Source organism: Elaeis guineensis, chromosome 7 (genome assembly GCF_000442705.2).
Source record: "Elaeis guineensis isolate ETL-2024a chromosome 7, EG11, whole genome shotgun sequence".
In the NCBI taxonomy this organism is placed as follows: Eukaryota; Viridiplantae; Streptophyta; class Magnoliopsida; order Arecales; family Arecaceae; genus Elaeis; species Elaeis guineensis.
Genome location: NC_025999.2, coordinates 27,863,136 through 28,007,314, shown reverse-complemented (window position 1 = coordinate 28,007,314; position 144,179 = coordinate 27,863,136). Strand labels below are relative to the sequence as shown.

The following is a 144,179-nucleotide window of genomic DNA, read 5'->3' as shown; positions in this document are numbered from 1 at the left end:
AGCTGTGAAGAACATCCTTAAGTACTTGAAAAGAACTAAAGATTTGTTCTTAGTTTTTGGAGGAGCTTCTAAGTTGTGAATCGAGGGATATACTAATTCAAACTTCATATCTGATCCTGATATATGTTCGCATGCAATGGTAGCACAGTCAGCTGAAAGAGTTTCAAATAACCCATCATAGAGGATTTGACTATAGAAGCTGAATATGTCGTTACTTCAGATGCTGCAAAGGAAGGCTTCTAGTTCAAAAAGCTCATCGCAGAGCTTGGAGTAATGACATTGGATGCCATACCATTTTATTATGACAATAATGGAGCCATAGCACTTGCTAAGGAGATAAGGTCTCATCAAAAATCAAAGCACATCGAGCGATGGTCCCATATCATACACGACTATCTCAAAAAAAAATATCGAGATGTAAAGAGTAGACTCCACAGATAATGTGGCAGACTCACTAACAAAGTAATTGAGCCAGTCAAAGATGGAAGTCTACTTTGAGAGGATGAGACTTAGATTAGTGGCCAATTGACATTAATCCAAGTGGGAGATTGTTAGATGTATATCCTTGAATTATCCATGGAATTAATACTTTGATACATATTTTCAAAATGTTAAGAATTGGAGATGTAAAAAATTTTAAATACTCTCGATCATAATATTATCATGAGGATGGTGATCGATTCGGATAGATCGATGCACAGATCTCTTCTTTCGGAGTAGATGAGTCTCTGATCTACAGTGTAGAGATACTGAATGATGAGTGTGGATAATTGTTAAAGATCAATTAGTACTGAGTGTGACCATGTGAGAGATCACTTGAATTTTTAATCAATCGTCAGTGATTGTCTTGATGCTATAGTTATGTGAATGATCTTTTGATCTATGATAGTATGACTGCTCACAGTGAGGCTGCTGAAGTTTGACTGACACATAAACATGACCTCATTGAGATCTTGTAGTGGATGTTAGCGATAGTTGATTCACTATAGGAGTAGGGTGCACATTTAGATGGAATCTATCAATCTTGATAGAGAGGAGTAGTTCTATAAAATTTGAGAGACTAAGTCTAAGAGTTTGTGGCCACATTAGTGTGATTGATGAAAAAAAATTTTCATGAGGATCATAATTGGACTTGAGCTAATCAAATCTATCATATGACTGATGATGAGATTTGATGATTTATTCATGATCTGCCATCTAGTCGGGACTCATGATGGAGGTACTAAATCACATGTGAACTATACCTTGAGATTCTTTTTCGGTTCCACTGAGTTGCCACTACATACTACTAGGTGTTACTGATGGATTATGAGAGCTCACTAAAGTTGCTCAGGATCGATAATTCTTGATGAGTTAGTGTAAAATTATTTCGATCCATTGAAAAGAGTTTCAATGACACTATAATAGAAATCATAGTATATCTCACTACCAGATAAAATTGAACCTATGAGATCATACGACAAAGGGATTAGATCTGAAATAAGCAATTGGGCTTATGAAGTCTCAATTGGATTTAGAAAAATCTTATTGGGTTCAAGATAATCTTACTAGCACATGGTTGAATTCAATTTTTTTTATACTTGAATTATTTATTTGATAATATTAATTTGAGTTATGTTGGGTATAAAATATCCTCAGCCGAAGTTCTTAACAGGATTGACCCTTCCAAGACCCCTCCGGCTTTCGATCGCAGATGGTATCTCTCCGGACTTCTCCAACAGCCGGATTCCCACAGTGCTGACTGAATTCCCCCGACGGACGAACTCCCACTACACCACCCGAGCTCCTTCAACATGAGTTCTCCCAGTTATCTATTAAACCACCCTAAGCGCTTATTAGGCTCCGCCGCCAGCCGACTTTCTACGACTATCAGCTGCTCCCCGAGTCCCTTCCGGACTTCTTTCAGCCAGGTTCAACTCCAATCCGAACTACCCCGGACTTCGCCAACGGCTGAACTTCTCCAACGGTAGATTCCTACAACTACCAGATTTCAGCCTGGACTCCTACGGGAGCCAGATCTCGTCTCCAGCTCCAGCTGCGGGAAGACTCCGCCCGGGCTCCTACGGGAGCCGAGTCTCGTTCCCAATTCCGACTGCACAAGGACTTCGCCCAGACTCCTACGGGAGCCGGGCTCCACCCACGACTTTGCTTACAGGTAAACTTCGTCTGGACTCCTAAGGGAGCCGAACATCGTCCCTGACTCCAACTATAGGCAGACTTCGTCCGGACTCCTACGGGAGCCAGACTTTGTCCTCGACCTCGACTGCTGGTAAGCTTCGTCCGGACTCCTACGGGAGCCGGACCTCGCCCTCGACTTTGATCGAATGAAGACTCCATCCGGACTCCTACGGGAGCCGGACTTCATCCTCGACTTCGAACGATGGTAAGTTCCGACCGGAGTCCTACAAGAGTCGGACTCCGTCTCTGACCCCGGCTATGGACAAACTTCGTCCAGACTCCTACGGGAGCCAGACTTCGTCCCCAACTTCGACTGCAGGAAGACCTCATCTGAGCTCCTACAGGAGCCGAACTTCGTTTTCGACTCCAACTACAAACTCCAACCGAACTTCAGCTGACAAGTCTGGACTCCCTGGCAGGCCATAGTAACGGCCATGATTCTGCTCCACTCCTTGTGGTGGATCCTACGCGGCTCCATTACTCCCTGGCAGGCCGCAGTAACGGCCACAGCACTGCTCCACTTCCTGCGACGGATTCCACACAGCTCCATCACTCCCAGGCAGGCCATAATAACGGCCACGATCCTGCTCCACTTCCCGCGATGGATACCGCGTGATTCTTCCATCCTCTGGCAAGTCACGATAACGGACGCCGCTCCACTCCCCGCGACAGACTCCACGTGGCACGCCCCGGTGATAGCCACGGTCTACTCCACTACTCTTCACAACAAACTCTGCCTGACCCTGGGCAGCCCACTGCCAGACGGTTATAGATATCGCTATCAGTCTGCTGCCCCCTCTGCCTATAAAAGGGGGCCCCAGATACATTATTCTTTAAGCTCTCATTTTTACCTAGAAACTCTGCTAAAATTTTTATTCGAGCACTCCATTCTTGTTGAGGCAGAGAACTGACTTGAGCATCGGAGGGTCTTGCCAGAGCAACCCCACCTCCGATTTAGACTTCTTTTGCAGGTCCCGGTGGTGACCGCAACCCCCACAACTCCAGCTTCTCCGATGCAGGTGGATTTTTACACCAACAGGATTAGCGCTAGAGGAAGAACTGTGTCTTCGCAGTACCTTTGTTCTTAAAGAAGCGCTCAACAGGACCACCCCTGGTCATCTTCTCCGACATCCGCTCCTCCTTCCCCCATTGGATCCTCGTCCGATGCCTTCTCGCGAAGTATCCACACGGCGACCCATGGCCTCCGTGGCCAGATCTCAGGCTCCAGCCTCGCCTCTAGTTTCCCAGGCCCCACATCCTCTGACAATGGTCGCCGGCATGGAGCGGTCGGATAATCGGCCTCCGACGGATTTCGCCAACACCATCTCGGGAGGATCCCGACAGGAAGCAACCAACGTACTGACCGTACCCCCCAAGCGACAAAAGATTGAGGAGCCCATAACCTTTACTGAAGAAGATGCTCAGGGAGTTCAATTCCCTCGTAACGACGTGGTTGTAGTTTTCTTGAATATAGCAAATTACGACGTCCGTCGTATTCTCGTCGATAATGAAAGTTCGACCGACATTTTGTTCTACGATGCTTTTCAAGAATGTCCATCCTTGATGGCCATTTGAGGTCGATTAGCTCCCCTCTAGTAGGGTTTACCGACAATGCTGTTCCGGTGGAGGGAATGATAACTTTGACTGTGGCCGCAGGTCGATATCCAAGGCAATCTAGGGCTCTGGTGAATTTCCTGGTGGTGAAGGCACCGTCAGCCTACAATGCAATCCTCAGTCGACCTGGCCTCAATGCTCTCTGAGCCATCATGTCAACCTACCATTTGAAGTTGAAATTTCCCACCAACCAGGGGATCGGAGAGGTCTGAGGAGACCAAGCCCTGGCCAGACACTGCTACAACATAGCCTTGCAAAGAAGCGACCAACTCAACCCCTATCCAGTTGATGGGCTAGATGCTCGCGATGACCTCACTGAAGAGAGGGGTGGCCCAATCGAAGATCTGGTATCGATCCCTCTAAACGACGAGAATGCAGAGCATGTGGCGATGATCGGCTCCAATCTGGGGGAGGAGGTGCGGACGCATCTCACCGATTTTCTATGAAAGAATACGGACGTTTTTGCTTGGATTCTAGCAGACATGTCGGGGATTGACACGGAAGTCGTGGAGCACCGTCTGGCCGTCGATCCAAAGCATCGACCGACGAAAGAAAAAATCCGAGGTCATGCACCAGAGAGGTAGAAGGTGATAGCCGAGGAAGTGGACAAACTCCTTAAGGCCGGATTCATTAGGGAAGTCAATTATCCTGATTGGATTTCCAATGTTGTCCTAGTCAAAAAAGCAAACGGCAAGTGGAGGATGTGCATAGACTTCAAAAAGCTGAATAAGGCCTGCCCAAAGGACAACTACCCCCTTCCCAGAATTGATCAACTGGTGGACGCGACCTCGGGCCATGAGCTCCTCACCTTCATGGATGCATTCTCCGGCTATAATCAAATCAGGATGGCATCGGAAGATGAAGAAAAGACTGCTTTCATTACTAACCGTGGCCTTTACTATTACAGGGTCATGCCTTTCGGCCTCAAAAATGCAGGCGCAACCTACCAGCGATTGGTGAACAAAATCTTCAAGGAGCAGATCAGCCGCAACATGGAGGTCTACGTGGACGACATGCTCATAAAAAGCAAATCTTTCATGGACCACGTCGCCGACCTCGAGGAGACCTTCGACGTCCTTCGAAAATATAAAATGAAGCTGAACCCAACTAAATGCACTTTCGAAGTGACCTCAGGAAAGTTCTGGGCTTCATGGTGTTGGGGCACGGGATTGAGGCCAATCCAAAAAAAATTCACGCCATCCAAGAGATGACCGCCCCAAGGTCGATAAAAGAGGTTCAGCGCCTTACAGGGAGAGTAGCAGCCCTGAATTGCTTTGTCGCGAGGTCAGCCAAACGGTGCTTACCCTTTTTCCAAACTCTCAAGCAGTCGAAGAACTTCTGTTGGACCCCTGAGTGCCAACAGGCGTTCGAAGAACTAAGGAGCTACCTCGGCTCACCCCCGCTGTTGGCAAAGCCAGAGCCTGGAGAGGAACTATTTTTATACCTGACGGTCTCTCCCATGGCCCTTGTGGCAGTCCTTGTCAAAGAAGAAGCAAAAGTACAATGGCCGATCTACTACGTCAGTCGCGCATTGAGAGACATCGAGACCAGGTATACCAAATTAGAAAAACTGACTTACGCCTTGTTGATTGCAGCCTGGAGGCTCCGACCCTACTTTCAAGGGCACACCGTAACGCTGCTCACCGACCAACCGATCAAGGTGATTCTGCACCAGGCGGATGCCTCCGGGAGGATGGCAAAATGGATGATCGAGCTCACAGAATTTGACATCAACTACCGACCCAGGCCAGCAGTGAAGGCCCAGATATTGGCAGATTTCATAGTGGAGTGTACTATCCCAGAGGAGGCCGAACCTGAGCAAGGCAAAATTGACGGCCTGAAGCCCCGACCGAACTCCCCCAAAGAAGCAGATCCCTCTAATTGCTTTTGGGCCCTCTACATGGATGGGTCTTCCAACATGTCAGGCGCAGGTGCGGGCCTGATCTTGATCAGTCCAGAGGGAATCATCGTGGAATACACTCTGCGCTTCGAGTTCCCCACAACGAACAACGGAGCGGAATATGAAGCTCTGATCGCAGGACTGAGGATCGCCAAGGAGTTGGGAATAGATCAGCTCTGGGTCCACAGCGACTCTCAACTAGTAGTGGGACAAGTCAACGAAAACTATGAAGCGCGGGAGGATAGCATGGCTAAATATCTTGAAAAGGTAAAGGAGCTCGCCTCTGCCTTCAGCAGCTTTGACATCAGGTAGATTTCGAGGTTGGAAAATACCAGGGCCGACCTTCTCTCCAAGCTGGCAATGCTAGCTCCGATCGAATTATCCAAAGTGTTCTCTTTGAAGTGCTCAAGTGCCCGAGTACGGAAGAATCACGGCCCGTGATGAAAATTGACCACGAGCCTAGCTAGATCGACCCACTGATAACATATCTCAGAGACGGAGTTCTCCCTCAGGATGCAAAAGAAGCTCGAAAGCTTCGAAATCAAGCCTCCCGATACATCCTTTATAAGGGCAAGTTGTACAAGAGATCATACTCTTTGCCCCTTTTAAAATATCTCCGACCTTCAGAAGCTGACTACGCCTTGTGGGAAGTGCATGAAGGAATCTGCGGAAGCCATCTGGGGGCTAGATCTTTATCCCACAAGTTGCTCCGCCAAGGATATTACTGGCCGACGATGCACCATGACTCGATTGAATACGTCAGAAAATGTGACCGATGCCAGAGATATGCCAACATCCAGAGAAAGCCTGCCACCGAGCTTACACCCTTGAGTGCCCCATGGCCTTTTGCGCAATGGGGGATGGACATCCTTAGACCCTTTCTCGTGGCGTCGGGGCAGAAAAAGTTCCTCCTAGTAGCGATTGACTACTTCACCAAGTGGGTCGAAGCCGAACCACTGGCAAAAATCACAGAAGCTAAAGTGCAAGATTTCATCTAGAAGTCAATCGTTTGCAGGTTTGGTCTGTCGAGAATCCTAATCACTGATAACGGGCGGCAGTTCGCGAGAGCAAGATTCATCGAATTTTGTGAAGATCTAAATATCTCCCACAACTTCACATCAGTAGCCCATCCTCAAGCGAACGGCGAAGCTGAAGTGACTAACAGAACCCTGCTGCAAGGGATCAAGATGAGGCTTGAAAAGGCGAAGGAAACCTGGGCAGACGAACTTTATCATGTGCTATGGGCATATCGAACTACCCAAAGACTATCCACGGGAGAGACGCCCTTTGCTTTAGCCTTCGGAACGGAGGCCGTCATTCCAATTGAGCTTAAACTCCCGTCGGCACGAGTCGTGGCATTCAACGAACATCAAAATTCACAAGGTCTTAAAGTCAACCTTGACTTGCTGGAAGAAAAGCGGGAGGTAGCTCAAGAATAAAGTCTTTAGAGCAGGAGATCTAGTGCTTCGACTAGCCACTGTCTCGCAACCTCAAGATCGAGGGAAGCTCACCCCAAACTGGGAAGGCCCGTATGAGGTCAAAGAAGTAGTCCGGCCCAGAACTTATTACCTCAAGGAGCTCGGAGGAGCAGACCTCCCGCGACCACGGAGCTCGAAAAACCTACGAATGTATTACCGATAACTTTATCTTAAATAAAAGTTGCATATCTATATGTCTCCTCCCTTGCACAAGCTTATACCGACAGGGCAATCAAAGCAAACCATGTCGGAAGCAAGAGGAGGACTTTGTCTCGACAAAATTGAAGGCCCAGTTCTCTTTAGACCGGATGGGGGGAGAGGCCCTGCAGTGCCCATATGCGCCCCTACAGCCCTGTTAGGGACAGGAGAAGAACCTCGCCCTAACTTGAGCAAAGTCGAAGGCCCGGTTCTCTTTAGATCGGATGGGGGGAGAGGCCCTGCAGCGCCCATATGCGCCCCCACAGCCCTATTAGGGACAGGAGGAGAATCTCGCCCTAACTTGAGCAAAGTCGAAGGCCCGATTCTCTTTAGACCGGATGGGAAGAGAGGCCCTGCAATGCCCATATGCGCCCCCACAGCCCTGTTAGGGACAGGAGGAGAACCTCGTCCTAACTTGAGCAAAGTCGAAGGCCCGATTCTCTTTAGACCGGATGGGGGGAGAGGCCCTGCAATACCCATATACCCCCTACAGCCCCGTTAGGGACAGGAGGAAAATCTCACCCTAACTTGAGCTAAGTCAAAGGCCCGATTCTCTTTAAACCGGATGGGGGGAAGGGCCCAGCGATGCCCATATGTGCCCCTACAATGGTGTTAGAGACAAGAGGCAACCTCGCCCTAACCAGAGCTGAAACCTATTACGACAGAAATAGAAAAAGAACCTCGCCCCGACATCAATTAAGGTCCGATCATTCAAGACCAGATGAGAAAAGGGGGACCTTCCCGAGCGGCCCCTTCGCAGTAAAACTTCTTTCGGACTCCTACGGGAGTCGAACTCCGTCTCCAACTTCAACTACAGACAAGCTTCTTTCGGACTCCTATGGGAGCCGAACTCTGTCTCCAACTTCAACTGTAGACAAGCTTCTTCTGGATTCCTACGGGAGCCAGACTCCGTTTCCAACTTCAACTACAGGTAAACTTCGTCCGATCTCCTACGGGAGTCGAACTTTGTCCCCCACTTCGACTGCTGGTAAGCTCCGCCCGGACTCCTACGGGAGCCAAATTTTGCCTCTAACTTCAACTGCAGGTAGACTCCATTCGGATTCCCACGGGAGCCTGACCTCGCCCCGACTTCACCTACGGGAGCCAAACTCCCGCAGCCCCACCAAGAGCGGAGGAAAAAATCTCACTCGAAAAGGAAAAATGGGAGAGGAATTAAAAGGGAAAGTGATGGACTACGTCAACGACGAATGGAAAACAAACCACGTCAAAGATGCAGAGAACCCCGTCTTAGCAAGGGTTGGGGTTCTTATCAAGAACCCCAGCTTTCAAAGAAGCTTTCAATGCAAGCCCGAGATGAGATGACTTCCTCAGGATGACGGAAGCTCAGACCTTCGGGCTCGAGCCCTGATGGGGGGCGCCAAACCCGAGCGGCCCTAAACGAATCCACAGCCACGGATGAAAAAGATGAGTCGATACGATGGCAATCGGATACCTCCGAATGATGCAAAGACCGAAAAGAAGCTCGGCAAGCGATAATTCAACACACGAGTAAAAGAAGTAGCAGAAAATTCCTTTCTCATATTATTCATCAAATATACATCGTAGAGCCATTGAGGTTAAGGGAGAAGGATAACTGAAAGGCAAGCTGATGTGACAACTACCGGCGACCTACGGACGACGTCAAAAAAAAAAAAAGAGAAGAGAAAAAGAAGAAGAAAAGGAAGAAAAGAAGAAGAGAAGAGAAGTAGAGAGAAGGGAATACAACAATAACAATAGTAAAAGAAAGAAGTTCGGCAGACAACAATTCGACGCAAAGCACGAACGAAGTAACAAAATCTCCTTCTCATTTCTCGATTAACAAGATGTACGTTACAAGACCCGAAGGGCCAGAAAAAAAAAATATTATTACAAGACTCGAAAGAGATACACCGGAGGCCACTTCGAGCTGTAGACTTCTCTTTCTGGTTCTGTCCTTCTCAGCAGTATTTTTTGGTACATGTGACAAGCCTCTCGGCTCTCGCCCCCCACCTCATTTCGCTCTACCTCTGAGATCCCAACCCTATGGGGAAAAGGATGGGATAGATTCCAGGGGGCAGCAAGGGCAACGGCAGCGGCGACGATGACCTGTTTCAAGAAGAATCAGAGTTACCCCGGAGGCAGCGGTGGCACCGAAGACATGCGCCACCGCCATGTGCTCCATGACAACCACCATCCTGGGTGTTCCGGTAAGGTCGGCATGCGCTACTTCCACCGTCCCCACAACAAGTTCTGCTGCCCCACCATCGACGTCGACCGCTTCTGGTCCCTCGGCCCCGACGGCATCAAGGATCCCGCCACGGCTTGTGACGAAAGCTCTCAGGCGGAATGCCTTCATCGGTTGTCCCCGTTATTAAACCCCTGTTGTTGAAGGAATTCTCCCTTGAGCCCCATTTAAGGCGGCAGGAACCCTCAGCAGCAGTTTGACAACCGGAGAACTCGCAGACTGCTGTTCTCCTCCTTGCACTCTTCTTAGTCCATGGCATCATCTTGAGATTGGCCTCCGGGGCGGAAGCCCCGGTAGGGGAACCCCTTGGAGAGACTCGGGGACTGGAAACGGCGGAGAGCCGACGGAGATGGCAAAGACCGACGTGAAGGACGCTCGGAGTCGGAAGGGGCACCGATGGAGTGGCTGAGTGGCTAAGCTCTCAGGTGAAAGAAAGATGTCGTGAAGCCCCTGGAGGAAAGGTGGGGGCTTAAATAGGCAACGGAGCCTGACGCAGTTATGGTGGCAGGTGTCCCTAGGCCAACCAGTGCCCACCACGTGTCCCGCGTGTCCCACTCACCGCGACCTAGGGTTGACCGTTTGCAAACTTTCATGGCACGACGCTTGGGATCACGTCCCGATGGGAGTTCCAAAAAGACACTTCGGATCGCCCTAATTGGAAAAAGGCTCCAGCATGCGCGCATTAAATGCCAAAATATCTGAGGACGATCACACACGGACATCGAGGGAGGAACTTCGGCTGTGACAATCTTTCTGTACTTTCTTCATTCAAAATTCGAACTCGAAAATAGGGAGACTGGTGTTGGGTATAAAATATCCTCAACCGAAGTTCTTAACAGGATTGACCCTCCCAAGACCCCTCCGACTTTTGACCACAGACGGTATCTCTTCGGACTTCTCCAACAGCCGGATTCCCACAGTGCTGACTGAATTCTCCTGACGGACGAACTCCCACTACACCACCCGAGCTCCTTCAACATGAGTTTCCCCAGTTATCTATTAAACCACCCTAAGCGCTTATTAGGCTCTGCCACCAGCCGACTTTCTACGACTATCAGCTGCTCCCCGAATCCCTTCCGGACTTCTTTCAGCCAGGTTCAACTCCAATCCGAACTACCCCAGACTTCACCAACGGCTGAACTTCTCCAATGGTAGATTCCTACAACTACCAGATTTCAGCCCGGACTCCTACGGGAGCCAGATCTCGTCTCCAGCTCCAGCTGCGGGAAGACTCCGCCCGGGCTCCTACGGGAGCCGGGTCTCGTTCCCAATTCTGGCTGCACAAGGACTTCGCCCGGACTCCTACGGGAGCCGGGCTCCACCCATGACTTTGCTTACAGGTAAACTTCATCTGGACTCCTAAGGGAGCCAAACTTCATCCCTGACTCCAACTACAGGCAGACTTCATCTGGACTCCTACGGAAGTCGGACTTCATCCTCGACCTCGACTGCTAGTAAGCTTCGTCCGGACTCCTACGGGAGCCGGACCTCGTCCTCGACTTTGATCGAATGAAGACTCCGTCCGGACTCCTACGGGAGCCAGACTTCGTCCTCAACTTGAACGATGGTAAGTTCTGACCGGACTCCTACAAGAGCCGGACTCCATCTCTGACCCCGGCTATGGACAAACTTCGTCCGGACTCCTACAGGAGCCGGACTTCGTCCCCAACTTCGACTGCAGGAAGACCTCATCCGAGCTCCTACAGGAGCGGACTTCGTTTCTGACTCCAGCTACAGACTACAACCGAACTTCAGCCGACAAGTCTGGACTCCCTGGCAGGCCGTAGTAACGGCCACGATTCTGCTCCACTCCCTGCGGTGGATCCTACGCGGCTCCATTACTCTCTGGCAGGCCGCAGTAACGGCCACAGCACTGCTCCACTTCCTGCGATGGATTTCACGTGGCTCCATCACTCCCGGGCAGGCCATAATAACGGCCATGATCCTACTCCAATTCCCACGATGGATACCGCACGATTCTTCCATCCTCTGGCAAGTCGCGACAACGGATATCGCTCCACTCCCCGCGGCAGACTCCACGTGGCACGCCCCGGTGATAGCCACGGGTCTACTCTACTACTTTTCGCAACAAACTCCGTCTGACCCTGGGCAGCCCACTGCCAGATGGTTACAGATATCGCTATCAGTCTACTGCCCCCTCTGTGTATAAAAGGAGGCCCCAGATACGTTATTCTTTGAGCTCTCATTTTTACCTAGAAACGCTGCTAAAATTTTTGTTCGAGCACTCTATTCTTGTTGAGGTAGAGAACTAACTTGAGCATCGGAGGGTCTTGCCGGAGCAACCCCACCTCCGATTTAGACTTCTTTTGCAGGTCCCGACGGTGACCGCAACCCCCACAACTCCAGCTTCTCTGGCACAGGCAGATTTTTGCACCAACAAGTTAATTACCTACTAATAACCTTAATGAATTAGATTTATTAAGCTCTAATTATTGGGTACCTAAGGTTTTGGATTATATGAATTAAGAGTTCAAACTCTTAATCAATTTCTTTGATTGTTTGCATGGGGCGCCACTTGATTTGATCAAGTTGGGTGTGCCCACTTAAAAGAGGGTAGGTGGGATCAATATGGGGCATCCCCTAGGCCCCATGTGGCATGTGAAAAAGTGGGTGCAAAGGCTCCAATAGTTGGTGCCTATTCAATCTCCTAAAATGAGTCAAATATCTAAGGCTATAAGGATTCTTAATGCAAGTAGGACTTGTATCAAGAGATTATAGGATTCAAATCTTTTGCCTATTTAAAGTGGCCTTCTCTAAGACTCTTTAGATTAAAATTTTAGTAGCCTCCATGCCTCCTAAGAGTCCCCATGCCTCTCTCTATCTTCTCTCCGTTGGATCCAATGCCCAAAGGAGTTGTACGTCCTCCATCTCCCCAGGAGGAGCTTGGGCATCTCCTCTTCCTTACTGATTTTTAGACCTTGGTTACTTCATAATCAAGGAAAGAAGAGTAAGAGAAGAAGAGAAGAAAAAGATCAAGAAAAAGATCAAGTGTTGATCACGATCCAGACTTCATTCAGATTCGTAGGGTGATTGTTCTTAGAGAAGAAAGATCAACACCAAAGAGGGCTGTTCTAGATTGATCCTAAATGGATACCTGTAGAGATCGGGTACTTGCACAGTTTAGAAAGAACCTACTCTCTTTTAATCCAGATTTGAAGAAAAAAATTATGAAACAGATATGCGATTCGATCATATATTTAATTTCAGCATAAAATTCAGCGTATATTCAATTTCAGCATATGATATAGATCCATATGTTCTTTATTTTATATATGTATAATTTAGATTAAAAAATATTTTAATCTTCTATTCCACTATATTATTTAGAAAAAAAATTTTGAAACATACATGCATGCCCCAACACGAAACTCCAATAGGAAGATCAATAATCGAAGTAGAGTGAGCCTTAGATGATGAGGCTCTACCTCTTCTATTTTGGCTCCTATTGAGTGGCCCTAGTACTCAGATAGAAAAATATACATCAGACCTAGTGTACATCCTGAATGGTGGTCTAGGAGTGGGCTGGGGTGGCTGGGAAGTCTGGGAAGGCTAGAAGGGCTGAGCATGGTGGGTTGGCTAGCTCTACTGTGATGAATATCTAGCTAATGAGCTCTATTGACCACGTCCTTCAACAATAGCTATTGTGGTGGCTCCAAATGCAATACTCTCTAGCTGCACTATCAAATAGCCCATCGAGGTCAAAACAAAGAAGATCCTTGATCTCTATGAAGCTTCAACCTCTCTAACCTCAGATTGGATTTATGTAACTCCAGTCTCAACCCTCTTTTGAGATAAGCAACTTATTAAGCCATCACTAATATGTCACTGTGATCTTCTGGTTTGACTTGATACTCCAGAGCTCCAATCCTTTGAGATAAGCTAGCCATCTCGCTCCTCAATCCTCACAGCTCAGGCTGTATTAGGGAAGCGATCTGGGATAAATCTACCTAGGGTGCATAGGTGCTCTCTATCTGACCTCATACCATCCAAAATGAGTTCTACAATCCTCCTCATTTGATCATCATCAAGTCATACCATGGAGGGATGAGTCAGTTGAGGTGCTCTGATGGATGTCATCAGGGGTGCAGAAGCTAGAGATGTTGCTACTGAAGGTGTTTGCGGCTCCACTACTAGTGGTGGAGACTCAGGCTCAAAATCTTGCTATGCTCCACTAAGCCGAATCCCATATCTACCTCTAGGTATCTCCTACTCGAAGTTCCTCCAAACCCATCTATCATGCCACTTATAGTACCCCATATGATGAAGGGACCATTCATTGTAGGTGTTAGAGTGCATTAGAACTCTGTTGGTCTCCTCCTCAAGAGTCACACCATACTTCCTGAAGACTAAAGTAAGGGCCATACCATATGGAAGATATGCTTTCACCCTACATGCGGCCTCTTGCATCTGTTGGAACATGAGGGCTGAAAAATTTAGGGGGATGCCCTGAATCACATGGTATATCACAACCACAACTCCCTCTAAAATGAAATCGAATCTGACAGTCTTTAGAAAAAGTATCTACCCAATGATGTGCTGAAGGAGCCTCATCAACAAACAACTGGTTCATTGAGAGCTTCTACAAAACATAAACATGCTCCCTCTCAAGGATGACTCATAATGCCACTGCTCAATCTGAAGGTCGGCTCAGTGCTATACCCAGCCTTGACAACTGAAGGATCCACACAAGCCGTTGCTTGGTCGAGATAAAAGATAATGCATGTTCCCTTCACCAATGCTTCAATATAGTCGGATCCTCAATGTAGACTACCATTAAACTCATGAACCAAGCTAAGGTAGGTTGGAGCATCGACAAAACACAAAAACTCGCATCCTTACCTACTAATCCTTTGCTTAATCATGAAATTTTCCTTCTTAAAGAAACCAAAGTCGATCTTGCAGCCAATGGTCACCACACGTGAGGCAAGAGGTGTTAGAAAATGTGTCCTAAAGTTTATCATTTGGATGACTGTGCTCTTTATAGTTGTATATAAATTATGAATTAATAAAAATTATTTGATATTTTTCATCACAAGGTAAACATCTTCCTTATATGAACTCATGTGTTGTGATGAAGTCCTTATAACTATATGACAATTGATAGAGGAGGATTTATCGAATAGTTCTTAAACATATTCACGATCAAATAAAATATCATTTAGGGATGATGACGTTTATCGAGTGTAGGTCGTTGTATGCCATATAGATTGGTTGTCCCCATAACTAAGGAGTGTGAAGACACTGGCATGTCATACAGATGAGATGAGATGTAGGAGTACATCATCACTGAACAAGTGACTCACTTGTGAAGTGTTCTGCTATCAAGAGTAGCTCGTGAAGCGTATGGGTGTAAGTATCCTTTAGAATTAAGATCATCATAGTGACTTACAAGCAACTCATCATGCTTTGGTGTCAGACTATCTGTATTTTTAATACAGTGACGAAAAGCTACTGTGTACAGTCAAGTACTTGCAAAGTCTGTATATGAATCAAGATGGAATTGATTCCTCCATAATAATAAGAGATATTGCATCACTATATTTTAATTTAGTAAATCCTAAGCCCAAGTAATCTATGTGATGGATGTGAAAGGTTGAAATATAATATAGATGACTCTTTTCAAGATTGACAATTAAATCTTAGATTGTCCATGAGCATTCAGAGTCAAAGCGATGAATTATGCGGTAACCATATGCATTGGTTCATGAATATTATCTTGCATCTATTTGATCTATCCAGATGTCAGAAATTATTGCTAGATGGTAACTTTGATTAGTACAAAAAATAATTTCTGTGCTACTGGCTTAGTGTTCGAACCTATAGAGTCATGCACAAAGTCAGGCAACATAGGAAAGAATTGATCTAAATCTATGAGTTCAATTTGGAAGCACATGACTTGACTGAATGAATAGATTAGCTTAATTAAGAATTAAATTAGAGATTATGTGGGATTAAATAAGTTGACTATGTCTAGCTAGCACTAGATATAAGGTTCAGATTTAATTTCAATGATGATGTTAATTTGATCAATGATCTAAGAGATTTATAAGAGAGTCAATTTATATTCTAATTAATTTTAGATTAGATCTGATTTAATTAAAAATTAATTGAGTTAAAAAATTAAATTAGACTTGAACTAAAATCTTAATTAAATGATGACTAATAGGCTCTTCAAATCTGGTTCTAATTGGATTTGAATCGGATTCAAAACGAGTCAAATTTGAGCCCATTTGATTAAGAACCAAAGAGTCCCTAAAACTAGAGACTCTCTCACATATTGGCCGACCATAGAAAGGAGGAGGAGCTATTTTTTTGTCGCCCAATCTGGTGTGTGCATGTGAAGGTCATGGGCATGCACTAGTTAGTATCCTTTCTCTCTTAGGACTCCTAATTTGGTAAGAATAATTCAAATCTGATTTGAGTTATGTGTCCTAATAAAATTGGGTCTTTGATTAAGATGTGGATGGCTCATCTATTTAAGGAGGGACCCAACCAACCGGTGGTGAGTTGAAACCTTTTGTGTAACAAAAAGAAAAAAAAAACCACCATGAGAAATAAAAGAAAGAGAAGGGATGCTAGTCTTTTTTTTCTTAACGTGGAGTTTTTGGGCACCTTGTTTTCTAAGGTGAGGACTCCTTACTAGGTGCACAAAATCAGATCTCCTCCCTTCCCATGTTTCCTCCTGAAGATTGATGAAAAAAGATCATCCCTCTTTCCTACGGAGCTTGTCGTACGTGCGAAGTAGAGAGTCTATGATTTCAAGCCTCGTGAGGCATCGGATTCAAGCTACCTCTGGAGATTTGATTCCTATTTCACTATGATCAAGGTAATACATAATTGTTATGTATATTTTTGAATAAAAAAATTTTAAAACACACCCTAGCAATCCAATCAGATCAGATACTTTCCCTTCTAATCCTCCACCTAATCATAAAATTTTCCTTCCCAAAGAAACCAAAGTCGATCTTGCAGCCAATGATCACAACACATGTGGCAAGAGGTGTTAGAAAATGTATCCTAAAGTCAATCATTTGGATGATTGTGCTCTTTATAATTGTATATGAATTATAAATTAATAAAAATTATTTGATATTTTTTATCACAAAGTGAACATCTTCCTTATATAAACTCATATGTTGTGATGAAGTTCTTAGAACTATATGATAATCAATAAAAGAGGATTTATAGAAAAGTTTTTAAATATGTTTACAATCAAATAATACGTCATTTAGGGATGATGATGTTTATTGAGTGTAGGTCATTGTGCCATATAGGTTGGTTGTCCTCATAATCAAGAAATGTGGAGACACTGGTATGGCATACAGATGAGATGTAGGAGTACATCGTCACTGAACATGTGACTCAGCTGCTAAGCGCTCTGCTGTCAAGAGTAGCTCACCAAGTATATGAGCATAAGTATCCCTCAGAACTTGGATCACCATAGTGACTTGCAAGCAACTCATTATACTTTGATGCCGAACTATCAGCATTTCTCATGCAGTGATAGAAAACTACTGAGTACAGTCAAGTACTTACGAAGTCTGTATGTGGATCAAGATAGAATTAACCCCTCCATAATAATAGAAGATATTATATCACTGTATTTCAATTTAGTAAATCCTAGGCCCGGGTAATCCATGTGATGGATGTGAAAGTTTGAAATATAATATGGATGACTCTTTTCAAGGCTGGCAGTTAAACCCTAGATCATCTTTGAGCATTCAGGATCAAAGGGATGAATTATGCGATAACCATATGTATTAGTTCTTGAATATTACCTTGCATATTTTTGACCTATCCAAACATCAGGAACCATTGCTAGATGGTAACTTCGATTAATACAAGAAATAATTTCTGTGCTACCGGCTTAGTATTCAAACCTATGGAGTCATGCACAAAGTCAGGCAACGTAGGAAAGAATTGACCTAAGTCTATGAGTTCAATTTAGAAGCATGTGACCTAACTAAATGAATAGATTAGCTTAATTAAGAATTAAGTTAGAGATTATATGGGATTAAATTAGTTGACTATGTCTAGCTAGCACTAGATATGAGGTTCAGGTTTAATTTTAAGGATGAGGTTAATCTGATCAATGATCTAAGAGATTTATGAGAGAGTCAATTTATATCTTAATTAATTTTAAATTAGATCTGATTTAATTAAAGATTAATTGAGTTAAAAAATTAAGTTAGACTTAGATCAAAATCTTAATTAGATTAAGATTGGCAGGCTCTTCGAATCTTATTTGAATTGGATTTGAATTAGATTCAAAACGAGTTAAATTTGAGCCCATTTGGTTAAGAATCAAAGAGTCCCTAAAACTAGAGACTCTCTCACATATTGGCCAACCATAGAAAGGAGGAGGAGCTATTTTTTGTCACCCCAATCTGGTGTGTGCATGTGAAGGTCATGGGCGTGCGCTAGTTAGTATCATTTCTCCCTTAGGACTCCTAATTTGATAAGAACAATTCAAATCTGATTTGAGTTATGTGTCCTAATAAAATTGGATCTTTGATTAAGATGTGGATGCCTCATCTATTTAAGGAGGGACCCAACCAACCGGTGGTGAGTTGAAACCTTTTGTGTGATGAAAAGAAAAAAAAAACACCATGAGAAATAAAAGAAAGAGAAGGGATGCTGGTTTTTTTTCTTAACGTGGAGTTTTTGGGCACCTTATTTTTTGAGGTGAGGACTCCTTACCAGGCGCACAAAATCAGATCTCCTTCCTTCCTGTGTTCCCTCCTGAAGATTGATGAAAAGAAGATCATCCCTCTTTCCTGCAGAGCTTGGCGTGAGCACAAAGCAGAGTGCCAGTGATTTTAGGCCTCACAAGGCATCGGATTCAAGCCATCTCTGGAGATTTGATCTCTATTCCACTGTGATCAAGATAATCTATAATTCTTATGCATGCTTTTGAATACAAAAATTTTTAAATGCACCCTAGCAATCTGATTATATCGGATACTTTCCCTTACTAATTCTCCACCTAATCATAAAATTTTCCTTCTTAAAGAAACCAAAGTTGATCTTGCAGCCAATGGTCACCACACGTGTGGCAAAAGGGACTATGGATGGAGGGGATTGAGATGGAGGAGGTGGAAGCACGAGGACACTGGGGTGGGTATGTCATTTTGGACTTTTGTCCTTTGCTCAACTTGATCTTGAATTTGGTAGCACTTTAATCGGTATGCCAATTGCTTTCTTGGACCCATACATACTCAAAATTAAAGGAAATCCAAGGAAAATGACAAAAGGAGGTCTCAAGGAGGTCAGACAAAACTATTAGAAAGGATCTAGGATAAACAGTGAATGGATATGAGGGTTTTGGAAAGGGATGGCTCGACTTTAATATGAGTGGTCTTGATTAGGAGTCAACACATGAATTATGCTCGAGTCGACTCGAGCTGGAGTCGACTCGAATCCAAATGTAAGTCAACTCGAGCTTAGCCTTAGACTAAAATATTGACTTTTTCAAAATAAAACTCAACACTTAAAGTAAGAGATGACTCAAGAGAATACAAGTAAGGAAAATTCAATTTGGAATCAATCAAACAGAGTTCAAAGAATAATCAAATTTGAGAGTTTCAAACAGAGTTCAAAGAATGATCAAATTTGAGAGTTTCAAATAGAGAGAGGGTTAAAGTAAGGTTTAGTCAAAAGGGTCACATACTTCAATCTCTCTTTCAATCATACTAAATCTTTTCTCGCTTACGGGTTTGATAAAAATATCTACTAATTGTCTATATATGCTTATAAAATCAAATACTACATTACTATTTTGTACATGATCTATTATGAAGTGATGTCTTATCTCAATATGTTTAATTCTTAAGTGTCAATCTCTCTTTTAATCATACTAAATCTTTTCTCACTCAAGGGTTTGATAAAGATGTCTGCGAATTATATATAGATGCTTATAGAATCAAATATTACATAACTATGTGGAACATGATCTATTATGAAGTGATATCTTATCTCAATATGTTTAGTTTTAAGTGCTAAATTAAATTTTTACTTAAATTTATTGTACTTATATTACCATATCTTATAAAAATTTTATTTAATTTAATACTATAATCTTTCAGTTGTTGTTTAATTCATAAGATTTGAGTACAATAATTTTCGATAGTAATATACTTGACTTCTATCATTAATAATGCTATCTAATTTTATCTCTTGCTAAACCAAGAGATTAAATTATCTCCTAAAAATTGGCTAGTTTTACTTGTACTTTTTCTATCAAGTTTGCAACTAGCAACATTGACATCAAAAAATCAAATCAATTTAATAAAAAAATATCTAAAGTACCATAAACCAATGTTGAAAGTATCAATTAAGTATCTAAATTTTTTTTTAATAGTAAATAAATATGATTCTTTAAAATTAGATTGAAATCTAGTACACCTACAAATATTATATTAGGTATACTAGTAGTAAAATAGAATATCTTGATAAAGTTTAAAATCAATTCTCTTATCATTTTCATTCTTATCAAGCTTATTGAGGGACTCATAGGTGTGTCAATTGACGCATAATTCTCCATTCTAAATTTTTTAAGTATTTGCTTTATATACTTAGTTTGGTTGATGAAGATCCACTTTAGTTTTCTTGATTTAGAATCTTAAAAAAAAAATAATTCTCCCATCATCCTCATTTCAAACTCCCACTACATTAGCTTAGCAAATTCTTGATAAAGAGATTCATTAGTAGTGCCAAATATAATATCATCCATATAGATTTGCACTACCAACAAATCATCATTTTTTTCCTTCAAAAATAAAGTAGGATCTATATATTTTCTAATAAATTTATTGTCAAGTAGAAATTTATTTAATCTTTTATATCAAGCATGAGGTACTTGCATCAAGCCATACAATACCTTATTTAGTTTGAAAACATGATTTAGAAAAGTATGATTATTAAAATCAAGAGATTGTTCAATATATACCTCCTCAACAATATATCTATTTAAAAATATACTTTTAGCATCCATTTGATAATGTTTGAAATTTATGAAATATTCAAATGTAAGTAATAATCTAATAGCATCTAATCTAGCAATAAGAGCAAAGATTTCATCAAAATCAATTTTTTTTCTTGGATTATGATATTTAACAACTAATCTAGCTTTATTTCTTATAACTACATCATTCTCATCTAACATATGTTTGTATACCCATTTTGTTCTAATTATGGGGTGATCTACAAGTCTACTTACTAATATCCAAACTTTATTTTTTTCAAATTGATTATGTTCCTCTTTTATTGCATTAATCCAATTACGATCATTTTCAATTTCTTCAATTATTTTAGGTTCTATTTGAGATACAAAAGCTAAATGATTATTAATATTTTTAAAAAAAGATCAAATTTTTATCCCTCATGATGGATCACCAATAATAAGATCTTTTAGGTGTCCATAAGCATACCTCTATTATTTGGATAGACTTTCATTTTGTCCTTAAGTGATCTCATGGTTTTCTCCTTCTTCAGCATCCTTGTCAGCTTCATCATTTTGAGTCGAAGTTTCTTTTAGCCTAAGGTTTTTCATTCCCTTGTCTAAAGTTTTTGCATCATCATCAGTAATATCTTTCTTCCTCGAAGATGTGTCATTAGTTTCATCAAATACTATATGAATGAATTTTTTAACAATTAGCATTCTCTTGTTGAAGAATCTATATGCTTTGCTAGATGAAGAATATCCTGAAAAGATATCTTCATTTGACTTAGCATCAAATTTATCAATTTTATCATTTTCATTATTCAAAATGGTATAGACAGCCAAAAATATCAAACTTGCTGATATTAAATCTTCTTCCTTTCTAAAGTTCATAAGGGATATTCTTTAAAATTGATCAAATCAAAATATGATTTAAAATAGAACATGCTGTATTAATTATATTCATCCAAAAATATCTTAGAAGGTTGCTTTTACATAATATGGTATGGATTATTTCTTCTAAAGTCCTATATTTTCTTTCTACTATCCCAATTTATCGAGGTGTCCTATTTGTAAAGTAGTTACCTTCAATTCCTTATCCATTATAAAACTTCAAGTTATTGATTTTCAAATTTAATTCTATGATCACTTCTAATACAAATAATAGTTGAATTCTTTTTATTTGAGATTTTTTATAAGACTTTTGTTGGGGGGTGATTTCGTACTAGCCGAAGACATGAGGCAGATGAAGGCATGAAGGTACCTCAGGTTCGGCCACACTTTGATGCTAGCAAATCCAACAAGGCACTTGAGCTGATTTTATTCGACAAAGTGAGAAAGATTGACCTTCAGCCCCCATGCAAATCTTCAAATCTAAGGAATAAATAATGACAAACAGATAAGAAAGAAATAATAAAGTAATCTCTCCACATAAGAAAAGGATAATAGTCAAATCTTACCCGATAAATCAAGGCTAACCGCATGATTCTCCTTTCTTCTCATAGCTCTTCAGCCTCTGCTATAAATAGAAGACCATATGAGACCTTCGAGGGATGAAATCTCCTCTCTCCAATACACTCACTTCTTCTTTCTATTGTACAGAATTCTGACTTGAGTATCGGAGGGTCTCCATCGAAGCTAACTCCGATCGAGGATTTTTCTTGTAGATCCTACCATTGCCGACCTACCATTGCCATCCATCTCTAATCAATTTGACTTTGAGATAAAATTCTACCATAACAGAAAGGTGTTAAAGGAAGGGCTCGGGTCAGTTTATGGGAACGAGCAAGCATCTAGTTAAATGAATGTCGTTGCGTCGCTCCAACACCACCAAATTTCTGGCAATCAGATGGGTCAAACACTGATGAGATCTAACCCAACCACATTTAAAATCGATCAATACCAATTAGATCTAATCACTTTCAAATCAATCAATACCCTCCAAATTGTCCTAATCGGGCTCTAAGCTAGGGGGCTTGCAATCCAAATGAGGAAGAAGATACGGGAATCCCTCAATTTTTGAATTATTTTTATTTTTTTGTTTACACTTCAAAATTTGAATTCTTGAGCAGGCTCCAAATAAGGAGAAAAATCATAACATCAAGCTTCAAATGCAGAAGGAGATCATAATCCAAACAAGAAAGATCGTGATGGATTGGATCCAAACAAAATTTGTCCCTTGAGATTACAAAAATCTTTCAAATTCTGCTCCCTAAATCGTGAGAGATCCATGTTTTCTTATCTTCAAGGGGCATCCCAGAAGAATAGGCTCCAAGTGGGAGAAACTATGTTGATTCAAAACTCTCATGATAAGAGGCTTTCAAGTTCCCATTCATTATTTTATTTTCTTTCCTTGTCACAAGGCCATCAGACCTTGAACACCCGAGCCAAGATGAAGCTTGAGCCTGAACTAGAGGAAAAGATTACATTTGAGCCAAGGCAAAGAATGTTCAAATCAAAGTGAAGATCGTACAGAGCCAAGCTTGTGAAGGCCAACTTTTCGAAGTTAATATATTCATGCGGCTGGGAGCCAAGTCACGTCATGCAAGCCATGATGCTCTCTCCATAAGAGACCCTGAAGCCCCCTCACAAGCAAAAAAAAAATGGAGGGGCCCATCATGTTGATCATGGGTGCCAATGCTGGCTTCAGCTTGGGTACAGACCCAAGCGGTGCTCCCCAATCATCCATGATACTCCTAGAGTGTAGCCGGCCAAAGCAAGCCAAACTCTTCCATCATCATCCTCGATAGTGGAGGATCACCGGGCACCATTATTGCCAAGATGGGGGTAGCCCCAAGACCAGCTACGGAGGGGTCGAAGCCCTCCCTAGATCCGACTCCCCAATCATCCCTGATACTCCTAGAGTGTAGCTGGCCAAAGCAAGCCGAACTCTTCCATCATCGTCCTCGCTAGCAGTGGATCATCGGGTGCCATTGTTGTCGAGATGAGGGTAGCCCCAAGACCAGCCACGGAGGGGTCGAAGCCCTCCCCAGATCTGGCCTTGATCACTGTCACCATCATCCTCCATGGACCCGAAGCTTTTTGGTGCACCTACATCCACCTTCGATGTAGCCACCCTGGCCACCCCCAAGTGGCCCTGAGGCCTTCCCGTGTGCTCAATGTCTCCATCAGCACCATGGCTGCTGGTGAGCAGCTTGAAAGTCCCTATATGCTCACTACGACTGATCCTTCCTCTATGGGCTGTCGTGGTCGATCTCCATACCGTGTGACCTTCCCAGTATCGAAGCACCCCCTGTGCATCCTTATCCAAAGCAAGTCCGACCGAAATGGATCTCCATATCGTGCATCCTTCCCGACATTGAAGCCACCCGCAAGGAGCTTCGAAGCCCATGAGCACATCATGCCTTCAGCAACCTCGAAGTTCTCCCACACTGAAGTCACTTTTCATGAAGCCAAAGCCCCCCATGCATGCCTAGCTTCGATGGCTGCGTGCTTCACTAGGTTCGTAAATCTCAACTTCTCGAGCCAATCGAGTTTCTCAAGCTCCTAGATCCGAATCCCTCCCTCTCTGACAATGTCGAACCTTGCTTGTGGCACCAATTGACCATCGATCCAGCCAACCTGAAGTTCTCCCGCATCTCTGACCTCTGACAGTGCCGCAGTCGCTCAAGATGCTATGACTAAGATTGCAAGCCCTCCAGAAACCCCTGGGAACTTGTTAGCCAATGCTAGAGACCTTTGTTATGAAACATCTATTTCAGCATCACAACAGGAGGAGATGCATACGGAGGGTGCTTCAGTTGCACCAGAATTCATGGAAGATTTTCATATCGATGAGAAGGTCAAAGCTCTATTGGATGGTTGTACTATTTTAGATGGAATGGAACTTGAGATCCTTGGAGAAGCATTGAACACGACATTTGAGCATGTTGATTGGGACAAAGCAAGGCGAAGCCCAGAATCTAGCCAATCTGAAGCCATATCAAGACCAATTTGAAGCCAGATGAAGGTCAATCAGAAGCCTAGGTCCAGGCCAATCCGATGCCATCTCAAGGCCGATCCAAAGTCAAATGAAGGCCAATCAGAAGCCTAGATCTAGATCAATCTAAAGTTAGATGAAGGCCAATTCAAAGGTAGATCAAGGCCAATCTAAAGCCCAGATCTAGGCCAAATCTCAAGTCAAAATTAGGCAAATTTGAAGTTAAAAACAAGTCTGATCCAAAGTCAAAATCAAAGTGATCCAAAGCAAAAATCAAAGGCTAATCTGAAGATAGAATCAAAACCAAACTGAAACAAAACAAGTCCAAATTAAGGCAAAGCTCAAGTCCAAGCTAAGGCAAATAACAAAAAAAATCAAGCAGAATCCAAGGGCTCTCAAATAGAACTCTAACTCTTATAGTAGGAGGCTCTCAAGCCCCTTTCACTATTCTATTTCCTTTTTACAGAACAACAGGTCTTTGAGCCCCTAAGCTGAAGCAAGGCTACAGTGAAGATCAAGCCCAAAAATAAGGTGGGGAACAAGCTGAGGTAAAGACAGCTCAAGGTTTAGGTCATCAGACAGTCAGCCTTGAAAGATCATTATCATCAGAAGGTCAAGATCATCAAAGGACCAACCTAAGCAAATCAAGGTCAGACTATCAAGCAAAAGGCCAACAGCTATGATGAAGGACCAATATCGAACTAAAGCTGGATGCCAAGATAAAGCCCAAGGCCGATCTGAGAAGGCCAAGCTCTCGATACGGATCATCCAAAAATTGACCCCCAAAAAGTGAACTCCTGAAAGTCAAACTCCCAAAGGACAACCTCCCAAAGCCGAGCTCCTAGAAGCCAAAGTAAGGTGATTTAAGAATGTCAATCAATGAAAGCCGACAAGAGGCAAATTGAATAAAATAGGATAATACAAATCTAATCATTTGTCATTTTTACTTCAAAGCTTAACTTAACTTAAAAATCAGAAGGCCCAACTAGAGCTGGTCAGGGCAGTTCTCTCATCCTTTGTGTACAGATTCACAACTCAAAACCTCGATGGCTAAGAAGCAGGGGCTAACCTATAAGGACCCTTGTAAGCCACTCACTTTTCAACAAGCCAATGACATGTGAAGATCTTAGTTATGTGAAAAGTTGGGGTTAATCTATAAGGACCCCCAATTGTTCACCGATCCAAACTATACAGACAGAAGATCTTGATGACTAAGAAACGAGGGCTAATCTACAAGGACCTCCAAAGGTCACTCACTCTTCAGTGAGTCAAAACCATAAAGATCTTAGTCATGCCAGAAGCGAAGGCTAACCTAAAAAGACCTTCAGAAGGCTAACCTACAAGGACCCTCAGTCCGTCAACTTTAGCAATAAATGAGGGCTAATATACAAGACCCTTAAAGACCCCTCACTTTTCACTGAGTAGAGCCGATGAAGACTTCGATGACTAAGAAGTTGTAAACACTGGGATGATGAGACCCTTCACCTCACCAAAAGCTACAAACACATCACCTCGGCTAGAACGACGCTCTTGGCACATCTTCGGCAATTTTGAAGTACTCCCTTCATCCGATCCAATTCTAACTTGAACTCGAGAGCAGGAGAGCTTATGTTAGGGGGTGATTTCATACTGATCAAAAATGTGAGGCAGATGAAAGCATGAAGGTTCTTCAGATTTAGCCCCATCTTGATGCTAGCAAATCCAATAAGACATTGGAGCTAATTTTATTTGTCAAAGTGGAAAAGATTGACCTTCAGCCCCCACACTAATCTTCAAATCTAAAAATAAATAATGACAAATAGATAAGGAAGAAATAACAAACAAATCTCTCCACATAAGGAAAGGATAATGATTGAATCTCATCTGATAAGTTAAGGCTAACCATCTAATTCCTTTTTCTTCTCATGGCTCTTCAGCCTCTGTCTATAAATAAAGGCCCACAGGAGACCTCCAAGGGATAAAATCTTCTCTCTTTCAACATGCTCACTACTTCTCTCAATTATCTAAAATTTTGATTTGAGAATCGAAGGGTCCCCACCAAAGCCAACTCCGATCGAAGACTTTTTTTGCTGGCCCTACCATCGCCAACCTACCATCATCATCCAACTCCAGTCAATCCGATCTAGGGACGAAATTCTACCGCAACAACTTTAAAAATACAAAAAAGGCTTTATTATTTTAAGTCAAAAATAAAATATATATTAAATAAGTGAAATCATCAGCTATCACAAGTCCATATCTTTTTCTCCATGCTTATGTTTTTAGTAGGTCCAAATAAGTCTATGTGAAATAATTCTGAAGGTCTAAAAGCTGAAACAAGATATTTCGATTTGAGAGAACTTCTAATTTGTTTTCTAAGTTGATATGTATCATAAATTTTACTCTTTTTAAAATTTATCTTTGTTAAACCTTTTATAAGATCTTTTTTGATAAGTTTTGAAATCAAATTCATACTAACATATCTTAATCTATGATGTCATAACCAACTAGTCTCATTAATTTTGACATCTATTGTAATTAGATATTGACCATTCTTTATAGAGGGATCATCTAGATCAATCATATAGATATTGCTATATCTATATCCAATGAGTATAATGCTATCATCATTGAGATTAGAAATAATATATATCAAAGATTCAAAAATAACTTTAAAATCTTTGTTACAAAGTTGACTAATACTATGCAAGTGATATTTTAAATCTTTTACTAACAATACATTCTCCATATAGATAGGAGTGATAAAAATGTTATCAATTATAATGATGTCCCTTTGCTATCATCACCAAAGGTTACTATTCCTTCTTCTTAGTTTCAAAGGTGAAAATTGTGGCCTATCACCCATCATATGCCTTGAGCAACCACTATCAAGGTACTATCTTCTTTTTCTTTTTTTGATTGAAAAACACACCTACAAGAGAAGATTAAGTTATAATTTTAGATACCCAAACTTTCTTAGGTCCTTTAAAGTTAGTCATAATGGTTTTTTTTAGAATCTAAATCTTTTTAACTTTATTATTTTTAATTTTCTAAAATCATAAGTATATATTTTATGTCCAAGCTTGCCACAATAGAAATAAGAAACACTTTGGGATGCAATTGATGAAGATTTAGCAAAAAAAAATTAAAAAAAAAATTGTTTCTTACACTACAAGAAAAATAACTTTTAGCGATGACTATTAGCGACAGCTATAAGCGATGGCCATATTGCAATCGCTAATAACAATTTGTACCGACCATCAATGGTTACCAAAAGATAAACCGCTGTAAAAAAAAATTATTAAACTTATTAGTAATGAAAATATGGTATTAGAGATGGTAAAGGCTATTGCTAATACTCATTAGCGATGGCAGTATTAGCGATGGTTTTAGCCGTTGCTAATAGCTGCCATCGATTCCCCCCTTCCCCCCCCCCCCCGGGCCCTCAATTTTGGCTTCCCCATGCTAAAACCCTCATCCCCCCCCCTCCCATCCTCAATTTTCATCTCCCATCCCCCACCCTTCCTCTCCCAGTTCCCCAGCTCACACCACACCACTAGGGCCCTCGATCTCCTCCCCTAACCTCGCACTGCCTGGCCTCTTTTTTTTTTTCTGGAGCCTGCATCCTCAAGCTCCCCTTTCTATCTGGCTATCTCCCAGAGCCGGCGTCCTGCTGCTTGGTCTCCTTTTTCCTTCTCCGTCCCTCCCCTTGTCAGATCGGACCCCCCACCCCTTCCCCTTCTCCCCCCCAACATCCCCCTCTTTACCCTGCCTTCGATCCCCATTTTTCCTTGCCGTGCTGCTAGATCTGACTTCCCCGAACCCCTGGCCACCTCCCCCGGCTACCTCCCCAAGCCCCCGGCTGCCTCCCTGAGCCCCCGACCCGCCTCCCCTGGCTGACTCCCCGAGCCCCCGGCTAACCTGCCCTTGTTCTTCCTCCCCCCTTCTTCCCCCCGCCTCCCCCTGCCCCCTTCTTCTCCTACCATATAGCACCACCTCCATGCCGCAGCACTGCTTCCATGCCACAGCACCGCTTCCATTATCGGATCCATCGCCCCCCTTACCGAATCCACTCTCCCCACATCGGTGATACTGTTCCTTATTAGATCCATCGCCCCCCTTGTCGGATCTGCTCTTCCCTTGTCGGATCTGCTGTCCCTACATCAAATCACCATCCCCATCCCTGCACCACCATTCTTGCACCACCAGCATCCCTGCACCTGCGTACCCATTCTTTTGGTGAGTATCAACGACGGCATCGGTGGCAGCAATAGAGCCGTTGCTAATAGTCCTTTTATTTTAATATATTAATTAATTTTAATTAGATAATTAATTAATTAATTAATTATTAATTTAATTAATTAATTAATTAATTTAACTATGATTAGTGCTAGAATTGGGTCCGAGCTGGCCTGGTAGGCTTCGAGCTAGTCTGAATTTAGGTCGGTCTTTGGGCTAGGCTTGAAATAGTTTAGATCGGGCTTGGACCTAATTTCAGGATCTATTTGAATTTTAGAATGGGCTTGGGTATATCTTTAGCTGGACCCAGACTTGGTCTGAAAGTGAGCGATACTGTCGCTCACATCCAACTTAAAACCAATAGTACTCTATTCATAAAAAGGCTATGATGACTGCCTGTACGAGATGTGCCTAAAGAGTTTAGAGAGAGATGGAGATGATGCATTTCTGTTCTTGTTGTTGTAGTTGCAGAGCAAGCTTGGACATCTGTTACATTGTAGGCAACTGCTTGTAGCCACCTTATGGTTAAAGGTGTAGAGGAACTTGCAATACCTTATTTTCTAATGATAGATCTGAGCCTTCTTCTTTTCCTCTTTTCCTTGTTTGCTTTGTTGGTCTTTGATTTAAGTACTATTTTTAAATTTTTATTTTATTTTTTAAAAAACTTTTACTCCTAGTTTGCAGCCTTCTTACTTTACAGCTATCTCATGGTTCAAATCCACCCAAATGGGTTCTAGCCGAGCTCAGGCCTGGGCCTGGATCTGGTTTTTCCTAAAATCATCGGGCCTAATCTAGACCTGAAGCCTGAAAAGAATTTTTGAGCCAGGCTTAGGTGGAGGTAGGACTCAGCCCAATCCAGTTTCAGTACTAATGATGATGAAGATTTTGGATAGTTGATTTTCAATTAATGATCCTTATTAGAATAGATATTACATCTTTTGAGTCTCTTTTTGCTCTTACTTTGCTCTACCTTTCATTCTTTTTTTTCCTACTCAGTCACCTATTTTTAAAAATTTTACATTGCATAGAACCATATATCCATCTTTTGATTAATATACATATTTTACGATATCTGTATATTTATATATTTTTATATGGATAGAAGAATTATGTACATTGATCAATTGACTGTCCAATTTGGATAGTTTGAAAATTATAATTAATTCTACAGATAATTACGGTAATCAAACGATATGTTGATGATTTGAGAGAAATTTTGAATAGCATTTTTTTTAGTTCTTCTCATATATCTTCAACTATGTGAAGAGAACTAAAAAAAAATACTATCAAAATTTTTTTTCATCCTTATTGTGTATTATTTGATTACTGTAATTAACCTATAGAACTAATGCAATTCCTAAATGAGATAGGACCTTTTATACCTATTAGTTGATAATAGAATATATTTATTATGTAAGACACTTTAAATGATAAAATAATTGGTAAGTATTTTGACTTATATTTGTATATGCAGAATCTTTAGATTGTATGCCATGGACCATAGTTTGATAGACCGTCGAGTAGTTGACGGGATGATTTTTACTGAATATAAGGAGGGTGTCAAGTACTTCTGTGATTATACTTTTGAAAATATGGCACTTTTAGTTCAAAGATGGACTGATTGTCCTTGTAAGAGATGTGTCAATAGAGATATGCTTGATAAGGATACAATAATTATCCATTTATATAGGAGTAGATTTATATGAAACTACAAGCATTAATACCTATATAGGGAGACGTGGGAGATAAGTGCAAGGGTTAGAAGTCAGCAGAACAAGGACACAGATAGAATGGTAGATATGGTTATGGATACGGCTGGTCCTAAATTTGACTGGGATATGGAGGACGATCTAGAAGCTGGCAGCAGTAATTTTTATCGTATGCTGAAAGATGCTGATGAATCACTGTGGCCGAGATGTAAAACATACACTGTATTCAGAATTATTGAACTTGAAGGTCGAGTTTAATATGATAATCAATTGTTATGATAGAATGGTAGCAATAATAAAAAAAAATACTATCGAAGGATGAGAAGCTTGTTGGGAGCTTCTATACTTCAAAAAAAATGATGAAAGGATTAGGCATGGGATACGAGAAGATAGATACATGCTGTAATGATTGCATAATTTTCTACAAAGAGGACCAATTGAAGAGCTCATGTGATGTATGCAATGAAAGTTGATTTAAACCAAGGCAAGAGGGTAGAAATCAGAAGGACATATCATATAAGATTCTTCGATACCTTTTCCTCACTCCTAGGCTTCGGAGACTCTACTCATCTAAGAGTACTACTAGGTAGATGAGATGACATAAAGAAGGGATTCACAAGTACATCGACATGATGAGTCATCCATAAGACAGTGAGGTATGAAAAAAATTTGATACTTACCATCTTTTATTTGCTTAGGAATCATGCAATGTCTGACTAGATCTATCTATGGATAGGTTTACACTGTTCAATCATGCAGCAACCTCTTATTTATGTTGGCCAATTTTTATTATTCCATACAATCTGCTACCTGGGATGTGCATGAAAAAACATAATATTTTTCTTACATTAGTCATTCCTAGACCACGATACCTTGGTAGAAGATTGATGTATATCTAAGGCCTCTGATTGATGAGCTAAAATTCTTATGGTCCGATGGCACACATATATTTGATGTATCGAAGAAGTAAAATTTTATAATGAAGGCTACATTGATGTGGACCATTAGCGATTTTTCTGCTTATGCGATGCTATCGAGATAGAGCACACATGGGAAGGTAGCATATCCCTATTGCATGGAGAATACAGAATCATTTTAACTTGAGCATGGTCGTAAGCCTTGCTAGTTCAATTATCATCATCAATTTCTCTCTGAGCATCATCTTTTTCAAAAGCAGTAGGATAGTTTCAGGAGGAATAAGATAGAGAAGGATCGTGCACCCCCATGCCTCAATAGTATGAAAGTATTTGAGAGGGTATCCAAAATGGATGAAGTCCAGTTTGACATACTATTTGATAAGCAAAAATCTTGAGAGTTCGGTAGAACTCATAACTAGGTGAAATGTAATATCTTCTGAGAATTATCATACTGGTCTACCAATTTGATCCATCATAACCTTGATATCATACATATTGAAAAGAATATATTCAATAATATTTTTTTACACTATTATGGATGTCAAGGGCAAGATGAAGGACAACTCTAAGGCTCAAGCAAATATGAAGAACATATGCAAGTATCCTCTATTAGAGCTGATTGAGATGTCACTTGAAAAATTAAAGTCGAAAGCATCTTATACCTTAACAAGAGAGCAGTTGAAGGATGTATATGAATGGTATAAAAATCTTAAATTTTTAGATGGTTATGCAAGTAATCTAGCTCGGTGCGTCAATATTAAAGATTGTAGGTTCTATGGGCTAAAGAGCCATGACTGCCATGTCTTCATGCAATGATTACTCTTATTAGCTTGGTGTGATCTCCTTCCCAACTCTATATAGAGTTCATTGATTGAGCTTAATCTTTTTTTTAGATATATTTATACTACTGAACTATGTGCCGATCACATCTCCAGTCTTGAGGCTAGCAGTGTAGAGACTATATAAAGTTGAAAAAGATATTTTCTCCAAATTTTTTCAACTCCATGGAGCATCTTATGATTCATTTGGTGTATGAAACTAGAGTGGAGGGATTGATGCATGTCATAGCACATCGAAATTAGTCCTACTCACTTGCTATGTAGATAGGATGAGTTATGATCGTATCCATAGGGATCTTAGTTGATTGTTTTGAAAATACAAAAAAAAAATAATAGATTGTAAGAAATGCAAGAAAAAAATAAAAAAATTATAATAAAAATACTTTTTATTGATCAAATAAAGAAGCATACATAAATAAAAAAATAAAAGTGTGATACAAGATAATTTAACAAAATTGATCTTCTAGCTGCATCCGATGGTAGATGTACCTCCTTGAATCCTTCATCTTTCTTCATGTAGAAAGCCGAAGGATGGCTGGAAGGCTTAGTCTAAAAACTCCAAAGAAGAAAGATAGATAGAAATAGAAAAATAATGAAGAAAAAGTGTAACGACACTAGGATTAGGACCTCTTCTAGATTTGATAGAAGGCGTGCTATGGTTAGGACCTCTCCTAGACTTTTTGCGATGTGGAGAAGGGATCTATGAAGGAATATGATGGTGGCAAGGAAGAAGAAGAGGGGTTGCTAGGGTTAATACCTCTCCTAGACTTTTGGAGAAGAGAGAAAGAGGAAGAGAGAGGGGAGATGATCCCCATAAGGGGGCATTCCAAAAGATGGAGGCCTTAAGGCATTATTTATAGAGTGGGGAATAGGGCATTAGGGTTTGTGGCGACACCTAGAAGTCTTAGTGCATGAAGAGTAGAGGAGCAAGAGAGCACATGGAAGGGTGTAGGTGCATGAAAGAATAGGAAAGAATAAGAGAGGCTGATAGAGTAGTTAGAGGCATAGAGACTTGAGATGGGGCAGCACATCATGTTGGGGCGGCATGGAATATTGGGTGTAACATGGAAGGGAGATGATTAGCATGTAATAAAGAAAAGAGAGGGGGCGTGGGCTTTTGGAGATGCGTGGGATAAGAATGTGAATGGAATTGGCATGAAATAAAAGAAGGATGTGGGGAGAATTTGTAATGTGAAGAGAGGAAGTGAACAAGGATATGAGCCATTGGATCTTTAGAAGTTGGTTCTCATCTCTTAGATGAAGTGGTGCCCCATATGTCTTCTTAGGGTTTTGGAGTGGCACCTTGAATCTTTAAGCTTTCATCTGATCCTTCACAAGTAAGTCACGTTCACACTTGGATTCTGATGAATGGTTATCTTCTAATCTGAGCCCTTAATCTTTAAGTTGTGTTCACACTTGGATTTAATTAGCTCTTAAGCTAGTTGCCTAGTGCACTCAAATTTGAGCCAATTTGAATCCAATTTGAGTTGCATGAGCCCAATCTCTAAATTACCTACAAAATAGACTAAAGAGCATCAATTTTAAATAAAATAATATCAATTATTATAATATTTAGTACCTCTAGTAACTTATTTTAAGTGTCTATTATGGATTAATACAATATAGTTGGATGTATCCATTTGAAAGATACATGCACAATCTCAAGAAGAAAGTAAAAAATAATGTCAAAGTGAAGGTTCTATTATGAAGGCTTACATAATTGAAGAAATTTTTAATTTCAGCTAATATTACTTTAACCCCAGTGTGCAGACAAAGCTGATTTAAGTGGATCGAAATGATGATGGTGGTGAGGAATTAGAGGTAGAGATCTCAATATTTACCTATCTTGCTCATGAATTTAGGCATGAGGTTCGTCGGATATTAACTGATATTAAAATTCAATAGGTAGAGACATATGTTTTACTAAACTGCACGGAGATTGATCTATATGTTGAGTAAATATCCATCACAATCTCAACTCTTTAATCGCTTATCATCCTATACTTATCTTATGCATGTATAAGCAATATGATGAGATGTTGAGATGGGACAACCCGATAATAAGTGAAAAAAAATTTCACTTAATGCTCATAGAACTTTGCAAATTGATTCCATCAACTGGTAAGCGATCATTGCCATTTTATTTATTTTAATTTTTTTTAATTTATTCCTTTTATAATATGTAGATCATACAAGGGGGTGAATCCATACCTAAGAAGTTAAGACCATTAGGTTACAGGCCAACAAAATACGTGGCATATTATAATGGCTATAATGTAAATGATTTTAAATTTCATATGCAGTAATATGGATATCATAAAGTATAATAAACATCGGTATGTGTATAAAGGGTAGCTAGTGAGCAGAGACAGAGAGTGACTACTATAAAATCTTTGAAGAAATGATCAAGTTGACCTATCTTAAAGATAATAGTGTTATTCTATTTAAGTACCGATGATTTGATACCGATAATTCTATGAAGGTTGATCCATGTCACGGACTTATTAAAATCAAATATGGATCAAAAGCATATGCCAATAACCCCTTTGTGCTAGCTCAACAAGCTATTCAAGTATATTATGCTTTTTTTCCATCAAGAGAGAAAGGAAGGAAAGATTGGTGGGCTGTATATAAGGTTAAGTCTCAAGCCATTCATTACGAGCTCGAAGAAGAAAAAGAAGATCCCCATTTATCAGAATGCTTTCAAGAGGATGAAACATTAAGAGTTCATTAGCATTTAATAGATGCAAAGTTGGATGCTCTAAAAATTCTCCTACATGATGGCCAACATAAGGAGGTAGATCATACTAAGTTTATTTTTAAGGAGTATCCTATCCAAGAAGGTAAAGAAAAGGAAGAAGTGGAATAAGAAGAAGAAGAGGAATCAAAAGAAAAATCCGAAGGATACCAAAGATCTGAAAAGAAAGATGAGTAGTCAACCCTAGAAAGGAAAGAGTCGACCCCACTTCTCCTCGTGAAGCTTCTGCTTAGCTCAAAGACTCTTCTTTGAAGCCCCACTCCTCCTTTCTTGGACTTCTCTTCCAAGTCCAAGCACCTCTTAAATATGGCCTCCACCTAAGCATCCAAGCTTTTATATCTCATATCTAGAATGCCACCTCTAGCCGCTCTCATTCTCTCGATCTTTTGGTATCATTTTATTTCTTATATTATCTTGAATCATTTTAAATACTTATCTTATATCATTTTAAATCTTATATTATCATATTATATTTCATATAATTAATCTATAAATATATTTATTTTTATTTTTAAAAATTATAGATCATATCTTTAAGAGGCTGGAGCCATCACAATCGAGGAGATAGCTCTCAAGAAGAGAGCTCTCATGCAGCCAGCTCGCATGGTTCTATACCATACATACCATGCGGTAAACTCTAATACTTTAGATATTTTTTTTAAGGTTATTTTATCATTTATTATCTAATATAACATTCTTTATGATGTTTTGATACTCTCAAGTTCGAATGATGTGGGGTCACAGTGATCCTATAGTCACATGGAGTAGCACTTGACTCTCAAAGTCTGTAGTGTGGTAGAGGATCCGTTCGGCTCGCGGCACCTCTGATTCAGTCAGAGGATAGAGAGCTTATCCATATTCAGAGCCGCTTGTAAGTACTATATCTTCATTGAATATGTTTAAAATTTAACTATTTTAGAGTCTAACATTTATTATTCAAAATCAATTTTATAGTATATTTAGAGAGCTTGGGGTGCCTTGTGTGGTTACCGAGATCATCCGATAATTCATATTGAGGTCGATGAATGAGTTCTCCAATTGATCGTTGGGGACTCGTAATGAAGTCTAGAAGATGTTTTGGTAAGTCAAAGGTGTTTAATTTTTAAATTTATGGTAGATTTGTATTCTATTTATTAATACATATTTGCTTCTACTTGTAGGAGTACTACCAATATGAGACTCCTCAGGATGAGGAGGCTGACCGTTGGACCTTTGAGGAGGTGGCTACATGTAAACTCCAAGATGGGCTGTACAGCCTTAGGTAGTCCACCATAGAGCAATTTCAAATCCAAGTCACCATCGGATTAGAAGTCTTATATAGATCACTGAATGCGGACAGACATGTGAGAGGCCCTCTGTGACTGATGGAGCACTGAAGAGTACTCTGGTAGGTGGCAGAGGGCACAGCAAAATCGGTCATCCAGTAGGATCCAATCAAATACACCGGCGGCTCCATTGGTACACATATTGTGGTCAATAGATTGATAAAAATTTTATGCTTAAATTAATTTCATAATAAATTGATCATATGTATATTTTAATTAATTTAATTTTATTATTTATTTATTGTAGATACGGCAGTTGGATCATGCACAAGGGCAGCTGCAGATACGGGAGGCTACACATCAGTCTAGGAGGACTGGTGATTACATAGATCCTAAATCTCAACATATCATGATAATAACTTAAAATATTATTTATTAAATTTTTATATATACTGATATATATGGATTAATAAATTTTTAAACTGTATTGATGAATTATGTGGAGTATCTTGTATCACGGCATGATGAGGATCCATCCTCTCAGCCTCTCCTTGAACTTGAGGGATGGCTCAGGGCCACCGAAGGGTGAGTAGGAGTCAGGTCATAGGATTTAGCCATAGCTTTGACCCTCCAATAGTTTGATACTCTTCGATATTTTTTTCTCAGACCTCGACGATCTAGAAGTGGAGTGATATACATGTGGAGGAGGTCGTGCAGAGGCTTTGGAGCCAGCGATCTTAGAACTTTCGAGACACCATCCATGATATGATCCTTGAGATTCTTCAGGACCCACATCTGTGTGATTAGCTGGGTTTGTTGTCACAGCCATTACAGTAGATAAATCTATTAATAATTTTTTTATTTATTTTAAATTTTTATATTTAAAATCTTCATATATTTAAGCTTGAGTTTGAGAATAGGATCTAAGATAAAAAAATTTAATCTAACCATCCAATCGATGGGCCGTATGTCTATAGATCCATATCATCAAATGAAATGTGTAGGAACAATCTATTCAAGAATCGGAGTAGTATATTGAAATATACACCTTCATATCAACATACATGCTTTCATATTAAAATTTATTAATAATATTTTATTTTTCTTCATTACAGGATGCTGGGATATCTGGCTCTCATCTACTGGCGGTTGGAGAGGATGTACAGGAGTAGGAGAAGGATGAGGAGGACGATGAGGAGGATCTCATATGATTTTTTTTTTTGATATATATATACTTTTGATACTTGTAAAGCAATATAAATTTATAAAATTATATAATTTATATTTTTAATATAATATAATTAATTTTATATTTATAATTATAGTAAATAATTATTATTTTATTTATAATAGATTTTAAAAAATATAATTGATTATTACTATGATTAAAATAGATTTTAAAAAAATTAATTATAAATTTTTAAAAAAATAAAAAAATTATTAGTGACAGCATTAGTGACAGACAAAGCCATTGCCAATAGTTTTTAATAAAAAAATAAAATAAAAAAATATTAGCGATGGCTTCGTTGTCACTAATGCCATCGCTAATTATTCTTATTAGCGACGAGATTGTTGCCACTACTAATAATGATAATTAACAACGAGCTCATTTTTAATAAATTTTTAGGAACAGAATTCTGTCGCTAATAGTATTAGTGATGGGATTCGGATTATTAGCGATGGCAAATAGCTATCGCTAATAATCTATTTTCTTGTAATGTTATGGGATTGAAATGAAGTTCAACTTTATTGAAAATAACTCTTTGATTGCTTAAAATTATTTATAATTTTTCAGGCCTAAAAACTAAATTTTGTAATAATGGATTTAAATTTTTCAACTTCTTTCTTCAAATCTTGATTTTCTTAAAGTAAAAATTCTTTTTTCTTTCAAATATTCTTCCTTTTCTTTGATCATGATTAGTTCTTTTTAGTTCTTTATTTTCAAACCAAGCTTTTTGAACTCATCTAAGGGGTCATATAATACATCATGTAATTCATCAAATATAAAATTAAACTTAGTTTCAGATGTTACCTTTTCTTTTGTGTCATAAAATATAAATTTATCACTTCTTGAGTTTTCTCATCGGAGCTTGAGTCTTTGCTATTACTTCAAATGGCCATCATAGCCATTTTCTTGATTTTTTTTTGAAGATTTTTTGAGGAGAGGGCAGTCAATTTTGAAGTGTCTAGGCTTCTTGCACTTATAGCATATATGATACTTATTTTTTTTCTTTCTCTTTGCTTGATTCATCCTTTGAGAAAGGTTTTCTTCCAAACTTTTGTCTCTTTTCTCATGAACCTTCTGAATTTTCAGATGATGAGTGCCATATCCTCATCCTCATCTCCTTCTGACTCCCCACTATCTACCTCATCTTCTGCTGTGGATTTAAGGGCAATTATTTTCTCTTTCTTAACTTTCTCTTCACTTTTCTACTTCATGGTTAACTCATGAGTTATGAGAGAATTAAAAAGTTCTTTCAAGAATAGAATATTGAGGATTTTGGTCTCTACTTTGGCCTTCCAAGCTCTAGAAAGTGACCTAAGGATTTTTCGAACAAAGCTCATTGTTAGTGTCAGACTTTTATATATCGGCTTTTAAGACTATTAATAATATCTATAAATCTAATGAATACTTTAATAATTAAATTAATTTATTTTGTTCTATTTTATTTATAAATAAGTATATTTATCTTAAATTTTTTAACTTGATTGGCACCCTCATAGATAACCTCTAATCTATTCCATATTTTCTTGATAGAAATACAAGTAGAAATCCTATTTAATTTATTAGTATCAAGATAATAATAAAAATATTTATGACTTTTGCATTGAGCTAAGTCATTTTTTTATCTAAATCATCCCAATTATTTTTAGATTTTGGAGTGATAATGCCATCAACATGATTGTGGGTGTATGTTGGTCATTAATTATAATACTCCAAAGATCCTAATCAAGTGCTTGGATGAAGATGCATATGCATGATTTCCAATAAGCATAATTTGTGCCATTAAATAAAGATCTATTAGTCAATTGCCCTTTGATAAATGACACATCAATTTGGACTATCATCCGATCTTTTACTCTTGATCGTTAAATCAAAAGGAGCTAAATACCAAACTCTAATACTACTTATTGCCCATACAGACAACCTAAGAGGGGGAGGATAAATTGGATTTTTCAAAATTAAAACTTATTGTGCATAATAATTAAACTACATTAGGCAATGTGAGTTAGAGCTATGCTTTAAATAAAAGTATGATGAAGCAAATAATAAGCAATGAAAAAAAATAATAAGGTACAAGCAAACATAAGGTTTTAAAATTGTTGGGCATCAAACTCAATACTTATGACCATTTTCCAAGCCATCATTGAGAATTCTATTATAATCTATCCTAGATTGTAACTTGATTATTTTTTTGGGCTCACTCAATTGATTTTCTTAGTGAAAATCAACTAAAACTATATCCTTAAGCCAAGCCTAGGCTTACAAAATAAACACACTTCAATTCAAAACTGGGATGAGCCTATCCCCAAGTTTCAATCCTAATTAAAATTTATTTATAATAAAAAATTAGAATACAATAAATTATTGGAGATTGTGTTTCAAAGTCAATCATCAATCTGTTGACGGTTGAGCTAATTATTATAATTATATATAAATTATTAAAATAATAAATATTATTTGATTTTTTCATCATTCTGTATATATCTTATTTGAACTCTTATTTTGTAATGAAGTCTTTAGAACTGTTTGAATCGATATAGGAAAATATATCATCTAGTCATTAAACCTTATTCACGGATAAATGATATACTATTATTAGGACAATAGCTATATCGAGTATAGATCATTATTTACCATGTGCGTTGGTTGTCCTCTTAACCAAAGAGTGTGGAGACACTGGCATGGTATACAAGTGAGACGTAGGGGTACATCTCAGTGAATGTGATCAACTACTGAGCACTCTACTGTCAAAAGTAGCTCATGAAAGATATAGGTATAAGTGTCCCTCCGATCTGAGATCACTACGATGACTTACAAGTAACTCACTATGTTTTGGTATCGGACTATCTGAATTTTTAATTCAGTGATGAAAGATTTTTGGACATAGTCAAGTACTTGCGATGTCGATGTGTGAGTCAAGATGGAATTGATTCTTCTAAATAAGTAAAAATTAATGCATCAGTGTGTTTCAATTCAGTAAAACCTCGATCGAGGTAGTCCATATAATGAATTTGAAAAGTTGAAATACAATATGGATGATCTTTTTAGGGTTAATAGTTAAATTCTAGATTACTTTGAGTATTTGGATCAAAAGAATGAATTATATGGTAACCATATGCCAATAGATTCTTGAATGTTACTTTACAAACTTTCGACCTATCTAGACCTCGGGTATCATACTAGATGGTCACTTTGATTGGTATAGAAAGATTATTCCTATGCTATCGATTTAGGTTCGAACCTATAAGGTCACACTCAAAAGATATCTCTGATTGATCATGTGGCTGATCGATGATTGAGAGTCGTTCTACGGTATAATCGTCAATTTGATTAATAATTAATCTTATGCAAAAGTTGTAATAAATTAATTCATTAATTATTGATAAATTATAAAAAAATTGATTAATAATTAAATTATTAATTAACTTAATTTGATTAAGCATTGAAGTTTGGATCAAATCTAATTAAATTAGATTCAATTTGATTTGATCCGATTAGGTTATAAGATGACCTAATCGTTAAGAATATTTGATTCCTGATTTGATTGAGACTTGAGCTCAATTATATTCTAATTTGATTAGAATTTAATCAAGACTATCATTATTTAATTAAATTAGGTTTAATAATCTAATTAGATCTAATCTAATTTAGTTTGATTAAAAATCTAATTGGATAAAATTTAAATTCGAATTAGTTTGAACCAAGCCCATGCACCACCTCATCACTATGTCCTTTTCTCCATGCAAGAAATGTTCTTACGTGAATTTTTTTCTTACACCTAGAAGTAAATGTCACCCACTTTTTGATCCCCTTTGGATTAGGATTTGGTTGGTTTAAAATCTAAGTTCAAATGGTTTAATTTGGATTTGAACTTGGAGTCCGAATCAAGTTGGACTCTTTCCTAAATGTCGATCACTCTTCTCATGCACAAAATTGGTTCTTGCATGAATTTTTTCTATGCCATTTAGATGTTTGTTGCCACTTTTTGAGCTCCATGGATAAGGATAAAGTTTGCTTCAAGTTTGCTTCAAATTTGATTTGAATAGGTGATAAGGATAAACCATCGTTTAAACTTGAACCAAACCACCTCATCTTATCCTTATCTTTTATGGGATGCCACCTTAGAAAGAGATGAAATTTTGTGCGACAAAAAGGATTGGATTTTTTGTGAGAAACATCTAAGTTGGAGCATGAAAAATCAGAGAGGGGGTTGGGCTTCTATGCGTGAGAAACAGAGGAAGAGATCTTTCTCTTTGGGCGTGAGGTCTAGGATGGGTTCTTGGGTTTGACTCTCGATTTTTGTGTGAGAAGAAATATAAGAGGATCTTGTTCCAATCTCCCACACCACCATCTCCTCGTGTAGCTCCATCTTCTGATATGGAAGAGTCTGGGTGATCCAAACGAAGGAGCTTAAATCAGCCATCCAAAGCCTTTGGTATGAGCTAGCACTCTCGGGAAAGATAATATGATCAGGACTTCAAGTGGATGAGCTGTAGAGGTCGGATGAGCTGTACAGCTATTCAGCATCAGAAAAAACTTTATACCATGCCTATCAGTAGTGACGATCATCGATCCATGCAAAGATAATGAGTTCTAAACTCATCTGATTAGATCTAACGGTTAGATCTGATTTAGGGTATCAATGTGATTGATGCAGTTTTTTCTTTATATCAGATTTTTGTATGTAAATTTTATGTTATAGATTCTTAATAGATCATTTAAATCTAATCTAAAGCATGTGTAGGAGATTAAATATTTAATCTACTATCTTTTGCTGTGCAAAATTTTAAAAAGGTATGCTTTGAACTGCTGGTTTTTCTTCATGAATAGCACAATAAAAAGCTTCTAAAAGAGCAAAGAAAAGTCAATGAAGTTCTTAAAAATTATGTCAAGAAAGCTTGACAATCAATTCATTCTTCTTTCTCTGAAAATCACTTGAATGCTTCAACAATTTGGTGGTTAGAAGATTGTAACTCTTTCTTTGAGTGCTCACTTAATACTCTTGGTTTTTCTCTTTATTTTTTTTTTATTGGCTCTTCTATTTGTTTGGTAGCCTTTAAAATCTCTTAAAACATCCAAAAGCTATTGATAGCAATTGAAGACTAAAAATTAGCTATTAGATATTTTTTTGTATATTTCTAAAATTTTTACAGAATTAATCGTTGGAGCTGTCAGCCACAGTCAAGTCAACTTGACTCAAGTAGGGATCGACTCAAGGTGACTACGAGTCAGCTTGGTAGAAGTAGGGGTCCAATCGATATTTGATCTAAAAAATATGGCTCTGTCTTTCTTGAGAAAGTCGACTCATGATCAAGTAGGGGTGAACTCTAGGCTAAATTGAAAAATCCAACTCTCCATCTGTTTAAGAGAGTCGACTAGGTAAACATAGGGGTCGACTCACAGACTATACCACTTGATATTTGCATGTCAGAATTGACTCTTTAAAGCTTGAAATCAGTTATTGACCTCTTTTACTTGATTCTTTGTTGGTGTGGTTACTTCAATTTACTTTCTCTGGCTCCTTGATATGGCATTTATAAAATATTATGTGAAAGTTACTTTAACTTCCTGAAACATTCTTACATAAACTTCAATAATTTATTAGTACCAAAATAAATATTAAAATACTTTATATTCATCAAAATCAATCTTTGAATCAATAAAATGATCAATTTATACTGCCCATCAATGGCTCGAATCAAAGCACCACAGCACTGGGTCTCACCATGTCATGTGGCAAGCATCAATGATGCTAGATCGCATGACTCTTCATCGCACCAGCCCCTTGATCGTGCCACGTAAGTAGATCTGCGAAGGGTAGCTCTAAGTCTACTGATGGTCAACAAATGGCTAGTTATGACAGGTCCAAAAGCAATCATCATGGCATGAGTCGAGTTCGCTATTTCAAATCATCATGGCATGATGCTTTAGCCCCCCACGCCTTTTACTATTATGGTGAGATTTACGAAGTGGCATATTAGTGAAGCTCCGAAATTTTCTCTACTAAATAATGCGAATTAAATATCCCGACCTAGAGATCATACGAGAGCTGAGATCGTGTTGAACATATAAGCTAGCTACTTCCTTCACTTGAAGTGATAAGGTCATTTTAAGCTCAAAAGTGGGGGGTAAGTGTTATAAAAAAAAAATCAACCATCCAACCTCGACCTCCTCTACCTCATGTACAAGCTGAGCATTCACCTCAGACCTATCACTAATGACTTATACAAAAGCTACATCAACACCAAAGGACTTTCTCAGACATTGGGAATAAAAGACTGGATGACCAAATCATCCTGCCAAGATGATCTCCGATATCGACTGTAATCCAACCCTAAACTCGAATGCACACTAACCGTTGGGTTGGATTCATGCCGACGACATAAGATGAACTCTTAGGCCATTAAAAAGGAAAGACAGAATCTCAGACGGTTTCCTTCAATCTCGGGCATATGAGCTAAAGTCACGTATCTAACGCCCATAGATGACATCAATAGCCCGCAATCCCCTGATTAGTGGGCATGGATTCTCTACTTCCATCATCAAATTTGGAGATAATGCACGACTACTCCCCTCTATATAAAGAGGGGCTAAGGGATTCCTCAGGTAAATTATTCTTCAAAAAAATAAGAGTACTCTTTCTCTAATTCTCTTTCTTTACTGTACTCAAGCTTTGACTAACTTAAGTATCAGAAGTTTTTTCGTTGAAAAATTTTTGATAAATGTGAACTTTCTTTTTAGATTTTTCAAGAAGAGCCAATCTTCGGAACACTATCGAACTGCAGGTCGATAGAAGACTGACCCCATCTGTAGCAGTTCGAAGACTTACAACAATAGATTGAAAGAGCACAATATATCATTCATAAATTCTTTGTTTGATTCTTCTTCCATTTTTTTCCATTTAACTAATCATAATGAAGGGATAGGCAATCGGTCAAAGGTATCTATATTTTCATGTATCTTGCTTTGTAATTGGATGGTAAACCATCCAATTAAAACCTCATTTAATTTATAAAAAAAACTTTCCTCATCGATTTTTTTTTAAAGAAACTAATGCATGAAAAAATAATTTTTATATATTTAATTAATTATAAAAAATAATATATTGCAGAATGATTTTTATTTAATTGAACATCTTTCTTTGAAAAAATTATATTTGTTATATCTTTAATAAAGGGAAGGTCTTATCCGATTCTATCTAGAGTCTAAAAAAATATATTTAAAAAAGTCTCAATTTTTAATCAAAAAAATTAATATTTTTATACTTTATATAATCTTTTTATGAAATATAAAATTTTATTTTTATAAAAATATTATTTTTTCATCCTTGTCCCAGAAAATTTCAATCAACCACGAGACCTTCCTTCTTTTTTTCCGTTGACCATGCATTCTCTAGCTTCTCTTTCCACGAGCCAAACCGGTGCTAAAAATTGTGTACGGTCATCCCACTGCGGACAAACAGGTCCTCCAGCTGGCATTTAGATAAAAATGCCCCTCATGAATCTCCATCTCAGCAAACCAGCCCAAAGCCGTGCATGAATCCTTTAACTCGCCGGAGCATAGCATCCGGGCCGGGGGTCTTTCGGTCCACGCATATATATGGGTATATGTGGCGCTGAGGGAGCGCACGTGCGGAGTACGTTCACGAGCTCGGGTCCGTACCGCGGCGCGTGTCTCCCAATCTCCCACGTGTCGCTTAAGCGGCCGGCCGCGGATGCAACTCATTTCCCAGAACCGGTTTCGGCCCGGTGGGCCCGCTCCCAAGGACAACGATGGCGGTCGCGGGCTTGAGAGAGAGGGAGACTACTAAAGTCACGAGTGATATAGAGATGGACAGGAGAAGAGCGGTAAGAAGGGCGGGCATTCCTTTCAGACGGAGAGAACTCTGCCTGGAGATATATATACCAAGGTGAATTCCTCTCTCTCTTCTATTTTAGGATTGTTCTTTCGTTATTTTACTAATATTTTCTTTTCAGTGGATGGGACCGATGCATGTAATCTAGATCTACTGCTCTTCGGATCTCTTCTTTGTTGTAGAAATTTGGAGAATTTATCAAAGGAAGATTTCCTCTCAGGTACTAGATTTGATTTGCCTTCTAATATAATGAGTAGAACTCGTTTCTCCTTGTCCTTTTTTATGTATCTCCGCTTTATGCTTTAGAGTTCTCTGGAATTATATCGATTCCGATATTTCCTTTGCCTTTTTAGCTTATTTTCTAAGTTTTGTGCTGGTACTTTTAGAAATTTAATAAGATAGATTTGAAAAATATGATAAATTCTTTCCCATTTGGTTGAATCCCGTTTCCATGGAATTCTCTGGCGAATTTTGTTATAAGCTCAGCTGAGTTTGTTTGATTAGATTATGCATTTCTTTTGCGTGTCTTTGCGTCCAAATTGCAGAATTCATCAAAGTAATTGAAGGTAGAATTGGGAATAAAATTCTAAATAAATCCTCAAGGGCAGTGTTTTCTTGGGAACCAGGAGTGGTGGTGGCCCTCGAAGTGTTCCTAGCTGAAAGGGAAAGAATCTTTCGTTTTTTCCTGGTGACGCTTCTTTCCCTGATAGGAAACTCTGGGATGTGGGTCGTGTCTAATCAACCGTCCTCAAGCAGAAGAAAGGAAAATTAGTAAATAACATGGACCTGATGGAGCCTATCGTCGTATCCTCCGTCCTTCAAAGACGTGGCCACATTCTCCCTCCTAAGATATTTCTAATATCTTTATATATGGTCTGTAGCATTTCCCATCATAAACGGGTGTGGATCTTAAGATATTTGATAGGGAAACATAATGTGAAATAGGTGACAGTAACATATAGAAAAATTAGTAATTGTAAAGCAAAATATCTAAAATGATAGGATATCATTTCTGCAATGTTTATAAGACTTATGAATTATTAATTTTTTTTCTATATTTGAGTTATTAATTGATTTGTGAAAAATTTAAGTGTTTTGAGATCAGTCCAGAACATGACTGGCAGTCTGTTGGCACTCCATGGTGAAGTTATGTACTTTTGTCCATATGATTCTTGGTTTTTGTCTCATGCATTGTGTAGTCAAAAGGTGGATAGCGAAGGCCGGATATTTCGGTTTCTGGAAAGCGTAATACGCAGTCCTTTCCACAATAGTTTGATTATTAATAATTAATTTTCAGTTCTGCATGTATCACAGAAATTTCATATAATTATGTTGTCCATTGAATCATAGTACCATGAGGAATCAAAACAACAAAAAAAACAAAACCTTTGAGATTTGGAATGGAGGCTATTCATTTACAGTTCAATTGCGATAAGAGTGATGCTAAAAGTACATAAGAAGTTGGCAAATAATACTGAAAATGAGATCAGCCAGCCTAATTTTTCATCCTCCAAGTAATATTATGGTACTATTTTCAAGATCAAGAAAAGCAAAAAAAACAAAAAAAAAAAAAGGCCTTTGCGAATATTTTCGTGAATTGATAATCTTATTTCCAGCTACTTGTGCAAAATTTTTAGATCATGTTTGATTAGGATATATTATATTATGAGATAATATGATAATTTTTAAAAATTATTTATTTAAAAATAATTATGAGAAAAAAAAATTATTATATTTTATTGGTGGAAATATTAGTCCGAACAATGACATCAAAAAAAAAAAAAAAAATCTGTTAAAGATAATTTTGTATAAAAAATATTAGCTTGGAACAAAATTAAATGACGTGCGGTTGGGTGGGGGTTGAATCTGAGCTCTGTTCCCATTTCAGGAAAGTTTATCCTATGCTGTTCCGCACGAACATTTTGAACCAAACCGAGTCCTGCGTCCGGAGGGCCAGGTAACATTTAGCTCCACGGGTTGCACCCCACGGCGCATCAAGTGAAACCTCAGCACTATTCATATATTTCTTCAAGAAGCCCACCTCCTCCTCCATCAATGAGAACGTACCAAACTTTGTGTACTTGTTAATTACCGGGTTAGGCACCTATTTTTGGTAGCAATTTTCTAATCAGTACTCGTACGATTATCACCAATCGGTCAGTTTTGGTCCAACGAAGAATTGCGGCACCATCGCGCCGTACATTTATGCTACGATCTTCCCTGCGTTTTATTCTTGTTTTCTTGCGGGAATTGTAGAATCGCCACTCGTGACTCCTAATTCCAACGTTCTTTTCATTGGCAGTGTAGTACGAATAGGCTCTTGGGACAAGACCCGTAAATTTGTCCGAATATTGAGGCTGGAAAGCGTACAGAGCGGAAAAGAGAGGGAGAGAGAAGGTATCGACGCAGGTCATCCTCATCTCTTTCCTTGGAAATCGTCGCCGTCGCTTCTCGGTGCTTCTGCAACGACTCCGTCCGTTTCTTCCTTCTTTTCTTCACCTCTTTTTCTTTTCCAGTGTAATGAAACGAACTTTTCCTTTTTTGTCGTTTTGCACCCCCTCCTCTCGCTAGCTAGCTCTGTTTATTCTTCTCTAAAGTGGAAGCAGTTGTTGAGCAGAGGAGAGCAGAAGGGCAAGAGGATTAATTAATCGATGGCGTCGGCGTCGGAGAGCAGGAACGTGACGTCGGAGGAGACGGAGGTGACGTCGGAGCGGCGACCGGAAGAAGGGAAGGAGGAGAGGGAGCTGGGCCTGGAGTTTCCTCTTATGAGGCAGTCCTCCATATACTCCCTGACACTGGACGAGATCCAGAACACGGTGTGCGAGCCCGGCAAGTCCTTCGGCTCCATGAACATGGATGAGTTCCTCACCAACATCTGGAACGTAGAGGAGGGCCAGATCGCCAGCGCCAATGCGCAGAACCAACAGCACATCGGCGGAGGGGGGCCGCCGGCTGCGCCGCCGCTGCAGCGGCAGGGGTCGATCGCCGTCCCGGCGCCGCTGTGCAGGAAGACGGTGGACGAGGTGTGGTCCGACATCCACCGAGGGCAGAACGCCCGCCGCCAGAACGTCGACCGGCCACCGCCGCCATCGCAGCAGCAGGAGAGCAACTGCGCTGCCCCTCGCAAGCCGACCTTCGGGAGATAACGCTCGAGGACTTTCTCGTCAAGGCCGGGGTCGTGAGGGAGGGCTATCAGCCCGGCAGCGCCCCGTCGGCCCACGCGCCGGTTCCGCCGGCGACGCAGTACGGGATGCCGGCGGGGTACCAGATGGTGGGCACGGAGGGGGCGCCGGTGTTCGGGCACGTGGTGGGGGTGCAGGCGTACGGGGACCACCAGGTCACGGCCGCCAATGCGATGTACCCGGTCGTCGGCGATGGTGGTGGGCCAGGCTATGCAGTGGGGAATGGGTTCGGGGGGAGGGTTGGGAACGGGTACGGGGCTGTAGCGGCGGTTGGGGGATCGCCGGCGAGCCCGGGGTCGTCGGAGGGGGTGGGGGGAGGGCAGGTGGAGAACTCCGGTGCGGCGGAGGGAGGCGGAGGGGGGAAGGGGGGGAGGAAAAGGCCGCTGGACGGGACGGTGGAGAAGGTGGTGGAGCGGCGGCAGCGGAGGATGATCAAGAATCGGGAGTCCGCGGCCAGATCCCGCGCCCGAAAGCAGGTACGTGTACATACGACTATAATCGTCTCTTTGCTTCCCCTGGTACCATTCCAACATAGAAATTAGCATGCACGACCACTGAAGATAAAAAGTTTCAGAATTTTAGTGCACCAAATTAATCTGATCTTTATTCACGTTGGATGAGGATTGAGCAGTGCTTGTTTCCATCCAGCAAGAGTGTGGGTTGGGAACTTAGATGACAACGTAGGGGATGGGCATTAATTATAGGCTCTACGATGGGATGCAGCACACCTATCTCTGTTGCTTTCTTGGACTTTTGGTGGTGACCTAACTTTAATATTTGTTCTTGGGGGTTGGTAAAGATGCTCGGTCTTTTCTGACTGAACTCCTCATCTTATTTTCTTGCATTACCGTCCGAGAAAGTTTTTATGCCAGTGTGAGACGGAGAGAGAGTCTTTAACGTTGAGGCGGTTCTTATTGAGGATTCAGTTTCTCAGTAGAGGCGTACTCTGTTGCTTTCTTGGGCTTTTGGAGGCATCTCTTATCTAAATCGTCTTTACTGATTTTTTGATGGTGACTTCCCATTAGTTTTAGTTCTTTATGTTCTGACGTTCCACAGACGCGGATGATGTGTGCTGTGTTTGTTTCCGAAAAAAGAATTTCTCCACGCGGCACCTTGTTGGATGGGCCACGGAAACTCAAGTGCCGTCCTGCCTACAAGGAATTGGGCCGAGGTGAATCGAAGCCTTTGTCGTAGGCAGTCAGTCCAAGACCCACCTCCATCTTGCGGGTCTGCTGCCTGCTGGCTTTAATTAACTGTCGGTTAGAGCCTTCGATATCATTGTAGTAGGTTTTAATTGGACATTAGGTGCAAATCCGTAACGCATTTTCGACAAATACAAAACCATCAGCCCACAACTAAGGCCTATCACATCGCTGGCTTAGAGAAACGTGGTAAAACCTATTCTTTGATGTAGTTTTTCAACGACTTAATCCTTTCTGGGACATGCTCCGTGGAAAAAACATGCAGGCATATACGGTAGAGCTTGAGGCGGAGCTGAACCAGTTGAAAGAAGAGAATGCCCGACTGAAGGAAGCGGAGGTGAGGCCCATTGCAAATTCTTTATATAATGGAGAGTCAAAGTTACTCTCCCTTAGCATTCCTTTACTCATAAGATTTTACTGATGTCTTTCTGGATTGACAGAAGAAAATGCTGGCATTGAAGAAGCAACTGGTACGTGCATTCTCCTCGCTAGTCACTACAGTAATCATATTGCTTTCGTTTTCTTCTGAGCTTGCACATTCTCAAACTAACACGCTAGAATTTTAAGATTGAAACCCATTGTTTGTTTGTAGCTGATGGAGGCCATGGCCGAACGTGCACGTGTGAATGCCCAGAAGACAATCCTGACGATGAGGCGCTGCAACAGTAGCAAGTGGTAGTGGGATCACCTACGATCCTAATCCGCGCCTGCCATGCATGCGGCTTGTGGTAGTCTTTCTTTTTGTTTTAGATCTGTTACGAGGAGCAGGCGCTGGGAGCGAACCCCTCTCATTGCTTATGCTATGGATGTCTCCTTCCCGTGGTTCCTGCTTTTTTGGTTAATAGGCCGTTTCATGTTAAATCCGTCGGCGATAACCATCCTTACATAGCGAATTTTGGTTGGTTGCTTTGTTGTACAAACGTCTGCCGGGAAAACAATGTGAATAAAGAAGTGCCAAGATGCTCTTATTTTTGTGCATTTGTGAGTACAATATTTTTGCGCACCGTATCGATGCCTGCGGTGATAATAGGACTGAAGTCCTGTGGATTACGGACCTTAGTAGCTCACACTGCCAGGAAATTCAGGAAATTAATATATTTATTCCTGGTATAATTTTAGGTCGCTCTCTTCTTGTCAAAGTTGCCAGCTTTCTGGGAAATTTCTAATATCATTCAAAGCAAGATTAATCCTACAAAACAGAGAGGTAAGATTAATCAACTCTTCTATCTGCTCGTTATCAGCTCGTTTGAGCTCCGCTCAACCAGGAAAGTGAGCTGACCTCAGACACGTTTGAGCCCGAGGCCTGAACATGGAGCCTGTTCAAATACAGTGAAGCAGCTCGGCTAAAGTTGGCTCAAGTTCAAGCTCAAATAACCAACTTATGACCCAAGGCTACTTAGCTTTGTACTTGGCTCAGGCTTGTTTGCATCCCTATCCATTCGATGTCAAAATTATAGTTTCCATCTTGTATGATTACAATGATGAAGCGATAAAGTTGATTGCTTGCACTTGGTACACTAAACTCCTCTGCAGAGGTAACTTGATGCCCCGGAATGATGATAGCGCACACTCAAGAACCTCAGAGAAATTTAGAAGTACACCCATGAGAAAGAAATGAAAGATCTGGAGTTTGTTTTGAAATCACGCATTCAAACAACAAACCTAGATTCTATCAGCCCCAGGAAACAGGCGAAACACAAGAAGGGTGAGTAGGGAACGGAAGCTGGCACGTGCTCAACCCGATGAAGTGGTGGAAAGAAGACCCGTGGCAACTGTCAGTTCTGTACATTGACGGAGTATGTGGCCGTCTTAAAGAAGGCTTTCCAAAGAGTGGATCAGGTCCTGCAATATTTAAAACAATAGACATGTAAATGCTGTTAGTCGTATAACGGCTAGAAAATGGAGACTTCCACGCTGCTTGACATTTGAGCCCAACAAAATTAAGCAGGTGATGGCATTACCATCTGTAAACTAAATCCAGTCATCCAAGTAGAATTAAATGACTGTCTGCGGACACAAGTAGGATTAAGAAAAAAGATGCATGTCTAGTCCTTTGACATCAGCTTTTCTACGGTAATTATTCCTGAAAACAGTTGAATGCAAACCATACAATTTTTTGTTTGAGGTGATAAATTGACACTATGAAAGTGTCTTGGTTACATGTCCAAATGTATTACTTCTGCACATCATAGTATCTTATGGGACCGCGGCAAGATACAAAATTAAAACAGCAAGTACAGAAAAAATGACGCTTGAGAAAAGAATATAATCACCAGAGTCTGAAAGTCGTCCAGTGCTGCACCATTGCAGCTGACATGGAATTTACCCTTGGCGACTGATTCCTGTCATATATGGTGTGTATTATGATTTTCGGGCAAGAAAATTGGATGGCAAGAGACAACCAATTATTGAGCGAACATATGCAGACATACGTAGTTGTAAAACTCAGCCAATTCCACGTTAACATTTAGACGAAACAAATTCTTGATGATGCCCAGCAGCAATCCAGGGTGAACAGCAGTCTCTATTGTCAGCAAGCTGGTACAAAATTGGTAAACACGTGCAGAGCCCTTCCCAAATTAAAGGTATAATGCTAAAGAGTTGAACGGCGGAAAAGTGATGCATGCAAGTTGTATTCATATGATTTACACGGCAGAAATATGTAGGGAATCTAAACAACCAGGTAAAACTGCATATTCTACAGCAAAACTCAATGATAGATCGCAGTGAGAAACATAGCAATGCAGTTGATATTTTCTAACTTTCTAATGTTTTTCCTCAATCGTATTTGATAAATATGCTATGGATTGACTGCAAAAGGTTGGGAACCACCTAGTTTTCTAGATATTTGAAATCAGTAACATGGTGGCACTCATATGTAGGATGCACTAAAGAAGTTTGACAAGTCGACCACTTCAAACCAGTAAAATACTGATAATGCTGTCATAGGAAGAGTACCCCAGACCTGAAACCCTGACTGCCAGCTATAAAAATGGCCTATGAATCAATTTTTTGAGCAAGAAGGTGAAACTGACATCTGATTTGACATCATAATTTTGTCGTTCTGGTCCATCATGGATATTCCTCAAAGAAAAGTGTGCTCAGATCTAAAGCAACCTATGCAGTAGTACAGAACAGCATGCAATGATACATAATAGGAATAAATATATGAACACAAAGCATCAAACCTTCTCCTTGGTCCATCATCTTTAACATGTACACTTACATCAGCACCAAGCTGTCAACAAAAAAATCAGCTCAATGGTCCTGAAAGAAAGAGCCTTCAAACCGGCAAGACTATAATAGGCCATTGAGTCATGAAAACCATCACAAATTGGAAACAAATCCAACTAAAAATTAATATTTTACATATTAGTCCAACACAGAGCCTGCGACATAAAATATGAAAATGCACAAAAATTTTATTAAAGTGAGGTAAACACTATAAACTGAAAAGTTGATGATGATGATGGTAAAAAATAAGGCCAAAGAAAAAAAATCATATCAAAGGAAAAAAACCAAAATAAAAATTTGATGATGATAAGTTAATGACTATGAATCAATGTAATAATATACTGCATTTGCTGCAAGCCTACAACTAACAGAACTGCTAGTGTATTCATGGAAAACACGACCATGAACAGACAGTGCTTATAATAAAGAGGTAAAACAAGGACTGATTCCCCCTTCCCCCACAAGACGATATAAACCAGAGAATAAAGAAAAAACCTTTTCTGGAACATCTTTCTCATCCATTCACCAACAAGTTTGTACCAGCTAATTTAAGCTTAATCTTCTAGTTTGAGCATCCAAGCCTCAATACTATGAAAGCTACTTTGCAATCCTTGGCATTTACACCCCCTCTTCTTGTCCTCTTCTATAAGCGTAATTTCTAAACCATAAAAAATTGCTGGCCTCAAGGTTGAATCTCAGTGATGCCAGCAACCACATACCCATTCATCATCTACACTCTGGTTCAACTGGAATCATTTTTTTACCACATTCATTTCTACTCGAGATAAAAATTTATAACTCCTGGTATCTCTCAAATATGATTTCTTACAGACCTAATTTTTCCATGTGTTTCCAATAAAATTATGTTCTATCTGTACTGAATTTTGGTTCCATCAAATTTTTGAACCTCGCACTCCAAAGGTTTCCTCAACCTCACTTCCACATCCCGTTTTCTTGTGTATGAATAGTTAGTTTTTACCCTTTCTTTAGTGCCAGTGGTGAGATTAAGGTCAATCTTTGCTGAAACATCCCTCAGCATGGAATTACTTGTTTTAGACAATACATCTTACATTAGTTACTGATCCCTCATAACTGTACTTTTACAGCTTCCAGTGTCACCTTTACACCATAATAGCCATAAATTTATCTCACACAGCCTTCTGTCACACACATTTCCAAATCATTAGAGATGATGCATGTTGTACTCAAGACCTCTTCTATATTCTAGAAATCAGATCATAAGCACCTGAGGTGACAAAGACCAATGCAGATATGTAGCAAATATGAAGACAGAAAAGAAAAAAGAAAAGAAAAGAGAGACATATGGAGGAAAAGGTGAGAAGGACAAAGAAAAAGGAGAAAACAACAAAGAAAGGGGATAGGAAGATGAGGCGGTGAGGGTTTGCGCAGCCAAAATACAGGGCCATGCACTCCTCTTTCCCAAGTTGATAAAATTATCATTAGGGTGTCTGCTTAAGAAAGATGCCTGACTAAAATACACTTTAGGTGGGGGCTGATCATCTATAATGCCATAAAGACTAACCAGCCTACTGGCAGGGTTCAAAAATAAGAAGTCAAGGGCTTAAGGCCTTTATTTAGAAGATAAGCCAACTAACACTCTCACACCCATCAAAAACATGACATCTATTTATTTCTTCAACAATATATCATTTTCTTCTCTCCAAATGTTCTTTCAATACTCTAAAATGGCTTCACAGGTTAATCTCTATGGTTAAACAACTTGATTTTGCACATCAATGCCATTTGTTTTTAATTTTCATTTCACTAACTTCCATAACTTCACAAGCTTTATGCACATTTATCAATGCATTCCTAAAACTACTGTTATTTGTACATGATTTTCCACACTTAAATTAGTGTTCCATTTAATTAAAGCACTTTTGAGGTTGTTTAGAAGATAAAACCACTCTCAATATATCCAAATTAACCAATGACAGACATTTACCTCTTGAGTAAGTCCTTCAAAATAAGTCCGACAGTTAGCATTGTTTACGGATTACTGCCGGACATACATTGGGCATTCTCTCTCTATCTTGATGTCAATTGTTTTACCAAAATAGATTATTACCCTAACTCATGAGAAGAAAAGATTAAAAATGTGCAAAATACAAAACAAATTTTTTTAGAAAAAAAGCATAAATACAAGAAAACAAATAAAAATAAAGACTGAAAATTTTGAAAACATAAAATACAAAATACAAAATAGAAATGAAATTTAAAAGTCAAAATTTAAAAAAAAAAATCTAAAACAGAAAATGCAGGTTTGGCAAGAAATATGAGATTTTGAGAGGGCAAGTGAGGGAGCAGGGGGAAATGCTATTATCCCTCTTTCTTTCTTTCACCAAAATTCCCTTCCTTTGACTTTCTTTCTTCTTTACATTTCTTATCTCCAAAATCTTGTTGGGGTGAAAGGGCCACAAACACAATAATACCCAAGATAAATTCTACTCCCTATGTAATAATTAAAATAGGCAATAACTCAACAATTTCAAATCCAACGAATATAAATAAAACCAAGTGCAAGGACACCAAATTTGTGTTATGAACTTTACTATATAAAATAATGGGATTACTGCAGATCTTCTTTATATTAACTAGAGGCTATACAAATATATCTTCAAGACTAAATCTTGGTTTCCACAAAAATATTCATCACCAATAAGATGGGTTTCAAAGATAAACAGGGATAGAGGACAGATCTCATCAAACGTAGGTATTTGAAATAATTTGTGAAGAAGGCTTTTCAAGGATCAGAACCGATCAACTTGTAGCTCTCGACGTCGGAAATAACATACTGAAATTTTATCAAAATCAGGATATGATCAATCATCCGATCTTCTGACAAAGTGGCCCCAAAACTTTTTATTTTCCTTCTTCTCCCTTGCCGCGGCCTTTGTTTTCCCACGTGGTTATGGTTTCCACGCACAGCCCAAGGCTTTTACACACTCTCTATAAATCCCATTGTCCACATTAAATAGCCACTTAACAGAGTCCTTTTTGGACTCTTCTTCCCCCCTCTTATTTTTATTTTAATAGGATTCTAATCTCATACGAAGATGGATTTCCAACAAATCTTCCCCTCCCGACTCGTGGGAGGTTCGACCAACTTAAATATGTGGTTCTCATGTAGGGATTTTATCTCCTCCTATATGGTTTTTAACCACTTTTCCTTCTGTGCATATGACATAGCCTTCTGAAAGCATTCTGGCTCTCCTATCAATCACCATCACATACTCATATGGAAGATATCTTTAAAAAGACTGATGCATGACATTTGAACGGGAGACCGTTGTGACCAAGGTTTGTCATACCATACCGAATCAGTCGGTACACCTCGTATCATACCGAACCGACAGAGAACCGGCACCATTCGGTTGGTAAATTCGGTACACCGACGGTACGGAAGAAAAAAAGAGAAAGAGAAAGAGAAAGAGAAGAGGAGAGGGAGGGAGGTGGGAGCCGTCGGAGGCCGACGGTGGCCGGCTACGGCTGCCGGAGGGCTTCCGAGCCCCGTATCACTTGATAGAACTTTCAAAAGAGTGAGAAAGAGAGAGAGAGCACTCGGGAGGAGGGTACCAATTGTGAGAATTTCAGTGCAGAGGTAAAACGGTAATTTTAAAACTTTTTCAAAATTATAATTTTATAGCGAAAATTATTAATTAATCTAATTAATTAACATGTATTAACCCTACACAAGGATCTAAATATGATATATATAGCATGCATTTAAATTTGAAATTTCGAATTCTACAGTAAACATTTTACTATTATGTGTTCAAAACACATTACCTTCGTGCAGGTAGTCGATCGCCGCAGTCTGATCACCGTCGGGACGGTCTGATCGTCGCAATGCAACCACACAGTATGTCTGGCCTCTGCGGATCGTCCACACGAAGCTCCCGATCTGATTGGCTCCTCACGAATGCTAGTTCGTCACAAAATCATTTCGACGGCCAATGCTGATCGAACTCATTCGATCGATGTCTACTGACTCCTCGAATGCTCCGAATCGTCAGCAAAGGTACTTGAGAGGTTGATGAAGCTCTCCCTGAAATCTGGTGGGCTCACGACACTCATAGTTCACCTTCTCACTTCCTGAACCCTAGGCAGAAATCCTAGGGTACTCACAGAAGACCCTGCGCCCTTTCTCTCTTCTTTTCTTTTCTCTTCTTTTCTTTTCTTTTCTCACGCAGAAGGCCTTTCTCACGCCACCCTTTCTCTCTAAGAAAGTCGTGTACACACCCCACCTTCTCTTCCTTTTTTAAAACAATGCAAGACCGCGTCTTTACCGCATCTTCACCGTGTGAGAGGATAAAGCTAGGTGGTTGCTCACTTGAATTCAAATCGAATTTGAATTCAAATGCCAACCAACCTATCCTTATCCACTCAAGGTGAGAGAAGAGAGGGGTGTGAGCTCTTTGTGCGTGGAGAGTCTACACAAGAAATATTTTCTCGTGTAGAGCAAGGGGCGCACAAATAGATAAGGTGGCGCATGGGTTAGTTGCCCATTCAAATTCAAACATCATTTGAATTTAAATGGCCAACCAACCAATCTTTATCCACCCAAATGGCGCATAAGGGAGGGGCGTGGGAAGGCTTCTGCGTGGAAGAAAATTCATGAGAACTTATTTCTCATGAATTCAAATAGGCGCAGGTGAGGTGAGGTGGCGCAGGGAGATAAGTCAAAGGTGGTTTCAAACCTAATTGAACCAACCTTATTAAAATAGGTTAGGTACAATTAGACTAAATTAAACCCAACACAATTAGGCTTAATTAGGCTCAATAAAATCTTAATCAAATCAGGAATTGACTAAGCCCAACCCCTGATCAGATCAGGGACCAAACCACCTCGACGATTAGGTCAACTCTTAACCTAATCGGGTCAAACCCAACTGAATCCAATTCAATTGGACTGGATCCAAAAATAATTAGTCAATCAAATTGAGTTAATTAGCGATCAAATCACTAATTAAACCTCTCATAAATACTGAGTCCAAATCCGATGGACAATCAGACATCAAAGTCCATCGATATGAAACCTTGATCGAAGAGTCCCAAACCAGTGGGACTCTTGACCCCGGTACCCAAAATATGTGGGACTCATGATCAGAGAATCTTGATTCTCGATCACAGAGTCCCAGACACAGGACTCATAGTCCACGAACATTAGGACTCCTCATCAGCCATCAGATCAGATAGGAACCTCTAATGTGTGTGACCTCGCAGGTTCGAACCTAAGCCGGTAGCACAGGAACCAATTCATGTACTAATCGAAGTGACCATCTAGCAATAGTACCCGACGTTCGGATAGATCGAATAATCGCAATCGCAACACTCAGAACCTACGCGAATATGGTTACTGTATAATTCATCCCTTTTGACCCTTGTGTATAGGATGACTCAGGGTTAAATTGTCAACCTGATTAGATCATCCGAATCGTGCTCAACTCAAACAATCCTGTGACTCCTCACTAGGACTACCCTGGCCAAGATTTTGCTAAATTGAAACATGACTGTACACAGCTCCTGAACTGGAGTGGTCAATCCCATCTTGACACACGCACCGACAAGTCAAGTACTTGACTACACCCAGCAGTCTTCCGTCACTGAATTAGAAATTCAGGTAGTCCAGTACCTAAGTGCAGTGAATTGCTTGCAAGTCACTGTGGCAGTCTCAGGTCGGAGGGACAGTTATACCCATATCCCATCGGAGCAAATCTTGACAGCAGAAAAAGCTCCGGAGTCGGTCACGTTCAGTGCAGATGTACCCTTACATCTCACCTGTATGCCATACCAGTGTCTCCACACTCCTTGGTTAAGAGAACAACCAACCCATATGGCACACAACGACCTATGCTTGATAAACGTTGTTGTCCTTGGTAACAACGTATCATTTGGTCGCGAACAGGTTTAAGGACTAAATGACAAATCCTCCTTTGTCGAGTCTAAATAGTCCTAAGGACTTCACCACAACACAGGAGTTCATTAGAAGATGAAACAATTTGTGATGAAAAATGCCAAAAAAACTTTTATTTATTTATAATTCATATACTAATATAGGAAAGAGCACAACCGTCAACAGGCTGACGATTGGCTTTGGGACACTATTTCCAACAATCTCTCACTTGGTCTAAAGCCAATTGGTGCAGTATCTAATACCCATCTTCGATTTGAAGTCGTCGAACTCCTTCACCGCAATGGCTTTAGTGAATGGGTTGGCTAGGTTCTTCTTTCCGTCGATCTTCTGAAGGTCGATGTCATCTCGATCCACGATTTTTCGGATGAGATGGTAGTGGCATAGAATATGCTTCGTCCGCTGGTGTGCCTTTGGTTCCTTCGCCTGAGCAATGGCTCCAGAGCTGTCACAATAGAGCAGAACTGGACCAATAAGGGAGGGTGCTACTCCGAGCTCGGTGATGAATTTTCTCAGCCACATCGCTTCTTTGGCAGCATCTGATGCAGCGACATACTCTGCCTCGCAAACTGAATCTGCCACAGTGTGCTGCTTGGAACTCTTCCAGCAAACAGCCCCACCATTAAGGGTAAAAATAAATTCCGACACACTCTTGCTGTCATCGTGATCAGATTGAAAACTGGAGTCTGTAAACCCCATAAGTCTCAAGTCCGATTTACCATAAACAAGCCACTGGTCCTTAGTATTTCTCAGATACTTCAGGATAGTTTTAACAACCTTCCAGTGATTCTCCCCTGGATCAGATTGGTATCTACTCACTACCCCTAGTGAGTATGCCACATCTGATCGTGTACATGTCATGGCGTACATGATAGATCCCACTACCGAAGCATATGGAATTCTATCCATACGCTCTCTCTCTTGAGGTGTTGTCAAACAATCCCTCTTCGAGAGAGAAATTCCATGGCCTATCGGTAGATAGCCTTTCTTAGAATTCTCCATGCTAAACCTCTTCAGCATAGTATCAATGTACGTGGACTGGGATAAGCCAAGCAACCTTTTAGATCTATCCTTATAGATCCTCATCCCTAGGATGTAGGAAGCTTCTCCCAGATTCTTCATGGAGAACTGTGACGACAGCCAAATCTTTATTCCTTGTAATGCAGGGACATCATTTCCGATTAAGAGAATGTCATCTACATACAATACAAGAAATACCACTACTGGACCATTAGCCCACTTATAAATGCAGGGCTCTTCTCCGTTCTTAACGAAGCCATACGTTTTGATCGTCCTATCAAAATGTATGTTCCAACTCCGGGATGCCTGCTTAAGTCCATAAATGGACCTCTGTAGCCTGCACACCTTAGACTCATCTGTGAATGTGAACCCTTCAAGTTGTATCATATACACCTCTTCGTCCAGCTCTCCATTTAGGAAAGCTGTCTTCACATCCATCTACCAGATTTCATAGTCCAGATGGGCAGCTATCGCAAGCATAATCCGAATGGATTTAAGCATTGCCACAGAAAAAAATGTCTCGTCATAGTCTATACCATAACGTTGACGATATCCCTTGGCAACCAGACGAGCTTTATAAGTCTCCATCTTTCCGTCTGCGCCCCTCTTCCTCTTGAAGACCCACTTACACCCTATGGGTTTTACTCCTTCGGGTGGATCAACCAATGTCCACACATCGTTGACCTTCATGGACTCCATTTCGGATTTTATGGCCTCTAGCCATTTCTCAGAGTCAGATCTCTGCATTGCATCCATGTAAGTGATTGGATCCTCATCGTTTTCATCAAGTTCGACAGGATTGCCGTCCCGGATCAAGAAACCATAGTATCTGTCCGGTTGACGTGGTACTCTACCAGACCACCTTAAGGGTGCAGGAACAATGGGCTCCGGATCTGATCTAACCAAATCCGGTTCAGGTTCAGAAACTTGTGTCGGTTTTTCTACCTGCCGAACTTCCTCAAGTTCGACCTTAAAGGCAACAGTCCTTTCACTAAGGAACTCCTTTTCCAAAAAGATTGCCTTAAGGCTGACAAACACCTTATGCTCATCAGCTAGGTAGAAATAATACCCTTTGGTCTCTTTTGGGTACCTTATGAAATAACACTTGTCAGACCTAGGTCCAAGCTTGTCCGTAATTAAACGTTTAACATAAGCCGAACACCTCCAAATCCTAAGGTGCGAGAGTACTGGCTTACGTCCTATCCATATCTCATAAGGTGTTTTGGTTACAGACTTACTCGGAATCCTATTTAGAAGGTAACAAGCCGATTCGAGCGCATATCCCCAGAGGAAGATCGGCAGACCAGCAAACACCATCATGGATCGAACCATGTCCAACAAGGTCCGATTCCTCCTTTCAGACACACCATTATGCTGTGGTGTTCCAGGAGGAGTCCACTGAGAGAGAATCCCATTCTCCCTAAGATATGTCAGAAACTCATTAGAAAGGTATTCACCTCCTCGATCAGATCGAAGAGTTTTAATACACTTCCCAGTTTGTTTTTCTACCTCATTTTGGAATAGTTTGAACATTTCAAACGACTCCGACTTATGCTTCATTAAGTAGACATACCCATATCTCGATAGGTCGTCTGTGAAGGTTATGAAGTAGAAATATCCACCTCTTGCACTTGAGCTCATGGGTCCACATACATCAGAATGTACCAAACCCAAGAGTTCACTGGCTCGCTCACCTTTTTCAGTAAAAGGTGACTTGGTCATCTTTCCAAGAAGACAGGACTCATAGGTTGGAAGTGATTCACAATCACCAACTTCAAAAATTCCTTCTTGAGCCAACCTGTTTATCCTATTCTTATTGATATGACCTAGCCTACAGTACCAAAGGTAGACTTCTGACATATTATCCATTCTAGGGCGTTTACCGGAGGTTTGAACCATATTAACAGGCTATGATAGTAAGTAAATTTCATTATTTAGTTGTCCAACAAACATTGTAACATCATTCAAAATGATATTACAAACGTTTTCTTTTATTAAAAATTCATAACTATACATGGCCAAAAGGCCTACAGAAATAATTTTAATAAAAAACTTGGACAATAGTAACATTCACTCAGAATTACATTACGAGAGTTGATTACAAGGTTCATGATTCCTAAAGCTAGAATTGGAACTTTGCTTCCATCTCCAACGTTCAGGAACCTCTCGCCTTTATCAAATCTCTTACTGACCTGCAGACCCTGTATCGAATTATAGATATGATAAGGGCTTCCGATATTTAATACCCAGGCAGTAGTATCACAAATGAAAAAGTTGCAAGGTGTTATCATATCATTACCTTGCTTCTTCTTCGGCCTGTTCGGGTCCAGGGAGGCAATGTATAGAGGACAGTTCCTCTTCTAGTGCCCCTGCTTCTTGCAAAAGAAGCACTCCGCCTGGCTCAAGTCGGGCTTGCACTTCTTGGTCTGACCCTGTGCAGACATCCTAGCATGCGGCCGCACCTTCTTATTCTTCTTCTTCTTGTTCTTCTTCCCTTTCTTAAAGGGTCGACGACCAGAAGAAGACCCTCCCACAACATTCACCGACTCCTTATGGAGCTGGTGGTCCTTCTCAAAGTTCTGTAGCAACCCCAACAAGCCGTGGTAGTTCACTGCAGGCTTTGTCATCCAAAAATGAGTAAGGAGAGGAAGGACTTGGGCAAAGAATTAAGGATCGCATCCTTACCGAGCTGCTCGTGCAAGGGAAAGCCCAGTTTACTTAGGCGCTCAATCATTTCGATCATGTACAGTACATGATCGATGACTGAGGCTCCATCCCTCATCCGAGCATTGAAAATGGCACAACTAGTTTTGTGCCTTTCAACGTCGTCAGACGTGCCAAAGGAGTCGTTCAACATTTGAAGCATCTCCTGTGGCTGGACATTTTCGAACCTGTGGCTGAACTCATCATTCATTGCCGCCAGCATTATGCACCGAACAGTGGTGTGGTCGTTGAGCCACTTCTGGTAAGTGTCTCGGACCGTCCCTCTAGCATTCGGGACTGGCTCCTCAGGTGCCGGATCCGTTACAACATAAAGGATCCGCTCATGCTCAAGGACGATTTTCAATTTTCGATACCAGCTATCGAAATTAGGTCCCATGAGCTTGTCATTATCTAATAATGAACGGAGCGACGGGATAGTGGCCATAGCTGTATAAAGAAAAACCAGACCTTTATTAGTATATAAATTATTAATACTAAAGACTTGGACTTTAGTCTAAAGTTTCTCCCAGTATTTTACGAACTGGTAGCCTCAACCTCCAATTCGAGGAATTACTTTAATTCCTTAGTGGGTACTAGAATCCACACAGACCACACATGAGCCCAACTTTGGTTGGTCAACCCATGTGCATCTATGGGTAAGTTCATAACCAGTTGTTTCTCTAAACAACTTCTAGTAATTAATTTTGCCCCAGAACCTAATCAGTAGGCTTTGGCCTCCACCGAAAAGATCTGGTTAGGTCCAACCATTAACATGACTTGATTTGGTGAATCGGACCATAAATGATCAGGCCCAACTTTGGCCGGCCAACCTGACCACCATCAGAAAGACTCAACCAAATTATCATATTATGAATGATAATTCCATTAGTCAATAAGCACCAGGCCTTTGGGCCTCCAGTGATTATTAAACTAATGGACTCATTATCACTCACTTAATGGGAGGCTATGACTTAGTTATCATTATAACTTAATCATTTTTAGGGACCTAATAATTTTTGAGAATTTTATTAAAAGATAGAAGAGAAGAAGTTGACCAGCCAATTTTAATCCTCCCACTGACTTCACCAAGTCAGATTAAAAAGGATTTAATTAAAGCCGGCATTAGGAGCACCTAAATCAGTCACACTGATTTACCTAATGACATGGGTGAGCCCTAATCACCAAGTGATCTAATCAAAACCTAACTCACCAGGTTGGCCAGGTAAGTGAGATCAGTGGAAGGGATATGCCATTAACTCGTCAGAGATCGAATCAATGCGAGTAACTCCCAGTTAAAAAGCACTGGTCAGACTGCGAACTTACCTTAGACACCAACCGGTTCATTAGTTTTAATTTGATCAACTTAGTAAATAGGGTTCCACCGCGTAGCCATGAATTAAGTCCATCTTGGTCTAGTTAAAGACATGGACCCATTCAACTACAACTATTGGAGTTGAGTCTAGAGTGTCCTTGACCTAATCTAATTCAACTTTTGATTAGATTTGACCAATTACTCTAATTTAGTCCATTTCTTTAAGCTAACCTTAGGTCTAACCCAATTATGGACCTAATCCATCTAACCCATTGACCCATAAGTTTATGCAATTATTTTAGATCTTAATTCACAATTCTAGACCAACTAGACAACACTTAATTCTTTTAATTAAGTATTAGGGCTGATGGGTTAGGGTTTGGCATTTCGAAAATAATTTTCAAATTTGAAAAGTTTTATTTTCTGTTCACCAAATGTGTTGACTCATTTCACAAACGGATCAGCACATTTCATAAACAGCAATCCTATTGCTAATTACATAACAGAAAATAACTCAATCAAAATAAATCATGAATATTCCTTTAGATCTAATCTAACACATTCATGATAAATTTCACAATTGAACCTTTACAATCAAGTCCTTTCGCTACTTCGTCTGCATGGGATATAATCGCTCGGCACCCCTACCATCATAGGAGAACCCCATCGAATGGGAGGAGAGGGTCTTTAAACCCTACTTTTCTTCTATGACTGGACGACCATGACAACCAATCCAATTAGACTACTTGCTACTTGGATCAAGTATATCTAAATATACCAATTTCAAAATTTAAATTTTAAATTTTAAATTTTAAATTTTTAAATTTTGAATTTCAAATTTCAAACAAATTTCAAATTTCAAATTTTTGAATTTCAAATTTTGAATTTTAAATTTTGAATTTCAAATTTGAAATTTCAAATAAATTTCAAATTCAAATTTCAAATTTAAACTTTTAGATTACTACTTAATCTACGCATGCAAATGTATATCATATTTTAGAACCTGCTCTGATACCAATTGTGGGAATTTCAGTGCAGGGGTAAAACGATAATTTTAAAATTTTTTCAAAATTATAATTTTACAGCAAAAATTATTAATTAATCTAATTAATTAACATGTATTAACCCTACACGAGGATCTAAATATGATATATATAGCATGCATTTAAATTTAAAATTTCGAATTCTACAGTAAACATTTTACTGTTATGTGTTCAGAACACATTACCTTCGTGCAGGTAGTCGATCGTCGCAGTCTGATCACCGTCGGGATGGTCTGATCGTCGCAATGCAGCCAGTATGTCTGGCATCTGCAGATCATTCACACGAAGCTTCCGGTCTGATCGGCTCCTCACGAATGCTAGTTCGTCGCAGAATCCTTTCGACGGCCGATGCTGATCGAACTCATTCGATCGATGTCTGCCGACTCCTCGGACGCTCCAGATCGTCAGCAAAGGTACTTGAGAGGTTGATGAAGCTCTCCCTGAAGTCTGGTGGGCTCACGACACTCGTAGCTCACCTTCTCACTTCCCAAATCCTAGGCAGAAACCTTAGGGTACTCACAGAAGACCCTGCGCCCTTTCTCTCTTCTTTTCTTTTCTCTTCTTTTCTTTTCTTTTCTCATGCAGAAGGCCTTTCTCACGCCACCCTTTCTCTCTAAGAAAGTCGTGTACACGCCCCACCTTCTCTTCCTTTTTTAAAACAGTGCAAGACCGCGTCTTTACCACGTCTTCACCGTGTGAGAGGATAAAGCTAGGTGGTTGCTCACTTGAATTCAAATCGAATTTGAATTCAAATGCCAACCAACCTATCCTTATCCACTCAAGGCGAGAGAAGAGAGGGGCGTGGGCTCTTTGTGCGTGGAGAGTCTACACGAGAAAGTTTCTCGTGTAAAGCAAGGGGCGCACAAATAGATAAGGTGGCGCATGGGTTAGTTGCCCATTCAAATTCAAACATCATTTGAATTTGAATGGCCAACCAACCAATCTTTATCCACCCAAATGGTGCATAAGGGAGGGGCGTGGGAAGGCTTCTGCGTGGGAGAAAATTCACGAGAACTTGTTTCTCATGAATTCAAATAGGCGCAGGTGAGGTGAGGTGGCGCAGGGAGATAAGTCAAAGGTGGTTTCAAACCTAATTGAACCAACCTTATTCAAATAGGTTAGGCACAATTAGACTAAATTAAACCCAATACAATTAGGCTCAATAAAATTCTAATCAAATCAGGAATTGACTAAGCCCAACCCCTGATCAGATCAGGGACCAAACCACCTCGGCGATTAGGTCAACTCTTAACCTAATCGGGTCAAACCCAACTGAATCCAATTCAATTGGACTTGATCCAAAAATAATTACCCAATCAAATTGAGTTAATTAGCGATCAAATCACTAATTAAACCTCTCATAAATACTGAGTCCAAATTCGATGGGCAATCGGACATCAAAGTCCATCGATATGAAACCTTGATCGAAGAGTCCCAAACCAGTGGGACTCTTGACCCTGGTACCCAAAATGTGTGAAACTTGTGATCAGAGAATCTTGATTCTCGATCACAGAGTCCCAGACACGTAGGACTCAGAGTCCCCAAGCATTAAGACTCTTGGTTGAAGAGTCCCAATCCAGTGGGACTTTTCACCAGCCATCAGATCAGATAGGAACCTCTAATGTGTGTGACTCCGTAGGTTCGAACCTAAGCCGGTAGCACAAGAACCAATTCCTGTACTAATCGAAATGACCATCTAGCAATGGTACCCGACGTTCGGATAGGTCGAATAGTCGCAATCGCAACACTCAGAACCTACGCGAATATGGTTACTGTATAATTCATCCCTTTTGACCCCTGTGTATAGGATGACTCAGAGTTAAACTGTCAACCCTGATCAGATCATCCGAATCGTGCTCAACTCAAACAGTCCTGTGACTCCTCACTAGGACTACCCTGGCCAAGGTTTTGCTAAATTGAAACACGACTGTACACAGCTCCTGAACTGGAGTGGTCAATCCCATCTTGACACACGCACCGACAAGTCAAGTACTTGACTACACCCAGCAGCCTTCCGTCACTGAATTAGAAATTCAGGTAGTGCAGTGCCTAAATGCAGTGAGTTGCTTGCAAGTCACTATGGCAGTCTCAGGTCGGAAGGACAGTTATACCCATATCCCATCGGAGCAAATCTTGACAGCAGAAAAAGCTCCGGAGTCGGTCACATTCAGTGCAGATGTACCCTTACATCTCACCTGTATGCCATACCAGTGTCTCCACACTCCTTGATTAAGAGGACAACCAACCCATATGGCACACAACGACCTATGCTTGATAAACGTTGTTGTCCTTGGTAATAACGTATCATTTGGTCGCGAACATATTTAAGGACTAAACGACAAATCCTCCTTTGTCGAGTCTAAATAGTCCTAAGGACTTCACCACAACACAGGAGTTCATTAGAAGATGAAACAATTTGTGATGAAAAATACCAAAATAATTTTTATTTATTTATAATTCATATACTAATACAGGAAAGAGCACAACCATCAACAGACTGACGATTGGTTTTGGGACACTATTCCCAACAGGGACCTACCGGACGGACGGCGCCTCTGTCGCGAGGCCCCAATGGCCGACGCCGACGGCCTGAGGGCGGTCGAGCGGGTAGAGCTGCGACGCCCCCTTCTTTTTCGAAACAGGTGGTCGTCTGTTTTTTTTTTTTTTGGGATTTTAGACTCATGAAGTCGGCAACCCAGTTGCCGACTTAAGGGATTTTTTTAAAAAAAGACAAAAATCGTGAAGCCGGCAAACTATTTGCCGGCTTCACTTAAAACTATGTTCTTTAAAAAAAATCACGAAACAGGGGCAACTGTTTTATGCCCGCGGTGCCGCGCGCGTGGACTACGCCCTCCAACAGCCACGACGGCCAACCGCAGGCCGTTTGGCGGCCTCGCCGGCTCCTTCTCCTCCCTCTTTTTCTTTCTTCCTCCTCTCTCTATTTCTCTCTTTTTTTTCTTCCAGTTCGGATCCGCTTGCCTACGTCGGTTCGATACAGTATGAAACCGTACCGAACCATACCGCCGATCGATCGATATGGCCGATGGTACCGGTTCAGCATACCTTGATTATGACTGCTTTTGTGTGCTTTGAGATTCCCGCTTCGGCCTGTCCACGTGTGATCGTCGGTGATCTGGTGGGCCGTCATGTTCGTCGGCACCGGAGAGGATGCCGACCAACCAACGGGACCTTCCCAGGGCCTCAAAAGTGGTTGATCGATCGAAAACAAGCTGGAGCAGGGCTGTGCAAGGCCGGACTGTTTAGATCTCGTCGGAGCCATCACCAGAGGTGAATGCACTGGCCCGATGGTATATGGAGGTTGTCGAGGCCTCGATGGCAGTTTTAAGGGAGAGATCGAAGATTTAGGCCATGATCGCGATGGCGGCAAAGAGCTTGGGCCGATGGATGGCGCCGGATGTGGTGGCCAGGGAGATCTGGCTCCGGGCAGGGATCAAAGGTGAGGTGGCGGCGTTCGGGCTGGAGAGGGGCTTCCTGCTACTCTGCTTTGAGGTCGGGATGCAAGATCTCATCCTCCGACGGTCGTGGGTGGTTGTGGTGCAAGCCCTTGCTGTGCAACCTTGGTGGGTGGGCTTCTTCTCGATGGAGGGTGTGATCAGCACCGTGCTAGCGTGGGTCTGGCTGCTGCGGCTCCCGACAGAGTTCTGGGAGGTGACCCTCCATGAGGTGCTAAGACTCACCGGAGAGCTGGTTTCCTTGGATGACTGCACGACGGAAATGATGCGCCTAAGATTCGCCCGTGCGTGTGTGAAGATTGATTTATCCCGATCGTTAAGGTCGGGGATTTTCGTCAAAGGCCTGAAGGGACCATTTTGGCAGAGGTTCATCTATGAGAACCTCGACGTCGTCTACCTCCGGTGCAGCCTCTTCCACTCATTAGAGGGGACGTGTCGGACCGGGAGGGGAACCAAAGGTGTGGCAGTTGGCTTGAACTCGAAGAATGTGGTCCGAGCAAAAGGGATGGATGGGAGCTTGGACACAAAGGGGCCACGCTTGGGGTCGTGGCTGCTTGCCATCTAGTGGTGGCAGCTTGCGTCGGAGGCAACGATGGACAGGAAGAAGATGGGGCTCGAGTCGACTTACTCCGAGTCGAAGGCGAGCCATCTCGATCCAGACTCAGCTCCTGTGGGCTCTGACCGGACGAAATCGGCGACTAGAATGGACGGCTGGATACACCCCAAGAAGATTGCACGACGGCAATCCCCTGTTGGATCTCGACCTCATTCGACAGCTGGACCATTCGAAGAAGGCCTGGAGATTCGTGCAGAGGGTGGTCTAGGCCTGAGTCTAAAAGGGAGCCAGTTTGGGCCTTTGGCTTGTGGCGGGCTTTCGGGCGTGGAGGGGTGCGGTACGTGTGTGGGCCATGGAGCTGACCGCCCGACAGTGCTGTCTGGACTGAAGGGCGCGAACGGGGCCACACTGTTGACAGGCCGTGGGGCCTTTGGGGCCCGATTCAAAGAAGGGAAGGGAGGGGTGCATGGGGCGGGCTCAAACTACCCAAGCACGCTCGGCCCACTAATTTTGATGCAGGTCGGGCACCTATAAAGCCCAGTGGCTAGATTTTGGGCTTGGAGGTATTCAAGAAGAGCTCCTCTAAGAAGAATAAGGCCAAGGGCAAAGCTGTGGCCTCATTAGAGGCTCACTTGGAGGTGGCAGCGAATTTTGGAGGCTCTGGGGTCTTCTTCTCTGCCAGGCCCTTGAAGAAGGGTGAGGTACTTCTGCAAGAGGAGGGTGAGGTACTTCAGCAACCGGAGGGGTTCATTTTGGAGGCTGATGGCACAGTGGAGGTGAGGCGGTCTAAGCAGAGGGAGGTGCATAGTACGAAGAGTGATCACAAGCTTCTTAGGGGAGTGGCCCCAACGCACTTAGTCGATCCTACTGGGGCCAGGATGCCTCTCATGAGGAGGTTGTGGCCAGACTGAGAGGGGCCATCTAGGAGGGCATGAGTTTGGAGTCGGCTGAGCCTTTGGTCACAGGAGATGGGGTAGGTCATCAGGGTGGGGGGGTACTAGTGCAGGTCCCTCTCCTTGTGTGTCCTCCCCATGAGGATACTAATATGGAATACCCGAGGGACGGGGAAGCTCTCTTTTCGATCGACCTTTGGCCGGTTGATTCAGCAGCATAGCCCTGACATTTGTGTCTTGTGTGAGACCCGTCTTTCTGGGCCGAGCCTAGCCAGGGCCAGATGGTGGATTTCGATGGTGTGGGGCACTTACGCAGTGGAGTCTAAGGGGCTGTCAGGTGGTAATTCTGATGATGTGGCACCGTGTTCGATTCGGGTGGATGCTTTCCATAGATGTGAGCAATAGGTGGCTCTTGTCATCTCGGAGCAAATTGGTGGACCTTGGATCTTGTCTAGGATCTATGCAAGCACCGACTACAGGGAGCATCAGGTCCTCTGGTCCGAGATTTTCAAATTGTTGTCACAGGGCCTACCTTCCCTCATCGTCGGAGACTTCAACTGTATTATAGCTGCTCATGAGAAGAGGGGCAGTAGGCTACTAAGAGACAGTATTAAAGCCAAGGAGTTCAGAGAGTTCATCAGTAGTGCCGGTTTGATTGACCTTGGCTATGCAGATCCGAGATTCACTTGGTGCAACAACTGGCAGAAATCACCTTGGGTCTGGGAGCGGATTGTTAGAGCCCTTGCTTTTGCTGCTTGGATCCAGCAGTTTTTTGGATACTGGGTTCAGCACCTTCTGTGGATTGCATCGGATCACTATCCGATCCTCATGTCTACTGATGGTTTTGACCAACCTCAGGCCCCCTTTCGGTTTGAGAAGTTCTGGACCTTCTACCCAAAGTCGTGGGACCTGATTCGGAAGGTGTGGAGGATGTCAGTTCGTGGAGATGCGAGGTATCAGGTGACTCGGAGGCTGGAGTTAGCTAGGCGCAGGCTCCTCCTATGGAACCATCTTTAGGTGGGTGATATCTTCAAACGGGTCAAGAGGGTGGAGGCGGACATTGTGGAGCTATAGCATAGGGAGGATTTGGAGGGGGCTTCAAGAGCCTGACCTGCTTGTGCTCCGTCAGAAGCTTTCGAAGCACCACTCCTTACTGAGGCAGCAGGAGACTTTATGGAGACAAAGTTCAGGATCCAATGGATTAGAGAAGACTAGAACACCAAGTTCTTTCACCAGTCTACCTTGATCCGGAGGTATGCCAATTGTATTCGACAACTACAGGCGAGTGACAGTAGAGTTATGGATGACAGCGAGGGGATTCGAAAGCAGATCCTTCAGTTCTTTATGGATCACTGGACAGTGGCACTGGGGGAGGACACTTTCTTTCAAGGGGCTCAACCATTGACCTGCATCTCTGATCAAGAGAATGCGGCCTTGATCTCTCTAATGTCTACTGAGAAGATTCGTGGGGCCCTCTAGTCTCTCAAAGAGGATAAGACCCAAGTCCTAATGGGTTTCCTCTACTCTTCTTCCATCGACATTGGCCTATTATTAGGGAGGAGGTTATGGAGACGGTGCAGCTGGCGCTCGAGTCCAAGGGCATCCCGATGGAGTGGAAGATGCTGGTCACTCTTATTCCGAAGCGGCCTGATGCTTCATCTCTAAGGCACTTCAGATCGATCAATCTTTGCACCATCCTCTATAAGGTGTGTGCTAGGATTCTAATCGACCGACTGAAGCCGATTGTGCCTCGTCTGATCAGTCCAGAGCAGGATGCTTTTGTCACCAATCGATCCATCACCGATAATGTGTTGCTTGCATAGGAGTTCATGCATGATCTCTAGCGGGCTCCTGCTCGTCGAAGCCTGATAGCGATCAAGCTGGATATGGAGTGGGCATATGATCAGATGAGCTGGCACTTTCTTCGGCAAATGCTTACAAAGCTAAGATTCGGGGAGAAGTGGGTTTGGCTGGATCATGGATTGCGTGGAGTTTTTGAGCTTTGCTATTCTAGTCAATAGCTCTCCGACGGAGTTCTTCCATTCTGCTGCTGGACTTCACCAAGGTTGCCCCCTTTCCCCCTACTTATTCATTGTCTGATGCTGTCTCGAGCGACAGTTCAGGGGTCGATGCTAGAGCTCTACTGCCCTGCCCTTAGGGCCCAGCCACTCTCGCACCTTCTCTTTGCAGATGACTGCCTTCTCTTGGGCCGGGCCTCAGCTCGAAATGCAGGGTGCTTTACGTCCATTGTTGGGTTTATTGTCGGACGTCTAACTAGTTGGTGAATCTTCACAAGTCGTTGGTCATCTTTAACCCCAGGACGAGTCCAGGTGAAGCAATCCGCGAGAGGTTGGGAATCCAGGAGTAGACCAGGACCATGACCTATCTAGGGGTTCCGATCACGGGTAAGCGACTTCGAAGGACTGACTGTAGACCGATAGAGTAGCGTGTTCAGGAGCGTCTTGAGGGTTGGCCCACCAATGCTCTCTCCATGATGGGTAGGATGACTCTGGTGAGGCTAGTGCTCGGTTCCATCCCAATGTATCTCCTAGCAAATACTATGGTGCCAAGTTTGTGCCTTAGAGGACTAGAGCAGCGGTTTCGAAACTTCATCTGGGGATCAGGGCACGATGGTCGTCGGATCCACCTGTATTGGGAGGCGATTTTCCAGCCATTGAGGGATGGAAGTCTAGAGATTCAGTCTTTGCGGCTTAGGAGGGAGGCTTCCATCGTCAGACATGCTGCCAGATTCGTTCTCTAGCCTGATTGCCTGTGGAGTAAGGTGATGAGGGCTCGATATGGGACTTGGAGCCAGGGATCCCAGATCCAGACCTCCCATGGGTGCTCTATGTGGAAGGAGATCTGTGCCTGTGGATCTGAGGTTCTTGCTCAAGTTAGCTGGCTCATTGGGGACGAAACTTTGGTGGATGTAAGCCAAGATGCATGGATCTTGGGCTTGCCCCTATCTCGATAGCCGACCTTCATTAGTTGTGAGATGGAGGGCCACCTGCATGTCTGCAACCTGATCACTGATGATGGTAGGAGCTGGAGAGCCCAGGAGGTCACCCGACTCTTTGGCAGGACGCTTGCTGACCGTATCCTCGCCACCCCGATTTCGATTCATCTTTGCCAGGATTTGAGGGTTTAGGGCCGCTCCTGCAGTACGATAGTGCCTTTGAGGGGTCTGTCCCAGATGCATAGATCGCCGATGGATAGGAGGATTGAGGCTACTTGGATATAAAGAGTGGCTGTCCATCCCAAGGTAAAGCTATTTCTTTGAAAGCTTGCTTGGGACCGACTGCCGACTCACGCTCTTCTCAGGGACAGAGGCCTGGTGATTTCATCTTCATGTCCGATCCGCGGGGTGGAGGATGAGATGACAGAGCATCCCATCGATGCCTGAGGGTGAGGTTGATTTGGAAATGGGCAAGTGACTACTGTTGGAAGGAGAACAATGGCCCATAGTTGGAGCCTTTTCTAAGCATGATTCAGCAAAGTATGACCGAGAGGGTGACCACTTGGGGAGGGCGGGCGGCTTATATCGCTTATCAGATTGGCTCTTCAAGAACAGTTTGGTTTTCGATGGCAAAGTAGTTCCTACTCATCGGGTATTAGAGAGAGCTATCTACTTGATGGCAGAGCATTACCAGTTTGACACTGTCGGCTGGTCCTTTGACACCCACAACCCCTGAGACTCCCATGTTGCTCTGGTAGCGCATCGGAGGATCATTTTTATTTCCTAAGAGCCCCCTTCCTCGGGGTTTGTCCAAGTGAATTTCAACGGCGACATCAGAGATGGCAAGGGAGGTGCTAGGTTTGTCATTCGGGACCCTAAAGCTAGGCCGCTGGAGGCCATCACCTCTTTGAGCCTTCTGTTCTGGGGGCTGAGCTTCATGCCGCTTGGGTGGGTATCATCTTTTCCAGACGGGTGCTTCGGGTAAAGAGAATCTCCATCAAGGGTGACTCTACCATCGTTATTGGTCGGCTCCAGGATAGCGTGCAGCTATTGGAGACTCATCCGCCCATCCACGATATTTGGACGTCTCTGCATCTTTCTGCTGTAGTGTCGATCTGGCATGTTTACCGAGAGGCAAACAGCACGGCAAATTGGGTTGCTACTTTGGTGGCCAAGCATTCTGGGGAGTGGTTCGAGAGGTTGGGTGATGTGTGCCTGCCGGCTTTACAGGATCTTTTGTATCTTGACCTTTTGAGCTGTTCTCATACCAGGATAGTGTGAACGCCCACTTGTAACCAAGAAAAAAAAAGCTAATGCTCTCTAATAAACCTTCTTAGCTGCTATTCTACCATTTGCTGTGTAGGAGCTTGCTCATTATGCTCATCTGATACATTGTCACCATATGTGGGCTCATCATGTATCATATCACCATTCTTTGTAGTCTATCCATCATCAACATCTGCTCTGGCTTGAGACGCACGAGGTGGATCCACAAATAACTCTATGGTAAACTCTGACTTATCTACTTTATTCATGTCCTCAATGGTCTAATCCTCAAACAATGCTACATCTCAGCTTCTAACCAGCTTCTTCTCTACTAGATCCCACAGCCTGTATCCAAATTGCTCATATCCATATCCAAGAAAGATGCACTCCATATCCAAGAAAGATGCACTCCTTTGACCTGTTGTCAAACTTTGATCGCTCACCTCTAGGAATATGAACAAAGGTCCTGCATCCAAATACTCTGAGATGGTCATAAGAAACTAATTTTTCTATCCATACCTTCTCAAGAACATCACCATCAAGGATATATGAAGGAAAGATTAATCAAGTCAATTGCAATCCTCATAACTTCATCTCAGAAAGAGCTAAGCAACTTCAAATAAGAAAGCATGCATCGAACTCTTTCAAAATGGTACGGTTCGTCCTCTCTACCGCTCCATTCTGTTGAGGTGTCTTTGAGATAGTCTTCTCCAATTTAATGCCATGTTGTCTGTAGTATCTCTCAAACGGACCTCGATATTCACCACCATCATCTGTTCAGATACATCTCAGTTTTCTTCCCTTCTCTCTCTTTCAACACTAGCATGAAATTCTTTAAAGACGACAAACACCTGATCTTTAGATCTTAAAGCAAAAACCCAAAACTTTCAAGAATGGTCATCAATAAAAGTAACAAAATATAGTGCACCACCAAGTGTCGTCGTGGTCATGGAGCATACATCAGTGTGAATTAAATCTAACACATGTGATCTCCTATGTAAGGGAAGCTTATAAAATGAAATCTTATGCTGCTTGCCATGTAAACAGTGAGTACAAGGTCTCAAGTGCGTATCTTTTAAAGAAAGCAGATTATGCATGGATAGAGCATCAAGTCCCTTCTCACTCAAATGGTCAAGTCACCGATGCCATAAGTCTGTGGAGGTCTTCTCAACTACATTTACCTTTCCACTATACACCTTAGTTTGTAATCTGAAAAAGCCAACTTTCTTACCTTTTGCTACAACCAAGGAACCTTTGGTGAGCTTCCATTCCTTCACCAAAGCAAATAGAGCAGCCCTCATCGTCTTAAACACAGATAGAAATCAAGTGTAGTCGGACATGTAATATAAGTAAAGGGTGGATTGGTGTAGGCAACTAAAACTAATGGTTTGCAGTTCTCCCAAAGAAAAGAATTAAGAAAAAAATATTAGCATAAGCTCCAAACTCAAAACCAAAGTTAGTTGCTTCCAGGTCCATCCTTGGTGAAGAAAACATTTTTCTTATACTTCATTGAACCCAAATGTTTTAGGGATGCATTCTTTTATGGTCCCCATTATAATGGCTCTTTCAATTTCTAAAATATTTGTGCCATCCCTGTTCTGTTAAACCAACTTGAGTTCCTTAGTTTGAAACTCCAAACCTCTAAGCATGGAACATGAAAGTTTTATAACTTTTCAGCTTCAAAAACATTGTAATTCCATACCAATTTGAGCTATGAATAAGCAAAATATTTGCAACTGTTCCTTTTTGCAATTTCAGCGATGGTAAGCTGAATCAAGTCATTATTTATAATTCCATGCAATTCATAATTCTGCAAAATATTTGCAAATGTTTCACAAATCCCTTCCTTTTATGGCCCCCAAGGATAACGGCTCTTTCAATTTCTAAAACATTTCTATCATTCTTGTTCTACTAAACCAACTTAATTTTCTTAAGTTTGAAATCCTAAAACTTTAAGCATAGAACATAAAAAATTCAGAACTTTTCAGCTTCAATAACATTGTCATTCCGTAATAATTTTAGCTTTCAATAAGCCAAATATTTGCAACAGTTCCCTTTTGGCTACTTCAGCAATAGTAAGCTGAATCAAGTGTTTATTCATAATTCCATGTAATTCTGATCCAGAGAGGAAAGTGAGCAAGGTGATTTCCTCAATCTACCTCAATTTGAAACTCTCAAACATAATAGAAAATCTAGAGAATTGTGAATTAGAGTTCTAAGCCTTTTTTGCTTTCATTAACAGAATGATAAAACTGATTATAATGCCTCTATTGTACTAGTGAGATCCAAGTCTCCCAATTCAAGTTGTCTTATAGTTAAAAAGGATTAAGACTTTCCCAAAATAGTGACTGATAGGAATAATCATGAAAAAACTAAAAGATTCCTGGAGAAAGACCATGACTTCACATCAACCATGCCTATTGATGCATTTCCTAATTCCTCCCAAGTTGAAAGATATGGCTTGATTAAAATGTGAAATCCAGCTCGGAATCACGACCCAAACCCCCACCAGTATCAAGGCCCACTCCTAGGGTGGTGCCTTCATTGACATGAGAGTAGAGAGCAGAGCCACATGCCCTTCTGATGCAGGACGGTCCAAATCCTATATGCTATAAACCAATGCAGCACACAAGATGTCAAATCTATCCTACAGGTTGCTTTCCCTTAGATGTCGCAGGCAAAACCAATTGCAAAATAAAATTAAACAAGCATTTTTTTTTTAAATTAATTTTAATAAGGAAGAACATTCGGCTAAAGAAAATAATAAAGTGAAGAAATTAAATCGGATAAGAAGTTATACTATATGACGTCCAACAAGTGCACAATTAAGCTATTATAATTAAGTCAAATCAATTCACATTCTGTCCGTAACAAACTTCTAGCTAAGCTTGTAGATATCCATGTAGTCAATTCCTGCTCAACAATCACAATCAAGTATCATGCAGGAAGGGAAAGGATTGAATTAATTCCTGGGATTTTTTTAAGAAAGAAGTAATACTTTGAGTTTTCTAAGGAAAGAAAATAGAAATCAAACTATCCTACGAACTCAGCTTTTATTACTAATAGATGATGTGTAGATCTGGATTTGACTTTGGACTAAAGTTGGCCTAGATTGCTGGTACGAATGGCTGGTTGGATGTCTTAGGTAGCTCATGCAAGAAGAAGGGAAAGGAGATTTTCGTCTTCAACCTCTGTCTTCTTCCTACTTTGTGAACTCTCCAAACTTTCTCCAATCTCAATCAAATCTTACTAGTAGGTAGTCAAAACTTGCAAAAAATAGAGAACACAAATCTAAAAAAGTACTAAACTCTGAACCTCGCCAGAATCAGTAACACCTCGGGAAAGAAAAAAGCTTTCACCACAATTCTTTAACAAAACTTGAATTTTATTCAATAATCATTTTGCCTTCCATAGCCAAAGCCTTGTAGGCTATTTATAGACCAACACCTCTGAGAATAAAAGAAAAAATATTACAAACCTAGAGACTTATCTAAAAAAAAAAAAATGATCAAACAAGATCCTCCTAAACAGAAAAAGAAATTTTGATCAAATCTTCCTTAGCAAAAAAAAGAAAAATGACAGAATAAAATCTTTTTCTTAAAGGAAGATAGAATAAAATCTTCCTAAATAGAAAAAGAAAGATGATAAAATCTTTTCAAATAGAAAAGGAAGATAATAAAATCTTCCTAAACAGAAAATTCAGAATAAATCTGAAAAAATCTTTAGATCCAAATAGTGGATTCAAGTGTCGACTTGTGCTGCCTTTGTTGATAGACCCGAAATCCAGACGTGGATGTAGCTTGGGCTCGGTCTGCATCATCTCCTCTCGGCTTGAAAAGATCCGACTCCGACAGATTATGGCTGATGTAAGCCTCATAGAGATCTGGAGCAATGTCTCTAAGCTCGTGCTCGGATATCCATGTCACTTTTTCATCAGGTCGGAATGCCCACTTCACCAGAAAGCTACGCGAATCACCTGATCGTGTAATAACAACTCAGTCATCGAGAACCCATTCAATTTTTTCTTTCTTTCTCGAAATATTAGGTATGGGTGGAAGTGGAAATGGGGTGGAGGTATATTTGTGAAAATGGGGTTGTTGATGGAAAAAAGTTTATGATAGTGGCTAAGATCCTCAATATTGACTATTGAACTAAAACCAACATCACTAGATAAATCTTGGACATAAGTATTTAGATTTAGTCGCTTCAAGATCTTGAATGGATCCAAATTTCTCATATATAACTTTTTTGCGGTACCTGTGTGAAATCATTCTAGTCAAACCCTTACCATAACCATATCTCCTTTAAAATTTTCTTCTCATCGACGTTCATTTGCTTTATTTGTATGAACCTCAATTTTTAAAATGATGGCTCATCTTATTTTATCAAGCAAGTCTTTTATATGCTGAACAAATGCTTGGGCATGTTGGCTTGATGCATAGTCTATAGGTAATAGAATTAGGTCAATGGGTGTCTTAGGATTGTAACCAATGACAATCTCAAATGGACTCATCCCTATGGTGTGATTAACCAAGTTGTTGTAAGCAAATTCAGTCATAAACAAAATGCTATCCCAATTTGTAATATGATCACCTACTAGACAATGCAATAAGTCACCTAGGCTTCGATTGACAATCTTGATTTGGCCATCTGTTTATGGGTGATATGGCGAAGAAAATTGCAACTTAGTGTTCATTAGTTTCCACATTGTTTTCCAAAAGTAACTCATAAATCACATATCTCTATCACTCACAATAGTCTTTGGTAATCCATGCAATTTTACGACTTGATCAACAAAAAGCTTTGCTATGTGGGTGGCGTCAGAAGTCTTCCTACATGATATAAAATATGCCATCTTAGAAAACTTATCGACCATCACTAGAATCAAATCATGACCTCAAATAGTCTTACGAAGTCCTAAAACAAAGTCCATGCTCAAATCTTGTCATGGGGCATAAGGTATGGGCAAAGGTGTATATAAACCAGTATTCTTTCGTTTGCCTTTAGCAGTTTGACATCTACCACATTAGGCAACAACACGTACAACATCCCGCTTAAGGCCCAGCCAAAAGAAACAATCTTGTACTAAAAGAATAGTCTTATCCCTGCCAAAATGTCCCACTAATCCTCCAGAATGCAACTCCCAAATCACAAATTCTCTCAATGAGCCTTGGGGAATGCACAAGCATCTACCCTTAAACAAATATCCATCATGAATAACAAAATCAGGGTTGTCATGCTGTCCATCTAGTAGGCTCTTATGAGTCTCACCGAAATCTAGACACACTGGATAATCGTCGATGACTCAATCAAATCCTATAACTTGTGCTCCTATAGCATGCAAAGTCATAACAACACGACTAAGGGCATCAGCAGCTCTATTTTCGACTCTAGCAAAATGTTTAAGAACATAAGTGTATTCCTCAAGAAATGCAACCCACTTGGCATGTCGTGAATTCAATTTCTTTTGCGACTTAAGATAGCAAAGGGCTTGAAGGTAACAAATAATATCGCCAATATCGTAGGGCTTGTACAACCGCGTACAATTCCTTATTATATGTGGAGTACTTCATTTTTGCCTCATTAAGCTTTTTGCTAAAATAAGCGATCAGATGACCTTGACTTAAGACACCATCTATTCCTACTCCAGATGCATCACAAGAAACCTCAAAGATCTTCTCAAAATCAGGCAACCTCAAAATAGATGGACTAGACATACGCTCATTAATTTCATTAAACGCTTTATCTGCACCCTTAGTCCACTTGAATTCTTCTTTTTTCATGCAATTTGTAATTGGAGCCATAATTGTACTAAAACCTCTAATAAATCTTCGATAAAAAGTCACTAACTGATGAAAACTTCTAACGTCATGAATGTTCTAGGGTTGGGGCCATTCTTGGATTGCTTTGACCTCATTAGGATCGACTAACACTCCATTCGCAAAGCCTAAGAAAACAACCTTAGGTCGCATGAAGGCACACTTTTTGGTGTTCGTCCTCGATTTTATTATAAATCAAAATATGATCGAAATAGACCACAACAAACTTTCCTATGAAAGGTCGAAGTAATTGATTCATGATACGCATGAATATACTTGGAGCATTTATTAAACCAAACGGCATGACTAACCACTCATATAAACCTTCCTTTATCTTAAAGACGGTTTTCCATTCATCTCCTGGTCTAATCCATATCTGGTGATATCCGCTTCTAAGATCAATTTTCGTAAAAATCACTAATCCAACCATCATATCAAGCATGTCGTCCAATCGAGAGATTGAAAACCTATACTTAATAGTGATCTTATTAATGGCTCGACTATCGATACACATTCATCAAATTTCATCCTTCTTAGGAGTAAGAAGTGCTGGAACTGTATGAGGACTCATACTCTCCCTAATGAAACCCTTATTAATCAAGTCATCTACCTGACGTTTCAACTCACCATGCTCCTTAAGGTTCATCTTATAATGTGGGAAGTTTGGCAATGACAATCCAAGTACGAAATCTATCGTACGTTGAATATCTCTCATAGATGGAAGTTCATCGGATAACTCATCTAGGGTCAAATCAGAATAGTCGGACAATAGGTTTTGAAGGCTCAAGGTCAAGGGAAGGCTCCTCTACCTCTCGAACAACTAGAGCATAGACAACTCCAAAACTAGCTTCTCAACAGAATTGCTTGTGGTTCAGAAAATGAGGCAGTTTGGTCGGCTCTATCTTAGTGATGTTCAATGTGTTCTCCTTGGACATAGTTGTCCCTTTGGTGCACTAGGTTGGCTAGACAGATTTGAATCGGCTTAGCTTTATGGGATCCCAACACAACTCTTTTTTTATCATGGATGAAGGTGTATGTGTTTGGACAGCCATAATGTATAGCATCATGGTCGTACAACCACAATCGTCCCAAAAGAATGTGTCCTACATCCATCGGGAGGACATCACAGCACACCTGATCCCTCTATGTGGCAAAATTGAGTGGGACCAAACATCGCTCAGTGACAGGTATCGTAGTCTTATCTATCCAAGCAACTCTAAAAAGACTCGGATATGGTTCAAGGGTCAGCTTCATCCGATCGAGGGCTATTTTGGCAACCACATTCATACTGCTACTACCGTCAATGATGACCTTGCACACCTTATCCCTGCACTTAGTATAAGTATGGAAGATAGCAGTGCGTCGCCAATCATCCTCATCCTTTTTGGTGGTAAGGATACAACGGACGACTAACAAAGGAACAGTGTCATCGGCATCATCTACATTCATGTGCTTGTCCTCATCACTAGAAAACTCTTCAGTCTCATGCACTACTTCCTCAAAATCATCCTCATTGTTTTTCATCATCAAGTTACACTTTTGAGGACACTTATTTGAGTAATGACCAAGGTTCGCTGTACCGATACCGGACAGCGTGCCAGTGCCAGATCGGTACGATATGGTACCGGTACCGTACCGTACCGACACATGATACGTCTAGGCGTATCGGTCCGGTACTGGTACACTATTTTTTTCGATTTTCAATTTTTTTTTGAATTTTTGAAGTTAATAATTGATAAATACAACCTCAATATGGCATTATATTGCATATTATTGACATATTTGAGTTCAATTTGTAGTTAGATTGCGGTATAAAGACTCTTGATCCAAAATTTCAAACATATATTTATTTACATTATATTTCAACTATGTCATCTTAAAACTAAAGAAAAAATATATAAAATATGCATTAAAATATATCTAAATATTTAAGTACAAAGCACAATAACTAATATACGAATCTTAAGATGTACTCTGCATTTAATTTTTTGTCGAGTGTCTGTGATGCTCGTAGATGTCTGGATCATCAACATATTCTGAAGGGATATCAGTCCAACCCTCTAGCCAAGCTGCACCGTACTCTCGAATATTCATCATCTCATAAGACATCCTCTCTGGATTGTAAGACATTTCAGACCTCTCGTTAAAATTCTGACTCTGAGAAGTATCCTCGAGATGATGGTACGATTGTAGAGGAGCCCATCTAAATATGTCAGTAGCAAAATCTGATCCGTAAGATGCTCCAGGCTGCATGGATAGTAACCATTAGAAGATGATGCCTCGGATGCACCATATGCATATGGATCATAAGGTGGCTGTGAATAATAGGATCCATAATGCGAGGATGATCCAGATACATCCATGGACTCTACTCCACGTGCAAGATCATCCATAGTATATATATATAATTAAAATATATGCAAGTATAACAAAACACGATAGTTTAATGATAATTAAAATAATTATATATAATTTTAAAATAATTTTAATAATTATTTTAAAACTTATAAATTCAAAATAAATATATTATATGCTTCAAATAATATTTTTAAATTAACTAAAATATAACACTATTTTTATATTTTTTTATTTTATAATTAAATTTTTTAATTTAAATAATTAAAAAAATAATTTTTTTAATTTCAAATATTTGAAAAAAAAAATTGAAATTAGATTTAAGTAGCTTGAATCATTCTAAACATGATTCCCAAACTCTAATTTTTTTCTTAAAATTTAAATTTTTTTAATTTTTAAATAAATAAATATTTAAAAATATATATAATTAATAAAAATTAATAATTTTGGTGTCATCGTGTAGATCTTTCAAAGATCTATCACATATAATTAAATCATACCAAAATCATAAGATTTTGGCATGATTTTTTCCTATTTTTATTTTACCTCATTTTTATCCTATTTCTAACAACAAAAACAAAAAAAAATATTTACTAACAAAATAACAGATTATCTTACCTCCGACCAAAGATCAGCCTCTTCTCAAATCACTCCTCCAATTTCACAAAATTTTACCTTCTTTTCTAATTTTTTGGAGGTCTCAACGATTAAGTTGCCCACGACCATGGGTGTTCTCTAAGAACTCTCAAAGAACACCGAAGGTCTAGTGCTTATTAAAGCACCAGGCCCTCCCCCATGTGAAGTGGGCCACGTCCATTTCTCTCCCCCCTCCCTCCCCCCAACCACATGAAAAGGCCCCCACCTTCCCCCTCCCCCATGTGAAATGGTCTCTTGGGCGGTACGGTTCAGTTCACCCCGAACCGACGGCGAACCGAGCTATACCATCCGATTCCAGGCGGTATGGGTCCGAACCGCACCGAACCGGGAGGTTCCGTGCGGTTCGGGGTCGTTTTCCGAAAAACAGGCCCGAACCGGACCGGTAAGGGACCGGTCCGGCTCGGTACGTTCCGTACCGGGCGGTTCGGCCCGGTACGGCAAACCCTGGTAATGACCCATCCTCTCATAGTTAAAACACTTCACTCGGAAAAGATCTGACTTGTTTCCCTCAACTAAAGATTTTTTGTTAGGATCTCGATTAGGTTGATTGGAGGGCACGATGGGCTTAGTAGTGTTTTGACTCCTATCGGTCCACTTTTTAGTACTCGACTCCCCAACTTGATAATCGAAGTGCTTAGTTGGAGGTTTGAGGTAACACTCGTACTCGAGTGCGAGTTGGAATGCATTCTCCACAGTGATAACTCGATAAGGTGTGATCTCTTTCTAGATTTCCTCTCGTAATCCTCTCCTAAATTGGGCTAAGGTCACATCCTCTTCTTCTTGGACATTACACCTAATGAAAATCTCATCGAACTTTTGCATGTAATTAGCTACAGTCATCAAACCCTGCATAATGACAACATCTGTTCTATCTGAAGTTGCCTATGGGTTGAGGGTAAATACTTTTTACTTAATTTGGCCTTCATCTCATCCCACAATGTGATCGATGACCTAGCCAACTGTCGCTCAACACTTTAGTATTGTTTGGCTGCTCCTATGAATTTCATTTCGGTGAAACGGACACGACGGTCATCAGATATATTGTACCAATCAAAGAATTGATCCATGTCAGTCAGCCAACCAGTGAAAGTCTTAGAGTCAAATTTACCGTCAAAGGTTGGGGCCTCAATTTTAACTTTCTTGATAATATCATCATTTGGTTGGAAGTTGAATCTAAAAAGACTAGGTTGGTTTCTATCACCTAAGGCTCTAAAAGCTGTTCTAACAGGAGTAGCATTGGGTTCATAGTGTCATCCATGATCTGACTAGTCTCAAGGGTGGTCACATGATTTCCTATGTCGTCTAATTTAATGTTCAAAGTAGCCAATTGCTTCAAAATCTGGTCTATTGCAATGGAGTCAAAAGATATTGATGCAGGATGATAAATTTTACCACTTCTAAGGATCATGCACTGGCCTACGGCTCTAATACAAATCTGATGCAAGACCATCCAAATCCTATATGCTATGCACCAATGCAGCACACAAGATGCCAAACCTATCCTACAAGTCGCTATCCCTTAGATGTGGCAGGCAAAATCAATTGCAAAATAAAATTAAATAAGCATTTCTTTTTAAATTAATTTTAACAAAGGAAGAATGTTTGGCTAAAGAAAATAATACATTGAAGAAATTAAATTAGGTAAGAAGTCATACTATATGGCGTCCAATAAGTACGCAATTAAGCTATTATGATTAATTCGAATCAATTCACAGTTTGTCCGCAACAATCTTCTAGCTAAGCTTGTAGATGTCCACATAGTCAATTTCTGGTCAACAATCGCAATTAAGTATCATGCAAGAAGGAAAAGGATTGAATTAATTTCTGGGATTTTTTAAGGAAAGAAGTAATACTATGAGTTTTCCGAGAAAAAAAATAGAAATCAAACTATCCTATGAACCTAGCTTTTATTACCAATAGATGATATGTGTAGATCTGGATTTGACTTTGAATTGAAGTTGGCCTGGATTGCTGGTACGAGTGGTAGGTCGGATGTCTCAGATAGCACATGCAAGAAGAAGAGAAAGGAGATCTTCATCTTCAACCTTTGTCTTCTTCCTACTTCGTGAAATCTCCAAACTTTCTTAAATCTCAATCAAATCTCACTAGTAGGTAGGCAAAACTTACAAAAAATAGAGGAGAACACAGATCTAAGAAGTACTAAACTCTGGACCTCACCAGAACCGCTAACACCTTGAGAAAGAAAAAAAGCTTTCACCACAACTCCTTAACAAAACTCGAATTTTATTCAATAATCATTCTGTCTTCCGTAGCCAAAGCCTTATAGGCTATTTATAGACCAACACCTCTGAGAATAAAAGAAAAATATTCCAAATTTAGAGACTTATCTAAAAAAATGAAAGATCAAACAAGATCCTCCTAAATAGAAAAAGAAATTTTGACCAAATCTTCCTAAGCAAAAAAGAAGAAAGATGACAGAATAAAATCTTTTTCTAAAAGGAAGATGATAGAATAAAATCTTTCTAAACAGAAAAAGAAATATGCTAAAATCTTTTCAAATAGAAAAGGAAGATAATAAAATCTTCCCAAACAGAAAATTCAAAATAAATCTGAAAAATCTTCCGATCCAGAGAGTGGATTCATGTGTCGGCTTATGCCGCCTTCGTTGATAGAACCGGAATCCGGACGTGGATGCAGTTGGGCTCGATCTGCATCACTTACCCTTAGTGAGACAAAAGGGCAGCATTCCATTAAAATAGGGTGATGCCCCTGTACTTCTATTTTTCTCTATGCATCTGACATTCCCTCCCACCATATCCGATGCTACTCCACCTCTCTCCTCTCCCCTTATGCCTTCTCAGCCGCCAATAAGTCTGAAGGGAAGAGAACAGTTTCCCTCCAGAAAGTTCAGGTTGCATCTAAAAATTTTTTCTACTATTCTACTTGATTAAGGATCAAATCCTTACTTGATTTGCAGCAAAACCAGAGATCAAATCTCAATTTCTCTGATATAAACTTTTGTGGAGGCCTGGATGTGCAGATCCTCTACTTCACATGCACGCCAGATGCCACAGGAAAGCAAGATGAACTCCAATCCAATTGCCTTCGCAACACAATCAATCGAGAGATGAGATGTGCTGGTGTGAGAGGACGCCCAAAGAGAGGTCATGCCCAAAGGAAGAGGGGCGACAACAAGGAGAGAGGCCAAAGGGAGGAAGGGACCTCTCTCTCTCCTCACACCTCTCTCTCTTCTCTCAATCTGATTTGTTTTCTATGCATCCATAGATAGAGACCCTCTCTATTTATAAATGATTCCCATGACCCAATGAGAGTAGGACTTCTAACTCAAATCTGATTTGAATTGGTCCAATACTCATGAAAGAAGGATTCCTACATGAGATAGAATTGCCATCACATATGACAATCAACTTGCACTCACTCCCACACCCACTTGGGACGCCCCAAATAAGCACCAAATCAGGTTTTGGTCATCCTTTATAAGAGGAGAATCCCAGTGCAAATGGGAATACTCATATCTCATCCAAAACAGGTCCAATTCAAATCCGATTCGAAGCTGGCTCGAAATAATTTTGAAAAATGTCAATCCCAAACTCTTTAGGACTTTTGTACTAAGTTTAACTTGGATTTTGGATCTAATTTAAGACTAATTAATTCAGATCTAATCTGAAATTAATCAGCACTTAAATCCAATCTTTCATATACTTTATAGATCATAGATCAGAAATTGTTCATCTTCGAGATCAAACCTGAACCTCATGTGTAGTGCTAGCTAGATATAGTCAACTCTTCAATCCCATTTGATCCTTAATTTAATTCTCAATCAAGTTAGCTTATATGTTCAATCAAGTCTAGTACTTTCAAATTGGACATATAAACATAGGCAATTCCTTCCTACTTTGTCTAACTTGTGTGCATGACTCCATAGGTTCAAACACTAAGCCAGTAGCACAAGAACCAATTCCTATACTAATCGAGATACCATCTAGCAATGATTCCCGACGTCCAGATAGGTCGAATTATCGCAAAAAATATTCCAAAACTCATACACATGGTTACCGCATAATTCATCCTTTTAACTCTGAATACTTTAGGATGGTCTCAGGTTAACTGTCAACCGAGATTGCTTCATCCGCATTGTATTTTAACCTTTCAAATCTATCTCATAGATTACCCTGGCCAAGACTTTGCTAAATTGAAATACAATGATACATCAACTCCAATAATCTGGAGGGATCATCCCATCTTAATCCACACACAGACTTCGCAAGTACTTTATTATACTTAGTAGCCTTCCGTCACTGCATTAGAATTCCAGATAGTTCGGTACCAAAGCCAGTGAGTTGCTTGCAAGTCACTATGGTGATCTCAGTCCGAAGGACAGTTATACCCATGTGTTTCGCGAGCAGCTCTTGACAGCAGAACGCTCAGCAGGTGAGTCACCTGTTCAATGATGATGTATCCTTATATCTCACCTGTATGCCATACCAGTATCACCACACTCTTTGGTTAAGAGGACAACCAACCCATATGGCACACAACAACCTCCACTCAATAAACGTCATCGTTCTGTAATGATGTATCATTTGGTCGTAAACATGTTTAAGACTATACAATAAATCCTCTTTATCGTACACTAGTATAGTTCTAAAGACTTCATCACGGCACAGGAGTTCAAAGAAGATGTTACTTCGTGATGAAAAAATATCAGAATAACTTTTATTCATTAAACAATAATTCATATACAAAGATGAACTCAATCATCAAACGATTGATTTTAAGATATAATTCCCAACAACTCCCACTTGGACTAAAGCCAATCGAAGCAATATCTTATACCCATCTTCCATTTGAAGTCATCGAACTCTTTGATTTGAGAGCTTTAGTAAAAGGGTCGGTTAGGTTCTCCTTTCCGTCGATCTTCTGAAGTTCGACGTCACCACGATTCACGATCTCTCGCATCAGGTGGTAGCAGTGCAGAACATGTAGCATCCGATGCAGCAATGTATTCCGCTTCGCAAACTGAATCGGCCACAGTATGTTGCTTAGAACTCTTCCAGCAAACAGCTCCTCCATTCAGAGTAAATACATAGCCCGACACACTTCTGCTATCATCACAATCTGACTGAAAATTGAAATCAGTATATCCCACAAGTTTCAGATTAGAATCTCCATAGATAAGCCATTGGTCTTTAGTATTTCTCAAATACTAAGAATTGCTTTTGCAACCTTCTAATGCTTCTCACTTGGATCAGACTGGTACCTACTCACTATCCCTAGTGAATAGGCCACATCCAACCTCATACATGTCACAGCGTGCATAATAGATCCCACTGTCGAAGCATATGGTATTCTACTCATGCACTTTCTCCTCAGGAGTTATCGGACAATCCTTCTTGAAAAGAGTAATTCCATGGCCTATCGGAAGATAGCCTTTCTTGAAATTATCTATGTTGAACCGCTTCAACAAGGTATCAATATACGTGGATTGGATAGTCCAAGCATCTTTCTAGATCTATCTTTATAGATCTTCATCCCAAAGATGTAGGATGCTTCTCTCAAGTCCTTCATGGAGAACTGTGATGATAGCCACAGCTTCACATTCTGCAAAGCCGGAATGTCATTTTCTAGTAATAGTATCTACATATAGCATAAAAAAAATGACTACAGAATCAGAAGCCCACTTGTAGACGCAAGGCTCTTCTCCGTTCTTAACGAAGCCGTACGTTTTGATCACCTTATCAAAACGCATGTTCCAACTCCTAGACGCCTGCTTAAGTCCATAAATAAATCTTTTCAGCTTGCACACTTTCGACTCATCTGTGGATGTGAACCCTTCAGGTTGTATCATATACACCTCTTCTTTCAACTCCCCGTTAAGGAAAGCAATTTTGACATCCATCTGCCAGATCTCATAATCTAAGTGTGCAGCGATAGCAAGCATAATCTGGATTGACTTAAGCAGTGCCATAGGAGAAACGTCTCATCATAGTCAATACCATAATGCTGACGGTAACTCTTGGCAACTAGACGGACTTTATAGGTCTCCACCTTCCCGTCCGCTCCTCTTTTCTTCTTGAAAATCTATTTACACCCGATGGATTTTATCCCTTCGGACGGATCAACCAGTGTCCATACACCATTGATCTTCATGGACTCCATCTCGAATTTCATGACCTCAAGCCATTTTTGGGAGTCAGGCCTTTGCATGGCCTCCATATGGTGATCAGATCCTCATCGTTCTTATCAAGTTCGATGGGATCACCATACCAGACCAGAAAATCATAATATCTGTCCGACTGATGCAGTACTCTACCGGATTTCTTTAATGGCGCCTCTACTGGCTCCGAATTCGATTCACCAATCAAATCCAATTCTATGTATCGGTCCTCCCACCTCATGAACTCCATCAAGTTCAATTTTACAGGCATTAGCTCCTTCACCAAGGAACTCTTTTTCCAAAAAGACTGTCCGACTGCTAACAAACACCTTTTGCTCTGTAGCGAGGTAGTAGTACCCTTTAGTTTTCTTTGGATACCCTACAAACAAGCATTTATCGAACTTCAGTCCAAGCTTATTTATCTTTAAATGCTTGACATAAGCTGGATACCCCAGACCCTAAGGTGTGAGAATACCGGCTTGCACCCAGTCCATATCTCATACGGAGTTTTATCGACAGACTTGCTGGGCACCTTATTTAAAATATAGCAGGCAGTTTCTAGAGCATATCTCCAAAAGGAGATTAGTAGACTCGCAAAGCCATCATGGATCGGACCATGTCTAACAAGGTTCGATTCCTCCTCTCCGACACACCATTATGCTGTGGTGTTCCAGGAGGGGTCCACTGTGAGAGAATCACATTCTCTTCCAGATATGTCAGGAACTCACTGGTGAGGTATTCACCTCCTCGATCTGACCGAAGGATCTTAATACTCTTCCCAGTTTGAACATTTCAAATGATTCTGACTTATGATTCATAAAATAGACATACCCATACCTCGATAGGTTGTTTGTAAACGTAATGAAGTAGTAGTATCCTCCTCTGGCACTTATATTCATAGGCCCGCATATATTAGTATATATTAGACCTAGGACATCGCTGGCTCTTTCACCTTTTCCTTTAAAAGGTGACTTAGTCATCTTATCAAGTAGACAGAACTCACAGGTAGGTAATGATTCATAATCATCTATCTCAAGGATACGTTCCTTGATCAACCTGTCAATCCTATTCTTATTCACATGACCAAGCCTATAATGCCAAAGGTAGGATTCACTAACATTATCTAATTTAGGACGTTTACTGACTGTGTACATTACATTAAAAGATCGTGATATTATGTATATGCCATGTTTCAATTGTCCATGCATAATTGTAGTATCATTCATAATGATATCACAAAAATCATTCTTTATTATAAACTTGTAATCAAGTTTGCCGAAAGGCCTACAGAGATGACATTCATCATAAAGGAGGGACAATAATGACAATCATTTAACATGACACTACTGGACTCAAGACAAACTGCAAAATTTTCAAGACCAGAACTGGAACAAGACTTCCATCTCCAACGTTAAGGAACCACTCGCCCTCTCGAAACTTTCTACTTACCTGCAGTCCATGCAACGAATTGCATATATTAATAGGTCTTCCGATATCTAATACCCAAGTAGTAGTATCACAAACAGAGAAATTGCAAGGTATTATCATATAAGTACCTTGTGAAGCAACCGCTTGCTTCTTTCTCTTATTTTTAGGCCTGTTTGGGTCAAAGGTGGCCAAATAGGCAGGACAATTTTTTTTCTAATGACCCAGCTTCTTACAAAAGAAGCACTCTGCCTGGCTCTTGTCAACTTTTGACGGTTTGCTCTACGTAGGATCGGCGGCACGGGATTTTTGCACATTTTTCTTCTTTCCTCTCCTAAAGGATCGACGCCCTGCAGATGAACCTCCCACTAAATTCACTGGCTCCTTCTGGAGCTGGTGATTCTTCTCAAAAATCTACAGTAATCCTAGCAAACCATGATAGTTTACCACAGGCTTCATCATTCTGTAATGATTGAGAAAGGATAGGTAGGATTTCGATAATGAATTGAAGATAGCATCCTTGCCTAACTGTTCATGCAACGAAAAGCCAAGTTTGCTAAGGCATTCAATCTACTCAATCATATACAATACATGATCGGTGACTGAAGCCCTCTCTCACATATGGGCATTGAACACTGCGCAGGAGGTTTTGTGTCTCTCCGCATCCTCAGGAGTACCGAAAGACTCATTCAACATTTGAATGATCTCCTTTGACTGTGCATCCTCGAACTTACAAATAAGTTCGTCGTTCATGGCTGCCCTCATCACGCAACGCACGGTCGTGTGGTCATTGAGCCACTTCATGGATCTCTCGCAACACGAGGAGCATTGGCTGCAGATTCTTCAGGTGCTTGATCCGTAAGGACATACAAAATCTTCTCGTGCTCCAACACGATCTTCAACTTTCGATACCAGCTATCGAAGTTGGATCGATGAACTTTGCTGTCCAACAGTGTACAGAGGGATAGTGTGTTGGTCATAACTAAAAGGAGAAACATTAACCTATTAGTATATGAATTATTTTTAATCCTGAAGATATTGACTTTAGTCTAAAGGTCCTCCCACTATTTTTACAAATTGGTAGCCTCTACCTCCAACTCAAGAATTACACTAATTCCTTAGTGGGTACTAGAATCCACATGACTGCATTCAGGCTCGAGTGTGGCTCGGCCAACCCTAGTGTATCCATGGATAGGTTCATAACCAATTGTTTTTCCAAACAACTTCTAGCAATAAGTTTTGCCCCAGGCATCCCTTCAGCAAGCGTGTGGCGCCTCCACTGAAAATCTCGATTAGGTCAACTATTAACATGGCACACCAAGTGCTCCAACAAATGGATGTCTGGGCCTGAGTGTGGCTCGACCAACCTGAGCATTGATCTGAAGGTATATCATGATGGTCATATGATGAATGATAATTCCAATATGTAATAGACACCAGGCGTGTGGCGCCTCCAATACCTATTTGGAATATTGGACTCATTATCAGCACCTTAGTGGGAGGCAATGACCAAGTTATCTCATAACTTTATCACCTTATGGACCTAATAATTTAGAGAATTTGATTTCATTGATCTGAGGATATGAGAAAGTTGACCTGCAAGTTGCAAATCCTCCCACTTACTTCACTAAGTCATGTAAAAGATTAAGCACAAGCTGGTCTAAAGACACCTAAATCAGTCACACTGATTCACCTTAATGGCACGGGTCTGCACGAATCGACTGGTGACCTAATCAAAACATAATCTACCATGTTGGCCAGGTAAGTGAGATCAATGAAAGGGATATGCCCTTAACTCATCGTAGATGCATCTAGGTGAATAGCTCTCAATTAAAAACCACTTGATCGAATCTGCCAAACTTACCTTAGATACCAACTGATTAATTAGTTTTGATTTGGCACACCAGAAGGTTCGGGCTCAACCACGGAACCATGATCATGATCTATTTATTAGGTCAAACACATGGACTTGATCAAACTACAACTATTGAGATTGATCTAAAGAAATACTGATCTGATCTAATTCAATACTTGATTAGATTTAATCAATTTCTCTACATGGTCCATATGTGTTTCTAACCCTAAGTCTAACCCATTAGAAGGACCTGGTTCATACTAATCCTTTGTCCATCGTTTTATGTGATGTCTTAATGATCTTCAATTCTCAAATCTAGATCATTCAAAACTTAATTCATAATTAAGTGTGTGAAACGTGTGTTTCAATCTGTAGAACTATTCTACAAGAGTTTCAGATGAAGCATACCATATGTTTCAATATATGAAAATAAATTTTCATAATATGTTTAACAATTAAACATACATAGGTATGATCTAAACTTCATACATACATCTCATGTATCATGACAACCTTTAGATCTATACTGTTTATATCATATGTAACATGCAATTCAAATCTAAAACAATTTTATATCTGAATTTTATCCTATTGTAATGAATCATAAATCACTTTAGATCCAATCTAAACAAATTTATGATCAAAATAATACACAAAAATTTGTTCACTTTTCTTCTTCATGAAATCGGATCACAATGACACCCCTACACATCATAAGAGAACCCATCGAATAGACAAAAGAAAGATTAATCTCTTCAATCTCCAATAATCGGACGGTCTGGTGATCTCATCAATCCGAATACTAGGCTACTAAGATTTGAAATCTAATTTCATACATAATTACATCAACATATAATTATTGACAAAACTATTTTATGTCATGAGCATATCCTTGATCTTATCAATTATATTCTTCATCTAATCTAATTAGATTTAATGTATCATATACATCATATCAGATCTGAAACACATCTTATACTGATTATAAAATATCAATTTCAGATTTAATATCATATAGAAAATTAATTAGATGCAAATATAAATGCATAAGGAATAAATTTTTGATAAATTCTGTCTTCGGCAGTACTAAATTCCGATATGATTCAGATCTAAATATCCATCAAAATGGATCTAATTCAGATCTAAAATAAATCCCACTTCATAAGGAAAACAACAACATTAAAATTCTGTTAAAACAAATTTAAAACAGATTTTAATTCACGTTGTTATTCCATCAAAAATTTAGCAATAGCAGAATTCTGTTATAACAGACTTATAACAACCTCAATCAACATTGATTAGGCACCTCTAATCCAATCAAAATCAGATCAAAAATTTTATAGAAACAGATTTAAATTAGATTTAATGTCCCATAAAAAATTTCAATTACATCTGATGTAATTATTTTCAAAAAATTCCGTTATGCATACATATATTTCAGGCCTGCTCTGATACCAGTTGAAGGGAAGGAACAGTTTCCTTCCAAAAAGCTCAGGTTGCATCTAAAAATTTTTCTACTATTCTACTTGATTAAGGATCAAATCCTTACCTGATTTGCAGTGGAATCAGAGATCAAATCTCAATTTATCTGATATAAACCTTCGCAGAGGTCTGAATGTGCAGACCTCTACTTCGCATGCACGCCAGACGCTGCAGAAAAGCAGATAAACTCCAATCCAATTGCCTTCGCAACACAATAAATCGAGAGATGAGATGTGCTGGTGTGACACCTCACACCAGCAGATGAGATGCCCAAAGAGAGGTCACACCCAAAAGAAGAGGGGCGGCAACAAGGGGAGAGGCCAAAGGGAGAAAGGGACCTTTCTCTCTTCTCATGCCTCTCTCTTTCTCTCTTCTCTCAATCTGATTTGTTTTCTATACATCCATAAGTAGAAACCCTCTCTATTTATAGATGATTCTCATGATCCAATGAGAGTAGGACTCCTAACTCAAATCTGATTTGAATTGGTCCAATACTCATGAAAGAAAGATTCCTACATGAGATAGAATTGCCATCACATATGACAATCAACTTGCACCCACTCCCACACCCATTTAGGACGCCCCAAATAAGCACCAAATCAGGTTTTGGTCATCCTTCATAAGAGGAGAATCCCAGTGCAAGTGGGAATACTCATATCTCATCCAAAACAGGTCCAATTCAAATCCGATTCGAAGCTGGTTCGAAATAATTTCGAAAGAATGTCAATCCCAAACTCTTTAGGACTTTTGTACCAAATCTAACTTGGATTTTGGATCCAATTTAAGACTAATTAATTCAGATCTAATCTGAAATTAATCAGCACTTAAATCCAATCTTTCATATGCTCCATAGATCATAGATCAAAAACTGTTCATCTCCGAGATCGAACCGGAACCTCATGTGTACTGCTAGCTAGACATAGTCAACTCTTCAATTCCGTTTGATCCTTAACTTAATTCTCAATCAAGTTAGCTTATATATTTAATCAAGTCTAGTACTTCCATATTGGACATATAAACATAGGCCAATTCTTTCCTACTTTGTCTGACTTGTGTGCATGACTCCATAGGTTCAAACACTAAGCTGGTAGCACAAGAACCAATTCCTGCACTGATCGAGATACCATCTAGCAATGGTTTCCGATATCCAGATAGATCGAATTATCGCAAAAAAATATTTCAAAACCCATACACATGGTTACCGCATAATTCATCTTTTTGATTCTGAATGCTTTAGGATGGTCTCAGGTTAACTGTCAATCGAGATTGCTTCATCCGCATTGTATTTCAACCTTTCAAATCCATCTCATGGATTACCCTGATCAAAATTTTGCTAAATTGAAATACAGCGATACATCAACTTCAATAATCTGGAGGGATTAATCCCATCTTGATCCACACACAGATTTCGCAAGTACTTGACTATACCCAGTAATCTTCTGTTACTGCATTAAAAATTCAGATAGTCCGACACCAAAGCACAGTGAGTTGCTTGTAAGTCACTATGGTGATCTCAGGTCTGAAAGACATTTATACTCATATGTTTTGCGAGCAGCTCTTGACAGCAGAATGCTCAGCAGGTGAGTCATCTGTTCAGTGATGATGTACCCCTACATCTCACCTGTATGCCATACCAATGTCACCACACTCTTGGTTAAGAGGACAACTAACCCATATGGCACACAACGACCTCCACTTGATAAACGTCATCGTCCTATAATGACGTATCATTTGGTCGCGAACATGTTTCAGAACTATACGATAAATCCTCTTTTTATCGTATACTAGCATAGTTCTAAGGACTTTATCACAGCACAGGAGTTCAAAGAAGATGTTACTTTATAATAAAAAAATATCAGAATAATTTTTATTCATTAAATAATAATTCATATACAAAGATGAACTCAATCGTCAAACGATTGATTTTAGAACACAATTCCCAATAGTCTCCTTCTCTTTTTCATTTTCTTCCCTATAGGATCCTAAGAGGGACATACAGGACACCTCACTTCATCCAAAGGCCCTTCCCAGGCTCTTTTTCTTTCTTTTCTCAACAATCAAAGGCAGTGCCGCAAGTGGCGACCAGGGGCTGGCCACTAGCATCCCCTCTCCCTCATTCTATTACCCTCGAGGTTGTGAGGTTGTGAGCTTTGTCTCTAGATAAGAAGAAAAAGGGGGAGATGAGGGGGCCACCAGCATCCCCTCCCTCTTTCTATTACCTTGAAGGGTGCACTCTGTTAAAACAAAACAATGCCCTTGTCCCATTATTCCACACCATCCCACCCCATTGCTCTCTCACCTCTCATTTTCTTTCTCTGTTGTGAAACCAAAAGAAAGAAAGAAATGGAGGGTCTTTCCCACCCCCTTTTCCTCCCTCTTCGTTTCCCTCTCCTTCTATCTCTCTTCTTTCTCTCGTGTATGCATGTGCGTGCATGGTAATGGAAGCAAAAGGGCTATTGTGCCCTCTTCTATCCCTCTTTCCATCCCACAATCTCTCTTTCTCCCCTTGTTCCCTTGCACCATCTCTCACTCTCTCCCTCTCTCTATCTCTCCTCCTTCAGAAGTGTGGGTGTGGATATATTTGCATGTGTTGTTAGACAAAGAGCAGTCATGCCTTTTTCCCATGGTGTTATCTCTCTTCTTTTTCATTTTCTCCTACTCAGTATGTATGTGTGTAGATTGTGGGTAAGGGGCCTGCATTATGCCATCTTGTATTGCATTGTAGTGCACAATAGTGTAAGGTTGTGATGAGATATTATAATAATAGCCATTATCCTATTATAACAATCATGAGTTTAGAAAATTGGAACTTTGGAATTTTAGAAAAAATTTATAAATTATTTTGAAATAGCCATAATTTGATATGTGTGTGATTTGAGGATGATTAGGTCCCGAGGTATGTAACAAAGTGATTAGATTGTCTAATTGTTGGCATCTGCAATGTAAGTAACATCTACACTTTATAGTTATCGTTCAAGACTAATTGTGCAGATTATTTTCATGATTCCAAAATATATTATGTATGAAATTCTTACATAACATGAGATTCAATTGGTTATTGCAATTATCCCAATTAAATTATATGATTGAATCATCAATATAAGATCAAGCATGAAAAAATTATGTTCCTTGCATGTTCAGTTGTACATTCAAAGTGATACAGTAAAAGAATGGAAACTTGGTTTATATATGTATATGTGTATCACCCGACTCATAGCCTGACTAGTGATGATTCTCAAATCACAAGGGCAAAAATGCATGTCCACAAGAGTGATCATGGTGATACCCTGCACAAGAGCATAGGTGGGGATCCTGCCATGGAGGTGATCATGGTGATCCTCAAACGACAAGGGTAAAAATGCAGGTCCAGAAGTAAAATTGTGGTGATACCTAAGCCATAGAGGTATAAATGTGGCTGTAGTTCAGGCTGTAGAGCAAAAATGAATGGATACACGACTATAAGTATGCATATCAGTATGAGCATGGTATGATAATGAGACTTGGATAATCTATCTTATTATGATTCCAAGTATCGATTCATTGTGTATGAATCATCAAATAGGATAAAAGCATCATTTTAGTGTATGAATATTATTGGAACTAATTGTCATGAAATCACCTATACACATGTATCATGTTTTGTATAATTAATTAAGCTATGTTATATAATTTATCTTGATTTGATTCTATAAAGTGGATTTATTACTTATTGAGTTGTGAGCTCCTAATCTTCATCTATATTTTTCAGACCCAAGGATCAAAGGCAAGTATCAGAATTTTTTAGAAGTGTTATTGGGGAAGTCCGTCTTGCCAGTTAGTATGCTTGGTTTTGAGAGTGGTGTATATTAAAGTGTGGCCTATGTTATATATAAATACTTAGTTGCTGAAAGTTTGAGTTGTAATTTTGGAAACATATCTTTAGCTATGGCTTAGGATGGTATGTATGGCTTGATGTGATATTTCAATTTAGTAGTTTGATAGTTCTAGCAATCATTATTGCATGTATATGAGTAATATGATTTCCATGTTACATTGATTCATGACAAGTGAAATGCCTTGCATGGTTATAGGGCCAACCTTTGTGAGTGTGCAGTGACTTTTCATGCCCTTGATATGTGATTTGGGATCGAGGGCATGATAGTTGAAGTGGTACAGAGCAAAAGTTTAATTTTATCAGAAATTATCTAAGTCCTAGGATATGACATACATGAAGTGTAGTTGGGATAGGTATCAAATACTAGGATATAATTCTTATAAGGAACTAGAATATTTTTATATTATAAGTGATTAATAACCTTAAATCTTAGTTTATTTGAAACCTTATAAAGAACTTCTATTATTGCTTTAGTATGGATTGGAAATGGCACCCTATCGTGTTAAGAAGGTCGCCAATATTATTCATGACTTTCATATAGAGGAACCTTCAAATCAATAGACTGACAGCATTGGTCAACAGGAGGGAGCTGCAACCTCGACCGCGAATATCCAGATTGAGCCATAGTCAATTAGTGTTGGGGCCCATTCAGTGCAATGTGGTGGTATTTTAGAATTTAAGAAGGTGGCTCCACCAGCTTTCAAAGGAATTACGGAACCATTGGACGCTAAGAATTGGCTAGATGAATTAGAGAAAGCTTTTGCCATTGTAAATTGTCCAGAAGAAGACAAGATAACTTATGCCTCCTCCATGCTACAAGTCTCTGATTGGAGGATAGTACCAACCAAGCATGCCTCTAAAAGAGATCTTTACCTGGGGGAAATCTATAGGGCCTTTTATGAAAAATCCCTCCTTCCACTACTAAAGCTCAAAATGAATAAGAATTAATTACTTTAAGGCAGCGAAGCATGCCTATAGATGAAGCTATATTAAATGAATTTGCCGAGTTTGCCACGAAGTTGGTAGAGGATGAAGAGACCCGAGCAGCCAAGCCTGCAAGTTTCAAATGGGCTTAAGGGCAGAGATTAGGAAAGGCATGGCACCTTTCCAGCTAACTACCTATGGAGAAATTGTAAATACAACATTGATAATAGAAAGAGAAATTGAGCGAGAACAAAAGGAAAGGGAAGACTAGAGAAAGAGGTATAGACCAGTGATGGTGCAAAGTGGGCAAATCTCGGCCTAGCACAAAGAAACTAATCCAACAAAATGTGGTTATACAGCAGGAAGGGAGTTCTAATCATTGTTCATAGTAAGGGAAGAATCTTTTCGATACAAACTACCCCTAGAACATCGGTGCTTGTTTTAGATATGGACAGCAGGGTCACAAAATGGCAGCTTGTCTAATGACAACTGAGAGTTAGACTGCTTCGGTATCTTCTATAGCTCAGCTAACTCAAGCACCTGTAGGTAGAACCCATACTATTGTATAGGAATAGAAGAGGGAAATCTCAGAAGAAACCCACAATACCAGCTATACAGTATATCCTGGCAGCACGAAGATGTATAGGAACGTTAACTTTGGTTAGATAGGTATATATATGTTGTAGTTAGCTACTTTTTTGTTGTTTAAATATATTGGGCACTATAAAACTTATTGTCTTGCGGGTTTAAGGAAGTTATGATTCAATAGTTAGGCTATTAACTGTTCTATAAGACAAAGTATTGAAATCCAGGATGTTGAGAATGAAAGGTTGTGGTAAGTGAAACTAAAGATTATAGTTAATTGACAGAGAAAACTATATCTATAAGACTAAGATTTAAAGTTTAGAGCAAGAGAAATTGTTCTGCACTTAAATGTTTGAGATATGATATAAACATGTATGGTGTGAGTATTTTGGGAGAAGAATGATTTCAGGAATCTCTAGTATTTAGTAGAATGAATAAATCAGAGTTGCCCACAATGAAAGAGTGGTGGAATTATAACCCACAAGTTTCTCGGAAATTGTTTATGCATTATCCGTGACATTAGCCTTAGAAGAAGATATTTATTCTGTATATATTTATAATCCAGTTTAGAATTTATCTTTGAGTATATATTTGATGGTCATTCTATGTAAGTAATTAATCTTTCTATGATGGTAATTGCAGATAAATGGAAGTTATCATATTACATCAGAAATCATTTTGGCAAAATAACTGAAAGTTAGGACTTCCCAAACCAGCCTATAGATGTGAACTTCACAATGAGCAATATGTAAGATCATTCGCTGATATTGTCTCAAGTCAGAAAGAAGGGCCACTCAACATTGTTAGGTTGTAGGGTCCTATAAGATTGGAGCCATAGGAATCAGAGGAGAAAGCAGATACTTTAGGCATTAACCGGCTCAAGAACAACTTCAATTTCAAAATTAAAGACCTAAACTTTGAGGACAAAGAATATTATTAAGTATGCATGCCAAAGAGTCGATGCCAGCTATCAGGAGCAGCAATTGGAACATTGAGAATTAAAATAGGACTATGACATAGGATTGAGAAGATACCAAAATCAAATGGGTGAATGTGGTTGGTTAAAGCAAGAAATAGACAATATAAGAAGATGTTCCATCCAAATACTAAATCAGCTATGGGAGAAAATTTTCTATAGGAAAAAAGGAGGTGGCATAAGATAAGGTATAATTTTTTTTGTATACAATAGATATTTATTTCACATACATTATCCTAGTTATTCGTTTTGATTTACATTGAGATTTATATGCTTAATGATCTAGTAGCACGATAAATTTTGAATCATCCTATTAGAGTATTATTGTATTTATGGCATTAGATATATTTATGGTAGTAACATATTAGGTTTATTTTATTTTTTACTTCCATGCCTTATTTGTATATGTTCATTTATGCTAAGTTATATGTACATATCTCTACAAATATTAATACAACCCTAAAGAGGGGTTTGTTGCTTTTACCCATATTTTTCATGGTATCAGAGCCAAAACCCTAACCCTAGGTTAAGCTGCCGCCATAAGTGATCATCTCCGATGGATCCTCTACCACCGATTACTCTCTTTCTTCTCCTTCTCTTTTCTTTCACATACCCATATATCCCCCGTGGATCCACATATCCATCATCAAATCTTATCTTTTCTTTCATATTAGTTTTCTCATTTTTACTGCTTGCTACAGTACCACTATAGTACTGTCGCAACAATTCTGCTCCAGTACTAGTTTACTATAGTGAATCCCGCTACAATACCAACCATCAATTTCTTGATGTGACTTTTATTCTATCATCTTACAACAAACTTATGGTGGCTAACGTGTCTTCACTACTTTCCGTCATCAACATCAAAACCTTGGTTTCGATTGAACTCATCGACACCACCTATCTTTTTTGGAAGTAAGTATTTCTGAACGTGCTTGAAAGTTTTGGAGTCTCTTTACATGTAGATGGCATAGCAATCATCCCTTCTCAAACAATTGAGAGAACCGATAACAAAGTTTTGGCTAATCCGGCCTACTCTACTTGGAAGAAAGAAGATACAACTATACTTTCATGGATTAATGCGACATTGTCTCTGAGTATTTTACAAATGGTGATATCTACTTCACCAAAGAGAATGTACGAGGCTTGGATGGAGATTGGGGCATATTTCTTAGATAAAACTGCATCCACCACATTCTCTCTCAAGTCGAAACTTCAAAATATAAAGAAGGGAACAATGAGCATGACCAAGTATATGCAGAAGGTCAAGGCTATTGAACACACCCTAAATGCAATTGGAGAAGGTAAGTCAGATCACAACCTTATGATGGCTATTCTTTTAGGGCTTTCAGAAGAATATCGAGGATTTGTGAGTGCACTGAACACTCACCGAACTAAGCCCACCTTCGATCAACTCCATCCTCTCCTCATACACGAAGAGATTGAAGTATAAAGGAGAAGTCATCATCTGGCAAACTCATCACAGGATGCCAGTGCCCTTTATGCCAGTCGAGGCTGAGAAAATCGAGGTGGTCGTGGATGTAGATCTCGTGGAGACCACGACAGAAAGGAGATCGTGGATAGCCGTATGGTCGAGGATCTCCGAGAGCACATCAGCCAACATCCTCTTCATTACCATGCATTGGAGTGCAGTGCCAGATATATGACAAATTCAATCACACTGCTCTCCAATGCAGATAGAGCTTTAATCATGCGTTTGTCTCGGACAATCTTCCACAAACTTTTGCAGCCATGAACCATCACGAATCTCCTAAGGAGGTCTGATATCCTAACACTGGTGCTTCTAATATATTACGTCAAATCTAGGTACACTTTTGAGCTCTAAGCCCTATAATGGAAGAGATAGAATTTTTGTTGGTAATCATCAACTACTTCCTATTGCAAAAGCTAGTGAAACAAAATTGAATACTCCTACTCAATCTTTTGATTTAAAAACTATTCTCATTATTCCTTCTATAAAATGCAACTTGTTTTTTGTTCATCAGTTTTGTCACAACAATAAATCAAACCATGGTTTGCCGTACCGGGCCGAACCGCCCGGTACGGGGCATACCGAGCCGGACCGTCCCTTACCGGTCTGGTTCGGGCCTGTTTTTCGGAAAAAGACCCCGAACCGCACAGAACCACCCGGTTCGGTGCGGTTCGGGCCCATACCGCCCGAAATCGGGTGGTACGGCTCGGTTCTGGACCGGTTCGGGGTGAACCGAACCATACCGCCCAAGGGAGGGGGGAGGGGGGAAGATAGGGGCCTTTTCACGTGATTGGGGGGATGGATGGGGGAGAGAAATGGGCGTGGCCCACTTCACATGGGGGAGGGCCTGGTGCTTTAATAAGCACCAGGCCTTCGGTGTTCTTTGAGAGTTCTCAGAGAACACCCATGGCGCCCACTTAATCGTTAAGACCTCCAAAAAATTAGAAAAGAAGGCAAAATTTCGTGAAATTGGAGGAGTGATTTGAGAAGAGGCTGATCTTTGGCCGGAGGTAAGATAATCTATTATTTTGTTAGTAAATATTTTTTTTTATTTTTATTGTTAGAAATAGGATAAAAATGAGGTAAAATAAAAATAGGAGAAAATCATGCCAAAATCTTATGATTTTGGTATGATTTAATTATATGTGATAGATCTTTGGAAGATCTACATGATGACACCAAAATTGTTAATTTTTGTTAATTATATATTTTTAAATATTTTTAAATATTTATTTATTTAAAAATTAAAAAAATAAATAAATTTTAGGAAAAAAAATTAGAGTTTGGGAATCATGTTTAGAATGATTCAAGCTACTTAAATCTAATATCAATTTTTTTTCAAATATTTAAATTAAAAAATTATTTTTTTAATTATTTAAATTAAAAAATTTAATTATAAAATAAAAAATATATAAAAATAATGTTATATTTTAGTTAATTTAAAAATATTATTTGAAGCATATAACATATTTATTTTGAATTTATAAGTTTTAAAATAATTATTAAAATTATTTTAAAATTATATATAATTATTTTAATTATCATAAAACTATCATGTTTTGTTATACTTGCATATATTTTAATTATATATATATACTGCAGACGATCTTGCACGTGGAGTAGGGTCCATGGATGTAACTGGATCATCCTCGCATTATGGATCCTATTATCCATAGCCACCTTATGATCCATATGCATATGGTGCATCCGAGGCATCATCTTCTAGTGGTTACTACCCTATGCAGCCTGGAGCATCTTACGGATCAGATTTTGCTACTGACATATTTGGATGGGTTCCTCCACAATCGTACCATCATCTCGAGGATACTTCTCAGAGTCAGAATTTTAGCGAGAGGTCTGAGATGTCTTACAATCCAGAGAGGATGCCTTATGGGATGATGAATATTCGAGAGTACAGTACAGCTTGGTTAGAGGGTTGGACTGATATCCCTTCAGACTATGTTGATGATCCAGACATCTACGAGCATCACAGATACTCGATAAGAAATTAAATGTAGAGTACATCTTAAGATTCGTATATCAGTTATTGTGCTTTGTACTTAAATATTTAGATACATTTTAATGCGTATTTTATATATTTTTTCTTTAGTTTTAAGATGACATAGTTGAAATATAATGTAAATAAATATATGTTTGAAATTTTGGATCAAAATCTTTGTACCGCAACCTAACTCCAAATTGAACCCAAATATGTCAATAATATGTAATATAATGCCATATTAAAGTTGTATTTATCAATTATTAACTTCAAAAATCCAAAAAAAAAAATTAAAAATCGAAAAAAATATTGTGTACCGATATCAGACCGGTACGCCTAGGCATACCATGTGTCGGTATGGTACCGGTACCATATCGTACCTGTCCGGGACCGGCACGCCGTCCGGTACCAGTATAGCGAACCTTGAATCAAACATTCGAATTTAACTAGTTTTTTGTGAAGAACAAGGAAACCGAGATGGAGCTTTTACGATGCAGTAGTTTGGGAACATCACTTCATCTTTTATTTTCAAGAGTTGCAAGCATAGAGAATAAGCCACAAACTACTTTGGTTGCTAAGACACTTAGCAGCGATCTTTGTCATAGGAGGTTAGGTCATCCAAGTCAATTATTTTTGTTTAAGTTTATGAAAGAGAATAATGTACCCTTTGAATATGGAATAAATTTGTCTTATTGCAACGCATGTTATATTGGCAAACATGTGCAGCTTTCCTTTACTAAATCTGAGTCCTTTTCGACTTTTCCTTTAATTGATTCGTTTGATGTATGGCAAGTACCTGTTAATTATGTTTCTAGTTTCAAGTATTATGTTCTATTTGTGGATGATTATTCTCACTATTCATAGGTATATTTATTAAAATTCAAGCATGAGATGTTTGACAAGTTTCTTGAATTTAAGGCTTTAGTTGATAATATCTTTCAACAGAAAATTAAATCTTTCCGATTTGATGGAGGAAAAGAGTATAATAATGAAAATTTTCTTACTTTATTCATAAATATGGTATAATTCACAAAATTTCTTGTCCACATATACCACAACAAAATGGGATAGCTAAACGAAAATATAGATACATTGCTAATATTGTTAGAACTATACTTTTTCAATCTTACATGCCAGCTAGATTTTGGGCTGATGCAATTCAAACTGTTATTTTTCTCATTAATCGTACTCCCCCTATCACTGTCTTAAAGGGCAAATCACCTTACTATGTCTTGTATGGCTATCCTCCTTGTGACTTGATCATAAGCTCTCTCCTCGATCTCTACCTTGTGTTTACTTGAAAATATCTGGTAAACACAAAGGATTCCAATGCCTTTATCCAAGCACTAGTAAAGTTTATTTTTCTCTACATGTTACATTCATTGAATCTATTTTTCTATACTCTTGTCCAAATTTACTGATTCTGCATATTCTCATTCATTTTTTCAATTGTTTCAAGATTTTTTATCAAATCCACCTCTATTAGGTAGTGATCCCTCTACCCTCAAAGCAATCTCACAATCTGATTTTCTTCCTAACAACAATTCTACTTCTTTTAGGTACTCTACTCCAAATGTTTCACTAAATTCCTCACAATTGGAAGGACTATCTACCGACGAGATCTCTGTCTCCTCTTCCTTAGGACTAAGACACATGCCTCATCTGATAATCTGAACCAACCTCATATCTATACTAGAAGACCTCATCCTCCCAAATCTAAAACTGAATCGCCAATCAAAGCCAAAACCACAACAGAGCCTGCACTCCAAATCGGACAGGTCCACAACAAGGGACAGATCCCTCACTCGGACTGGCTGAGACCGATCCAGTTATTGGGACCGGTTCCTTTGATGTGATCAAGCCACCACCCTCGTCTACACCCTTCATCGCTCTTACATTGTCTCCTATAGCACCCACTCTATGCTTACGAGATTATTTATCTGAAAGCGAGATATGTCCTTGTCTCTCCTAGCTTCCATGGCTTCTACTTTTCCTACTAAATGTAACTCTTTTTCTGAAGCCTTTCAGCATGCAGATTGGCGATAGGCAATGTTGGATGAATATCAACCTTACTCTCCAATGCTACTTGAAATCTTATACCTTCGCCATCCTCTGTTAATCTCATCGATTGCAAGTGGGTCTTCAGCATGAAACAGAAGGTGAATGGCTCTTTGGAGCACCTCAAAGCTCGATTAGTTGCTGAAGGCTATAAATAGCAATCAAATATCAACTTAGATGAGATCTCGATAATTAAGCCTGCTACTATTCACACTATCCTATATGTTGCTATCTCTTCTCGGTGGTTTCTTCAACAATTGGATGTTAAAAATACATTCCTTCATAGGGTGTTGTCTGAGAAGGTCTACATGAAGCAGTCGCCTAATTTTGTGTATCCATCCTACCCCCACCATGTTTGTCGCTTGCGGAAAGCTATTTATGGCTCAAAGAGGCACACTGTGCCTAGTTTTAATAGTTTACTCTTTTCTTTCTGAGTTGGGCTTTCAGGGGAGTACATGACCCTTCTACGTTGGTGTTCCGTTCTTCACAAGGGATCATTGTCCTCTTATTATATGTTGATGATCTTATCATTATTGGTAGCTCCTCATCTCTATTGGCTTCCTTAATTTTCACCTTGCATGTTGAGTTTGCAATGAAAGATCTGGACCCTCTTCATTACTTTCTGGAAGTGAAAGTATCTAATTCGACTAGTGGTGTATTTCTTACTCAACAAAAGTATGCTCATAACCTTCTGGAGCATCATGGTTTCTCCTCTAATAAGCCAGTCTCTACTCCTCTTGCGCTTAACACCAATCTATCCACTCATAAAGGTCGTCTACTTAAGGACTCTTACACTTATCGTCAGATCGTGGGGCTTTGCCATATCTTATTTTCACTCATCCAGACATCTCTTATGCTGTCAACCTCATGGCCCAATTTTTGCATGCTCCATGTGAACAACATTTCCAAGCTGTCAAGCGCATCCTTTGCTACATTCATGGTACTTTGTCCTATGGGCTTCAGTTTTCTCGATGTCAGTGTCCATCCTTAGTGACCCATTCAGATACGAATTGGACAAGATGTCCTAATACTCAGTGCTCCATTTCTGATTTTTGTATCTTTCTAGATCCAAATCTTATTTTCTGATCTGCTAAGAAACAACCTTCTATATCTTAGTCAAGCTTTGAAACCAAATATCGCTCTGTCAGATTCACGCTTGCTGAGACCATCTAGATTCATCATCTTTTTTGAGATCTTGGCATGACCCTTGTGCAGCCTATCTCTATTTGCTATGACAATCTCAGCACTACTTATATTGTTGCCTATCCGGTTCTTCATGCATGCACTAAGCACACTGAGCTTGAACATCATTTCCTACGAGAGAAAGTTCAAATAGGCGATTTGTCTTTTGTTCATATTTCTTTTGACAAATAACTTGCTGATATCTTCATGAAGCCATTGTCCACTTCCTAATTTAATCTACTTCGATCCAATCTTCACATTCAACCGCGGGATGTTCAGATTGCAGGGGGATATTAGAGTATATTATTGTATTTATGGAATTAGATGAATTTATGGAACTAGCATATTAAGCTTATTTTATTTTTTACTTCTATGCCTTATTTGTACATGTCCATTTATGTTAAGTCATCTATATATATCTCTATAAATATTAATACAACCCTAGAGATGGGTGTATTGTTTTTACCCGTATTTTTCAATTTTGATTTACATTGAGATTTATATGCTTAATGATTTAGTAGCACGATAAATTTTGAATCATACTGTCTAAAAATTTTGTGGCTAGTTAAATATTTTGAATAAAGGATCAGATCTTGTAGAATGCTAAAAGCTGTAACCTAAACCAAAGGACTAGAATATGGACATCTATCCCTATATAATTAGTATTTTATAAGGTAAGCAATAATAGATTTAGGCCTCTATTTACTAAGATGATAACAAAGTTAGATCTCTTGTCTATTGGAAGGATAATCAGAAAGTAAAATAATTGATATTGGAACTTGTACATCAATAGTGGAATGAATTCATCAAATCCACATATTATGATGGGATCATTTGTAGGAGTAAAAAGATTATGGAAGGCATAGCATATCTAGATTATTCTAGATTGTAGGTATACAAATTTTGAGGACAAAATTTAATTAATAGGGGAGGATGTGAAATTCGATCCAAAATCATGACCCAAACCCTTGCGAGCATTAAGGCGTGCCCATAGGGCGGTGCCTTCATTGATGTGGAAGCATACAGGGGAACCACATTTCCTTTCCTTTGTGAGATAGAGGAGTAGCACTCCATTAAAACCAAGTGATGCCCCCATTCTTCTATTTTCCCCCATGCATTCGACCTCTCCTCCCAGCACATCCAATGTCGCTTCGCTGCTCTCCTCACCTCTCACACCTTTTCAACCGCTGGTAAGTCTCCTTCTTTTCTTCATTTTCTTCCTTTGTAGGACCCTAAGAGGGATGGCACAGGATGCCCCACTTCACCACCCAAAGGCTCTTCCCAAGGTCCTTTTCTTTCTCCTCTTGGTGGTTAGAGGCTGTACCATAGGTGGCGGCCAAAAGGCCAGCCACTGGCATCCTCTCTCCATTGTTCTTTTACCCCGGCGCATGAGCCTTGTTTCTAAATAAGAAGATGGCTAGGGGGGAGGAGGGTGCACTCCATTAAAACAAAGTAACACCCTTGTCCCATTAGTCCACAGTGTCCCACCCCATCGCTCCCTTTTTTCTCTCATTTTCTCTCTCCATTATGGAACCAGAAGAAAGGAAGAAGTGGAGGGCCTTTCCCACCCTCTCTTCCTCCTCTTGTTTTGCTCTCCTTCTATCTCTCCTCCTCTCATATATGCATGTGTGTGCATGGTAATGGAGGAAAAATGGCTATTGTTCCCGATTATATCCATCTTTGCACCCTATTGTATCTCTTTTTCTCCCCTTATTACCTTCCACCAACCCGCACTCTCTCCCTCTCTTTATGTCTCCTCTGAGGGCATGGGTGTGGATATATGTGTGTTGGTACAGAGAGAGTAATTGTGCCTTTTTCTCATGATGTTATCTCTCTTCCTTTTCATTTTCTTCCAATTCTCCACTCTGTTGGTATGTGTGTTTGAGGTTGCAGGGAATGGGCCTACATGTACCGCATTCTGTCATATGGTAATGTATACCAAGGTAAGGTTGTGGTTGAAATATTAGAATAATATATATTTGCCTGTCGTAACAGTCATGAGTTTAGAAAATTGGAACTCTGAAATTTTAAAAAAATTTTAGAAATTATTTTGAAATAGCCCTAATTTGATATGTGTGTGATTTGAGATGAGTCTCGAGGAATCCGAACAAAATGATCAGATTGTCTAATTGTTGGCATCTGCGAGATAAATAATATCTACACTTTATAATAATTGTTCAAGAATAATTGTGCAGATGATTATCATAACTCCAAATATATTGTGTATCAAATGCTTCAATAATGTAAGATTCAATTTGTTATCTACCAGTTAAATTATATGATTGAATCATCATTATAGGATCAAGCATGAAAAATTATATTGGTCACATTCAGTTGTATATTCGAAGTGATATTGTAAAAGAAAAAAATTTGGTTTTTACATGTATATATGTGTATCACCTGACTCACAGCCTGACTACAAAATGAGTCTAGACTTAATCATAATGATCCCTAAGCCATAGGGGTAAAAATGCGGGTCCATGAGAGTGATCATGATGATACCATGCCAGAGAGGCATATATGGCAACTCCACCATGGGGGTACTTGTGGTGATCCCTAAGCAGAAAAGGGATAAAAAAAGCAGATCCACGAGTAGAATCATGGCGATACCTAAGCCGTAGGGGTATAAATGTGGCCATAGTCCGGATTGTAGAGTGAAAATGCATGGATACTCAGGTATCATGTGTGTACCAAGACATAAATATAAGCACAGCATGATTGTGAAATATGGATAATCAATCTTATTTTGTATAATTAAGTTGCATTATGTAATTTAGCTTTATCAGATTTTATAAAGTGGATTTGCTACTTACTAAGTTGTGAAGCTCATAATCTTCACCTATATCTTTCAAATCCAAAATTGAGAATCTAGTAAGTATTGGCATTTTGGGAAAGTGTTATTAGAGGCAAGGCCATCTTGCTAGTTAGTGTGCTTGGGTTTGATAAGTGGTGTATATTAAAGTGTGGCTTGGGGTTATGTATAAATCAAGAAAGATTGAACCAACGCTGGATGGCATACCAGTCATCGGCCAGTATAGTACGGTATCGATTTGGTACCATACAGAGTGTCGATACAAATAGTTAGCCAGTCAAACCGGCATGCCCAATTTTTTTTTGTGTTTTATTTTTTTTCGATTTCTAGGATAGCTAATCATTTTTTTGTTATTTTTTCAATGATTTTAAGTTCAAATTATTGTTTTTTGATCTTATTTGATGTTTGTATCACATTGGTACATCGGTGATTAAGTGTGTGATACAGATCTAAATCTAACATAATATTATGTTAAAAGGAAACAATCTTAAAAGACTAGATATTATTAAATCCTAAAATACTCAAATCAATTAAGAAATATAAAAAATAAATAATCAATACATAACGAGATTTAGAATCTCGTCGAGCATCGATGTTGTTTATAAATATCTAGATCATTTACATAATCTAGCAGAACATCAGCCGATCCCTCTAACCATGCAGTACTGTAATCCTCCGCACTCATCCCATAAGATACGCATGCTGGATTGTAACTTGCCCCAAATATCTCGCTGAAGCTCTGCTCTGAGAGGTATCCTCGGACTGATAGTATGACTATGGAGGAATCCATCCGAATATACCGACAGTAAAATCCGATCCGTAAGATGCTTCGGACTGCATAGGATAGTAGCCACTGAAAGATGATGTCTCGAATGCACCAAATCTATATTCACATATATCATAAGCTGCCTGCAGCTGTGGATAAGATGATCCAAAATATGATGAACCTAATACGTCCATGGATCCAACTCCACATGCGAGGTCATCTGCAACTACATGATATCCTAAATGACCTCGAAGGGCACATCGTCTGTATAAAATCATATCCTCACGAGCTCTACCAGCTCGTGCCTCATGGTCTTTATCTTGTGTGGCATGCATAAATTGGAACTTATCAAGGAATCAAAGACCACCTTACAGTTGCATCTCATAAACATTTGGTCTGCTATTCTCTACTCCCTTCCCGATTACCAGATCTATGACCATCAAAAGAACTATTATCACTGCTTTGCTTGGTCTCTGAATCTAAATGAACTAGATCAACTGACTGCTCCACCCTCTCCATTAGGGTTGGCACAGTCTTTCCTTTTCCTTTGTCTCTATATTGAGGAGCTGCCTAACTCTCATCATGCCTCACGAAGAAGTCTAATGTGGTTGATTAGCTAGAAGTCTGTGTGGAATATTACTGGTTGCCTATTGCTCAGCATCCATCCTAACCTCGCTAGCTACGAAACTGGCTGATCGTGGAAGCGATCCTGGATCATCAAGCTTTGCCTCCTGCTGCTAACCCACAATCCATTCAATCATCGGATCCTTCTCATCATTACCAAAATCATTCACAGTCAAATCTGAATATTTCAACTCAACTTCCTCTTGAATGCATTTTGGTCTCAACCTCAGATTGTCGTAAACATATACAAGATCATTGAGGTATTTCTGTGCAAGATGATTTCTATGCTTACTGTGGATGAAGGCAAAAGTTGACCAATTATACTGACAACCACACGAGATCGTCTGGGAGAGGATCCGGATGGCAAGTCGCTTTAAAGTAGGCATGACCAATCCAAAATAGACCCACCTTCAGCTGCAGAAGCATTAAGATTGAATAAAATTAAAAATAAAATTATATCATAAAAAACTTATTAGTAGTTGCATAATGTCAAATAAGAATTGTCATTCATATATATCTACCTGAACTAAACTTTTTTTTTTGCTTGTGACCGCCAGATTTTGCAAAGCTATCAGTGCCCTCCCTAAACATTTTCGTCTGTAAAAAATATATTTGTTCTAATGTGTTACTGGTTGAAGATACAAATTAGTAAAATGTCAAAAATTATTCAATCTAACTTCTTGTATGCACATAGCCATGATTTCTAGATTGGGCTCCATCTTGTCTATCACATTTTTTATGGACATCAAAAGCTTATCATCCATGCCTATCCTAGGAAATGTGTACTGGAATCTTGTGTTCAGATAATAAGCTGCAGATAAATTTCAAAATCGATTAAGCATATTTTACAATTGTTAGAGCAATCAAACTTTCAGAGCGTTCTTGATTTGTTGCTTACCTGCTAAATGCAAGTCTCTATCCATTTGATAGTTCAACCGATGCTCAATGACTTAGATGTACCTATGGGCATGTTTCAGGTCTGCCACCTAATTTGATCCTTTATCCTCTCCATCAAGAAGCCCATCTGGGGTTACCTTTCGCTGTCCACCACCTAAAGCACATCATATAAAGACTTGATAGCCTTAATTATTTACTCAGCCCACTGTCAGAATATTTGTCTCATCACTAAGTTCCCTACATTGCTCCCCTTAGTGCCTGCCCTGGCAAATCTACTCTTTTGCCAAATATCTAACATAACTATAATTTCTTGTCAATCAAGCTATCAAATGCTATATAATTCATCGCAAACCATGTGACACATGATCTCAATATCTCTCTCCATATATCGCTGCATCAATGATAGGATTCATGTGTGATTGTAAATCAATCTAATAATTGTCTGTGCTGAGTCCACTATTTTTTATATCCTGCTAAACTTTCCAATATCATCAACATCAAATCGATACAATATACAGCACATGATGTCCAAAATATATGTGGTCGTCATTGCATTAGGATCTCCCTTACAGCATATACTATGGCCCATTGTCGGCAATAACATACACAACATTTTGCTCACTGACCTGATCAATCATCTCCTCTAATCTGAGTATATATGCAGCATCGTGCACCTAATCTGAAGCATCAATAAACTTCTAAAAAAATATTTTTTCATCATAATATATCAGGAAGTTGATGATGCTCTGCCTGATGGGACCAGTCCAACCATCACACATCACTGTAAGTCCATACATCAGCCAATTACTCTAATATGATGCAATCCACTTTTGTAGTTCCTCATTATTGTCAAGAAGCCCATCGTAGATGTCCTTGGATTCTAAAGAATCTACATCTGGATTGGTAGCCTGTATAAACGTAATGACAGAGCGATATATCGGTTGCTTGCCGCATGCACTTTGGGATGTAGCTGAAGTGAAATCAGGACCCAATAACTTGCCACATATCCTTCTTATCCTTCTTTAACATAGTACCAACCCTCTGTCGCTTGAAATTCCTACTAAGAAAAGTATATGGATCTAAGTCATGGATAGTGGCTCCAACTAGAACCTCTCTAGAGGACTTCCTCATATTGCGAAAAGCTCCTAACGTAGAAGCAATACGACTCATAACTTTATTGACAGGCTCTAACGAGGAGGTCCTCCTAAACTCTGACTTTGCTGTAGTGCTCGCAGAGCCTGACCCCGACTCATAAATTGACGGTCCAAACTGAGCCCATGCCTGGCCAACTCCTCAAGCTGCCACTGATCTTCCAAGCTCACATTAATGTCAGCCTGAATCTGTGCCTCTTATCATCTGGGGTAGACGCTTCCTCTACCTTTCTAAAATAATAGGAAGGTGGCTGCGCAGCTCGACGGTCTATCTCTGTCTTCTTCTTTGAAGTCCTCTCATTCACTGCTTTGAAATCAGCAAAGTGCTACTTCATTAATTGACGGATCTTGTGGGCACTCTTGACATATAGCTACATTAGGTTAACCGCCAGTCAAGTATTGCTTCAACCACTTATCCCTTCTCTCTTAAATTCTGTGTTGCACCAATTACATCTCCAATGGTGCTGGTCCGAGAATATCTGCCCATGATCCCAACCAATATCATGCTCTGACTCTTTCTTCTTTCTTAATGGATCCATTCTTGAAGGTTGAACAATCACAACAGTTTAATAATTATGTAAAAGTAGTAAAATTTTATTCTCCTAATTTTTTTAACTAATTTATTTTTTTAATATTTATAAATTTAAAAATGTTAAAAAAGTTATGAATTATAAGTTTAGCCTTAGATTCACATAGAATCCTACCATGAATGCTACATATATTTTTTTAAGACAATGGCATGCATAAAATGCTAGTTATTTTTTAATTTTATTCAAATTTAGGCCAAGCCACTATGCATAGGATGTATCAAAATTTTGATAAACGAATATCAAATTTATATCAAAGTAGCTTACAAGCTCCTAAACAATATTTTAATTTAACAGTTAATTTTTAAATTTTATTTTTTAATAACTTTTTATTTCAAATATATTTTAAATTTAAAAAATTATATACGTAATGAAAATTAATGATTTCGATGTCATTGTATAGATCATCCATAGATCTATAATATATAATGAAATCGTACCAAAATCAAAAATTTTAGTATAATTTTTTTTTATTTTTTCAATTTTTATGGATTTGAAAGTTGTTTTTAAGAAAAAAAGGGAGAAAGAAGAAAAATGGAAGATAATGTTAAGATATATTGAGTATTTTAGTATTGCATATTTCTTTCCATGTATGGTGGAGGTTTTTATGGTATTATTGCTGTATTATTGTTGTATTATTGCTGGCCTATGTTGCTTGTGGCATTATTGCTATATTATTACTGGCCTATATTGCCATATGTGTACATTCTGTACTTTATATATTTTGATCAATGAAACCCCTAGCGAATAAGCTCTTTTATCCCTCTTTCATTGTATCAGAGTAGGAACCCTAACTAGAAATATTGATCCATAGCCACCAACCACCAAAAACCTCTTATTCCTCCCCTTTCACCCCTCTATGCTGCCATCTGATTTCTCTTGGCCTTCCCTGGTGTTGCTAGTTTTCCCTGGTGCACCCTGGTGCTACCCGACTTCTCCTGCTGCCACCGCTGGATTTTTCTATTGCTGCTTGTTTCCTTTTTTGGTCTTCCCTGGTGCTTCCCGGCTTCTCTTGTTGCTGCTGCTGGATTTTCCTATTGCTACTTGTTTCCTTTTTCTAGAATTTCCTGGTGCTGCTTGATTTCTCTTGCTGCCATCATTGGATTTTTTTGCTATGTTTGTTTCCTTTTTCTGACTTTCCCAATGCTGCTAGTTTTGCCTGGTGCTGCTCAGCTTCTCTTGCTGCCATCGCTGAATTTTTTTCAAGTTCTTCTTGGTTTCACACTTCCGCTTGGCCTCCCCCGGTGCCACTCGAACTCTCTTGCCTGATCGCTTGTTTTTTCTGGTCTTCTCTGGCACCGCTGGCCCTCTCTAGTGCTGCTCGGCTTCTCTTGGGAAGTAATCTTTAGTGATAACTTTTAATCTCATATCTTTTTCTTCCAATGATGCTTTCTTTTGGTAGCAAACATGTCTTCATTTATCACAACACTACCAATCAGTGTTCGCCGTACCGGGCGAACCGCCCGATACGGGGCGTACCGAGCCGGACCGGCGCTCAAACGGTCTGATTCGACCTTTTTTTCGAGAAACAGCCCGAACCGGTACCGAACCGAGCGGTTCGGTCCGGTTCGCTTCCATACCGTCCAAAATCGGACGGTATGGTCCGGTTCGGTCCGGTCGATGTGAACTGAACCGTATCGACACCCCATGTGCCAAAAGTGACGAGGGGGGAGGGGGAGGCATAAAAAGCCTTACCTGCTTTGGAGTTCTCTGAGATGTCTCAGAGAACTCCCGAGGGTCCGAAGGTCTTAACAAAACCGTGAGACCTCCGAAAAATTAGAAAAAAAGAAAAAAATTTCGTCAAATTGCAGGAGTGGTTCGAGGAGAGGCTGATCTTTGGCCGGAGGTAAGATAATGTGTTACTTTCTTAGTAAATATTTTTTTTAATTTTTGTTGTTAAAAATAGGATAAGAATGAGAAAGAATGAAATAAGAGAAAATATGCCAAAATCTTTGATTTTGGAATGATTTAATTATATGTGATAGATCTTTGGAAGATCTACACGATGACACCAAAATTATTAATTTTTTTAATTATATATTTTTTAAATATTTTTAAATATTTATTTATTTAAAAATTAAAAAAAAAAAAATTTTACGAAAAAAATCAAAGTTTGGGAATCATGTTTAGAATGATTCAAACTACTTAAATCTAATTTCTAATTTTTTTTCAAATATTTGAAATTAAAAAAATATTTTTTTAATTATTTAAATTTAAAATTTAATTATAAAATAAAAAATATATAAAAATAATATTATATTTTAGTTAATTTAAAAATATTATTTGAAGCATATAACATATTTATTTTGAATTTATAAGTTTTAAAATAATTATTAAAATTATTTTAAAATTATATATAATTATTTTAATTATCGTTAAACTATCGTTGTTTGTTATACTTGCATATATTTATAAGAAAAAAATTTAAAGCATGACGTTCGTTCACTTTAATTAATCAACTATTTTATAGTATATATTTATTTATATAAAAATAATTAAAAAAATAAAAAATCAGTGTTAGTTTTGAAATTAAGAATAATGTTTAGAATGATTCAAAACAATTGAAATATTTGAATCTAACTTGAGATTTTTTTGAAATTTTTTTTGTAAATATTTAAATAGTAAAAAATATTATCAAATAAAAAATATATGTAATTAGTGTTATATTACAGGTAATTCGAAATAATTAGTATTTTATTATATCTGCAGAAATAAGTAAAAAGAAAGATCAAGAGCGTGACATCGGTTGGGATCATGGCGAGATACTCTCGGCTCGGCATCATGGGAGATGCAAATGGTGCAACACAGAGTTCAAGGGAGGAGTGACTAGGTTGAAGCAGCATCTAGCTGGTGGTTATCCTGATGTGTCGATGTGTCGGAAATATCTGCAAGAGGTCCGACAATTGATGAAAAAGCACTTTGCTGATTCGAAAGCAGCGAAGGAAAGGGCAAAGCAGAAAAAGATCGAAGTAGACCGTCGAGCTGCAAAGCCACCTTCTTATCACTCTAGAGAGTCAGAGGAGGCTTCTGCTCCAGATGATGAGGAGGCACAGATTGAGGCTGCCATTCATGCGAGCTTGGCGGATCAGTACCAGCAGGAGGAGATGGCCCGGTACAGAGCCCGATTCGGACCATCATGCTACGAATCAGGATCTGGATCAGCGACTGGTAGGGAGAATTCGAGTTCAGGAGGACTACCTCAGTCAGAGAGCCTGGTGGTAGAGGGAGCAGACGCAGCATGTCTTCTTTGTTGGGAGCTTTTGGCAGTAGGAGGAGGTCCTCCAGAGATATTCCAACAGGAGCCAGCATTCAGGATTTGGATCCACATGCTTTGTCCAGCAAGGATTCAAAGCAGCAGAGAATTGACAGTATGCTGAAAAAAGATAAGAAGAAGGATATGTGGTGAGCTATTGGATCATGATTTCATTTCAGCCATATTCCAGCAAATGCAGCAGCCAATCCTTACTACCGATCTGCTATTTCAGCCATAGAGGCTGCCGGCCAGGGTGTAGATCCTCCAGGACCTAAGGACATCTATGGTCAGCTTCTTGACAGCAATAAGGAGGATCTGCAAGATGGATTGCTTCTTATAAAAATAAATGGACTACATACGGTTTGACAGTGATGTGTGATGGTTGGACAGGTCCTACTAGCGGAGCATCATTAATTTTTTGACATACTGTGATGGAAAAATATTTTTTTACAAATCAATCGATGCTTCAGATAAGATGCACGATGCCACATATATCCTTGGTCTGATGGAGGAGGTGATTGATTCAGTGGGTGAGCAGCATGTCGTGCAAGTCATCACAGATAACGGACCACAATATAAGACTGCGGAGAGTTGCTGATGGAGCAGCGACCGCAGATATACTGGACCCCATGTGCTGCACATTGCATTGATCTTATATTGATGGATATCGGAAAGATTCGCAGGGTGCAGCAGGTAGTGGAGATTGCCCAGACCATTACTAGATTCATCTACAACCACACGGGTTCTTTCATTATGCGGATGTATACTGGGGGGGAGATCTTACGATCAGATATCACACGATTTGCTACCAACTACATACACTTGATAGTCTTCTTCAGAAGAAAACAGCCCTACGTCAGATGTTTGTCAGTGCCGAGTGACAGGAGAGCAGATATGCGAGGGCCGGCACTGATGGAAGTCATGTGGAAAACTTGGTGACGAGTCAGTCATTTTGGCAGCGGGCTGAGAAGATAGTGAAGGCTATCAAGCCTTTATATGAGGTGCTTCGCACCGTGGACAGCGAGAGATACCCCCAGATGGGCTTCCTATATTACATGATGGAGAGGACAAAGAAACAGATCAGTGAGAATGATGCCAAGCATGCTCAAGAATTCATTAACATTATTGAGCTCGTTGGGACTATCAGATGGGCAGAGATTTGCATCTAGCTGGTAAGTTTGGATTTAAGAATGTTTTAAAATATTTTTTCGAAGCATGAAAATAAAATTGTGCTTAATCAGTCTTGAAATTTATCTGCAGCTTATTACTTGAATCCGAGATTTTAGTATACTATTTGGAGATAGATATGGATAGCGTGCTTCTTGTTGCTCTTCGCAATGTCATATATAAGATGGTGCCCGATCCAGAAATCGCGTCATTGTGTCTGCAAGAGGTATGCTAGTTTAAAACAGATGTAATTATTCAACTGAATTCGATCTGATATATTTATAAATAATAAATATATTTTATTTCAGACGAAACAGTTTAGAGAGGGATCAGACAGTTTTGGAGTCCCATCAGCCGTCGTAAACAAAAAGTAGATGAATCCAGATAAATTACATATCAATAATGAGCAATGTAGATTGATATGTAATTTTGCTTAATAATATCATCAAATTTGATATATAATTTTACTTTTGTAGCTGAATGGTGGATTCATTTTGGAATATCAGCAGAAAATTTGAGACATATGGCTGTCCGTATTTTTTCTCAGACGGTCTTGCTAGTGGCTGTGAGCGTAATTGGTCCACTTTCGCCTTTATCCACAGCAAACAGAGAAATCGTCTGACACAAAAATGCCTCGACGATCTTGTATATGTTCACTACAATCTGAGGTTGAGGCTAAAATATATTCAGGAGGAAGTTCAGTTGAAGTACACTGATCCGATGCTGGATGATTATGCCGACGAGGATGATGATCCGATCATCGGATGGCTTGCAGGTCAGCAACAGGAGTCAGAGCTTGATGAGCCAGGATCCCCTCCACGACTAGCCAGTGTGGGGGCAAGGGAGATCAGGGTGGATCCAGGGCAATGGGCAAAAAAAAATATTCCACATAGGGTTACAGCTGATCAGCCACAGTCTGAAGGGACACAAGGGACTCATTATCACATGACTCGCTATCTGATACATCTTTCCAGAGATTCGAACGAGAGATGTATAGACGTTCCTCCCGACAGCCAGCAAGAAGCATCCATCCTCCCAATCACAGAAAACTAAGTCACAGAGGGGCACAAGGGGGGAAAGGAAAAGACAGTTGCACGTGCACCACTCTCGAGAATACAGGAGCGATCTGATTCAGATACGGACACCAGGAAGAGTGATGATGATACTGGTAGTAGTAACCATAGATCTGATGATCAGGGAGGAACTGGAGGACAGGAGACCACCGTTTATGAGACACAGCCAGAGGGTGATATTCGATTCATCGGTGAGTCTCAGTTTACGCATGTCACATAGGATAAGGATCATGGTGGACGAGTCGGTAGAGATCGTGGGGAGCCGATTTCATATAGACGATGGGCTCCTAGAGATCATCCAGCACATGATGCAGCTGCGGACGATCTTGCACGTGGAGTAGGATCCATGGATGTATCTGGATCATCCTCGCATTATGGATCCTATTATCCACAGCCACCTTATGATCCATATGCATATGGTGCATCCGAGGCATCATCTTCTAGTGGTTACTACCCTATGCGCCTGGAGCAGCTCTAGGATTAGATTTTGCTACTGGCATATTTGGATGGGCTCCTCCACAACCGTACCATCATCTCGAGGATACTTTCAGAGTCAGAATTTTAGCAAGAGTCTGAGATGTCTTACAATCCAGAGAGGATGCCTTATGGGATGATGAATATTCGAGAGTATGGTGCAGCTTGGCTAGAGGATTGACTGATGTCCCTTCAGACTATGTTGATGATCCAGATATCTACGAGCGTCACAGACACTCGACAAGAAATTAAATCAGAGTACATCTTAAGGTTCGTATATCAGTTATTTGGCTTTGTATTTAAATATTTAGATACATTTTAATACGTATTTTATATATTTTTTCTTTAGTTTTAAGATGACATAGTTGAAATATAATGTAAATAAATATATGTTTGAAATTTTGGATCAAAAATCTTTGTACCGCAATCTAACTCCAAATTGAACCCAAATATGTCAATAATATGCAATATAATGCATATTGAGGTTGTATTTATCAATTATTAACTTTAAAAATCAAAAAAAAAATTGAAAATCGAAAAAAATTGTGTACCGGTACCGGACCGGTAGCCGGAGCGTACCGTGTGTCGGTACGGTATGGTACCGATACCGTACCGTACCGGTTCGGCACCGGCATGCCGATCGGTACCGGTACAGCCAACCTTGCTACCAGTTGTTAACATCAAAACTCTCGTACCATTAGAACTCATAGATTCTACCTATTTGGTGTGGAAACAAGTTTTTCTAAATGTCTTAGAGAGTTTTGGTGTTACCTCGCATGTGGATGGGACCAGCATTATCCCTCTTCAAACTATTGAAACTATCGATAAAAAGATAATTATGAATCCAGAGTATCTAGTGTGGAAGAAGATAGACACCACTATACTTTCCTGGATTAATGCTACTCTATCTCTTAGCATACTGCAAATGGTTATATCCAGTTCACCCAAAATAGCCCATGATGCATGGAAAATCATTGAGGCATACTTTCTTGACAAAACCGCCTCTATGGCCTTTTCTCTGAAATCTGAATTACGAAGCATTAAGAAAAGATCAATAGGCTTGAGTGCATATATGCAAAAGGTTAAATCCATAAGGGATGCCCTCCAGGCGATTGATGAAGATGAGTCTGATCACAATTTGGTCATGACTATTCTTCTGAGACTACCAGAGGAATATAGAGAATTTGTAAGTACATTAAACACACACCGGATGAAATAACATTTGAGCAACTTCGACCTCTTCTACTATAAGAAGAGACAGAAGTTCAATGCCATGCCGGATTGATGACACCTACTTCTTCCACCACTAAAGGAGAAGCCCTTTATGCAAATCGCGATCGAGGTCATCATGGTGGACATAAGGGTAGTTTTTGCGGAGGTCGAGGACAACGTGACAGATAATTCAAATCCTGATCATGGATATAATAGAGCATACATACATCCTCAGCCTTTTCCTCATCTTAACCAACCCTATGTTCTATGATCTGGCACACAATACCAGATATGTGGAAAATTTAATCATTCTACTCTTAATGCAGGCAACGTTTCAATCACGCTTTCACCACAAATGATATTCCTCAGACCTTCGCTGCTTTGAGCCTTGAGGAGCCTGATAAGGAAGTTTGGTATCTAGATATTGGAGCATCTAATCACATGACTGCTAATCTTGGTATTCTTTCTTCCTCTAAACCTTATAATGGCAAAAAAAATTCTGGTAGGTAATAAAAATTTACTTAATATTATTCAGATTGGTGAAACATGGTTGAGTACTCCTTTTTACTCCTTTGTTCTCAAAAATGTTCTCATTGTTCCTTCTATTAAAAGAAATTTACTTTATGTTCATCGATTTTGCCACGATAATAAGTCTCATTTTGAATTTGACTCTTCCGATTTTTCTGTAAAGGATTTGGAAACGGGGAAGGAGCTTCTCAAATATCATAGTTCGGGAACTTCACTCTATCCAATTTCTTCTAAAGTTGCAAGTATAGGAAACAAGCAACAATCGGTCTTTGTTGCATCTAGATTTAGTGGAGATATTTGGCATAGATGGTTAGGTCATCTTAGTTTTACTGTTCTTTCTAAATTTCTTAAAGAAAATAAAATTATTTATGATGGTCATTCTAAACTCAAATTATCTGTTTGCAATACATGTCAAATATGTCAAACTTTCTTTTCATGATTCTGAATCAAAATCTACTTTTCCTTTTCAACTTGTGCATTCTGATGTATGGCAGGCACCTGTGCCCTCTATTTCTAGATATAAATATTATGTCATATTTGTGGATGATTACTCCCATTATTCATGGATTTGTCTTTTAAAATGTAAACATAAGGTTTTTGAAAAATTTTAGGATTTCAAGCAATGGTTAAAAATATTTATCATCACAACATTAAAATTCTTCAATCTGACAATAGTAAAAAGTATATAAATGAAAAATTCTCGGCTCTGTGTTCATAGAATGGGATTATTCAGAGATTCTCGTGTCTTCCCACACTACAACAAAATGGTGTTACCAAAAGGAAACATAGACATTTATCCACTATTATTCGAAGTCTTCTTTTTCAAGCTTACATGCCTCCTCATTTTTTGGCGGAGACACTACAAATTGCTGTTTTCCTTGTAAATCGTACACCTTCACTTGTTGTTTTGAATGGAAAATCATCTTACAATGCTTTGCATGGTTGTGTCCCTTTTGACTTGCAACTTGTGAAAATTTTTGGATGCTTGTGTTATCCTAATCTATAGGATATTGCCAAACATAAGCTCTCTCCTCGATCTCTCCCTTATGTATTCTTGGGACTCTCAGATAAACATAAAGGGTTTCGTTGCCTATATCCAAGCACTACAAAAGTTTTAATTTCTAGACATGTTATCTTTGTTAAAACTATTTTTCTATATCCATGTCTCTTCAAATTTTCTACATCTTCCACAATTGGTTCTGCTGTTTTTGATTTTCACATTTTCAAAATTTTTTTTCTAATCCTCCTTTACTGGGTGAGAGTCCTTCCACTATTAATGCACTCTCTCATTTCACTTTCACCCATATTTCTACTATTGATGGTCCTAGCACTTCTTGTACCTACCGATCCGCTTTGTCTATTTCACCAACCTCCGAGTCATTAACTCAATTTACTATCAATTTAAATAATGATGCCATATAGGTTAGAGATAAGAACCATACCACTGCTACTGGTCAGAACAAGCTCTGGGTCTATACAAGATGAACAACCTCCAGGGCTGTTACTCCCACCACTACGATCGATCCTCTTCCTACACCTTTTGAACCTTCCCTTTCCACTCCAACTGCAAACCTACCAGTTTCACCATCTTCTTTATCTACTTCACCTGCTGTTCCTCCACCTTTCCGTACCCACACTATGCTCATCCAGCCCATGACAAAGGATATGACTGCGTCTACCTCCTTCCTCGCTTCTATGAGTTCTTCTCTTCCCACCAAGCCTAACTTCCTTGCCCAAGCCTTTCAAGATGCAGGTTGGCATGAAGCTATGACCGAGGAATTTGATACCTTATTGGTTAACTCTACTTGGGATCTTGTTCCTCCACCATCTATCAATCTCATTGGCTACAAATAAATATATAAGGTTAAGCAGAAGGCTGATGGTTCTTTTGAGCGTCTCAGGGCTCAGCTTGTGGCTCAGGATTATAAATAGCAACAGGATATTGATTTTGTAAAAACTTTTTCATCAGTTGTCAAACTGACTACTATTCGCACTGTTATTTCTATTGCTTTCTCCTCTAAGTAGCCGCTTCGGCAACTTGATGTGAAGAATGCGTTTCTTCATGGTGTTCTCTCTGAAGAAGTCGATATGAAACAACCATCTGGCTTTGTAAACCCTTCTCTTCCTCATCATGTCTGCCACCTATGAAAAGCTATCTATGGACTCAAGCAGGCACCTCGGGCTTTGTTTCAACACTTTACTTCCTTTCTTTCTGAGATTGGTTTATTGGAAGTATTGCAGATCCTTCCATGTTCATTTGTCGCTCCTCTTCTGGCATTCTTGTTCTTCTCCTATATGTCGATGATATCGTTATTAGTAGAAGCTCCTCCTCTCTTTTAGAGGCACTTATAGGCATTTTACAACAAGAGTTTGCCATGAAGGATTTGGGGCCTCTACCTTACTTTTTGGGCATTGAAGTCACTAAATCTCCTTCACTAAATCTCCTTCTGATCTTTATCTGACTCAACAGAAATACGCGCGCCAACTGCTTGAGCGTCATGATTTTCTCATAAGTAAACCGGTTGCTACTCTCTCTCGGTGCTCATCTCTTGGCTCATGAAGGGCGTCTTTTTGCAAATCCCTTTCTCTATCATCAAATTGTTGGTGCTTTGCAATATCTTACTTTCACAAGACCAGATATCTCATATGCTGTTAATACGGTTGCTTAATATCTCCATGCACCTTGTGAGACACATATGTAAGCTATTAAATGTCTTCTCCGATACATTTGCGGGACACTGTCCTATGGCATTTCCATCTTCCACGGTCTGAATCCATCACTAATTGCTTTTTCAGATGCTGATTGAGCTGGCTATTCAGATACACGAAGATCCACTTCAGGGTATTGCATTTTTTTGGCCCTAATCTAATCTCTTGGTCAGCTAAGAAGCAGCCTACTATTTCTCGCTCCAATTCTAAAGCAGAGTATCGATTTATGGCCTACACACTTGTCAAGACCATTTGGATCTATCGTCTTCTTCGTGATCTTGGCATCTCTTTATGGCACTCTAGTCGCATCTATTGTGATAATCTTAGCACAACATACCTACTACAAATCCCGTTTTACATGTCCGTACAAAGCACATTGAACTTGATCATCACTTCTTACAGAAGAAAATTCAATTGGATGATTTGGATGTGGTCCATATCTCTTCTGACAAACGACTTGCTGACATCTTCACAAAATCTTAGACCACTTCTCGATTTTCGATTTTGCGCACCAATCCTCGCCTCCATACCAAGGATGCTCAGCTTGCGAGGAGATGTTAAGATATATTTAGTATTTTAATATTGCATATTCCTCTCCAAGTATAGTAGAGGTTTTTATGGCATTATTGCTAGCCTATGTTGCTTATGGCATTATTGGTGTATTATTGCTGGCTTATGTTGCCATATGTGTACATTCTATACTCTATATATTTTGATAAATGAAACCCCTAAAGGGTAAGCTCTTTTATCCTTCTTTTAGATGAGATAAGCTTACATACCTCCAATTGATAAGTTCTCATTTTTTTTGTTGTTTGCATTATAGATAAGGAAAGAAAATGGATTTTAACGATGAAAAAGGAGAAAGAAAAGTCTTTGACTTCTCTTCCTGATTCTTAACTTCGTTTAACCCCCCCCCCCCCGACCCCAATCGACATTGTAGCACCACTAAAAAACAAAAATAAGGGAACAAGGCCGAACCAATTGGTTCGGCCCTGAACCATACCAAACTGAGCGGTTCAGCCCGATTCAAAGTGGTTCGACCTAGTTAGGGCCCTATTTCAAAAATTAGGGCTGAACCATCCCAATTCCACACTGGTTCGATTTGGTTCGGCAAACCATCTATAAATACTTAGTCACCGAAACTTCAAGTTGTAAGTTTGGAAACAAATCTTTGGCTATGGCTTAAGGTGGTATGTATGACTTGATGTGATATTTCAATTTCGTAGTTTAGTGATTTTGATAATCACTATTTCCTGTATATGAATTATATGATTTTGATGCAACCATTTCCACATTTTGATGGAAATAGAGGAGGAAGACACACGAAACAAAAAGAACTCTCTTCTAGAGTTTTGATTCAATGTCAAAGAAAATAGACTACCAACAATGCTGGTCAAAGGCCTTTAATTATAATAGAAAAAACCCTAACTTAATGCCTAAGCTACTAGAATACTCCAAGTATATTTCGAATTACAAAACAGGTAAAAAAATTAAAACTTCCAACTCGTCTAGGATCTTTCGGGCTCCCATTGACCTATCAAATGAATAATCTGGCCCCAAAATTGGATTGTGACAGCAAAACCGTTAGGCACGTAAAGCAGAAAAAGATCTTTCCAAATTAGAGTCTTATAAGCGATTTTGACTCGGGATGAGAGATTGATGCCCACTTCAATGTGGCAGAGTCAAAACTGGTAGGGTCAGATGCAATCAGCCTGATTTCTTACCCTTTCAGACCCAATCCATCAAATCAAGGTATTTACCAGCTAAAGCATCTATATCAGATTTCCAAGATATATTGATTCATTGACAAGTGAAATGCCTTCAATGTTTATAGGGCCAACCCTATGAGTGTGCGGCGGTCATCAGGCCCTCAAAATTGGATTCTGGCTCAGGGCAATGACATAAAAGTATTTAAAAAGTGATAAAATTTAGCTTAACCAAGCATTTTGGAACCTAAGGTCTTGAAACAGGGTTATTTGGAGCCCAACATGAAAGGAATATGAGCTCAAGAGTCAACAGATCATGAGAATTTCATTAGTCACCAGTTTTTGTTACAAATAAATACCGTTAGAATGTAGCAAGTATCCTGCATAGCATTAATTACAGCAACTGCAGCTATAGAAAGCTGTTTAGCTGCACAAATAACTGGTTCTTGCACATTGGGGTCATGGGACAAGTTATTGCAACTGGAAGAGTTTTGGTAGGTTCGATTACATTGTAGCTAGTAAACTGCACCAATACAAAATAGAGAAACTGGCTCACTTACAGTAACTGGTCTACCAATGCACCTAGTTAAATGTAACTAAACAGGCTCTAAGGGATAGTTTATCTGCCATTCCACCAGTTTGTGTTATGCTACGTACCAGTTTCATAATAATAATCAAATGACCAATCGACTCTTTCACCAAGACACTGAATAGTTCAGTTGCTTATATAATGCATGGCTGGTGGTTGATGCCCAGAAGATTAATTTGTTAACTACTTCCCAGTTAAACCACAATCACTATAAGCACATAATCAGAATTAATGGGACATTTCCAGAGCATTTCAGCCTTTGGATATAACAAGAGAATCAAAAAAAGAAACTAGAAGCAAATATTTCAATAACTGTGGCAGTGGCAGTGCATCAGAAATCTTTATATTCAAAAGAAAGCCCCATCTATAAAGCATTAGCTAAAGTAGTGTCCACAGGGACTAGCAGATCTACTGAAATCAGCAAATAACGATAAAATAACATGCAGTCATTTATTATATCCTCCACTCTTCTATGACCAAATTTTGATAGAAAGCCATTTTCCCTACTAATTCTTTCAGCTCCATTCCGCTAGATAAATTTTGATTGACTTTTTTTTTATTAAAAAAAAAAAACCCTTAAGCTTCATTCTATGCATGCTCACATGGTTGTGTTTTTTATTTTCTTATGGTACAGAAAATACTCCTAAATTTTCTATTACTAACAGTAGCTGAGACACTAGTAGAATGTACTATATAACAATTGCATTGATTTAAAATTTAGCATAGCTGTACAGGCCCATGCATCCTAAAAGCCAAATCTAGAACAACATAAAGAGCACATTCTTCATTTAGAAGTGGACTTCTGCTGGCCTGCAGAGCTTGGAATGTCATACAGTTGCAAGCTCAGAAGTATCAGTAACATGTTACCTTCTTTCTTGGATATTCTACTGTAACATCCTCACCCAAATCCAACTCCTCCATGATATGAATAAACTCCTGAAGGAAAATCTTAAATATAGTGTAATGAATCACTAAAAGACAGTAAAAGTTGAAAAGGAGCACAAGTAAAAATATATCATACTGGATGATACTGGAGAAGGGAGTTGTAAATGAACCATCCAGTTTCTTCTAACACATCATGATCCTCAACTTTGTGCCCTTGAAGTTGTTGATTAATGTGATTCCTAAGGTGTTACATAAACATATTTTTAATATCAATTACAGCATATGATATAAAATGATTGCTGCGTATCCAATCATAAAATGGAAAGGAAAATGCTTTAGTCAGCCAAGTTGTCTCAATGTGATGCACAGAAAGATACATTGCTCTATCTTTTTTTTTGTTTTTTGTTATTTTGGTTTTGTGTGAGGGGGGGGGGATCGTTTGTGTTAAAGAATACACTAACTTCCATCATATTCCCGGTAATATGAAATTGTTAAATGAATGACTAAACAAATCTCGTAGTACTCAAGACATCCTATAATAGAAAATAATAAAGCCATCACCTGCCACTAACAAATTCTTTCAAGATTGGCATGTATCGACATTCTCCAGAATGCATGTTTGTTACCATGAGCTGTGGACACCAAAAATGTTACTGTGGATTCATAGTTCATGCCTTCGGAATGATAATTCAGCTAGGTAACTTCAACGTTTTAACAAGAAGAATGAGAAATCTCACTGCCAGCAGCTTGCCTGAACCTGAGAGTATATTATGGTTGTCCTAGCAGATATGTGGTATTCAATCACCATGCTCGTCCTACACTAGCTAGATCCATATATATAATGAATAATACTGGATAGAACTGATAAGCTCTCATTATTATCTATTGAAACCTTGAGGTGAGTACTGGGCAGCATGAAAGTGGTTGTGGGGGAAGGTTTGTTAATATTCTACAAAAGTGTAGAGGATTCAACTTTCAAGCTGCTCTTTTGTTGGATCTAGGTTAAGAAAGAATCATCTGATTGAAATACAAAATTTGTTCGAATACTGAAATGATTACTCACGGTTGTGCAATTAAAACTTTTGTTTGTAAACTAGAAGCCTCCTCACTTGTCACAGTTCCCTTGATCACATCCCAGCCAAGTCTTCCTAGAGCTTCCAACTGCAGAAACACAAACCCAGAGATATAATCACGCTAGTATGAGTGCATATGTTGTAACTAACAAGGCACTGCAGAGGCGTTATACAGAAAAATTATCTAGCCATCACCCAGTTGACAGGTTGTGCTGAAAAAAATAAGAAAATAAAAAGCTAACAAGTCAAATAAATATGCTCAAGAGAGGGTAGCACCTGTAACTATCCCCAGTCCCCACTGCCAAGGAAGCGCCTTTGCTGGCACTAATAACGACATATCATGGCCTAACATCCACATAAATAATCTGCTCCTAGAAAGATTATTTTTTCCCTTAGGATCAAAATACCACAACCTGCTCTACTGTAATGGATGTATCACCTGACAATAATGAAAGTAAACTGGAAGAAATATTCATCAACTTACAATTTTAAGCGTAGGTATACATGTTTAACCTAGCGGTTCATGTAAAATATTAGCAAACAACACAAAGGATCTCCAAAAATAGTACATGTGAAGATCATAAGAGAATCGAGACAGTCTGCAAAAAACAGATTTTAGTGTAAGGAGCTAAAACTTTTCTTACATGCAATAAAAGGAAAATGGAGAAACCAGTCACTTTACCAGTTCAATCAGTGTCCACAAGTGGTCTCCAAAGCTAAGATGTACGATTGTTAATTCAATATTTGAGTCTCGATCCATCAGAAAAATCAGTACATCAGAATCCATGTCATCTTCCAAGGCCTGCAAAGAAAATGTCAAAGCAGCAATACATACATTTGTACACCATACATATGAACATGATGTATATAATGGGGCTAAAAAAAATACAAGCACGCTTTTGCTGACAGAACTCTTTAAAACAGAATCTTGAAAACTAATTCGCAATGAAATCAAGGGTGAAGATATACCTTGAAAGAAAATTTCATTACATGAGCAGGATGGTAAAAATTCCGAGAACCATTCCTACAACATAGCACATTAAATAAGATTACTAGAGGAACCATTTCTGATTAAGTAAATCTTATTTTCTTGATCTCGATTCTTTTACCATGTTAGAAAGACAGAGCAACAGAGCAGAACAAGATGCAATGCAAAAACACTACCATGATCACTAACACACCCTTCTCCTAATGATAACCACAGTTTGACCATTCCAAAGCCATCAAGAACATTCAATCAGCATCACAAGATGCACAATTCCATCACCTTCAACACATTGCAGGGAAGTGAAAACCAAATAATTAAAGTTAAAAAAGAACCACCATATATCATTCCAAAAGGATACCATATCAATAGTCTCAGCAATTAGATCAAAATCACAGCAAAAGATCACAAAATAAAACCTCCAATCAAACTAATCTTAAGAATAGAAACAATTTCAGATGGAAGACAATTAGACTTCAGTCACAAATACTGGATTCTCATCATGAAGAAAACCGAAGATCGCCTAATTTTGTGAAAGAGTCAAGAAACCAAATCTTATTTCTTCGAGTACCCAAGATCACCCCTTTGAATCAAGATCGAGTTTTCGAGCTTACCCACGAGTCGTTCCGAAGAAACCCCTGCGAGAACAAAGCATTGGATCCATCGACGAACTGGGGGAGTTGGCGATTTCGAGCCGAGAAGGGGGATGGGGAAGAAACCCTAGTTTGGGAACCCTATAGGGTTGGTGGAGAGCGAGATGGAAAGGGAAGAGCAGAGAAGAAGAGGGAAGAAGGCTCGCACGCGCCATCGCCATCGCCCGATGTGTCTTCGTTTTGAGATTTGGAATGGAGAGGGAGCGAAGGCGGGCTATTTATAGGTACCCGCTGGTGAGCAATGGTCTTGGATCTGCTATAACATTCCGAACAGCGAGGAACGCTTTTGTTTCATTCCAACTGTTCAGATGGAATGCTGATCTGATGGACGGGTATGATATCATTGCTGGCTTCCTCGCTGTCTAGCAATTCGTGAGGGTGATCTCCAAGATCGACGGGGCGAGCTAAGCAAGCTGGTGGATTACAATAACGAGCTTAACCGCCAATAACATTGCAAGGACTATGTCCGTCCATATAAAATTGGATGGTCAAGATTAGTCTAAGACTGTTTTCTCTTCACATCATCACAATCTGTTAGAATTTTTTTTTTTTTGAATGAACTTAGAAATCAAATGAACCTTTTTCCAACATGCATTTTTTCTGTTTAAGATTTTCTTTGGAAATGGTCAAAAAAATAAGCCAAGATTAGAAAGAGGAAGTGAATAGAATGAGGGACAAAGCAAGAGAGGGTGGGAGAGAGAGCACGAGAGTCGTGCTACCCAAACTTCCTTCAAAATAAATAAAGATCTTAAAAATTTTATCGCTCACATGAGCAACGATATTTCTGTGCATCGCATGCCAAGTTCATAGATCCAAAAGCAACAAGTGATTATGCTCTTAAATCTAAAATTACTTAGTTTTGGTGGATTTTCATCTCATTAAAACTTTCTTTATTTCAATTAGTACTAGATGGGTTGATGTCTACTCTATCCTACCTTCATTTAATCAATTATATATTTAATTGAATCTAATTAAATCCAATTGCATCAATATGTTCCCAATTTCAACCCTAGTTCATCCATTCTAACCTAGTTTTTCGTATCCAACTTCATTCCGAACTTAATTCACATGCTCTTCCATCTAACTCCACCAATAATTAATCAATTATTATCTCAATTAAGCAAAATTATTACTTATTTCAACAAATTAACTTGAATCAACTAATTCAATTACCCAATCTAGCCTGTCACTAACTTGATATAATTTAGTTCAAATCATTTATCACAAGTCTAACTTGATATAACTTCTTTCCACCCCAATTAGCGACTCACAAGTCTAACTAAATGACTTTATACTCAATTTGACCAAATTCTGCACACGTAAGTCAATTGGACCTGACTTGTTCTAATTTTGATACTAAATTTGACTCTTTTTTTTTTAAATTGGATCAAATGAACTCAAATTAAGCTCAAAATTGAAATATGGCCTTTCTCCTTAGCCTAGATATCCTAATCAAGATTTCTCTATTTCTAGCATGTGTGACTTACCAATTAATGTTCCTCTAAAAATGTCTAAAAATACTACAAAAATGTTAAAAGATAATAATATCAAATATTACAAACATGTTGAAAGAATAACAATATCAAATAGATTTAATATTTTCAAGCTTTAATTTTCTCTCACAAAACAACCGAGAGAAAAAAATTCCTATCCATTAGATCTAGTATTGGTCAACCAACCTGTCAAAGCAAACCCTTAATACATGGCTCTCTCATTAAATCAATGATTGAATGCTATTTAGCATCATGATCCCTCTACAATTTAAAAAATTTCAAACACAGTCATTGGCCATTGCTTCTCTATCTATAAATAAACTATTGGGGGACAAAATTAAAGGATCTCTTAGCTCTTGGATCCACCCTTAGCTCTTTAGTTCTCTTGCTCTAGCTTAAGATCTAGCTCTCCCTCTCCTCCTCTCCTTCTTCTTCTATCTTCCTAGATCTCTTACAATTAGATCTATCTAACCAAGGAGCAAATAATATAAGATCTAACAAAGTCTAGAGCAAAAAAAAAAAAAAGTGTTCGAGTTATGAGAAATTCCCAAGGAGTCTCCTTTGAGGAGGAACAATGTTGGATGATGCCAAGCCACCACTAGATGGGCCTCTTTACCCCCTCTTCTTTGATTTCTTTGATTTGATCTTGTGATCTCAATTGGCAGCAGGCAATTAATTTGTAACCAATGAAAATTTTTGCTCTTTGATAATAAATTAACTTATCTCTTTTTTTTCTTTTGCTTGTTGTTGGCCTAATTTCCATATACTTAATAGAGAGTTTGTAGATCCATTCTTTCTTTTCCTTTAAAACATCTAGATGATTGTATAGAACTCAAAACCTCTTAATCCAACTAACAAGAAGACCTCTAGTACTAACAAAGATCTCAAATCAAGCATACAATCCTTGAACATCATGTGCCTATTTAGTAGGCATATGGTTGAAGTGTCCTAGCACCCTTCCAACATAGAGAAGTATAGGCTTAGGCCTCCAATCTCTAGGGCTATAGGGCATGCTGCATTTTCAACCATTCCCTGATGATACCTTATGTAATAAGCTTGGATTTTGTTGCCTGTCTTTTTTCAACCTTTTGTTTGCTTTTTTGGCTCCTTATTACCTTATAGAGTTGGTGGCAACTTGAAAACTTTTTGGGATTGCATTGCTCTTTATAAGCCTATCAATAGTAAGATTTGGGCTAGGGGCCACCTTGCTCTCACTCTCCCAAGCCTACTCTCCCTATCTTCCATATTAAAATCTCAAACTTATCCCACTAGAAGTTTTCAAATAAACTCTTAACAAAATCCATAAGGAAAAAAGAAGGTGGAATGCAAAGTTACCTACATACTAACCCATACTCAGCTCAACTCAACTAAGCCTTAATTTCAAACTAGTTAGGGTTAGCAATATGAATATTTTTCTTCCATTCCGCTCCATCATAGATTAGACTTTTTAAAAAATATAGCTATCAACTCCTTTCTTCCTACTTTATCTCATATAATTTTCAATCTAACCTTTTTTTGTTGATATGTATTAATTCATTCTTTTCTATTGGTGCATCACTTAGCCTATATTGTATATATATCCAATATTTAAGTTATCATTCTCTTTGTTTATTTTTGATTAGTGCTACTTTTATTATTTTATAAATGATTTTATTTCTAATTCTATCTTTTCTTATGTTATTATATATCTATCTCAAACTATACTTATCTTGTGTATGTGTTATTTTCTAACTACCAACATTCTATATTATATACAATGCATAGCTGGTCCCTATAAATTTTCTGTCAATTTGATAGATATTCTATGATCATATAATATCCCATTTGCACTTTTCTATTTTATCCATCATGCTTCAATCTTATAAACCTTAATCTCCAATTCCTTATGAATAATCAATCATAAAGAGTGAAAATGATGGGTTTTAGAAATTTTATTATCCTCAATTTTTACTTTACCTTCACCTCTACTTTTAATTTTACTAAAACTATATTACATATATACCATCCTTCTTACTTAACCAAAAACCTTTAGATAATTCTAATATATTCCTCTATAATTATAACTGTTGGTGCAAAAATCCGCTTGCCCCGGAGAAGCTGGAGTCGAGGGAGTCGCGGTCGCCGCCGGGACCTGCAAAGGAAGTCTAAACCGGAGGTGGGGTTGCTCCGGCAAGACCCTCCGACGCTCAAGTTAGTTCTCTGCCTCAACAAGAATGGAGTGCTCGAACGGAGAATTTAGCAGAGTTTTTAGGTAAAAAACTAGAGCTTATTCAATAACGTATCTGGGGCCCCCTTTTATAGGCGGAGGGGGCAACAAATCGATGACGACGCCTGTAACCGTCTGGTAGTGGGCCACCCAGAGTCAGGAGGAATTTATTGCGGAGGGTAGTAGAGTGGGATCGTGGCTATTACTGTGGCTCGCCACGTGGAATCAGTTACGGGGAGTGGAGCGGCGTCCGCTGTCGTAACTCGTCAGGGAATGGTAGAATCGCACAGGATCCGCCACAGGGAGTGGAGCAGAATTGTGGCCGTTAATACGGTCTGTCAGGGAGTAATGGAGCTGCGTAGGTTCGCCGCAGGGAGTGAAGCAGTGTTGTCCGTTATTGTGGCCTGCCAGGGGGTCCAGACTGGTCAGCCAAAGTTCAGTTAGAGTCGGTAGCGAGGTCCGGTACCCGTAGGAGTTTGGACGAGGTCTTCCCGCAGTCGAAATAGAAGACAGAGTCTGACTTCCGTAGGAGTCCGGACAAAGTCTACTTGCAGTTAGGGTCGTGGACGGAGTCTGGCTCCCGTAGGAGTCCGGACGAAGTCTGTCTGCAGCTGTTGGAGTCGAGGACGAAGCCCGGATCCCGTAGGAGTCCGGGTGGAGTCTTCCTGCAATTAAAGTCAAAGGCGAAGTCCGGCTCCCTCAGGAGTCCGGACAGGGCTTACCAACAGTTGATGTTGAGGACGGAGCCTGGCTCCCGTAGGAGTCCGGGCGGAGTCTACTTGCGGTTAAAGTCAAAGGCGAAGTCCGGCTCCCGTAGGAGTCCGGACAGGGCTTACCAGTAGTTGATGTTGAGGATGGAGCCCGGCTCCCGTAGGAGTCCGGGCGGAGTCTACTTGCGGTTGAAGTTGTCGGCGGAGTCCGACTCCCGTAGGAGTCCGGACGAAGTCTGTCCGCAGCCATTGGAGTCGAGGACGAATCCGGCTCCCGTAGGAGTCCGGGTGGAGTCTTCCTGCAATTAAAGTCAAAGACGAAGTCCGGCTCCCGTAGGAGTCCGGACAGGGCTTACCAGTAGTTGATGTTGAGGATGGAGCCCGACTCCCGTAGGAGTCCGGGCGGAGTCTACTTGCAGTTGAAGTTGTCGGTGGAGTCCGGCTCCCATAGGAGTCCGGACGAAGTCTGTCCGCAGCCGTTGGAGTCGAGGATGAAGCCCGGCTCCCGTAGGAGTCCGAGTGGAGTCTTCCTGCAATTAAAGTCAAAGGCAAAGTCCGGCTCCCGTAGGAGTCTGGACAGGGCTTACCAGTAGTTGATGTTGAGGATGGAGCCTGCTCCCGTAGGAGTCGGGCGGAGTCTACTTGCGGTTGAAGTTGTCGGCGGAGTCTGGCTCCTGTAGGAGTCCGGACGAAGTCTTCCTTGCGGCAGAAGTCGCGGACGGAGCCTCGCGAGGGTCGACCCTGCCAAGAACTTCGGCCGAGGGTATTTTATGTCCAACACCAGTCCCCCTACTTTCAAGTTCGAATTTCGAATGAAGGAAGTACGGAGAAGTTATCGCGATCGAAGTTCTTCCCCTGACGTCCGGGCGAAATCGTCCTTGGATATGTCGGCATTTAATGCGCGCACGCCAGAGTCCTTTTTCCGATTATGGCGACCCGAAGAGTCTTTTCGAAACTCTCACTGAGACGTGACCCCAAGCATCGCGCCATGAAAATTTGCGAACAGTCAATCCTCGATAGCGACGAGTGGGACACGCGGGACACGTGGTAAGCTCTGGCTGGTCTAGGGACACCCGCCACCATAATTGCGCTAAGATCTGCTGCCTATTTAAACCCCTTACCCCTCCTTCGGAGCCTTACTCTGCCTAAAAGACGGCACCTTTCTTTCTTCTGAGAGCCTAGCTACTCAGCCACCCCCTTGGTGCCCCTGCCGACTCCGAGCGCCCTCCGCGCCGGTCACTGCCGTCTCTCTGCCATCCTCAGCCCCCCGATTCCTCTCTAAGGAGTTTCCCCGCCAGGTCCTCCACCTCAGAGGCATTCTCGAGAGGATGCCAAGGACCTGGAGGAAGGCAAGGAGGAGAACAGCGGTCTGCGAGTTCTCTGATCATCGAGCGGCCGCTGTAGGTCCCTGTCGCTTCAAAGGGGGCTTGGGGAAGAATTCTTCAACAACAGGGGTTTAATAATGGGGACCGCCGGTAAAGGCGTTCTGCCTGAGAATTTTGGAGTAGCAAGACGGTGTGACACCGATCAGGAGGGCAGAACTGTCGTCACAAGCTGTGGCGGGATCCTTGATGTCGTCGGGGCCGAGGGACCAGAAGCTGTCGGCGTCGACGGTGGGGCAGTAAAACTTGTTGCGGGGACGGTGGAAGTAGCGCATGCCGACCTTGCGGAATACTTCGGACGGCGGTTGTCACGGAGCATTTGGTGATGGCGCATATCTCTGGCGCCGCCGCTGCCTCCGGTTCTTCTTGAAACAGGTCTTCATCGCCGCTGCCGTTGCCCCGACTGCCCCTGGAATCTATCCCATCCTTTTCCCCCGGGGGTTGGGACTTCGAAGGTGGAGCGAAACAAGGCGGGGTGAGAGCCGACAGGTCTGCCACACGCATCGAAAAATGCGGCTGGGAAGGACAGGAATGGAAGAGAAGTTTGCAGCCTGAAGCGGCCTCCAGTGCATCCTTTCCAAGCCGTGTTTCGAGCCTTGTAATAATGTATTCCTTTTTGGCCCTCCGGGGCTTGTAACGTATATCTTGTTAGTTGCAAAATGAGAAGGAGATTTTGTTACCTCGTGAATTTTGTCTGCCGAATTTCTTCCCCCTTCTTCTCTCTTTCCCTTTTTTTTTTTTTTTTGATGTCGTCCTAAGGTCGTCGGTGGCCCTTTTATTCGTGTTGAATTGTCATTTGCCGAGCTCCTTATCGACTTTTATGTCATTCGAAGGTGCCTGGTTGTCATCGTATCAACCCATCCTTTCGTCAATGGCCGCAGGTTCGCCTGGGGCCATTCGGTTTGATGTCCCCTCGGGCTTGAGCTCGGAGGTCCGAGCTTTGTCGCCCCGAGGAAGTTGTCATATTTTACGTCGAAAGCTTCCTTGAAGGCTGGAACTCCTGATGGGAGCCTCAATCCTTGCTGTGATGGGGTTCTATGCACCTCGGGCGCTGTTTGTTTTCCAATCGTCGTTGATGTGGTCCATCGCCTTTCTTTTTCTTTTTCGCTTGGAATCTTTCTCCGCTCTCAGCAGGCTATGGGAGTTTGGCTCTCGTAGGCGAAGTCGGGGCGAAGTTCGGCTCCCGTGGGAGTCTGGGTGAAGATCGCCAGCAGTTGAAGTTGATGACGAAGTCCGGCTCCCGTAGGAGTCCGGACGGAATCCCCCTGCGATTGGAGTCGCGGACGGAGCCCGGCTCCCGTAGGAGTCCGAGCGGAGTCTTCCTGCAATCAAAGTAAGGTGCGAAGTCCGGCTCCCGTGGGAGTCTGGACGGGATTTATCAGAAATCGAAGTTGGCGATGGAGCCCGGCTCCCGTAGGGGTCCGGGCTGGGCTTACCACCGGTTAAAGTTGGTGACGGAGCTCGGCTCCCGTAGGAGTCCGGGCCTTCGATTTTGCTTAAGCTAGGGCAAGGTTTTTCTCCTATCCTTAGCAAGGCTGTGGGGGCCATATGGGCATTGGAGGGCCTCTCTCCCCATCCGGTCTAAATGGAACCAGGCCTTCAACTTTGCTAAGTTAGGGCGAGGTTCTCCTCCTATCCCTAACAGGGTTGTGGGGGCGCATATGGACGTTGCAGGTCTCTCCCCCCATCCGGTCTAAATGGAATCGGGCCTTCGACTTTGCTCAAGTTAGGGCGAGGTTCTCCTCCTGTCCCTAACAGGGCTGTGGGGGCGCATATGGGCGTTGCAGGGCCTCTCCCCCATCCGTCTAAATGGAACCGGGCCTTCGACTTTGCTCAAGTTAGGCGAGGTTCTCCTCCTGTCCCTAACAGGGCTGTGGGGGCGCATATGGGCGTTGCAGGCCTCTCCCCCCATCCGGTCTAAATGGAACCGGGCCTTCGACTTTGCTCAAGTTAGGACGAGGTTCTCCTCCTGTCCCTAACAGGGCTGTGGGGGCGCATATGGGCGTTGCAGGGCCTCTCCCCCCATCCGGTCTAAATGGAACCGGGCCTTCACTTTGCTCAAGTTAGGGCGAGGTTCTCCTCCTGTCCCTAACAGGCTGTGGGGGCGCATATGGGCGTTGCAGGGCCTCTCCCCCATCCGGTCAAATGGAACCGGGCCTTCGACTTTGCTCAAGTTAGGGCGAGGTTCTCCTCCTGTCCCTAACAGGGCTGTGGGGGGCATATGGGCGTTGCAGGCCTCTCCCCCCATCCATCTAAATGGAACCGGCCTTCGACTTTGCTCAAGTTAGGACGAGGTTCTCCTCCTGTCCCTAACAGGGCTGTGGGGGCGCATATGGGCGTTGAGGGCCTCTCCCCCCATCCGTCTAAATGGAACCGGGCCTTCGACTTTGCTCAAGTTAGGCGAGGTTCTCCTCCTGTCCCTAACAGGGCTGTGGGGGCGCATATGGGCGTTGCAGGGCCTCTCCCCCCATCCGGTCTAAATGGAACCGGGCCTTCGACTTTGCTCAAGTTAGCCTCCTCCGGGATGGTACACTCTACTATAAATCTGCAGTATTTGGGCCTTCACTGCTGGCCTGGGTCGATAACTGATGTCGAATTCTGTGAGCTCGATCGCCCATTTCGCCATCCTCCGGAGGTGTCTGCCCGGTGCAAGACGCCTTGATAGGTTGGTCGGTGAGTAGTGTCACGGTGTGCCCTTGAAAGTAGGGTCGGAGTCTCCGGGCTGCAATCAACAAGGCGTAAGTTAATTTCTCTAATTTGGTATACCTGGTCTCGGCGTCCCTCAACGCGCGGCTAACGTAGTAGATCGGCCGCTGGACTTTCACCTCTTCTTTGACAAGGACGGCCGCGAGGGCCATGGGAGAGACGTCAGGTATAAAAATAGCTCCTCCCCAGGCTCAGGCTTTGCTAACAGCGGGGGTGATCCAAGGTAGCTTCTTAATTCTTCGAATACTTGTTGGCACTCAGGGGTCCAACAGAAGTTCTTCGGCTGCTTGAGGGTTTGAAAGAAGGGCAAGCACCGTTCGGTCGACCTTGCGACGAAGCGATTAAGGGCCGCTATCCTCCCTGTGAGGCGCTGAACCTCTTTTATCGATTTTGGGACGGCTATCTCCTGGATGGCACGAATTTTCTCTGGATTGGCCTCGATTCCGCGTCCTGATACCATGAAGCCCAGGAACTTTCTTGAGGTTACGCCGAAAGCGCACTTAGTTGGGTTCAGCTTCATTCTATATTTTTGGAGAGCGTCGAAGGTCTCCTTGAGGTCGGCGACATGATCTCTGGAAGATTTGCTTTTTACAAGCATGTCGTCCACGTAGACCTCCATGTTACGATCGATCTGCTCCTTGAAGATTTTGTTCACCAACTGTTGATAGGTTGCGCCCGCATTCTTGAGGTCGAAAGGCATGACCCTGTAACAGTAAAGGCCACGATTAGTGATGAAAGCTGTCTTTTCTTCGTCTTCCGGGCCATTCTAATTTGATTATAGCCGGAGAATGCATCCATGAAGGTGAGGAGCTCATGGCCAGAGGTCGCGTCCACCAGTTGATCAATTCTGGGAAGGGGATAGCTGTCCTTCGGACAGGCTTATTCAGCTTTTGAAGTCTATGCACATCCTCTACTTGCCGTTTGCCTTTTTGACCAGGACGACGTTGGAAATCCAATCAGGATAATTGACTTCCTTAATGAATCCGCCTTAAGGAGCTTATCCACTTCCTCGGCTATCGCCTTCTGCCTCTCCGGAGCATGACTTCGGATTTTCTCTTTCGTCGGTCGATGTTTTGGATCGACGGCCAGATGATGCTCCATGACTTCCGTGTCAATCCCCGGCATGTCTGCGGAACCCAAGGAAAACGTCCGCATTCTTTTGTAGAAAATCAATGAGACGCGCCCGCACCTCCTCCCCTAGGTTGGAGCCAATCATTGCTACATGCTCGAGTTCCCGTCGTTCAAAGGATTGGTACCAGATCTTCAATGGGGGCACCCCTCTCTTCGATGAGGTCATCGCGAGCATCCAGTCCATCGACGGGGCAGGAATCAGATTGATCGCCTCTTTGCAAGGCTATATTGTAACAGTGTCTGGCCAGAGCTTGATCTCCCGGACCTCTCCGGTCCCCTGGTCGGTGGGAAACTTCAACTTCAAATGGTAGGTCGATACGACGGCTCGGAGAGCATTGAGGCCAGGTCGGTCGAGGATTGCGTTGTAGGCGGACGGGCCTTCACCACCAAGAAATTCACCAGGGCCCTGGATTGCCTTGGATATTGACCTGCGGCCACAGTCAAGGTTATTATCCCTTCCGTCGGAACGGCATCGTCGGTAAACCCTACCAAGGGGGAGCTAATCGGCCTCAGATGACCGTCAAGAGTGGTCATTCTTGAAAAGGGTCGTAGAACAAGATGTCGGTCGAACTTTCATTGTCGACAAGAATGCGACGGACGTCATAATTGCTCTATTCAAGAAACTACGACCGCTCGTTATGAGAGAATTGGACTCCTTAAGTGTCTTCTTCGGTAAAAGTTATGGGCTCTTCAGTCTTTTGTCGCTTGGGGGATACAGGCGGTATGTTGGTCGTTTCCCGTCGGGATCCTCCCGAGATGGTGTTGGTGGAATCCGTCGGAGGCCGATTGTCCGGCCACTCCCTGCTGGCGGCCATAGCTGGAGGATGCGGGCCTGGGAAACCACAGGCGTGACCGGGGTCCGGGATACGGCTGCGGAGGCCGTGGGTATTGGTGCGGATGCTTCGCGAGAAGGCATCAGGCGAGGATCCCGTGGGGGAAACAAGGAGTGGGTGCCGGAGGAGGCGATCGGAGGCGGTTCCGTTGAGCGCTCCTTTAAGAACAAGGGTACTGCGAAGGCAACGCCCCTTCCTCTAGCGCCAATCCTGTTGGTGCAAAAATTCGCTTGCGCCGGAGAAGCTGGAGTCGAGGGAGTCGCGGTCGCCGCGGGACCTGCAAAGGAAGTCTAAACCGGAGGTGGGGTTGCTCCGCAAGACCCTCCGACGCTCAAGTCAGTTCTCTGCCTCAACAAGAATGGAGTGCTCGAACGGAGAATTTAGCAGAGTTTTTAGGTAAAAAACTAGAGCTTATTCAATAACGTATCTGGGGCCCCCTTTTATAGGCGGAGGGGGCAACAAATCGATGGCGACGCTGTAACCATCTGGTAGTGGGCCGCCCAGAGTCAGGAGGAATTTATTGCGGAGGGTAGTAGAGTGGGATCGTGGCTATTACCGTGGCTCGCCACGTGAATCAGTTACGGGGAGTGGAGCGCGTCCACTGTCGTGACTCGTCAGGGAATGGTGGAATCACACAGATCGCCACAGGGAGTGGAGCAGAATCGTGGCCGTTAATACGGCCTGTCAGGGAGTAATGGAGCTGCGTAGGGTTCGCCGCAGGGAGTGGAGCAGTATTGTCCGTTATTGTGGCCTGCCAGGGGGTCCAGACTGATCGGCCAAAGTTCGATTAGAGTCGGTAGCGAGGTTCCGTACCCGTAGGAGTTTGGCGAGGTCTTCCCGCAGTCGGAATAGAAGACGGAGTCTGGCTTCCGTAGGAGTCCGGACGAAATCTACTTGCAGTTGGGGTCGTGGACGGAGTCCGGCTCCCGTAGGAGTCCGGACGAAGTCTGTCTGCAGCCGTTGGAGTCGAAGACGAAGCCCGGCTCTCGTAGGAGTCTGGGTGGAGTCTTCCTGCAATTAAAGTCAAAGCGAAGTCCGGCTCCGCAGGAGTCCGGACAGGGCTTACCAGTAGTTGATGTTGAGGACGGAGCCCGGCTCCCGTAGGAGTCCGGCGGAGTCTACTTGCGGTTAAAGTCAAAGGCGAAGTCCGGCTCCCATAGGAGTCCGGACAGGGCTTACCAGTAGTTGATGTTGAGGACGGAGCCCGGCTCCCGTAGGAGTCCGGACGGAGTCTACTTGCAGTTGAAGTTGTCGGGGAGTCTGGCTCCCGTAGGAGTCCGGACGAAGTTGTCCGCAGCCGTTGGAGTAAGGACGAAGCCCGGCTCCCATAGGAGTCGGGTGGAGTCTTCCTGCAATAAAGTCAAAGGCAAAGTCCGGCTCCGTAGGAGTCCGGACAGGGCTTACCAGTAGTTGATGTTGAGGACGGAGCCCGGCTCCCGTAGGAGTCCGGGCGGAGTTACTTGCGGTTGAAGTTGTCGGTGGAGTCTGGCTCCGTAGGAGTCTGGACGAAGTCTGTCCGCAGCCGTTGGAGTCGAGGACGAAGCCCGGCTCCCGTAGGAGTCCGGGTGGAGTCTTCCTGCAATTAAAGTCAAAGGCGAAGTCTGGCTCCCGTAGGAGTCCGGACAGGGCTTATCAGTAGTTGATGTTGAGGACGGAGCCCGCTCCCGTAGGAGTTCGGGCGGAGTCTACTTGCGTTGAAGTTGTCGGTGGAGTCCGACTCCCGTAGGAGTCCGGACGAAGTCTTCCTTGCGGCAGAAGTCGCGGACGGAGCCTCGCGAGGGTCGACCCTGCCAAGAACTTCGGCCGAGGGTATTTTATGCCCAACAATAACCTACAATCAACTCCAATCTTAGTTTCATCTACAAAGACCATATCATCTGTAAATAGTATGCATTAAGTAATATCATCCTGAATATGATCGATAAGCTCATCTATAACTAATATAAAATGATACGAACTTAGAGTAAATCCTTAGTGTAAACATATTGTGATCGGAAACTTATTAGTATTATCGCCACTAGTTCTTAGACTACTAACTACTCTATTACATATGTCTTTGATCTTATTAATATAACTAATAGAAACTTCTTTCTTTTCTAGCACCTATCGTAATATTTATCTAAAAACTTTATCATATACTTTCTTTAAAAACTATATAAAGATATTATTTGTTTGCTCTGTATTTCTCCATTAACTTTTAAAAGAGAAAAATAGCTTCCATAATTAATTTTCTTCGTATAAAACTAAATTAATTCTTTGATATATTTGTATCACACCTTAATATGAGCTTAATTAATCTCTCCTAAAGTTTCACAGTATGGCTTATAAGTTTAATACCATGATAATTAAATTTTTTTTGAATATTATCTTTGTGCTTATAAATCGATATTATAGCACTCTTCCTTCATTTATTAGGCATCATCTTAGTTTTTAAATTAAATAAGTTAGTCAATCAAGTCACTTCTACATAACCTAAGTACTTTCAAACCTTAATAGATATTCCATCAAGTCCAACAATATTTCCTATTTTATGTGCATACTTGACATTTTTATCATTAATGTAACTAGTAAAGCATCCTAAATCCTTTACATGTCATTGAACAGCTTATCAAAATAACTCATCCATCTCATTCTCCTTGAATAAAATATCTTGATTTTCATCTTTAATGCATTTCACTTGAATCAAATCATCAATTTTAATTTCTCTTGGACTTGCAATCTTATAAATATCTTTCTCCCTATCCTTAGTTTCCAATTTGTGATACGACTCTTCATATGCTTTGAATCTAGCCTCTTCTATTGTCATCTTAACTTTCTTGTTAAAGAATAAAGGGAGCTTTGAACTAATCCCTAACCCATGAAAAGCATAAAGAAAAGAAAAAGAAAGGAGCTTTGTGACGTTCCTTGGCAACTTATGTTACGCTATATCAAATGTATAATCTTTCCCTTGGGTTTTCGATTTTTCTCCATTTTTTGTGGAGTCTAGGACATAGGCTTAAAAAAATAAAAAAGCCTACAATTTTCTAAACCTAACCCCCTAGCATTTACTTGCAACTGAAGCATTAGGTTTAGAAAAAAGTTGAGTCTAAATACATAGATTGGAGATAGAAAAACCCAAGTTAGTGAGCCAATCCGTAAAAGCATTCCCTCATAGAAAATATAGCACATCTAGGAGGGAGTGTAAAGAGGATGTACGCTATAGGAAAAAGTAGCTATAATTATTGGCATGTATCATCACAAGATGCATTGGGGCACACCATGTAGGATATAATTTCTATAAATCTAGATCATATTTCTTGTACAAAATATTTATCTCTCTACCAACAACTTACCACTGTGGACATGCTAAGTGGGTGCTTTTGATATAGGTCTCTTTTATGATATGAGAATTGCTTTCTAACGCACATGGGAAGCAAGCCTGGTCTATATTGCTAGAGTTATGTTTACTTCACCCCCCACGTACTTCTCTATTCTTATATTTTCATTCCGTCTCTAAGCTTCCCCTTTAGTCCCTACTGAGACTTATTTCATCTCGACTATAGTTGAATGGAAGTTTCATTTCCAAAGTCTCAAATAAATTCTTTTATTGTCACGAATGTAAGTCTTTCCTCTTGAATGCTGGTGCCTTGGCTGGTAGACAAGGGTCACGCAAATTATGATAGGGTTGTATCAAGATAGAGAATGCTATAGGATCCCACC

General features: G+C 40.4%; 2 protein-coding genes across 3 annotated transcripts; one reads left to right on the top strand and one right to left on the bottom strand.

The window, feature by feature from the left end:
- Positions 1-45,175: 45,175 nt before the first annotated feature.
- Positions 45,176-50,640, top strand: LOC105034225 (bZIP transcription factor ABI5 homolog). Its single transcript, XM_010909281.3, is given in 8 exon segments — positions 45,176-45,332; positions 45,400-45,498; positions 47,581-47,795; positions 47,885-48,416; positions 48,419-48,936; positions 49,928-49,999; positions 50,103-50,132; positions 50,255-50,640. Coding segments are annotated over 5 exon segments (1,194 nt in total). The 5' UTR covers positions 45,176-45,332; positions 45,400-45,498; positions 47,581-47,795; positions 47,885-47,929; the 3' UTR covers positions 50,342-50,640.
- A 535-nt stretch (positions 50,641-51,175) lies between these two features.
- LOC105034226 (ACT domain-containing protein ACR12) lies at positions 51,176-130,219 on the bottom strand. 2 transcript variants are annotated; one of them, XM_010909283.3, is made up of 10 exons: positions 129,981-130,219; positions 129,351-129,405; positions 129,064-129,183; positions 128,372-128,469; positions 127,445-127,547; positions 127,291-127,359; positions 52,851-52,900; positions 52,095-52,200; positions 51,936-52,004; positions 51,176-51,504 (listed from the first exon to the last, which is right to left on the bottom strand). In XM_010909283.3, the coding sequence occupies exons 1-10, from the start codon at positions 130,178-130,180 to the stop codon at positions 51,472-51,474; spliced, it is 903 nt and encodes a 300-aa protein (XP_010907585.2). In that variant the 5' UTR covers positions 130,181-130,219; the 3' UTR covers positions 51,176-51,471. The 2 variants fall into 2 exon arrangements, 1 of the variants encoding a protein (XP_010907585.2); XR_012142619.1 differs by lacking the exon at positions 52,851-52,900.
- Positions 130,220-144,179: the final 13,960 nt, after the last annotated feature.

Bases quoted from the DNA above. Each gene is read 5' to 3' on its own strand.
- LOC105034226 (XM_010909283.3), bottom strand. From the start codon at position 130,180: ATGGCGATGGCGCGTGCGAGCCTTCTTCCCTCTTCTTCTCTGCTCTTC. The intron at 127,360-127,444 runs GTATGATATATT...ATTTTCCTTCAG, and splicing joins CCCTTCTCCAGTATCATCCA to GAGTTTATTCATATCATGGA. The intron at 51,505-51,935 runs GTGATTATATTC...TAAATATTGCAG, and splicing joins TGGACGACTTTCAGACTCTG to GACCTGATCCACTCTTTGGA.